This window comes from Haematobia irritans, chromosome 2, assembly GCF_050003625.1.
Source record: "Haematobia irritans isolate KBUSLIRL chromosome 2, ASM5000362v1, whole genome shotgun sequence".
In the NCBI taxonomy this organism is placed as follows: Eukaryota; Metazoa; Arthropoda; class Insecta; order Diptera; family Muscidae; genus Haematobia; species Haematobia irritans.
The window spans coordinates 4,568,175-4,712,353 of NC_134398.1; the positions used below are offsets into that span (position 1 = coordinate 4,568,175).

Consider the following 144,179-nt stretch of genomic DNA (forward strand, 5'->3'; position numbering starts at 1 on the left):
TGAGAAAATTATATTAATTTTCTCAACTCTGAACTAAATTCACAATATTGTTTAACCTTTGAAAGAAGCTTGAATTCATATATACAAAGTTAGTGAATAACAACTAACAGTCAGAGAATAGTAAAATACAATACGACGAAAAGGTCTCTTGTGCATAAACAAATGTCAATAGTATAGATATCGCACAATGCCTGCAGCTTTTTGGTATTACCGGCGTTGCGGTCGAAGCGCTGCTTTGACATTTTGTTATAGAAGCATCGACAGTTATAATTTCAAATTGCCTGCCAAAAATTTAGAAGAATAAAACCATTTATCAGAAGGAACTTTGTTATTCCAAAGTAGGCCCTAAATCCTATTGTTCTTAAGTTTCGTAATGCCGGCAGAAAACAGAACTGGGTGAGGCCGACAAAATCTACTTGACATTACAGAATCTTTCCTCATTACTGCCACTTACTGACACAGTTTCACTTCACAGTTTTGTTCTCTTGTATTTTCTACTCTCTGATCCCACCATCAAAAAAGACAACTCACTTTTTTATTTGTCGTTTGCAACTTTATTTAAAAAAACGTGATTCACTGTATGTCAAAGAGAGAAATAGAGATCTCGAAGGCAATTTGCCTACAAGTCCACATTTCATTATCTTAAAAAGGAAGCCTGGGTCTCTATCAAACATCGGAGATAACCCTTGCATAATCGCATTTTTGTTGTTGTTTTGTTTTTCTTCTATCCTAATTATTATCTTATAATTAAGTAAATGTAAGTGATGTATATTGGTTTAAGTATTACATTATCAAATAAATGGGAAGGAAATACATGACATATGTCATTATTATTGAACGGGTTCGCATTAAATTAGGTGCATAAAATACAAAAAAATAAAACAATACCATTGTAAATAACTATAAAATAATCGTAATAATAATAAAAAAAGTATTGCGTTCATTAATCTAACTATAAATGTAACAAAAATATATGTGTGTGTATATAATTATGTATGTAAGAATAAATCGGCGTAAGTGTTTAAGTGAAAAAACCATCACAGCTCTATTCAGAAATATGTAGTCTTAAGACTTTACGTACACAAACGCTCTCTCAGCTCGTGGGCAGCGCAGTAAATCTTTTGTTCTTTCTTTCTTTTTTTTTTTGTAAGACTATTGTGTAGCATTTAACAATAATATTTCTTAAATTAAATACAAAAAATAATAATAATAAAAACCTGTATCGAAATTCGATCAGTACAATTAAATTGACCAATTCTATTAAGTACATTTTAATATATGTCTCCTAAACAGTCATCATATTATCGGTGATAAAGTTCTGCTTGAGAACAAGATATTCATTGATTCTGGTAACAGCATAGTCCTATAGAAAAGACACAGAAAGAAAAAGATATAATTTTATATTCTGTTGTGGAGCTAAGATGCCAGCATTATTTGTGCTTACCCAATAGGCAAATTCTATATTTGATGTAACATTCATCAATGACCATAAAGTCCAAAACAAATGGGACATCATGCGGAATATTTTCACTTCTACATCAACTTCATCAATTTCCTTTTGGCTAGGTTCCCAATCCTCTTCGCTATCATTTAGTTTTTTCAAATAACGTTTAATAAAACAATGTCTCTGTTCCTTAGTGGGGAAGTTTTCACTGTGATAGTAATAAAATGGAAAATCTGGTCGGCTATAGTTGAATGTCCATTCCAAGAAATGATTAGCCAAATCGAAGCCACGATAATTGTATGCACAATATTCGAAATCGATTATTTTAAGATCGGGTACATTGGAAATAATTGTGTGGCCAATGGCTGAGTCAGCTGATGTATCCAAATCCGTGGCAAGTTTGTTTGATGTACTAGAGAAATAGAAAAAACAAATTAAGATGATTAGAAACGAAAGCAAATAGAAGTTTGATGAATACCCAAGATAGCAAGTATTGGTGGAAAAGATTGAACTAGATTAGATGAGATTAGGTAACAAAGTTGCGCAATATTCAACCTTTTGACTCCAAGCAAAAAATCACTTATCCCATCCGAAATAGAAAAATGGAAAAGAGGCTAAAGTGATAGAAATTTCGAGAGATAAATGAGGCAGTACTCAGCAAACAAGCATCGGCTTCGGCCAAAAATCGATAATCGGCCACGAATCGGTCTTCGGCGTCAAGAGACCGATCAACCGAAGCCGAAGCTTTTTGAATAATTTATTTGATATTGAATTATCCAAGTATTGAATTTGTCTCAGTCAAAACACCCAGTACAAGTAATACGTAAGAAATTATAAAAAATCTTGTATTGTCACTATAATATCAAATGAATTACCTCTTATTGTTGTATTTATGCATTTGTTATATTATTTATATTCTAATATTGAACTAAAAAACACAAAATTTCTTTAATTTGAGGAAAATAATCGGCTTCGGCCGATTATTGCTTTTTGCCGAACATCGGCTTCGGCCAAAAAAACCGAGCTCTAGTATTCATAAATGAAATGAACATGAATTTTACATGGGCTTTTGTCAAAAAGGGAGAAGTTATCATAACATATGCATTGAAAAACAAAATAAATAAAAATGAACTTTTTAAATAAAAAAATAAATTAATTGTTGCTCATGTTCCCAAATCCACTTCCAGGTGAATGTGAATCAATTCCACGATTTTCGTGTCCTACAATCCACTTTCACCGGAATTTTCGTGAAATCAATTCACTTGCAAAAGTCTTGGTGAAAGTTGAATTATGTCCAAGATGGGTGTATTTCCGGTTTAAAAAAAGTACTCGCGAAAAAAAATTGAAATGTTTTATATTTAATACATGAGTTTTATTAAAACTGCGTCATTTTTAATTAAAAAAATAATAAATTATAATAAGTCTATTGATTCCAATTATTTTGATTTCCGCCTTAGTGAATTTTTGGGTGATTTGTGCTACCCAGCTGGTTACAGAAAAGTTCAAAAAAGAGCATGGATTTAAGAACACCAAATTTTCACGTTCGTTGATTTGACGTGAATAGTGGAAGTGGAATTGAAGTGGATATCGGAACATGGTTGTGTTTTTCTATATTTTTTCCCTTTTTACCTCTATGCAAAGTTCTTTCGAAATTGATCGCTACACTTTTCAAATATTTTTTTAGAAATTTCCATTATTTTATTTATTAAGAAAATTGAATAAAACAAAGGATTTGTTTATATCACCCATAGAAAACTTCTTGTGAAGTGAAAAAAAAGCGCATCCTAGAAGAGCATTTGTACATTACAAGTAATGGACAAGGACGCATTTCTAGAAATTTTCTTTGCTGGTTAGGTATTAAAAAATCACAGTTTGTGAGGCTTTTGAGTCCCTTTCGAGAGAATTTCTGCGTTATTTTATGAGAGTTGCACAATCCATGTACCAAAGGAATACTGGAAACCGTGAACCACACAGTTCGAAGACGTGCGAAAGGTCGGTACCAGAGAACGGCTGTGATCTACCGCAACCGACCAGTGTATTTAGGAAACACCAATATTTGCAATCTTAAAACTACTACCACTAATATCCAATGCAACCGACGACTGTCGGTGTTTGTTAGTATGGGTGTTGGTGTCTCGAAAACACCGTAGTAAAGCAATCACACAAATTGGTTACCCATATCTCAGCAGTTTGGTATTCTCTAATTTGATACTCTCTCAATTCTCTTGAGCTAATGCCAACTGCTGGTAATTGTTGTTGTTGAGTGCAATCACACTTAAGTGCTACACTGGATTTTTGTTTACCGAGCGTTGTTACGATGTCTATTGGTTTAAGATTGCAAGATACTGCATACGAACATTGTTATATACTAGTGGTGTTTTTATTCTCGCATTTGTATCAATGTAAAAGATCGCATGGAATTTGGTGTCTTACTCACTGCCACCGACATTTTGTGGGTAAGATTGCAATACGAAAAAATCCACCGGTTGCAGTTCTCTGGTCGGTACATCACCGCAAATGGTTATTTTCTCTATTCTCTCGCTCTGTGCAATGCAAATTAGTGCAGATTGTCGATTCGATAAAGTAGCTATGATCACTGATCGTAGCCGAAAGTACTCGATTAAAAGGGAAAAGTAATTTCTGGATTTTGTACGATGGGTTGTTGCCGTTCGTTTTTTATGAGCCTCTATAATTTTTTCGATAAATTCGATTTTGAGCGCTTTTTTTGCATTTTTTCGCTAGGACATAGCTCGAAAAAATGCTGTGAATTTCGTAAAACAACAAAGTTGTAGCTTTTGATTCGGCCAACAAAAATTCTGAATATTTTAAGTAGCTCAAGTTTCTTCGTCATCCTCAAAACCCCACTTTTTAACCAATTTTTTCCGTTTTTCGAACTATTGAACATTTTACGAAACAATCAAGGGAAGAAATGTAGCCTATAAAATTATGAATAACCTCCAAAATTTATAGGCTGAAGGCTTCACAGCATTTTTCGAGTTATGGTCATGCGAAAAATAGAAGAAAATTGCAAAAAGAAGTGCTCAAAATGGAATCTTGCGAAACAATTTTAGAGGCTCATAAAAAACGATCGGCAACCAATCTAGCAAAATCCAGAAATTACTTTTCTCCTCTCATCGAGTACTTTGGGCTGGGATAAGGGATTTTTTGTTTAGAATTCTTGTGTTGTGTAATTGTGGCTGTAGGCTACTACAATCAAACGTTGTATATCAAAGCCCATAGTCATATCAGTTGTTTAACATTTCTCATGTCGACTGAAGAAAGTCGATTTCAGAGATTTTTAATCTAAATGATGTTTTCCGTTTTCCGAAATCGACTGTCTAGTCTATTTGATTGTTTGTTATTCGTACAAAATTTACAAAACATATTTTATGTGTAAAAAATAAATTTTATTTCAAACATCGTTGGTTTAGTAGTACTCGTACTGACTGACTAGAGCTCGACCGAAGCAGGAAGTTTTTTTTTTGGCCGCAGCCGATGTTCGGCAAAAAAAACAATAATCGGCCGAAGCCGAAGCCGATTATTTTCCTCAAATTTGTACTTAAAGAAATTTGGTGTGTTTTAGTTTAATATTAGAAAATTTTTTCAGCAAATGCATAAATACAACAATATAAGGTAATTCACTCCAGTAGTTTGATATTATAATGACAAAAAATGATTTTTTAATTTTTTTTTCGTTTTATTTGTACTGGGTGTTTTGACTGAGACAAATCAATATCAAATAAATTATTCAAAATGTTTCGGCTTCGGCTTCGGTTAATCGGACTCTTGACGCCGAAGGCCGATTATCGATTTTTGGCCGAATGCCGAAACCGATGCTTCGGTCGAGCTCTAGTACTGACGCAATCAGATGTGGGTAGTTGAATTAGACGATAATTCCTGTTTATCCTGCATAACTCACCACTCAAAGTTCATCACGTTGGTATCAAAATGGACTGAATAGTGGACCTAAAATATCGTGCTGCCAGAATATCCAGAATTTATCGAAATTAATTAGCAGCGTCATTGGATTGTAACCCATGTTTAATGACGGCCAAATTACAAACGTCAACTTATCCAAGCAAGTTATCGGCCTATTTAGACAAAAATTTGCATGGCAATTGCTATTGCTCTCATTCTTGCAACGTTTTTAGGGTCTTATAGACTTGGTTATATATATGTTGAAATAAATAAATAAATTGATGATCAAGTCATCAAGGTGCTTTGGTGGAAAATGGGAGCCACCGTTATGCATAATATTAATAATATTACAAATTTCTTTTTTTTTTAGTACTCACCCATTTTCAACATCATCACTGTTCATTGATATGTTTTCCAACGAAGAATCCTCGGCATTGCAACTGTTCGGGAAAAAAAAACAAATATTAGCAAAACTTTTGAAGAAAATCGCACACAATTTACAAAACTCACTCTAATGCATCATTTGAGCTTTTTAACAGAATATTGCCCTCCTGTAAATCATTGTGACAGAAGGCCACGGGACAATTGGCTTTCTTTATCACTTGCTTCATCCATAGGGCCTCTTTCTCAAAATCAATAGCTCTCATGTGTTGGGCACTTATTAGCTCATGATCTTGCCAGTCGGTGCGTGATAGAATTTCTGGTATATGACGTTGCCAACGTTCCATGCAATTCCATATCCAATCGGGTTCCTTAGACATGGGAATATTCAGGCTATGGATTTCAGCCATTTTCTCAGCAATTCTCAGGGATATCTCAGGCAGGGCCAATTCGGATGTATGCAAAGCTCTTGCTGGTATGTATTGTTCAATGCGGCCACCAGGGAATATACCATAAAGGCGAGGTCCAAAATGACGTTCACTTAGCAAGGCAAATACCACAGATTCGGTAATCATTTGCTCCAAAGCATCTTCACCATGAGATTGACCATAGATACGTAAAAGAACCTGAGAATGAGATTATGGATTAATCTGATAAGAGATTTTTTTAGGAAATCTTACCTGTTTCGGTTCCTTGTGCCTTAAGGCAGTTGTTAATGTGGATGATGTGCTGTCATAGCGTTTACGTTTATTTCCATTGCAATCACCGGCTGTAAGCAGGTCACTGAAAACTGGTTCATTTCTATTTACGTCATTATCTTGTGGCGGAGACAATGTGGTAGACGATGAAGGCGATAGTGTTGATGATGGTGATGATGATGAGGTCGTTGCTTTTCTCTGCAAACCCTCCACCGAATCATTTGCCTCACTTGTAGGGTTATCTTGAGGCAAGCTTACATAATACAAGAGATTGGAAAGTCCACCACTTGAAATGAAAGAAATACAAAATATCACATATTGATTATTAACACATGTGGGAGTAATATTGACGTCATAAATACCTGATACGTTTGACAATCAGTTTATCGGGAGAAACTTCTTTCCATTCGCCATTCAAGTAATCACGACATATACGACCTGCCGCTTGACGTATTTCCTCAAATGAAGCCTATACGATGATGATGACGTAGGGGGAAGTTGTAAGAAGCAAAGAAAAAAAGAGGAAATCTTTTGTTAGTTTAAGGTTCAGGGAGATATGCTGATATCTTTAATTAGGGCCATACTTGCGCTCCAAATAATTGGCGAACCTTTTCATGTGAAATTGGTTTTTTGCCAATTTTACGAGACACGTTTTGTTTCATTTTTAAAATTTTGTAATAATTTTAATGTTTGTTGTTGTTGTTGTTATTTTATCGTGGTTTCGTTTATTTTTTTTTTTTTTCACCAAAAATCGTTTTACAAAAAAATATCACAATTTATTTTTTAATTCGATTTTTCGAAAAGGAAAACGTTTTAAAAAAAAGACAAAAACCAACGAATGATATAACCGACAATATTTGTTATTATTTAAAGGATACGGGAGGATTGTTTTACTTAGTATATAAAAAAAAAACAAATGACTGATGTTCTTGGGTTTAAAGTAGTATTAAGGATGAATGATTCCGTAAAGGCACTTTTGTGAAGAGGTTTAAAGAAACTAAACCTCTGCCTTTGGTGCTTGGTGCTTTTTGGTGGTGGTTGATTAATTCTATTGTGCAATTGTGGTATTGAATTTTCTCGTTTCTGTGCTTGACACCGAACACCGCCACTCGGTGACCACAAAACTAAGGCACAGCACGCTCAGCTCATTCATACAAACAAAACTAGGTGGTTTCCCCTCTTTTGGCCTATTCCCTCAAGTCCTTAGGTGGTGGTGCTTTACAACATATGCATGTCTAAATGTCGCCAAGGCAATGTCACAATTTTTCCCTCTGCACTTTAAATTTGACACGCGATGAACAATCCTGCATTAATAAGAGGAAAATATGCAATTTTTGTTCATTGAAAAAGACGAGGTCACCACAATACCGATTAAAATCTCTATTACGGACAAATTCGATGTTTACATTATTGGCCACTACAATTCTCTTCTCTTCTTAACCTTAATGCTTGGAAATATTCGAGAATACGATTTAGTTGTTTTATAGGCCGCTTCTTGCAAATTTCTCAAATATATTCCATATAAAATTGCCGGTATGCAGTGGTTGCAGTAGCTATTCGGGTGTCTATATTCTCTGATTTTTTGGTCTCTTTTTTTGTTTCTTGATGCTAAGAAAAGCATTGACATTTAAAGCGCATGCTCTGTGGAACTTTTGGGGAATTTACTTTACACCTACCCCTTCCTAAAAGTGCATACGCCCAAATCTCAATTTATGATGCACATAGAAAAAATAGTAAACTGAAATTATAATGAGATTAACGGTAGGCAAGGCAAGACAGTTCGTATTGAATTTAGCCCACGTAAAAATTGCAATCTCGCGTATAACATAAATAAACAAAAAATGGCATTGTTATCAATGCATTTTATTTGCAATTATTATAGGATGTGTTCAAATTATGCAAACTTCGAGCATGAGACATTAAATGACGAAAAAATCTATACTCTCCATCGTACTAACAGATTTCCCAATGATTATATTGTATATTTTTATTTAAGTTTTCGAAAAGCATTTGGTTCACCATAAAAACAATTCTGGCTATGATCTTGGGATAAGGTATTGAAATTGGAATTAGAAATAACAAAATTTGAAAACGTCCATAGAATGGGGCATGAACGCAGCTACCCTCATAGCTGAATTCCAGAACTTTTTTATACTTTTTTTTAATTTTTCCGAAATCAATTTAGGAAGTTGCAGCAAATAAAATCCTGGATATAAGTACTTAGTCGACAGAAAACAAATGTTATGGAAAATTTGCGATTTGTGAGGTGTGACGAGCTTGGTCAAAAACTATTTTTATTCGCCAATCAATGTCGTCAGTCTTCACTTAATTGCCGAACCGGCTCAATAATTTACCTTAAAACAGACCCAGAGAAGAGAGAACATCACCTTTCGCACGCCTGGGATCAAACCTGGAGAATATATTTTGCCAAATACCACCAATTTGACAAGGGCCAAGAAGGAGGTGTGAGGCGCTTGGTCAAAAACTATTGTTCGCCAATCAAAGTCGTTGTTTTTCAATTAATTGCCGAACCAGCTCAATAATATGCCTTAATACAAGCGTTGCCCAACATTTTGCCAAAATTGGACCAAAATTCGTACCATCGGAAAATTTTTCCAAATTAAATTAATATCATTTAAAAGTTAAAAATTTTCCAAAATTTTACTTCGATAGAAAATTTTTATTTCTATGGAAAATTTTGCCAAAAATTTGTCAAACTTTTATGTCTATAGAAAATTGTATTAAAAATTTCTTTTTATAGAAAATTTTGTCAAAATTTTATTTTTATAGAAAATTTGTCAAAATTTTATTTTTATAGAAAATTTTGTCAAAATTTTATTTTTATAGAAAATTTTGTCAAAATTTTATTTTTATAGAAAATTTTGTCAAAATTTTATTTCTATAGAAAATTTTGTCAAAACTTTATTCTTATAGAAAATTTTGTCAAAAATTTTATTTCTATAGAAAATGTTGCCAAAATTTTATTTCTATAGAAAATTTTGCCAAAATTTTATTTCTATAGAAAATTTGTCAAACGTTTACTTCTAAAGAAAATTTTGTCAAAATTTTATTTTTATAGAAAATGTTGTCAACATTTTTTTTTAGAAAATTTTGTCAAAATTTTATTTTTATAGACAATTTTGTCAAAAATTTTATTTTTATAGAAAATTTTGTCAAAATTTTATTTTTATAGAAAATTTTGTCAAAATTTTATTTCTATAGAAAATTTTGTCAAAACTTTATTCTTATAGAAAATTTTGTCAAAAATTTTATTTCTATAGAAAATTTTGCCAAAATTTTATTTCTATAGAAAATTTGTCAAACGTTTACTTCTAAAGAAAATTTTGTCAAAATTTTATTTTTATAGAAAATGTTGTCAACATTTTTTTTTAGAAAATTTTGTCAAAATTTTATTTTTATAGACAAGTTTGTCAAAAATTTTATTTTTATAGACAAAATTTTATTTCTATAGAATATTTTGTCAAAATTTTATTTCTACAGAAAATTTTGTCAAAACTTTATTCTTATAGAAAATTTTGTCAAAAATTTTATTTCTATAGAAAATTTTGCCAAAATTTTATTTCTATAGAAAATTTGTCAAACGGTTACTTCTAAAGAAAATTTTGTCAAAATTTTATTTTTATAGAAAATGTTGTCAACATTTTTTTAGAAAATTTTGTCAAAATTTTATTTTTATAGACAATTTTGTCAAAAATTTTATTTTTATAGACAATTTTGTCAAAATTTTATTTCTATAGAAAATTTTGTCAAAATTGTATTTCTATAGAAATTTTGTCAAAATTTTATTTTTATAGAAAATTTTGTCAAAATTTTATTTTTATAGAAAATTTTGTCAAAATGTATTCTTATCGAAAATTTTTGTCAAACATTTTATTTCTATAGAAAGTTTTGTCAAAATTTTATTTCTATAGAAAATTTTGTCAAAATTTTATTTCTATAGAAAATGTTGTCAAAGTTTTATTTCTATAGAAATAGTTATCAAATTTTTATTTTTATAGAAAATTTTGTCAAAATTTTATTTTAATATTTTATTTCTATAGAAAATGTTGTCAAAATTTTGTTTCTATAGAAAATTTTGTCAAAATTGTATTTGTATAGAAAATGTTGTCAAAATTTTATTCTATAGAAAATTTGTCAAACGTTTACTTCTAACGAAAATTTTGTCAAAATTTTATTTTTATAGAAAATGTTGTCAACATTTTTTTAGAAAATTTTGTCAAAATTTTATTTCTATAGAAATTTTTTTCAAAACATTTTTTCTATAGAAAATTTTGTCTAAATTTTATTCTTATAGAAAATTTTGTCAAAATTGTATTTGTATAGAAAATGTTGTCAAAATTTTATTTTTATAGAAAATCTTGTCAAAATTTTATTTTTATAGAAAATTTTGTCAATATTTTATTTTTATAGAAAATTTTGTCAAAATTTTATTTCTATAAAAATTTTTGTCAAAATTTTATTTTTATAGAAAATTTTGTCAAAATTTTATTTCTATAGAAGATTTTGCCAAAATTTTATTTCTATAGAAAATTTTGCCAAAATGTTATTTCTATAGAAAATTTTGACAAAATTTTATTTCTACTGAAAATGTTGCCAAAATTTTATTTCTATAGAAAATGTTGACAAAATTTTATTTCTACTGAAAATTTTGCAAAAATTTTATTTCTATATAAAATTCAATTCAATTTCTTTATTGTTTAATAATAGTTACAATATTCATTTATATAAATTTAGCTATATAATTTCTATATAAAATTAACTTTTTTTTTCTCTAGAAAAGTTCATAAATAACTTTTCTCTCTAGAAAAGTTCATAAATAACTTTTCTCTCTAGAAAAGTTCATAATTAACTTTTTTTCTAGAAAAAAGTTCATAATTAACTTTTTCTATAGAAAATTTCATAATGAACTTCATTCTATAGAAAGTTTGGTATGATTTTTTTTTTCTATAGAAAAAGTTCGCAATTAACTTTTCTCTCTAGAAAAGTTCATAATTAACTTTCCACTCTAGAAAAGTTCATAATGAACTTTTATATAGATAGTGCACATTTTTCTATAGGAAATTTCATAATGGACTCTTTCTATAGAAACGTTTATAATGAATTATCATTATGAACTTTTTTTTATAGAAATAAGTTTGCTATGAATAATGTAAATGCATAATAATATTTTATTTATAGAAAAGTTCATAATGAACAATTTTCTATGGAAACATTCATACTGAACTAATTTCTATGAAAAGGTGCATAATGAAATTGATTCTATAGAAAGTTCGGAAGGAAGTTTTTTTAATGAACTTTTCAAAATGAACTATTTCTATAGAAAAGTTCATAATGAACCTTTTTTTTGTATAGAAAAGTTTATAATTAACTTTTCCTATATAGAAAAGTTCATAATGAACTATCTCTATGGAAAAATACATAATGAACTTGGGTCTATAGAAAGGTCGGAATGATGTTTTTTATAGAAATGTGAAAAATGAACTTTTCACAATGAACTATTTCTATAGAAATGTTCATAATGAACTGTTTTCTATAAAAATTTTTCATAATAAACTTTTTATTTCTATACACTCATAGAAAAAAGTCTGCTAAAAACAGCAGTCGATGTCTGCTGTTATATTTCTGTACTTCAGGGCCTAATGAAGAACAATTTATACAATTTTTAGGCTATAAATTTTTCCCCAAAGCATATTTAAGAACCAAAAGTAGTTTTTGGTGTATTTTTGCATTGTAATATACTTACAAGCTCCTAAATACGATCAGCAAATATTTTGTTTGCTGTTATGCCTCAATTTTTTAAATATTCAGATTTTTTGTCAAATACTATAGATATTCATAAAATATTGTTTTAATTATGTTAGGATAGCTCCTAAGTTGACATTTTTATTTGTTTTAGCCAAAATAAAACATGTTTTAGTGTAATCTAGCTTCAAAAATAGCAGGAAATGTTTGTTATTTCAGCAAACAGTGACTGCTGTCCCTTTTTCAGCAGACTTTCTGCTGTTTTAGCAGACTTTTCTGCTGTCCCTACTAACAAATTTCTTTGGGTGTATAAAATTTTGAAAAATTACCGATTTGACGAAAATGGACCAAAATCAAACAAATTCCATTTGGTCCGACCATTGGACCAAATTTAAAAATTAATAGGTTTTTGGACCAATTTTGGTCCGATCGGACTAAAATGTCAACCCTGCTTAATACAGACCCAGAGAATAGAGAACATAATTTTTCGCACGTGTTCGAAGGGTGTGGTTCACTATTTCTAGTGTTTTTTGTACATGGATTGTACAACTTTTTTTTTTTGTTTTGAATACCTACCCTGCAAAAAAATCTAGAAATTCTTCCTGGATCATTTTGTTCTAGAAATGTGCTTATTTTCACTTCACAAGAAGTTTTCTTGAAGTGATGTAAAAAAATCCTTTGTTTTACTTAATAATCGTATTAAAATTTTCTTAATTCTTCCTTGGGAGAAAAATAAAATAATGAAAATTTCTATAAGCGATCATTCACCAGTACCAATTTATCCTCTTTCCTTTTTTCTACAATTTTCGGACACTATTCGTGGTAGAAACAAAAATAAGACTACGATCTGGTACAAATTTAGACAGAAGCCTTTTGCGAGGAGACACCATCTATAACTCTTGAAAAGTTCCTAAACACACAAAATTTTGGATTGGTTTACTATTAAACTCAAAGCAATTTGTTATAAAACAGCGGAAAATCAGCTAAACAACAAAAAGCGTGCTCTTGTTTTAAGCAGACATTTTCCTATGGGTGTAGCGACAAGAATTCCTGAAATTCCCGATTCTGAAAATGTTACTCAACGAATTTTCAAAATCCGAAATCAGTTTTTTGAATATTCCAGATCGATATTGGCAAATATTTTTAAAATCTACCTAAAGCAAAACTTTGTTTCATGAAATTAAATTTTGGGGTCAATACAAAATGCATTTTAATACATTTGTTTGTTGTTTTTACTGCTTTATCCTTTTCAGCAAAACTTTTCTCCCCTGTCTACTCTCAAATTTCATTGATTGTATTTTCTTCTCAGTGTACCTTTGCTATTTTATTTGTATAGTTTCATGACAAGATTACCTTTTCATACTGTTATATTTTGCTAATGCAATCCCAAACTAGTTTTTTTTCGTTCTGCAAAAATGAGGGTAGTAATTTGGGATAATGTAATTTCACGGCCGTAATGCCACTGTACTATGTGTACAACGGGAAGGGGAGGTTAAAACGAGTTTCGAACTATATGACGTGAGCGCATACAAGTTTCAGGATATTAAACAAAAAATCCTTGTTCTATGGGATAAGGGGAAAAACACATCGAAAAGTTACACGTGCTCACATAAGGATATACACGGTAGTAGAACATTTAACATCTGAGGTCACAAACCCCTAAAAGGTGGGATAGGAAAGAATTAAAGTTACAAAACCAATTAATTTTCGTAACGAAAAATTTTTTATTACACACATACATACATATTTTAATATATAGTTTGATTGATATAAAGGATTTCCAAAATCTGGAAAATCTTCTGAATATAGTCTACCAGTGAGAAAAATTAGTTGGTTTGGTATGGTATACAGTCAAAGAAATTTTGTCAACCAAAGAAATTTGTTATTAGACACAAAGCAGAATAATACGCACATTTCTCAGTTGTTTCTGTTAAAAAATCTTTTGGTTTAGTAACAATAACAAAAAAAATCTTTTTTTGGCCATATTTCCCTTTAACTATAGAGAGCAATATCAATCGTAACCAGATTAATTTCTGTTAGAAAATTTACATATTAGCATCGTAGACTTCCATTGAAGGCGTTATACATTTATCTTGAAATTGATTTCCAATCATATTTCCGCTGTCAATACAATTTTGGCCTAACGAAATAAGTTATTTTTATAGCTCCTTGGCACGAGTTTTTATGATGAAAGTTCAATTCCTGACAAGAACTACAATAAAAATACAAAGTCCTTCCCTACTCTACCATTAAATGCTGATGGCATTTATAGCTACAATTGCAAATTTATGATAACGATAACAAGACTTTGTAAAGGTAATGAAGAACCACCAATTAGGCAAGTTTAATGTATATACATTTATAGTCAAAAAAGCTGTCCAAACACCAAGAAGTTTGAAAATAAAAAAAAAACGTCACTGCTCACTAAAATAAAAAACTTTGTCTGCTGTTTTAAAACTCGATTCCATGCTTGGCTGAAACAACCACAAAATGTTATCTACACTGAAAAAAAAAGCATACTCGGTTCCAAAGATTTTGTCATTACTTTAAAAAATTTGGTATTGATTCCGAGCCAAAGAAGCGGAGAATACAAGTAAGGATACTTTTAAGACACAATTCTCTTTTAAATTTGGGTTTTGTGTACTTGCTTCTAGGAAGCAAATTTTAATTTTTCGCTTTCTCAGCTTATTTTCTTCATATGCTATCAAAGTCCTTTAAAAACGAGTTAACGGCAACTTTATTTTCCAAATTAGGACTCGACTTCCAGTAGAAATTATGCTATGTTTGAAGTAAAAAACTTCTTTAAAATAAAGTTTTGAAAAACATGTCCTATATTTGAACGATTTTTTGCTTTGTAGTCAAGATGCAAAAAGAAAACAAATTTAAAGACAATTTCATTAAATTTAAAGAATTTTTCTGAATTATTAAAGTCAAGTTGACCTTAGCCCAAATATTTTTTCTTTCATGTTATGATACCCATTTTTAAGTCAAATCACTTAATAATAAGGACATTACGACTTCATTGAAAAGTTTATCGACTTTTGGACAAGGAAAAAACTTTATATTAGAGAAATGCGTCTTCTATGCTAAGCAAAATTTGCATTCGTATGTTAAAGACATGAAATCTTTGACTTCACGACAATATTTTTTTCAGTGTATGGATGTTTTGCAGCACAATAAAAATAAAATATTAATAGTAAATAATTTTGTTCTATTAATAATAAAAAATAAATATTAATAATAAATATTTTGTATTGCATTACATTAAAAAGAGTGGAATATAAAAAATACCAGTTTCAGAAAAAAAAAGAAAGTCTATGGTCGATGTAACTCTCAAAGACAGTGGTAAACTAGGCCAGTGTGGACACATCAAACGAGCGACACGCAGTGGAATAACATACAGACCTGTCAGAACGCTGCCCTTAGAACTGCAACAGCATGTCTCCCCAGTCCACCCCTGGATCAGCTTTATGCGGAGACCAAGATAATCCCAGTGCGTCGACACAATTACATTTTGTCAAAGCAGTACCTCTTGCGTTGCTATTAAAGTTGTCATCCAAATCACCATCTTGTGGATAGGAAACCTCTACCCAGGAATGTAAGATTTGATTTTCACCTTCTAGAGCTCGAGATCCAGCTTTATAAAAAAGGGCCTCTAAATCAGGCAGCATACCAGACAGGTCTGAACAGAATTCATGAGGATACTGTAGCTGAAGCGGTGAGAAGCTACAATATTAATCCTGTTCTCGAAGCTCGACCACCGCCCATAGCACCGGAAGAGAGAGACCTCCTACGGAAGACAAGGTTAGTTTTGACCCAACTAAGATCAGGCAAGTGCAGCCGCCCCAATTCCTACTTATCAGTGATTGATAGCAGCGTAGTTGGCGTATGTCCCATCTGTAATCAAGGACCACATGGCACTCGTCACCTTTTCGCTTGCCCACCTAAGCCTACTCGTCTCACCACCAGATCACTCTGGACACTAATTGAACTACCAAAGCATAGAACAAAATGGATGAAACTACATTAAAAACTGTTACAACAACAATAAAGTTATTTGATTTTAGATGAATTTTGCAAATATGAGAAAATTTTCGTTATTTTAACCCTTTCACTACCGATGTCCACTTATACGGACATTCGTAAAAGACACCAAATTCTATTTTCCCACTTAGTTTGGATTTTTTTCTCGATGTTATTTTAAAGTAGAGGCTTTAATCTAAATAAGCTATAAATATTTTCCATATTGGTGAGCACTAAAATACATATTTATAAACTTCTTTAAAAATAAACGAAAAATACGAAAATTTGAGACAATTTTTCTACTATATGTTTCTAGTAAATGGACATTCATACAAAAACTATAGCTGATACTTTTTCGAGTTCTTTATTGTATTTTTTATCACACTTTGAACGATATTATAGGCCAAATAGCGCTTATTTTCGTAAGGCCTTGTGACCAATTCTAGAATTAAGTTTTCAGAACAAGCTCATATAGCTCTTGAAGTAATTGAAGTAGGTTCTCAAAATGACAATTTTTGTTCTACATGCTGTTAGTAGCAGTAGAAACAGACGAAAAATTAAAGTTTTTAAAATTAGGTTTATTTCGGTAGTGAAAGTGTTATTTAAGGGTTAAAATTTTCTAAAATTTGTAAATTTTATTTACAATTTTGTCTGTCTCAAACTTTGTATAGAGCTTGACATTTTAACTAGCTTTAATTCCAATATTTTTCTTCAAAATGTGTAATTTCCTTAACCAAGAGAAATATATTTTTTATACACCCAAAAGAAATTTGTTAGTAGGGACAGAAAAAAAGTCTGATGAAAAAAGGAAATCAGTCACTGTTTGCTGAAATAGCAAATATTGTCTGCTATTTTTTAAGCTCGATTACACTAAAACATATTTTAGTTTGACTGAATCAAATAAAATTGTCAACTTAGGAGGTATCCTAACATAATTAAAATAATATTTTATGAATATCTATCCAAAAATCTGCAAATAAAATGTTTGCTGATCGTATTTAGGAGCTTGTAAGTATATTGCAGTGAAAAAATATACCAAAAACTACTTTTGATTCTTAAATATGCTTTGGGGAAAAATGTATAACCACAAAATGGTTTTAAGCTGGAATCAAAAACAACAAAATGATTGAAGAATAAACCAACAATCACAAAACAAAACGAATTGTATAATTTGTTGTTCGTTATAGCCTGAAGTACAAAAATATAACAGCAGACATCGACTGCTGTTTTTAGCAGACATTTTTCTATGAGTGTAATAATTATTATACCCTGCGCCACACTGTGGAACAGGGTAATATAAGTTAGTGCATATGTTTGTAACACCCAGAGACGAGATATCTTTCGCCCGATATGCACTAATATGGACCCAGCAGCCAGAGTTTTATACCGATTTGCTTGAAATTTTGTACAAACATAATACTTAGTCGTATAGTCAAGTGAGCAAAATTTGATTGAAATCGGTTCAGATTTAGATATAGCTCCCATATATATATTTCACCCGATATGGACTTATATGGCCCCAGAAGCCAGATTTTTGGCCGAATTTGGTTGAAATTTTGCACTAGGAGTACAATTAGTAGTATAGTCAATTGTGCAAAATTTGATTGAAATCGGTTTAGATTTAGATATAGCTCCCATATATATCTTTCGCCCGATATGGACTAATATGGTCCTAAAAGCCAGAGTTTTGGCCCAATTTGGTTGAAATTTTGCACAGGGAGCAGATTTAGCATATGCGTGCCAAATTTAGTTGAAATAGATTCAGATTTAGATATAGCTCCCATATATATATTTCGCCCGATATGCACTTATATGGACCCAGAAGCCAGAGTTTTAGCTTGAAATTTTGCACAAGGAGTACAATTGGTAGTATAGTCATGTGTGCCAAATTTGATTGAAATCGGTTCAGATTTAGATATAGCTTCCATATATATTTTTCGCCCGATATAGACTTAAATGGCCCCAGCCAGACTTTTGGCCCAATTTGGTTGAAATTTTACACTAGGAGTACAATTAGTAATATAGTCATGTGTGCCAAATTTGATTGAAATCGTTTCAGATTTAGATATAGCTCCCATATCTATCAGAGGTCAAAGTTGTAGTCCGATTGAAATTTTGCACATGGAGTAGAATTAAAATACTAAGTACGCATGTCAAATTTGGTTGAAATCGGTTCAGATGTCTATATAGCTTCCATATATATGTTTTTTTCCGATGGAAAATTTTAAAATTTTAAAATTTAAAATTTTAATTAATGTTTTTCACTAGAATTAAAAAGCAGACATTATTCTATGAGTAAAACAAACTTTTGTTAAAATCTGCTAAAAAATATCGCGAAATTTGCTAACAATACAAACTTTTCTTAGGTTTATTGAAATCTGCGTCACTTAAAACTATGTCAATGACGCAGTTGTACGAATTGCACATTAAAAATCAAAAAAAAAAAAATCATCCACCAAATATTACCCTTACCATTACAAAAAGGCCACCCTGTTTTAATAGCCCATGACAATCTGAGACACTTATATTTTATTACAAACCAATGCCTACTTTGTTTCTAGAAACTACCCACTTTGCCAGCAATGTAGTTAAAAAGTAACAGCTTTTGCGTAATTAATCATTTGTTTACTTAAGCCTCCTCTACTTCTATAGAAAATAACAACGTTATTGCCAATAAAATAAACACATACTAGACATGCCAATACACGAACATATATAAATCACATCTATATATTCGATTCGGATCGCTATAGGTTTTTACAAAATGCTACTATAAAGATATTGAGCTAACAAAGTTCAAAACTTTCTCTAGCCTCTAATCATTTTTGCTTAACTGTTTTTTTTTTTTTTCAATAATTATGCAAAATTACCTTAATTTGATAAATGCGACAATTGAATGGATCTCCATTTAATAAGGTTGGGAAGGTTGAGCGATAATCGTAAATTACATCTAATCATTTAGGATATTTATATAAAATATAATGCCATCATGTGATTTATGAATACGATAGTACAATTAGTTTTATGCATGGCGGTATTTTAATAACAATAATACGAAAATAAAAACAAATTTATGACAAACTACGATTAGCTAATCATATTTACATGAATCATTTCAGTTCAGTAAATATACCTGATGTATACACTTAAAAGGAATTTATTAGCAAAGATTGATATGACAATTAAAAGAAAAAAGAGTAGAGTTCGACCAATGAGGATAGCCGAAGTCTATGTTATATACACTCAAAGAAAAAAAGTCACCCAAAAACAACATTCGGTGCCTGCACAGAAAAAAATTTCCGTAGTTAAACTAACGCTAAATTTAACTTATTTTTATTGGAAAAAAATTATTTGCTAGAAGTTAAATTTTATTATTTTTTCTGAAATTTTGCACAACTTATGAAATTTTACTATTTTTTAAGTATGCCTCAAAAATTTTATGAACTAAATGTGGGTACAAAGTTCAATGACCGTACACATAAGTTCAATATGAACTAACGCAAAAGAAGATTTTCGTACGATTCCCAAAAATAGTAAGAATGAATGGCATCGGCATTAGCCTTTTCATAGTGGCTGGAGTTGATGTCATTCAATTTTATATTGTTTTCTCTGTGTTATTTCAGCAAACTACACTCATAGAAAAAAGTCTGCTAAAAACAGCAGTCAATGTCTGCTGTTAAAATTTTGTACTTCAGTGTCTAACAAACAACAAGTTATTAAATTTTTAAGTAATAAATTTTCCCCAACACCGAAAAAAGTGAACTGTTTTATAGGATGATTGAACTACTACGCACGAAAATTGAACTAAATTTTATTCCACATTTTGAGATTTCCACAAAGCGTTGTTAAAACCAGGAAATTTTAATGCCCTGTTGTACTTTTTAACTGCAGTTCACGAAATTACGTAATCTCATAGTAAAAGTAAAGAAGAAAATCATTGGCGCCAAATCATGACCATTTTAACCATACATTAGTTCATTCTTACTATTTTTGGGAATCGTACGAAAATTTTCATTTGTTTTAGTTCATATTGAACTTATGTGTACGGTCATTAAACTTTATACTCACGTTTAGTTCATAAAATTGTTGAGACATACTTAAAAAAAAGTAAGATTTCATTAAGCTGTGGAAAACTTCGATAAAAATAATAAAATTTAACTACAAACAAATAAATTTATTCCAATAAAAATAAGTTAAATTTAGCGTTAGTTTAACTACGGAAATTTTTCTTCTGTGAAAGCATATTTAAGAACCATACATAGTTTTTGGTATATTTTTGCACTGTTAGATCCATACTACAAGCTCCTAATTGTTTTAATTGTGTTACGATAGCCCATAAGTTGACATATTTTTTTTTTGTGTAATCGAACTTAAAAATATTTAGCAGACATCGTTTGCTATTTCAGCAAACAGTTTCTGATTTCCCTTTTTCAGCAAACTTTTTGCTGTTTTAGCAGACTTTTCTGCTGTTCCTAACAAATATCTTTGGGTGTTCTGCTTTAATTTTGCCCTTCTAAATTTTGTTAATGTTTCCACGAACGAATAACGAAAAACAATTGATAAAATGTTTACGTTATAAATTTTTCCCAAAGCCTATTTAAGAACCAAACATAGTTTTTGGTATATTTTTGCACTGTTAGATCCATACTACAAGCTCCTAATTGTTTTAATAGTGTTACGATAGCCCATAAGTTGTTTGTTTATTTGTTTCAACCAAACTAAAACATTTTTTTTAGTGTAATCGAGCTTAAAAATAGCAGACAATGTTTGCCATTTCAGCAAACAGTTACTGATTTCCCTTTTTCAGCAGACTTTTTACTGTTTTAGCAGACTTTTCTGCTGTTCCTCACAAATGTCTTTGGGTGTTCTGCTTTAATTTTGCCCGTTCTAACTTTTGTTACTGTTTCTACGAACGAATTAGTTTTAGCGTATTTTCCCACCATTCCAGGACAATGACCAATAAATTCTGCGTATACAAAAATTATCCTAAAGTAAATAAAGATTTCAAAGAATATTACGCGAAACGCTTAACTTAACTAACCAACGTCTTCTTCAGGTATCTCTGATGTTTTATCAATAAACAAATTTCTTATCAAGAAATCTCCTGTCTAAACATTTAATGGCACTTAAATATCACTAAAAAAATTTTCACGAGTGTATGCTTTGTTTTGTTGTTAATGGTTGTCAACTTTGGCGAATCCATGTTGCTGGAGTGTCTAAAGATCAATTTCTTATCGCAGACACAAGAAACTTCCTATATTGATGGCGAAGAAAGCAAACAAAAAACAAATAGGCATTTCTTACGGAGTTTAAGAAAGAACGAAAAAAACCCAACAAAATTCATCACATTATGATAACGCAGCAAAAGGAAATAATAAATACAGAACGTATGTTATAAAACAAATAAATGTTAAAGTTTACCCAAACAATTTATTAAATGATTTTGTTGTTATTCTGCTGCAAGGCAAATCTATTAGGGAATGGTATGAGGTTTCATTCAAAATTTAATAGTAAATGAATCATGATGAAAGAAATTTACATGTAAAGTAATTTTACCATGTATGTTAAATGGATTTTTTAAGTGGAAACTTGTCAAGAGTTCTAGTTATAATTTTTTTTTATAAAATACCAGCATATTGATAAGAAATATCTGAAGTGGTTTCTATTATGTCAAACAATTACAGACTTATTTACAAAATTCTAGTAGTTTATAACCTTTTTTATAGTCTTTAAAATTACAAATTACATAGCTTTCTTTGAAATCTTAAATTGTAAGGGCCGATGTTGAATGTGAACCACACCTAAACGTCAAGTTTTTTTAACAATTTTATTTGACATTTCTCTATTTCAGACTTACTCAATTTGAACCATGGAGAGATACACAATCCAACAACGTCGAAACCATTAGTAATCAAAAATATTTTTAAAAAAATACTAATTTCTCAATATATATATATATTTTTTTAATTTGATAGTGCGCCTTCCCTATATCTTTTGATATTATATGAAATACAAAATACATCGCAATTAAAGCGTTTCATTTACCTTTGTCTTAGCGCCATTGTAGAAAAAAAAACAAAATGTTTTTATTTAACATTTTCTTTAAATTTTTAATTACGCAGCAGATATCCACCTAAAATTCTTTCATTAACACAATATGGTGGTTGTCTTGTTTACGGATATAAAAAAATAAAAACACACATTTATTAAAGACATATTTAATGAGTAAACAAACTGACGTTATAACATACGGTTTCAAGAGAAAAAAACAAGCTATGGATTTTCCAAAAGTAGTTTTGTCACATCAAAAGTTTAAAAGGTAAATTAAAAATATGTTTATTAATTTAATAAGCTATTTTAGTATAGCAAAAAAATGTCACTATGCCTTTAATGGTGATACAATTTGGGTGTTCTTCAGACTTTTCAGGGGCTGAATTTATGAAAATGAGTAGAAGGGCAAAGACTTTCTCCATTGGAAGCGGTTTATGTGAAATCCCATATGGGGCCTGTAAAATAATGTTAAGTATGGTTGCAGGTGGTGAACTTTTCTTTTATTAACATCCCAACAAAAAAAGAGCTTCCAAAAAAGTAGTTTGGATCCTCAATCTGTGATCCGGAAGTAGTGCAAACTTGGATCATCTCCAATGAATTTTACATGGGCTTGTCATAGGACGGAAGTACTCGCTTTTTGGATCCTTTGCATTACTTTAGAAGTTGTGCCCTGGAAGTTAATTTGAATGAAGAAATTTAAAAAGCGAAAAAAAAAAATTTTTCTTCAACCAATTTAATTTTTTTTTCAACCATATGTTTTATTACACTATTATTTTCCTATTATCTAATCTTTCCAATTTGAAAAACTTTTTCGCTCCGACCAGGGGTTGAACCTGGGTTTGCTGGCACCATAACAGAACGCCTTAGCACACTCAGCCACAAACACCATTGAATATAAAGCGTCGAACGGTCAATTCAAATGTGTGTGATATAATCGTAATACGACACCAAGGAATAACATTCTAATTGCTTCTCGAGAAGTTCTTTATTAGTATGAACGAAAAATCAAGAAACACAGGTTCAAATCTCAACAGCGGAAATTTTTTTTATCAAATATTTTTCTAAAAAAATATATATTTTTTTATGTTATGCATCGTTTTTATTTTTTATTTTCGGCATATATTTTCGTATAAATATACACTCATAGAAAAAAGTCTGCTAAAAACAGCAGTCGATGTCTGCTGTTATATTTTTGTACTTCAGGGCCTAATGAACAACAATTTATAAAATTTTTAGGTTATAAAATTCTCCCCAAAGCATATTTAAGAACCAAGAGTAGTTTTTGGTATATTTTTGCCCTGTAATATACTTACAAGCTCCTAAATACGATCAGCAAACATTTTGTTTGCTGTTATGCCTCAATTCGATAAATATTCAGATTTCAGCCAAATACTATAGATATTCATAAAATATTGCGTTAATTATGTTAGGATAGCTCCATTTTTATTTGTTTTAGCCAAAATAAAATTGGATAAAAACTACTTTTTCTATAAGCCCAAGAAGTAAAATCGGGAGATCGGTCAATATGGGGCTATACCAAAACATGGACCGATACTCACCATTTTTGGCACACCTCTTTATGATCATAAAATACCTCTAGATTTCCAATTTCTGGCAAATTGGATAACTAAAAACTACGATTTCTATAAGCCCAAGACCCCAAATCGGGAGGTCGGTTTGTATGGGGACTATATCAAAACCTGAAGCGATATAGTCCATCTTCGAACTTGACCTGTCTGCAGACAAAAGACGAGTTTGTGCAAAATTTCAGCACGATTGCTTCATTATTGAAGACTGTAGCGTGATTACAACAGACAGACGGGCATGGTTATATCGTCGTAGAATTTCTCCCTGATCAAGGATATATATACTTTATATAGTCGAAAATCGCTATTTCAATGTGTTACAAACGGAATGACAAACATATTATATCCCCGTCACCATTCTATGGTGGTGGGTTTAAAAGTAGTGTTTAAAGCCACAAAGGCCTTTTCCTTTTCACTTACAAAAGAGATAAAATGTCCGCTTGCCATATAGATGTCTGAAAGCAAAAACTGATTTAGGCTAGCGTTTATGTTTTTATTTGCGAACTTTAAGAAATTTTAAAAAGTTATCAAATGTGTTGTGGTGGTACCACGGTACTTGGTGCAACTGAGAAACTTTGTTAATTTTGTCACAAAAATATCGGAAAGCAACGCTGCTGGTATGCTAACTATTCCATCAGATTGGTCCCCCGTGGGTCATGGATAAATATTGCTAGTTAGTAGGCAATATTTTTCGTCAATTAAAGTTAGTACGTACCCTGACCACGATTTCAAACACAATTACTGACAATTGAAAATTAATACTCGCGCCCGCATTTTATGATTTTATGATTATAGGGACACTCACAAAAACTAACCGATCATCACTTTGGATCACAAATCAAAATCACGATCACGAAACAGATCACACTCGAGACCAAATTCAGACTGTGTTTTAAATTAACTAGGATTAATACAAATAACAGACAAATCTACAAAAATGTACTATTTATTCTCTTCTTCCATATCTATGTCCCTAATACGATTTATTAACTCCCATATACAAAAAAACTTAAAGAAAACTTCAAGCGTACTTTTGTCATACAGATTCTTTCGATAAACTGTCAATAAATTGTTTTGCATGTGGGCATAATAATTTTTTTTAAGAAATCCATTATCACTTTATATCAATTTTTTTTTTATTTTTGAATGTTTTTTTTTTTTTAATTTGGTTTTAAACGATGGCATTTGTAAATGTTAATTTATTGGTCTCATTAACATACTCACCTATATACCCATATTCAAGTCAGTCAGTCAGTTAAACCCCCCAAAAAAGATCTATATTTAACTTTTTCTCATTAGTCATTTTGGGAATTTTCCATTCCAGTACAAGTAAGCGAGACCATTTAAAATTACATGGAAAGTTTTTGTATTCCATGGTGTCATGGTCAGTATATAATGAATAATAGAGATAAGGAAGTTTTGAAACAGAACTGGGGTACTATTTACAAACATTTTTCTACATTTTTAAAGCACAAAAGAAACAATTCAAGCACTTTTAGTCCATAAATTGAGTGATTATAAATCAGTCTCAATTTTGTTTTTTTGATACGACCCAAGACTTATAGATATATAATGATCTGATAATTTTCATTTATTTAATATACTTATGATAAATTTTGAAGACATGTAGATAGGCCAAAATACCGACATCGACTATTAGTCAATGTTAATACAACCATATTATGATTATATTCTGCATTTCAAAGAATTTTGTTTCACATTATGGATATTTATATATATGTATATTTAATTAATTGTATGATATTGTAAATAAAATAAATTTAAAAAATAATTTATTGAATAAATATCAGCCTTATATATAGAGCCAGCCATGTTTACTATAGCCACTAAAAGAAAAACATAATTGTTATTGATTGATTTTATCTTAAGACTAGGGTATATTAAAAAAAAAAAGTAAATATATTTTTATATATTAGTAAGTCAAAATATTACCACATTCGATTCGACAAGGCCGAAGATGTTACACCCTCTAATCGAAGTCTATACAGATACATATGTATATAGGTAATTTTTCATCAAAATTTTGCTATATTGGGATATTTACTCCAAATGATTATACAATGGCGGAAACATAATTGGGAAGGCCTTTATTTTTTTTTTTTTAAATGATGTAAATCTCTCTCAGTACACAAAATTGTATTATTCGTTCGTATAGTTGAGTATTATGTTCGATTTTTTCCCCAAACCAAAAAATAAAGTGAGCGAAAATATATAAGACAACGATGATATTTTTATCAAATCTTCTCAAAACTTGAATGGAAAAGTTTTAAAGCATTGATTGCGTACAAAATATTTGTTTTATGTTAAATTGATTAATAACTGCTTTGCGGTTGAAAATCCATCATGAAAAACGATCCCATGTTAAGCTGAATGACAAGGGGGCCTCCACTTAGGTTAGGTTAGGTTATGTGGCTGCCCCATGTATCAGGCTCACTTATACTATTCAGTCCATTGCGATACCACAGTGGTGAACTTCTCTCTTATCACTGAGTGCTGCCCGATTCCATATTAAGCTCAATGACAAGGGACCTCCCTTTTATAGCCGAGTCCGAACGGCGTTCCACATTCCAGTGAAACCACTTAGAGAAGCTTTGAAACGCTCAGAAATGTCACCAGCATTACTGAGTTGGGATAATCGACCGCTGAAAAACTTTTTGGTGTTCGGTCGTAGCAGGAATCGAACCCACGACCTTGTGTATGCAAGGCGGGCATGCTAACCATTGCACCACGGGGCCTCCACTTAATAGCCGAGCCCGAACGGTGCTCCACATTGCAGTGAAACCACTTAGAGAGGCTTTAGGTTAGGTTAGGTGGCAGCCCGATGTATCAGGCTCACTTAGACTATTCAGTCCATTGTGATACCACATTGGTGAACTTCTCTCTTATCACTGAGTGCTGCCCGATTCCATGTTAAGCTCAATAACAAGGGACCTCCTTTTTATAGCCGAGTCCGAACGGCGTTCCAAACTGCACTGAAACCACTTAGAGAAGCTTTCAAATCCTCAGAAATGTCACCAGCATTACTGAGGTGGGATAATCCACCGCTGAAAAACTTTTTGGTGTTCGGTCGAAGCAGGAATCGAACCCACGACCTTATGTATGCAAGGCGGGCACGCTAACCATTGCACCACCGTGGCTCCAGGCTTTAAAACACTCCGAATTCGCACCAGCATTACTGAGAGGTGATAAACCACCGCTTAAAAGCTTTTGGGTGTTAGTATCGAAACTGGGCATCCTAACCATGGCACCACGGTGGCTCCCTTTGGTGAGCTTGTTTCTCAATGCATGCTACCATATGCATATACCCTTTTTCGATCAATAATATAGGACGCATATTTTATAACCAATTCCAAACGTGATGTTAAATTCTTTGTAAAAGTACATAGACATGCATTAGAGTAATTAGTAGAGCCAACAGAGATAAAAAATTGTTCAACCATTTTTGGCTATCTACTGAACTAGCCAGATCTTAAGGCGAGCTCTGTTCATCTTTCTCTATATCTATTACCTTTGCTGGCTTTGTTTTAAGCGGCCTTAATATTAGATGGCAATTTGAAGTCTCATAACCAATTTTTGGGTATAAAAAATTCGAAACTCATTAATTACAGGTAATGTACAGGTACGTTGCTTATCCCATAAAACAAAATATGGGTACCTGTTTAATTTTCACCGAAAACATAAATTAGCTGCGTCTCCGCCATAAAAATACAACAACGGCAATATTTTTTATTGAAGTATTTTATTTTGCAACTATTTTACGCAGAAGATTGTATGTTATTAAAATTTCTCCGTATTCATTTACAGGTTTTTCATTGTGTCAACTACACAATTTTTTTTTTGATTCAATCACAAAATTAATTGAAATGTCTTCAATCACAAAAATGATAGTATCAATTAAAAATTTATTGATCCAATTTAAAAAAAAAAAAAAACTAATTGATACTATTTATTTTTGTGTTTGATTTTTGTTTCAATTAAAAAATTTGTTCAAGCAATAAAATTGTTAATTGAATAATTTTTAAAGCTTTAATTGGAAAAATATTCTTGATTTTTTTTTCGGTGTACCAGAAAACGTAATCTGATAAAGGTTACACTCAATTGCATGCGAATCAATGGAGTGCTCGCAAATGCGTAAGCGAAAGAATATTTGATTTCATGTACAAAGTTACCTTCATTAAGGGTATACAATAACCCCTGTTCCCAAATTACTATATTTGTATCCGCCAATGTCTATATACAATTCATATGAATTGTAAACTAAAAATTTCTTATCAAATAGAAAATTGACCACAAAGAACCTTCAGACAAATCAAAAATGACCGACTGCCTCGAATTCTAGAAGCACAGGCCTATAGTATCACCTTGTCCAAATTTCAAAATGTACTTGCCCCCAACCCCAGCTGTTCATTTCTTATTTCTTGGTAATTTTCCTCTCAACGATGTACGCGCGCCTATTCTCACATGGAAAGTTTTTATGCGCCATGGTGCCATGGCCAGTGTAAAATGTATGGCAATAAGAGATAAGATGCGTGATAGGCGGGCCTAGCTATAGTGTTGGTTTATTTCTAGTATTTTTTTTTACTACGCCTATTAGCAGTTCTTAATGATTGAATTATCAAAGCAGCAAGCACCAGTACTTACATTTATTCCCACAAAAGATATCAAAGTCTATGAGATAAGACTGAATAAAATTGGCCATATAATCATATGAGTGAAAAATTCTAACCAAGACTTTCAATAGATCGATGCTGGATCTTCTGTGCACCATAGAATACAGAATTTTAATCCTAATTTATTTCAGTGATAAATGGGTAAACATAACCATAGCGATAGGCGGAAGGCGTTTAAAAAGATACATTTTTTGTACTTTTTTTTTAAATTGGATTTTCCATCCCTGTTCTGGATCTTGAATACATCCTACATCGATCCTATCCACGTGTTATTGTACATGATGGAATGAGAGAAATAAAAACAAACTTACCGTCCTTAAAGAAGCCATATGTGTTTGTTGTGTACTATTGTGTCCTCAGTGCTCTGGATTGATGGTAAAGGAAAATGTTAAGTGATTCTAGTCTGTTAGTGATAAAATGTTTCTTGGGGGTAAATTGTTGGAATGTTGATTGTCTTCTGTTGTAGTGTTAGGGTGATATTTCAAGGGTGGTTCCTGTTTTTTCTTTTTTTTGTATATGTTTTTTTATTATGCACTCTGGTTTACGACGAAATATGACCGACGTATAGCACAGGTGGTGATGATAATAAACTTTTTCAATAGTATATTATTAATTATTTTATAATTATTTAATGATTGATGTTTCAGTGTTTTTTTTTTTTAATATCGTTAGTCACATGCACGGACGTCTTGCTTTGACGGTGGTTTTGGGGGGTGTGTTACTGAACAACGGATTACTTTCACGTATCACCCACTGATTTGAACACGATGTGTTTTTGCTTATCTTCGCAACGACACTCACACACACCAGTCCACATACATACAAACATGCAAAATTTTGTGTTTTTTCCTATCCCTCTTGACATGAAATGTTTTCGCTATTATTTTGTAAATACATATATACGGGTAAAAATTGTTAAAATATTCTTTTCTTTGATCGGGGAATATAGACAAAGTAGCGCGAATGAAACCTTTTTACAAACAACCAACCGGTGCGAGCGACACTTGCATTCGTTTTAAACAATTGAACATTGATATTAACAATACTAGCCGGGCCATCGAGAACTCAGCCCTAGTCAACCTCATTTGGTTGAGAGAGCGAACTCTCTGCTCTTTGTTTCGTACGACTTAATCTTTCCCAGACAGTTATCGCTCTCTCTTGAATGTTCTGCGGTAGGTAGACCTCACATAATATGTAAACACATAGCACAATGGGCCGAAAAGTGTATAAAATAAAAAGTCAAAAAAAAGAGAAGGTTAAAGAAAAATGTACAAATGGGCTGTGCGTTATATTTTTGTAAAAATGTGCAGTGTTTACCGCCCATTCAGTTATTGCGCTATACACAAAGAAATATTGTTAGTAGACACAGAACAAAATCTGTCAAAAGAGCAGAAAGTTGTCGAAAGCAGTCATTGCTTACTGAAATATTTTGTTTTTAAACTCGATTAGGTTTAATTAAACATGTGTTACACAAAAAAACCATATATGTTAAAAAATTTGAATGTTTCTCAAATTAAGGCATATTAGCAAAGAAAATGTTTGCCGATCGCATTTATGAGCTTCTAATACCTCATACACATTACACTTCCAAAATCTACGTTAACTAGATTTCAACTGTCATTTGCCTTATAAAAAAGGGATTTCAAATCTACTTTTAATAAATTTCGAGCCTAATGTGAATGAGCTATAAGGATATTTTTAGGACAGGAATAATACCAAATTATTTTTTGGTTATTTCATTGCTGTTTTGATTTTAGCTTAAAACTATCCCTAGACAAAACTACATATTTTACGAAAGTTTATCCACTCTACCACAAAGTACAAAAACAATACAACAAACCCGACTGCTCTTTTAAGGAGTCTTTTTTTTAAGAGTATGTGTTTTGTATCTTGTAGGGAATTCGGAGACTCTGCTTTAAAACTGTCGTGTTTTTAAATAATGAATTCAAAATATTTTTCATTCATATATTTTGAAGATTCAGATAGTAATAGGTTTATTTTAATTATTTATGAAAAAATGGAAGCGAACATAGTATTACAGCAAAGTGGACACCCATCAAATATAGCAGAATGGTCAGCAAATTGGACATTTAACAAACATTCAGGAGCCACCGTGGTGAAATAGTTAGCATGCCCGCATTGCATAGACAGGGTCGTCGGTTCAAACTAGGGCTGTCATTCGGGATCGATTTTTAAAAATCCCGGGATTCCGGATTTCAAAATATAGAATCCCGGGATTCCGGGATTTTTTTCGGGATTCTTTAAATATTTTAAGTAATAACAATCTACAGCGTCAAAAAATTGTTGTACATTAAACCAACTTAGTTTAACTTAGTATGAACAAAAGACAACAAAAGAACATAAGAACATACTTAACGAACACTTAGCCCGACTCAGCGTTGTGAAGAACAGAAACACAAAAATATTATGACAAAAATAAATAAAAAATCATTTACATATCGCTATCTTACTCAGCAAAACATGTTAAGGATTAGGAGGTTAGATTATGCGTATTTTCGTATACTTGTGATAATCCTTTTGTACTTCGATTTAAATAAAAATGTTAAGGCATCCAAATTATTATCAGATTGTTATATTTTCTACGGACCGTTTATCATTGCTTTTTATTTTATGTTGCAAGTATTGCACATGAACTCATTCGTTTACTTATCGTTTACTTCGATTTTTGATGAAATTGTGCTTTTTAGTATACCACATGTATAATAAATTCTTATTCAAGGTGTACCATAAATGTTTATTAACTCAATTTGTCGGTTATGAAATCTAAGGGCTGTTTACACTGAGTGAAGACTCCAATTTATTAATAAACAATCATAAAAGCCCACAATTTTAACAAATTGGAATTGTTTTTCGGGATCCCGAAAAATCACGGGATTCAAAATAAAAAATCCCGGGATTCAAAATAAAAAATCCCGGTATTCGGGATAAATCCCGTCCCGAAATCCCAAGATTTCGGGCGTCAGCCCTAGTTCAAACCCAGTTTCGACCAAACACCAAAAAGTTTTTCAGCGGTGGATTATCCCACCTCAGTAATGCTGGTGACATTTCTCACCAGCATTACTGAGCTTCTCTAAGTGGTTTCACTGCAATGTGGGGCGCCGTTCGGACTCGGATGTCCCTTGTCATTGAGCTTAACATAGAATCGGGCAGCACTCAGTGGTAAGAAAGAAGTTCACCGCTGTGGTATCACAGTAGTCTGAAATATAGAGCTGTCACTATACCTAACCTAACCTAAACATTCAGTCGGAAAAGAAACCATCTGACTCGCGAAGAAAGTTGAAATCTCTAGTTGTTGTAGCAGCTTGGAAAAACGGATATTCTTATGTTGAATTCGCTCCGGATTCAACGCCGATTATTGAAATCTTATCATCTTTTCTAACGGGGCTCTAGGGGCTCTTCTCTTCTAACTGGTGTTCTAGCCATGAGTTCCGCTTAAGCTCGTCGATGTTCTATCTAATCTCTAGATTCTATTCTACGATTCTAGATCCTACAACAAAATTAAAGGTTTACTTTTAACGCTCTTTGTTATCTTTTTTTGTATTTATGTTTTTTATTTGCAAAATTATAAAGTTGAAAATCACTTTATTTTCGCGATTACTTTACCTGAAAGAATCAAAATTATTAATGAAAACAAACATATTCAAAGTCTTACCGAACAAGAAACTGTGCATCAATTGTGTTTATTTATCTGACTTATATAGAACTGTTTTATTAAAGTAATCGCGAAAACGTCAACGCCAAAAACGAATATAATATTGACCTAACACAAATATTATTAGTAAACCATACGCGTTCAACGTGGCCTACCAGTATGTTCATATCGTGCCTGTTTATTATTCTCTCAACTCTCTGTTTGCATTGACGTACACCCAGTGTCATTAGCCGAACATTAACATAATGCAGATTTAATGAGCATTTGATTTTTACGAAAAATGTAAAGGCCAATTGGTAAAAACAGTATTGAAAACTAACTGATCTTACATCCAATTTTTGCGATCTGGCTGTAAATCTTTTGTTTTATTTATTTTTGCGAAAAGCACATTGTTTAAATTTACCTTATTCGAACATTGAGGAAATTATATTGAATCGTTATACTTCGAAGGTATGTAGGTATATGTTATGTATATATTTCTATAGTTTGTACGTCAATAATCTATATGTATGTATATATAAATACTGAGAGAATAGAGAGAATTGCTTATTAGGCCCAAATGGTTAGGTCCGATTTATGAAATAAAGAGATTGCTGTTATGAATTAAATCCTCCCAATCGCATGCTTTTATAGTGTTATTACTGCAGTTGGCAGAAAGAAATAATCTTTTAAGCCCATATAATTACCCAATTATTGTTATTTGAGCTTATTTCATTTTTTAACATGAGAACGTCTACACTCAAAGAAAACGGTTACTATAATCACAATAAATGCCGAATATCACCGCGTCATTGGCGGGGTATTTCGGTCACAGACCATGGACATTCCAACAGGTCTCAGCAGACGTCAACCACGAATGGCTTAAAAAGGTGGTCCCCTCGCTTCATTTCTACCGCACGTTTGAACAATAATATTAAAAAATCTTTGTCACATTACCTATCAGTCACCCTGTAAACATAACATTAAATACCGCTACAACGTTATAGTACACACCATTATTTCCAACTTATTTCCATGGGTGTAAGAAATCTTTCTTTTTCAATTTTTCATAAAAGTATCTATGAATATTAATAACGTTCCCTATTCTCATATCATGAATAGAATCACGTAGCCAAATTACAGGTCTAAACGAAGGCATGGATCCAAATCAAACCACTTCAAACCGAATATTAATGAAAATATTATTACAAAAATTAAAATCTACAAAAAAAAAATAAATAATGGGAATGGCTATGTTTATTTATATATAAATACCTGTTTGTTACTGTTCCACATTGCGTGAATGAAATGCGCATAAAATCTGTGCACATTGAAAAATAAATATATTAGGGTGGCTATTGAATAGGTGACTTTCAATAGAGAAGTGGAAGTTTAAAAATCATGAGAAAATTGCGTTTAAATTATACATCCTGAAAATTATCATATATTTCCGGAAAATCTAGAGCAAACCGAACACGTATGTTTTAATTGTAAATTTTTTAGAAATATGTATCTTAGTTATTCAATATAAAAATGGAGATTTTATTGGATATAAGCATTAACATTTTACGAATTGATTTTCATTGGATCAAAAATCGTACATATGCTAAAGGTACCAGAACTATTATGGAAATAAAGGGTGATTTGTTAAGAGCTTGATAACTTTTTTAAAAAAAAAAACGCATAAAATTTGCAAAATCTCATCGGTTCTTTATTTGAAACGTTAGATTGGTCCATGACATTTACTTTTTGAAGATAATTTCATTTAAATGTTGACCGCGGCTGCGTCTTAGGTGGTCCATTCGGAAAGTCCAATTTTGGGCAACTTTTTCGAGCATTTCGGCCGGAATAGCCCGAATTTCTTCGGAAATGTTGTCTTCCAAAGCTGGAATAGTTGCTGGCTTATTTCTGTAGACTTTAGACTTGACGTAGCCCCACAAAAAATAGTCTAAAGGCGTCAAATCGCATGATCTTGGTGGCCAACTTACCGGTCCATTTCTTGAGATGAATTGTTCTCCGAAGTTTTCCCTCAAAATGGCCATAGAATCGCGAGCTGTGTGGCATGTAGCGCCATCTTGTTGAAACCACATGTCAACCAAGTTCAGTTCTTCCATTTTTGGCAACAAAAAGTTTGTTAGCATCGAACGATAGCGATCGCCATTCACCGTAACGTTGCGTCCAACAGCATCTTTGAAAAAATACGGTCCAATGATTCCACCAGCGTACAAACCAGGGCTGTGGAGCCGGAGTCGGAGTCGGAGTCTTGGAGTCGGAGTCTGAAGATTTTGCTGGAGTCGGAGTCGGAGTCGTAAAAATTTTGCTCGACTCCGACTCCGGCTAAACCAAATTTTTTAAAACACTTCACATTTTTGTAACTAAACAAGTTTTTACGCAAATTAGTTTCCATTGCGTTATTTATTCAATGTACAGCATGATTGTAAATCAAAATCAACTTCCAATTACGGATATCTTTTTATGTTTCTTAGAATGTTAGACTAGCAGATGGGCAGGATCGATCCATTTTAATGCCCATATCAATTTATATGAAATATTTCGAACAACCGAAATTATTTTTTTTTAATTTTATTTTAAGGCCATATACATATGTGGAATATTGACAGAAAATGGTTTCAAAGTTCTTTTTTATAGAAAATGTTGTCCAAATGTTATTTCTATCAAAAATTTTGTCAAAATTTTATTTCTATAGCAAATTTTGTCAAAATTTTAATTCTATAAAACATTTATTCAAAATTTTATTACTATAGAAATATTTTTTTCTATAGAAAATTTAGTCAAAATTTTATTTCTATAGAAAATTGAAACAAAATTTTGTTTCTATAGAATATTTTGCAAAATTTTATTTCTATAGAAAATTTGCAAAATTTTGTTTGTCACACAAAAAATTTTTCAAAATTTCATTTCTATTCATAATTTTGTTTTTATTTAAGTCAAAATTTTATTTCTATAGAAAATTTTGCCAAAATTTTATAGTAATAGATTTTTTTATTAGAAAATTTGGTCAAAATTTTATTTCTATAGAAAATTTTGTCAAAATTTTATTTCTATAGAAAATTTAGTCAAAATTTTGTTTCTGTAGAATATTTTGCAGAATTTTATTTACTACACAAAAAATTTTCTAAAATTTTATTTTTATTGATATTTTTTTCAAAATTTTATTTCTATAAAAAAAAAATTGTCAAATTTTATTTCTATAGCAAATTTTCTCAATTTTTTTCTTACTGATACTCACTGCTATAAAAACTGTATTTAAAATTTTATTACTATAGAAATATTTTTTCTATATAAAATTTAGTCAAAATTTTATTTCTATAGAAAGTCAAAATTTTGTTTCTATAGAATATTTTGCAAATTTTTTTTTCTATAGAAAATTTTGCAAAATTTTGTTTGCTACACAATTTTTTTTTAATTGTATTTCTATTGATAATTTTTTCAAACTTTTATTTCTATAAAAAATTTTATTCAAAATTTTATTTCTATATATTTGGCCAAAATTTGATTTCTATAGAAAATTTAGTCAAAATTTTGTTTCTGTATAGAATAAAATTTTGCAAAATTTTATTTACTAGACAAAAATTTTTCCAAAATTGTATGCTCACTGATACTCACTGCTAAGTCAAAAACTTGTAGAAATTACTCAAATTGTAAAACTTTTCAATGAATGAATCATAAATGCATTTTTGCGAAATTGTCTAAACTATTATAAATATTTCCCAAATATTGCCCGAGATTTTGTAGAAGTCTGATTTGAGATTTTATCAAAATGTAGATCTAAATACAAAGTTGTGCAGAGTATATTATAATCGGCCCACCCGACTTGAGATTTTCCTTCCATTTTTATTTCTTGTTAAAATTGTGTTACGTCCCATAACGTTAGATTTAAATTTGAAGTACATAGATTTTGTAGAAGCTTATACAATTTTGTCTAAATCGATTCAGATTCAACTTCAAATTAAGACCTTTTTTGCACACATAAATAAATACGATACTTTATATCGATCCACTTACGGTACCCCCACAATAGAACTACAAATTAGTGGTATTAAAATGAGATTTAGTTATATTACCCGGAGTCGACTCCGGAGTCGGAGTCGAGCTGATGAAAAATGCTGGAGTCGGAGTCGGAGTCGAGCAAAATTGGCTCGACTCCACAGCCCTGGTACAAACCACACCAAACAGTGCATTTTTCGGGATGCATGGGCAGTTCTTGAACGGCTTCTGGTTGCTCTTCACTCCAAATGCGGCAATTTTGCTTATTTACGTAGCCATTCAACCAGAAATGAGCCTCATCGCTGAACAAAATTTGTCGATAAAAAAGCGGATTTTCTGCCACTGATTTTGGTAATAAAATTCAATGATTTGCAAGCGTTGCTCGTTAGTAAGTCTATTCATGATGAAATGTCAAAGCATACTGAGCATCTTTCTCTTTGACACCATGTCTGAAATCCCACGTGATCTGTCAAATACTAATGCATGAAAATCCTAACCTCAAAAGAATCACCCTTTAGATTCGAAATACATCGAACTGTCACAAACATTTGGGTCAAAAAAGAAGTGCCTCCTAATGAGCAAAGTAGTCAAATTTTTTGTTTTTGATATTGGGATTCATTTTTCTGCACTCAGTTCGGGTTAGCTTTGTAATTGATCATTATACCCTGCGACACACTGTGGAACAGGGTATTTCAAATTAGTGCATATGTTTGCAAAACCCAGAAGGAAACGAGATAGACATATGGTGTCTTTGGCAATATTGCTCAGGGCCGGCCCCTGAGTCGATGTCCGTCTATCTGTGGACACAGTTTTGTGATCAAAGTCTCGGTCACAATTTAAGTCCAATCGACTTCAAATTTGGCACAAGTATGTGTTTTGCATCAGAAGAGAACCCTATTGTTTTCGGTTCAGTTTTAAATATAGCTCCCATATACATCGTTCGCCCGATATCAACTAATATGGCCCAGAAGCCAGAATTTCAGCCTGATTTGCTTTAAATTTTACACCAGGAGTGTAATTAATAGTGTCGTAAAGTGTGCCGATTTTTGTTGAAATCGGTTCAGATTTAGGTATAGCTCCCATATATGTCTTTCGCCCGATATGCACTTATATGGCCCCAGAAGCCAGAGTTCTGCCCTGATTTGTTTTAAATTTTTTACAGGGAGTAGAATTAACGTTCCGGATACGCCTTCCAATTTTGCCTGATTTATACTCATATAACCACATAGGTCACACTTTTACTCTGATTTACATTAAACTTTGCATATGGAGTAGAATTAACGTTCTCAATATACATGCCAAATTGCATTGAAATCGGTTCAGATTTAGATATAGCTCTCATATATATCTTTCCCCTTATTTTTATTCATATTCATACCACAGAGATCAGAGTTGTAATCCGAGTTACGTGAAACGGCAAAAATAGCCAAAATACCAAAGTTTTCCACTGCTAAGTCGAAAACTTTTAGAAATGACTTAAATGTTCCTCTATTTCTAATACATATCTATTGACTGATTTATCGATACGATGCAACATCGTAAAAAATTTACGATGTTAAGGTGGGTATTAAGTTCTAGTTTAGCCGCTAAAATCGCTAAAGTGAAAACTAAATCAGTAAGAAAAATGCATGAAATTATATATATTTGTTGCAAATTTTATTATAACTTGATGGGGAAAAGCCCAAATGTTCACAAAGTTTGTATTCCTTAAAATGGGTGATTAAAGAAAAGTAATCGTGAAAAAATGACGTTTTTAGCCGCTAAACTCGAACTTAATACCCACCTTTACCTAAAAATTGCCTCAGATTTAAATGTTTACTATATTGTTTACTAACGTAGTGTTCCACCCCAGGGCGTTAACCGACTTAAAGTTTAGGTCTATAGATTTGGTAGATATCTATCAAATTTTGTTCAGATCGAGTCAGATTTATATGTATGTATTTGAAACAAAAACCTTTATATACCACCCAACACATTTGACTGATTTCATATGGTATCAAAAATGTGGATATACAAAGTGGTGCAAGGTACAATATAGTCGGCTCCGCTGAACTATATTTTGATAAATTGATTTTTGCAGGGATCATATCGATGCCCTTATTCCAGAGTACGCTAAGTCGACTTAGAATGTTTTGATGGAGTTCGTTGTTTTCTATTCGGATTGATGTGAATTACATCATGTCAAAATTTCGAATTTATTGGACACTTCTATCAAAAGTTATGGTTAATATTACTATACTTAGCCTGTGACTAAAGTTTTTAAAAAGGGCGAAAAACTTTGTTCGGTCCAAAAAAGTCTAAGTCATTTTTAGCCATGTTCTGTAATCACTAGTTTGAGTTCGTACATACTAAAAAAAATCTGTAATAAATATGATTTTAAGACCGAAAAAGGGAATTTCTATCTTCAATGGTTTTTGAGAAATTCCAAAAAAAAAACTTTGAACTTGTTTCCTGTAAAATTCACTTTTTAGACTTAGCGTACTTCACAATGAAGACATCGATATGTGGCCATTCATTTTTATACCCTCCACCATAGGATGGGGGTATATTAACTTTGTCATTCCGTTTGTAACACATCGAAATATTGCTCTAAGACCCCATAAAGTATATATATTCTGGGTCGTGGTGAAATTCTGAGTCGATCTGAGCATGTCCGTCCGTCCGTCCGTCTGTTGAAATCACGCTAACTTCCGAACGAAACAAGCTATTGACTTAGCACAAGTAGTTGTTATTGATGTAGGTCGGATGGTATTGCAAATGGGCCATATCGGTCCACTTTTACGTATAGCCCCCATATAAACGGACCCCCAAATTTGGCTTGCCTATCCTCTAAGAGAAGCAAATTTCATTCGATCCGGCTAAAATTTGGTACATGGTGTTAGTATATGGTCTCTAACAACCATGCAAAAATTGGTCCACATCGGTCCATAATTATATATAGCCCCCATATAAACCGATCCCCAGATTTGGCTTGTGGAGCCTCTAAGAGAAGCAAATTTCATCCGATCCGGTTGAAATTAGGTACATGGTGTCAGCATATGATCTCTAACAACCATGCAAAAATTGGTCCACATCGGTCCATAATTATATATAGCTCCCAATATAAACCGTTCCCCAGATTTGACCTCCGGAGCCCCTTGGAAGAGCAAAATTCATCCGATTCGGTTGAAATTTGGTACGTGATGTTAGTATATGATATTTAACAACCATGCCAAAAGTGGTCCATATCAGTCCATAATCATATATAGCCCCATATAAACCGATTCCGAGATTTGGTTTTGGAGCCTCTTGGAGGAGCAAATTTCATCCGAGTCAGTTGAAATTTGGTACATTGTGCTAGTATATGGCCGTTAACAACCATGCCTAACTATGTCCATATCGTTCTATAGTTATATATAGCCCTCAGTTAATAGATCCCCAATCACACAAAAATTGGTCAATAACAAGTTCATAATTCTATATAGCCCACATATAAGCGAACCCCATATTTCAATTCTGGCTCTATAGGTACCGTGTAAAAGTCCATATCGATTCGTAATTATTTGTAGACTTACCTATACATAACTTTTTTGTGTAATATATACCACGTATGGACTAACTCACAATTTAGAAAACGATGTTAAGAAGTTTTAAGATATCACAACCCAATTAATTCGATTGTGGATGACAGTCTTTCGTAGAAGTTTCTACGTAATCCACAGTGGAATTACATAAGGCCGAACTTACGGCCGTATATACTTTGCTTACCACATTTACTCATAATCACAACTTTCTTTGAGTTTAAAAGGCAAATTAATATTACAAATGCTGATATAACATCATGTAATAATAAGCATTTTTCGCTCCTAATACGCTTTTACTATTTATTTTTGCAATCTGTCGCGAAACAATTCATTGTATAGATAACAAATGTAAACGGTAATTTTGCAATATTTTACAAATCCTTATCTGTGTGATTTACAAGAATTGACAATATTATGAAAACCATTCCTAAGTAGATTGAATTGTGGTGATTGTCATAATTGCTTTATAAGGGGCATGATCAGACATTAAAATAAGTAGACAACTGATCATTTTGGATAAAATGGAGACGACCTTGGGTGTCCACTTGTGATAGGTTTTACTGGATATACTTACATAGAGGTCCAACCTCATACCTTGTTTTCTAGCCTACATAAAATTTTTCACATTCTTTTCCAAAAATACAGAAGTAATCATGCCTGAGTTCTGAGTTTCACCGCACTGTACACCACACATCGCACATTCTTTACGCCTCTCAAAAAGTTTATTGTTCTGACTCACACGTGAGAAAACTGTTTGAAATAAGTGATCGAAAATTAGAAACGGCTGATTTTTTCTCCAATACGGTTTCTTTGCAGACAGGAACCATAAAATAAACCTATTTTGCTGGTAAAATTACAGTAGAATGTTGAAAAAAGTAAAAACAACACCTAAAAATATACACCAGTTAGAAAAAATTTTTATTCAAATTTTAAGATAGTTTTATAAAATCTTATTGCGTTGCATATTTAACTGATTTTGCTCAATGAAATGTGCTAAATATATGAAAAACACATTAAAGTTTAGGAATCTGTGAACTATTTGTGTTAAAAGTTTTCCAACTTTGCATGCGATAGCTGTACACTTGGTCCACACAGAAAAAATGTTGGTGTACATTTTTCAGGTCTGTGTACACCGTCACCGTGAACACTTCTTAAGTGTGACACCTCACGAAAGAGATACATGTGTTTACGAAAACAGGCTCGAGCAACTTTAGTTATAACATAAAAATCTCAAAGTCCTCCATATAGGTGGGTATTAAGTTCGAGTTTAGCCGCTAAAATCGTCATTTTTTCAAGATTACTTTTCTTTAATAATCCATTTTAAGGAATACAAACTTTGTGAACATTTGCTTTGGGCCATTCCCCATCAAGTTATAATAAAATTTGCTACAAATTTGTATAATATTATGCCTTTTTCTTACTGATTTAGTTTTCACTTTAGCGGCTAAACTCGAACTTAATACTCACCTTATGGGAAAAACATAACTCCATGCCCAATAAAATTGAGAAGAGTGAAAAACAGTATTATAGAATGAACTGGATTCATATATTACGGAGCCTACTATGCTACATAACGGTAACATATTTGAATGTTGGAAGAGTTCACATCTTCAACCACATTTAAGCGCTTCACGACTATGAAAAAGAGGTCCCTTGTCATTGAGCTTAACATGGAATCGGGCAACACTAAGTGATAAGAGAGAAGTTCACCAATGTGGTATCACAATGGGCTGAATAGTCAAAGTAAGCCTGATACATCGGTCTGCCACCTAATCCAACCTACCTACATCAATCCCATTTCCACTATTCACGACAAATTCAAGAAAGTAAAGAATTTTGACTTCCACGCTTTTTTTGAACATTTCTGTAAGCAGCTGTCACCAAAAAATTCATTAGAATGGAAACGAAAATAAGTGCAATCAAGATCATTCTTTGACTCTATATTTTTTTTAATAAAACTCATGTATTTTTTAAGTAAATACTTTTATTAACCGGAAATAGGACCATCGTGGACATAATTTAACTTTCACTGTGACTTATGCATTAATTTTAAGGATTTCCGGTGAATATAGAGAGTACAACACCAAGATTATAATTGATTCACATTCACCTGTCAGGGGATATGAGAACATGGGCCTAAATATTAAATCCTGTGACCAGTAGTGAAGTTATGCATTTCAAAATTTGGTTTTATCGCAATCTTTTTTATAAATTATTTAAAGAAAACCAAAAAAAAAAAAAATCGGTGCTGAAAATGTTACTAGGCATAAATTGGTGAAAACTTGTCGAAATTCAAAATTGAATATATTTTTTCAGATATTTTTCCACTAGAAAAACGACATGCCGATTGTGGATTTTGTATAGAAGGGACATTCTAAGTGATCCGTGGTATTTGTTAACCAAATTTATGAACATCTTTGTGATGCTCAAATGGGAGCGAAATTTTCATGGTATCCAATTCATCTCGAAGATTATTGTATTTTTTTTTTCTAACCCTGGACCGTCAACCTTCGTCAAAATGACGACGCGTAATTTCATTTTCGATATAAAGTGCTTTTTGGTCGATTGGGAAATGTTAAATTTGAGTTATACCAATACAACCATTTTATGAATTTTTGTGTTATACTAATTAAAATACATTGAATAAGGAAATAAACTCAATTTTGGTTCTCATTTTTGCTCACGATGCAAATTATAGCGTCATGAAATAAGCCGTAGTCAAAATGACGAAGGATGACGTTTGTGTACAAAAAATAAGGATGACTTTCCAGGGTTAATGTGTCACCTGTACTTCCAGCAACCTGATTCAAGGATTCAAGACTACTCACAGCACGAATTTTTAGGACATACTATTTTTATCGAGTAAACCTCGATAACTATTCCATTTTCTCATTATTCGAATGGACGCTGGAACAGTCATAATATAGGTGCTAATATAAGGTTCTAAAATAAAAGAAGCCCAAATTGTGTCTTTCAAATTTTTGCCGTTTTGGTCCGATTAGACCAAAATTGGTCCAAAAGATTTCTAATTTTTAAATTTGGTCCGATGGTCGGACCAAACGAAATTTGGCCCATTTTCATAAATTTGGTCAAATTTATAAATTGTTTCTAGTATTTAAAATTTCTATCACATATTCAATAGTATATGTGCACTGTCGTGAAGCCAAAGATTTCATGTGCTTAACATACGAATGCGAGTTTTGATTAGCATAGGACGTATTTCTCTGAAGTTTTTTCCTTGTCCAAAAGTCTATAAACTTTTCAATGAAGTCCTTATAGTTAAGTATCCTAACATGAAAGAAAATTTCGTTTTATTAAAGTCAAAATGGCTTTAATATTTCTGAAAAAATCTTCAAAAATTAATGAAATCGTCTTTAATATTGTTGACGTTTTGCAGTTTGACTGTAAAACTAAAAGCGTTTAAAAATATATGTTTTTTAACACATTATTTTAAAGTTGTTTTTTACTTGAAACATAAAATAATTTTCACTTGTAGTAAAAGAGAATTGTGACATAAATGTGTCCTCACTTCAATTCACTGCTTCTGAAAAAACAGTGAACCCACCAGGAAGAAAACTTTTGGTTGATTTTAGAAAATTTTTAAATTTTTAGAAAATTTTAACTAAACAGTATTACAAACGGTGGCATCACGCCAATATCACAAAAATAAGTAAATATTTTTCGACAAATTCAAGAAAACGTATTGAGGTGAGTTAAAAGTGCAAAAATATATATGAAGTGCAAAAATATATATGAAGACGATAACATTTTTATCAAGTCTCTGCAAATTATGGATGTAAAAGATCCAAGGAATTGATTGCAAATAATTTTATATTTCTATATTAGTTAATTAAAAAAAGTAACCGTGAAAACAGGCTGGTTTTCAGCTTGAAAACGGAACATAGTACTCAGCTTTAGACATAATTATTTTTTCATTTGTTAAAGAAAATTTTGTAGTTTAAGGTGAGTATTAAGTTCGAGTTTAGACGCTAAAATCGCTAAAGTGAAAACTAAATCAGTAAGAAAAATGCATGAAATTATACATGTTTGTTGCAAATTTTATTATAACTTGATGGGGAAAAGCCCAAAGTAAATTTTCACAAAGTTTGTATTCCTTAAAATGGATTATTAAAGAAAAGTAATCGTGAAAAAATTACGTTTTTAGCGGATAAACTCAAACTTAATACCCACCTTTAAAGGAAAAAATTGGAGTCCAAAATTGCAAGAATGTCTTTAGTGACATAGGAAGTTCATGATGGACGCATTTGTAGTAAAATTTACAAATTTAAAGAAATAAAAATAAATAATGAACTATGTTGTGAGAAATACGAATTTAGTAAATCTTAATGCTGAACTTGTGTATAATGTTGTCCTGTTTTTTAGTTAATTTAACTAATGTTAAACTGGCTTTAGTGAAATACCAGTTCACTTTTTTGAGCGTAGCTCGGAATCAATACCAAAATCATTAGCGTAAAGTCTTTTGGGCCGTGAAAGTTTTTTTTCAGTGTGGGATTAGATACCATTCAATCACAGAAAATCGAATAAAAATTCGCGTTGATGTCAACTAAAATTGACTTTAAAATACAACCTTTTCAAAAAGTCAATTTTTTTCAAATTTAAAAGTCGATGTTTTGATGTCAACCACTAAATCATATCATTTCTGATTTACTATACTTTTTTAATAAAAGCAGTATGTACAACAGTAAAATATTTTTTAAAGCATGTTTCTTCAAAATTGGAAATTTGGTCCGATTTTGGAAAAATTTCGGTCAAGAATAAAATTTCGTAGTGGCAACGCTGTTTGAAAGCCTTACAATAACGAAAATCCAGTTAAGTACTAACTAAAAACGACAACTTTAAAATTTACAAATTTGCCCAATAATTAAAACTTATTTTTTCAAATGTTTTCTGTTTTTATTTTTCAATCGAATGTATTTTTATTGAATGTTTTTGTTGTTTAAATATACTTTCTCTTATTACGGTTTTTTTTACAACTTTAGCCTTTTACTTCTTGTCTGGTATAGGTAGTGTTGTGTGTTTGTTGTAGTTGTTTCAACTGATGATGTGTTTTTTCATTTTTCTATAATTTTTCAAAGTATGTATTACAAAAAAAAAAACATTTTATGTGTGAGAATGTCAAAATAAACTTAAAGAGAAATTCTTACTTGTTGTAACGGGCGAGAGGGGCGTTGGACAAAACTTAAAATTATACATTTACGCGCACGACAATTCTTGATTTTTTTCTTCTGGATCTAACGAGGATTCAACCAATAAAACTATATTTCATCACAAAAGAATAGTAGCTAGCAGCAAACTTCTCCAAATGTTTCATTATGAGAAGAATTGTTTGGCATGGGAAATGATTTGTAAAGAGATGCTTGAATACTTTCGTGGTTGAAATATTTTTTAAAAGTGGTCAAAACTTTGTAACAAGTTCTGGAGACGAGTTTATAAAAAAAAGTTTATTTTATACTTGTAAAAAAAAATGTGTATTTAAAAATTGTTTTGTATTTTCGTTTTAAATGTCTATAAAATTTTTTTGAAATGTCTTAAAATTTTGCTTTTAATTTTAATTGGGTAGAGGGTGGTCAATTTTTTTTCACCACATCATTCAATTGTGTTTGTTGGCGTTTTGTTTTGTAGGTAGTTTACAGAGGTTTTTCTTTGCTTTTTGTGATTTTTTGTAGGATTTTTTAAGTTTTTCATTTTTTATGTTAATGTAAGTAAATTATTAGAATTAGTTTTTGTGTGTTAATTTTTAATATATATTATATATAGTAGAGGGTAGGTTGTTGTGTGGGAGGTGTGGTTAATGAAGAGATTAAGCCGCTACTTCAGAGGCCTCCGCACCATTCTGAACTTCCTCTTTTGAAGTTTCTTCTAGCTTAGCCTTCTTTTCGGGTGTCACTTCGGCAGCGTCGTCTGTTTTGGCATCACCTTCAGTGACTTTCCTTTTGACGGCTTCAGCGGGAGCGGAGTCTGCAAGTAAATAAAAATATACAAAATAAATAATATGTTTTAATTATATTGTATAAATACAGTTTTATATATCGAGCAGGAGATTCATCTTTCACTTTATCCATCTTGATTATTCCAATTTGATGAAAAGAATAGATATTTCAACTTAATTCATATTGTTTTTTTCCACACGTTACATTAAGTTATTGCAAATGAATTACTTCATGCCCAGGAATGGTCATTACATTCACTAACATAAGAATAACGTTAACTATTCGTTCCAAATTTTGAACCGATTTATGTTACTATAAAATATTTTTAGAAGTAAAATTATATGAAGTACGTATTAAAAAAATGTAAGACGAATGTTTCCTTTGGTAGCGTATTAAAATTTTTGATAGATTGCTATATACCTGTAGAATCACCATTTGCTTCAGCAGATTCTTCTACACCATTCTCTTTTTCTTCAGTTGCAGCTGGCGCAGATTCTTCAGTAGCGGCAGTTTTATCGGCTTCAGCGGCAGCAGCACCATCAGTTTCAGTGGCAGCAGCTTCGCTATCACCATTCTCCTTGGCTTTTTCGCTTGTGCTTTCAGCTGCTTCACCATTTTCAGTGGTAGTTGCTTCTTCACCCTCTTTTTTGTCCGCAGCAGCTTCTTTTTTGTCGGCTACCTCTTTTTCGGCTACTTTACCGGCATCGACTTCTTCAGCTGCTACTTTCTCGACAACGGGAGTTTCGCTGAAAAAAAAATAGAATTTAAGTAAAATTTTTTTCATATAAATGTATATGTAAGATTTGAATTTGATAACCGATTAGGACACAAAATAGTCCATCCATATTAAGATTTGAAATCCCTGTTTTGGAATGCAAATGAAGTTGAATCTTGTTAAAGTGGGTTTTGGAAATGTAATGGAAATGGGGTATATATTACATTCGAAATCTTCTACTTGAAAAATACATTGAATTTTGTGATGGTATTGACAAAATCCCTGCTCAACTTTGTGATTTTTAATACTAGAAAGCATTATTTGGTATAAATTTGAATTGTATTCATCGCATAAATAATTGAATTATCGCGAAATACACGAAACGCCCTCGTAGAATAACATATAGTCAGATCGAACAATACTCATGATTCAAATTTTATATAAGTTTGTTCGGTTGGAACGCATTTATATATGCTACGATATGTTTGTTTCCTGAGACATGTTTCATTTTGACTTTTTATCCTATGACTTTTTATCCCACTTTTTTAATTAAAAATCGGTATTGTTTTCGGCCAGAATATGTGTTGACAGCATGTTTCGATAACAGCAACACGTTATCGAATTACAAACTGTCATTACTTATTATTCTCGATTTCTCTTTGACGCAGATTTTGAATCACCGGCTGTCATCAACCCTTCCACTTTTACGTGATATTGTGAAAATGTCAAATGCCTTGATTCAAACATTAATCGCAATAATATTTCTGAAAAAGACAATTGTTAATTTCACATGGGCCTTGCGTACCCAAAAATCCCCCTCTACTTTTACAACAAAGAAAACAATGTATTTCTTAAGGTCAGAGACCACCATAAGATATGTTAATAACACCAAAGTAGAATCGAAAACCCGTGGAATTACACACCGCTACCTACCATTGCCAAAAATAGAAATACACTCAACATCTGCCTGTTTGGCATTATTTTGTAGTTTACATTTTACGTCGTTTTCCCCCTCCATTGCTTTTTTCTACTTCTATTCAATTCTTCCACAGTAACCATTGCCGCACATTTCAGACGGCATTTTCTACACAAAGAAAGAAAAACGATACACAAAGCTAATGCGGGAGGGGGAAACATGACAAATGCCGAACACATTGCGAAAAAGCGGTTAAAAACATAGGGGGTGATAAACATTGTTGATTTAGTTCTTCCGCTTGCCTCTCTCGTTTTCCCTCTCTTCCAAAAACAAACGATGAATGTTCGAACTCACTACAAATATATTGAGAACAAGGTGAATAAGACAGCAATAGCAAATGCCGCCATTGGACATAAGCCCAAAGAGTAAAAGAGAGACGAATAGAATGAGGGAATACGGTTTTTAGCGCGCTTTGGAAGATCAGTGGAAGGTGGCGAGAGGAAGCGAAAGAGATGACCAAATATAACCCTTAGTTTAAAACAGAGCATAGCATTAAACCAAAAAAATAACGGACATTTAGTGAATACGACACACGCACGCACACACAAACAATAAACAACAAAACGCACATGCAAACACAAATATTAACTGGTGTTTTCGAAGTTAACAAAGAAGATGGCTTTCTGCGTGTTCTATTTTAGCAAAAACCTTTTTTCGAACTCGATAAAATTTTGGTACACAAGCAAATGAAGAGAAGGGGAGGAAGACATAACTCCAACAGTAATGGGGAATGTGTTAATAAAACACAAATTATTTTTTGTGAATAAAACAAAGAATTCGAAAAACGTGTTTTTCGGACTAGCAGAAATTTTAAGTAGAAATGAATCGCTGCCAACCAAACGAGAGCAAAACACAAAATTGCCGCCTGTCCAATTTACCATGCATATATATTTCGAACCGTACATTTGTGTATATCAATGTTCAAAATGCCTTCCCCTCCACCACGTTCATATAAACGCAAAAGTAATAAATTATTTTTAAATCTGCTTATTTGTAAAAACGAAGAGAAATCGATTAAGAATTGATGTCTCACTACATGGCCATAGTGGAATACTCAGGGGAATGTCAATTGAAGCAACAAAACTCATTAGTGTGGGGTACAAAGCAGGCCAATGCAAAATCTAGACCAAACAAATATATATATATACAGTGAAATTATCTCAAAATTACCCCCCAAACTAATTTGCACATTCCAAATATTCACATTTTATTTTCTTCTTTTACAAACTGCTATTGTCTATTTTAACTCATGGTCTTTTACAAGTCCATTGTTTCCCAAATATATATGGTATGTGTATACACAATTTTTCTTAGCCGGCATTGTAAGCCAAATCAACTAACCCCGCTCAACGGTCTCTTGATGAAAAAAAAACAAGCATCTCTACCATCATATCCAGTAACTTTGGTATCCCATGTTACATCGTGGTTTTTTTTTTCCTCATCCTCTATCCCATTGTACCAGTCCTCACAAACCAACATCAAGCATACATTTCAATCTACAAAAATACAACAACAACCCGGCACTTAGTAATGGTGGCAGAGAAGCAGCGGCAGCAACAAAACTCAAGCACATACATAACTACCGCAAAAACTACGCTTGGCGTCTTTTTTAATTTCGAAGAAATATTTTATAACGCAAGTGTTTTCAAATGCCGCTTCACTTATGTTGTTGTACAAAACGAAACAAGAAAATAACGAGAAAAAGTGGTAGACTGAAACAACTATACACCTTGGTAGCATAATGAAAAAGCACAAGAGGAAATAAGACAACATCACTCTACCCGTCACCACCACCGAAAGCAAAGAGACGCCGTGCATTTTTTTCGCAAATGCCGCTGTTTTGTGATACAGACAAAATTTCAAAAATTTTCATCAGTTTTCCCCCTAGACAATTTAATTTATCGCTTTTCTCGCATTTTAAAAACGTAATTCATTAAATTTTTTGAATAAAATCCCCTCGCTTTTCTTCACTACCGGAAAATCTATTTTAATTTCATACTCACTTCTTTTCTACAGCAACATCGGCCATTTTGATGAAGTTTGGTTTTAAAAAACTTGTTTAAAAATTTAAAATAGGTTTTTTTTTAAATAAATTTGTATTTTATAGCAAATAAAACACAAATCTAGTCACTGAAGTAGAACTTTGTACAGTTAAATAGACTTTTTACTTCTTGCTCTTTGAACAATTAGCACACACAAAAATGATGAGTACTTATATTTTAGAAAATTTAACTTGTACACTTTTTTTCTTCTTTCTCAAACTCTGACCACTGCACACGTCTGCACTGCTTCGCTGATTAACGCCGAATGAATATCGAAGTTTTGTTCGAATTAGTTGGCGTCGAAATGAATCGCCGATTTGCCCATTTGTTTGGTTGCTCAGGGTGGAATTTTCGCAAACATTGGTTACGCGGTTATCGTTTACCTGTACTCGTATATATGAGCGCAAATGTAAAGGTGCAATTCGAAAACCCGGAATAGGTTTTTTGTCATTGCTTACTTTTATTATAAATTCTAGTGTACAGGTAATGATAAATGTGTATTAATGGAGACTGGCTAATGTACTGGAATAGTTCTTTGGAAACGAAACAATTGCATACATGAATGTTAAATTGTTGGTTACCCATAATGTAGGTACCAAATATCTGAATACATATGGCGAAAAATTTAAGTCCTGTATTGGCAACATCAATATATAATGGGTGTACATACCTAGGGATAAGTAAAGGGTGATTCTTTTGAGGTTAGGATTTTCATGCATTAGTATTTGACAGATCACGTGGGATTTCAGACATGGTGTCAAAGAGAAAGATGCTCAGTATGCTTTGACATTTCATCCTGAATAGACTTACTAACGAGCCACAACGTCGAATTTTCAGTGAATGGGCCCTAGAAAAGTTGGCAGAAAATCCGCTTTTTTATCGACAAATTTTGTTCAGCGATGAGGCTCATTTCTGGTTGAATGGCTACGTAAATAAGCAAAATTGCCGCATTTGGAGTGAAGAGCAACCAGAAGCCGTTCAAGAACTGCCCATGCATCCCGAAAAATGCACTGTTTGGTGTGGTTTGTACGCTGGTGGAATCATTGGACCGTATTTTTTCAAAGATGCTGTTGGACGCAACGTTACGGTGAATGGCGATCGCTATCGTTCGATGCTAACAAACTTTTTGTTGCCAAAAATGGAAGAACTGAACTTGGTTGACATGTGGTTTCAACAAGATGGCGCTACATGCCACACAGCTCGCGATTCTATGGCCATTTTGAGGGAAAACTTCGGAGAACAATTCATCTCAAGAAATGGACCGGTAAGTTGGCCACCAAGATCATGCGATTTGACGCCTTTAGACTATTTTTTGTGGGGCTACGTCAAGTCTAAAGACTACAGAAATAAGCCAGCAACTATTCCAGCTTTGGAAGACAACATTTCCGAAGAAATTCGGGCTATTCCGGCCGAAATGCTCGAAAAAGTTGCCCAAAATTGGACTTTCCGAATGGACCACCTAAGACGCAGCCTCGGTCAACATTTAAATGAAATTATCTTCAAAAAGTAAATGTCATGGACCAATCTAACGTTTCAAATAAAGAACCGATGAGATTTTGCAAATTTTATGCGTGTTTTTAAAAAAAAAAAGTTATCAAGCTCTTAACAAATCACCCTTTACTTGAATTTTCTTTAAAGTCCGGTATGCAATTCTCCGAGAAATTTGCGAGCCAATAACACAGTTTAATCATTATAGGAGCAAAAAGTAAACAATCGATCATAACGGAATTTTCGGTACTATAAGAACTTTTTTGGGTAATGGAAATTTCGCCAGAGGTACTTTGCAGGCCATAGCCCAGTATGAAGCTCTTTCGAAAAATCCTGTTTCATGCCAACAAGGTGGTTGTGTATTTCTTAGGGGAGAAACTGTAAACGGTCGATAACATAATCATAAGAAAAATTTCGCTTGAAACAGTAGTTATGTATTTATTATGGATAGACAAACATTTTGTTAGAGATGCTTTCCTGATTTAATGCGGGTTAGCGAAAATTTCGCCACCCATAAGAATCGCGTAGTTGATTTTCATTTCGACGATGTTATCGATCGTTGATATTTGCATTCATAAGAAACACATCGTAGGAGCTGCATACATTATAAAAGAACAATAACTGTTATATGACTATATTCGCTCCATGATGCGAACTAAATACCGACTAAAGACTAAATACCGACTAACTTTTTTCAATGTATATATTAGAAATTTAATTGGAAAAATAAATTTTTGCGCTGATTAATGATATATGTGCATACACACACAATTTTTTCCACAAACACATTTGAATTAGATGAATGATCTCATCAAGGAAAGGAGGGGGGACTTCTCACATGGTATCAAAGCATTATTAGCTCGGTACATTAAGAACTCGTTGCAAAACAGTTTCATGGTGAATTTCTCATCGTATGAATCATTTTCGTGCGACCTTTGATACAAATTGATTGGCAACACTAATCATGCTACAGCATGTTTGGCAACGGTAATCTTTTTAGCTTCTAAAAACCCATGTAGGGTATACATGATATACAAACCTAGAGACAGTTTCTCATATACAGGTGGGTACTATATTAGGGTTTTCTACCAAAACTCTAAATTAGAAGTGCAAAATATATATGACGGCGACTATATTTTTATCAAATTATGGGTGGAAACAATTTAGGACATTCATTGAGAAACATTTCATATTTCTAAATTTATTTATTCAAAAAAGTAACCGTGAAAATAAGCTGGTTTTCGGCGCGGAAACGCAAAAACAGCATTGCTTTATAAATTCAGCTGTTTCGTACATCCCTGTCGAACAAAAGCATTCGGTTATGGTAAAGAAGCATTTGATTGTTCCTATTTGATTATTTTATAAACAAAAAATTGAAACTTTCACTAGCTTTTTGCGATTTTATTTAAACAGTTGATGACAAGACAGCACAGATATTTCCCAGTTCTATCCGCTATCCAATACAAAAATATTTTGCTATTACCCCACCAACATGGTGAAAATTCATTTCACTTATGTACATAACCATCAATAAAAACCCTTAGCGCGTATCTTAATTTGATCTAATTAAGTTCTCGTTCTGTTAGTACTTTTATTATGCGTCTATTTTGCAATAATGAAGCTACCATGCAAGCCATTTTCATAAGTATAAATGAGGTAAGTATGTTTAGGAAAATTATTCGAGTTTTCTTCCACACATTTAAACCCAGCCAGCATTGCAAAGGTGGGAATTAATTTCGAGTTTAGCGGATACCCCAAAGCAACTTTACACAAAGTTTATATTCTTTATAATGGATTATTAGAAAAATGGCGATTTTAGCGGTTAAACTCGAACTTAATTCCCAACTTTATGCGATACTATAACAATTGCCAACTATTTGAAGAAAATTCAAAAATATCATAGCTGAAAATATCGTTATGAAATATCGCGCCTCTAACAATACTCAATACTATTATTAAGCATGCTTTACAGTTTTTTACGTGTATATGCATAGCATACAAGAAGCAAATTGCCTACTTTAAATAACCCTTATACATCCTGAATGAATGAATGTATGTAGCGACATCTACCACCAATTTGGTAAAAATGCAAGGGATGTTACAAAAGGCAGATGAGCAGGATGAGTGAGTACAGTACCAACCTATTTTTGGGTATACAATGATTGATTTTACAACAAACAGGACATCTGCCGCCTGCTGCTAATGGGTGCGTTTGTGTGTGTGTGTGTTCCATGAATAAAGGGATTTGCTTTCACCTTACCACACCCTTGCTACACACAGGACCATATACAAAGGGATTTACACAATTTTAGATGAAATATCAGGTAAACAGCTGCAATTTTAATGACAGCTGAAGAAAATTCTAAGACCACTATCTTTAGACCGTCCTTCCTTAAAATGCCGCTACTTAATGACATATATTTGACATATGTCAAAATAGAACTTGTCCTCTCTGTTATCAGGCAAATGAAAAAGCTTAGAGCGCTCTTAACGACGACAAAGCTTTCTCACTTGGTTTTTAAAGGACTACCAAAGGATATTTAGTCTTGTACGTGAAATAGCTTAGAAAACTGTCCAATCAAAACGATACGGAAATAAATGCGAACAACGGGACGGAAGAGAAAATACCCTAAAAGAAAAAAATATAATGAATAGTCACTTTGCTAAATACTATGCATATAAAATGTATACATGAAAAATAATTAATTAAAAAAATTCAAATGCGACACGGTTTTTCAAATGCAAATTCCGAATGTACCTCCTCTGCCTGTGGACATAAAAATCATGTAGTGTACACAATACAAAAGAGCAATAATGAAACATTGCCACAAATTGTCCGTCTACATTTTCTGCAATTAAATTATCTAAAGTATTCATTCGAAAAAGAAACAATGAAATCAATACAGTTTGTATAACTCTATGAAAAAAATGTAAATTGTAGCTAAAGCCAGATGAAGAAAAAAAGGAGTTTCCGTCAAAAGACTTCCCGTTTGCTTTTGTGTGTGTATGTTAATCATCTTTAGGTAGAACCTACTGGCTTATTACTTTCTTCTTTGTTGATTACGATGATGGAAACGTGATTATGTTACAAATGATGTTAAGCCAAACACGATTAGGAAACTTGTTTCATGCATCTTATCACCAGTAGCGAGACTTGTTCAAAGTTTATATTTAATTGGCATATATTCATAATAGAGCCCCAACACTTGAGGCAAACTGAGAGTGCCTATAGACGCAATGTTAAAAACATATCTAGATGTGGGACATAAGAATAGTAGACTGAAATAAAAGTTCTGTTTTTCAAAACGCCAATTTTTGGTTTTTTTTTTTGACAAAAGGGCGTTTTTGTATAGACTGGCACATGTTCGCATTTTCAATTTTGGGATCCCTGAATGTCCCGTAATTTGACGTATCCGCTAATGTCATATGTCTTTGATGTAAGGTAAAATATCCTTAAAGTAAAGAAAACATTTTTGATTTAAGTAAATAATCTTTATATTAACTGAGATATTGAATTTTCGGATTAAAAGCTTCATAAATAGACTAAGACTTATTTTGAGGATATTGCATTTTTGGTTTAAAGTTTTATTAATATATTACAAATAATAATGATTTATTAATTTAAAGTTATCAAAATTATAGTATAATCAAGAAAAGTTTACATGGACTTAAAGATCTTGATCATCAATTAAGGATTTTTATATTAATTCCGAGCCAAAGATTCGGCTTCTTTAAAAATAATGACATTTTTTATCATTTTTTATCAATGATCAATAAATTTAAAATTAGGATACATCGAATATTCATTCTTTTTTTTGTGATATGTTAATAAAGCTATTCATGTACAAACAAACACCAGTTTAAGAATCCAAATTATAACAGATAACTCAATGTAAAACTTATTAACCCTTAAATGCACAACATCACCGATTCCTCCGAAAAAATATATAATATGCAAAATGGCAAAAGAAAAGAAGAAAAAAGTTTTTTTTTTAATAGTGTTTGTATCTAAAAAATGCAGTGCGCATTAAACTAAGTTATAATTTAAAAATAAACAATTTGATTTTATAGAGAATAGGAATTTTTTTACATTACCTACTTTTTTACCAACATTACTTTCATTTCTGGTAAACATTATTATAATTAAACTTCCAATTTTTAGTTTTTTTTATTTTTTGTCAAAATTTGATTTTTAATTTTGATTGCAGATTACTCAGAAGTATTACACACTTTCGGAAAAGGCATATTATTAAAAATAGCATTATGATGCTTTAAATGCATCAAACTTGATTTCATAGAATTCGGTCAAAATTTTAAAACGTATGAACTTTTTTCTGGTTGTATCTTAAAAGGTACAGTGCGCATTTAAAGGTTAATTAAAACGAAAAACAGAGCAAATCCTAAAAATAAGTCTTAGCATATATTTGAAGCTTTATATCAGTTAATTTAAAGACGATTTCTTTAAATAAAAATGTTTTTCTTTACTTTAAGGATAATTTTCTTTAGTTCAGAGGCATACGACTTTAGTTCAGAGGCATACGCCGGATTGATGCAAATTTCCAAGATTCTTGTCCTAAATTCAATGAAACAAGTTTTTGAAGCAAAGATTATTAATTCCATTTCATTATTTACGAAGGATTTAATTAATTAATTTTGTATAAATTTTGTTTGTGTGTACCTTTCACAATTTTAAGCGAAATGAAAATGTTTTCAGGGGCGCGATTTTTGGTTTTCTTCGAATAATTTATAAGAAGCTATTTACTCCTGTTATTTAAAAAAAATATAAAAATGGCTCTTGAATTGTATTTTATATCCATGATTAGTTCATAAATTTTGAGAAATGTTATTTGTTTTGAACTTACATTTTTAGCACATTACTTTTAAGTCCATGCCTATAATGTTCATAAACTAGTATAACATGTTTGGGACATATATGTTAATGTGTTAGAACATTTTATGTTTGGGACATTACATTTTCTTAAATAATTTCGTATAAACATATATATGTTTAGAAACGTCAGAGTGAGCGAGAGACAAAAAAGAAACAGATAACGATGGAGAAGATAACGAAAAACATATATAGATATATAAAATGATTCCTTATCTACTTACATATTTTGTATATAAAGAAATATTTGGGGTGTAGCATTCAAATAAATTACAAACAATTTTTTATAGTAACTTGTATTAACTATTTGGGGCTTTAAACAAAGATATACTTAGGGTGAAATATAAAATGTTTACACATTACAAACATTTTTTTATTTGAACAAATCCCTAAATATATATGCTTGAAGTAGAATATGTTTGAGAGTATATGTTACAGAGTCAATTTTTTGAGGGTGTATGTGGGATGAGGAAAATTTCATTGAGCAGTGGAAAATTATACAATTGAACTGTAATTAAATAATTTCCTTGCAATGAAAATAAATTCAATTTAGCATCAGTTTAATAATCGACTTTTTCTTTGTGCTTTTCTCCATTGACGTCTATCAGATGATGTCCATTCGGCATATTGACCTGTATCGATGAGCCTTTTTTCTCCCCTCTTAATTAGGCTGTTCCTGAAAACTGAAAATTTTTCTAAGGTATTTCATCTCGACAGATATAGTCTAGTGTGTTTTTCTGAGAAATAGACATATTTCCCCTTTCCGGGTTAACATTTAAATCTCTTTAAAAAAAAGCTTGCCCACTTCCAAAGATTTTGTCTTTACAATAAGGATTTTGGAAAAAGAATTCCACTAAGCATTCATTTAAGACGAAATTTATTTTTAAATTTATGTTATACGTACTTAATACTAGGACACCACAAATAAATATTTCAAACTCAATATCAACTTCATGTGCAATGTTTCAAGTAAAAAGCGTCTCTAAAAAAAGCCTTGAAAGACGTCTCCGATTTCTGAATACATTTTAGCTCATAGTCAAGATACAAAAAATCATTGAATTAAGAACGATTTCGACCACGACAAATTGACCACAGTTCTATAGAAGTTTCTTTTATGTAAAGATACCCATTTTGGGTTCAATCTCCTAACTCTAACGGCGTCATTGAAAAGTGTATCGCAGAAAAATGTGATTGTTATTAATTATTCGAGTTCGTATATTAAGGACAAGAAATCTTTGTACTCACGGCAAAATTTTTTCAGTGTATGCTTAAATTTTGTCCATCTGTTCCTTTGTACAGTGAAACCTCTTAAACTTGGACACTCTCGAAACCGGACACCTCCAAACATGGACAGTTGTCTGGGTACACACAAAAAAAAATTTTCTGATTCAATCACCAAATTAATTGATCCAATTAATTTTTTAATTGAAATGTCTTCAATCACGAAAATGATAGTATCAATCACAGTTTTAATTGGGCATAGAAAAAATTCTTGATTAAAAAATTAATTGATTTTTTCAGCAAATCTCAATTAATTTTTTAATTGATTCAATTAAAAATTTAATTGATGTTGATTGCAAAACTCAATTTATTTATTAATTAAAAAAGGTAACTATTTTTAATTACTTTCTGAATTGGCTTAGAGTTTTTATTTGGATTAACAAATGATTGTTTGAAATACAATTTTAATTAGTCTTCCGAATTAGATTAAAAAGTTAATTGTATCAATTAATTTTTTAATTACAAATTTTAAAATTTTCAATCATTGACTTAATTAACTTAATGTTTCTATCATGATTAAAAAGTTAATTGTATCAATTAATTTATTAATTGAAAAAATTTTCAACTTCAATTAACTTTTTAATTGGAAATATTTTGGTGATATTTTTTTCTGTGTACGTTTGCTATTAACACATTAAAATTAACCTCTAAAAGGTGGACAAAATTTAAGTGGGTTTTCATCTTTCAGAGGTTTCACTTTGTATGGATTATGCAGACTATTATTGTCCTGGTAACCAGACACATATAAGGAGGCGCTTTATCTCCATCGATGGCGTTTTCTATTCCAAAATCCTTAAGTGATAGTCTAAATCTTGGGACAAATATTTAGTTAAATTTGCCCAAAAAGAGCTATAATAGACGTCCGATGAAGTCTTGACTTATGCCTTTACAATCACTTCAAAATGTCCATTCATTACCATCATCGACTTATTTGTTGATACTCTTGAATGGGTTTTGTTTGTATCACTTAATATGTAAAGAAAATCAAAAGTATGTATGTTTGGTTGTGTGTGTGTGTGTGTTTTTTAAAGAATTTTGTCCAAAGTCCTTGAGCAACATGAAATATGCTTTCATGCCAAAGTCAAAGCTCTCTTTTTTTGGACGTCTGTCACTTGTGTTCAATTTAAATCCCAATTCAATGAAGACAACTACGCAAATTACAACAGTAAATACATGTAAGAGAGTGAATTATCGAAGACAGTGGAGAAGAATAACAAAATGAAATGTTGTAGAAAGCTTTGTCTCTGGCTCTCACTCTCTCTCATTTACGATTGTCAAAAAAAAAAAAAAAAACCAAACACAAAAACGGAAGTAAGCGGGTTTGTTTACACGTAAACAACCGTTAGCAGTGGTTAAGTTGTCGATGGGCTATCTTTCAGCCATAAAATTGCAAACTGTCACTAGAGAGTTAGTTGTTGTTTTTATTGTTGTGGTGATACTTTAGCTGTGATATCTGATGATATTTGCTGATGTTTTTATTTATTTTATCTATTTACACTTTAGATAAACGACAAAAGCATATATGTATATAAACCAAAATGCTGCTACATTGTAAAGAGAAGGTTGTGATTTAAAATAAATCTCAAACACCTTTTGAAAGAGGATTAAAATAAAAGTGAAAAAATAACGAAAACTCGCCTACTAAACGAATATACTCGCCCGCTATGACGGAAAGCAAACATCAGAATTGTAATAATATTGAAAATGGACATTCCATAACATCCATCGAAAAGAGTCGTAAGGACGAAAATGAGTCCTCAGAAGGACCCACCGTAACACTACCATATTCGGTATTGAATCGATTATTTACAACGTTTTATGTCAATCAGAGACGAGAAGCTTTAAAATGGTTCCTTGCCGCATATTTATGTTTTAGTATTTACACAATTGCCCTACCAGTCGATCAGACTATACAAAATCGAAGTAAGTATAATATTTCATAAGGTAGTTATAGATCAGTATTTACATATAATTATTATTATTATTACACTCGTTGAATTTTGTGTTAACCTATTTAAAATAATATAAAATAAAATTTCTTTGATTATATGATGAATGATGAAAAGCCCATTATATACCTCAAGAGAAAAAAAATTTGTAACCATCGTTAATTTTGAAAATGACATTTTGGTGTTTCGGTGTTTCGATTGCTTTTATTTTCTTCCATAAGAAACGCATAGGAAACCATTAAATATGAACTAGGCTACATTATAGACTTATGCCGGGTAAGCACCTACAGCGGAAAGTTAATATGTTAATATTTAGCATGAGAAAAAAATATTCAGTATGAGAAATAATAACTCCCCACGAAATCTTCGTTATCAAAAATAGCTATGGATTTCTAATGGATTAATTTCTTAAGCCCAATATGTATCTCTTCATAGAAAAAAAAATAATTTTTGTCTTCAATAACGAACTTAATTGAACCAATTAATTTTTAATTGAAGTGTCTTCAATCACAGAAATGATAGTATCAATCACCAAGGTCAATTAAAAAATTAATTCATGTAATTAATTGTTGTGATTGATTACAAAATTTGTTGAATCAATTAAATGTTTAATTGAACAGTTTTGAAAATGCAATTAAAATTTTAATTGGATAAATATTGGTGATATTTTTTCTGTATAGTGGTATCCATTTCGATGTTTGTAGAACCAACGCTGGATTTTTCAATTATTATTGGTGCAGATTAAAGACGATATATATAATTACTACACTAGAGTATCACCTCTAGTGGATAGTTTGCTACAAATAAGAAATGCATATCAATTTTCATATTCGCTTGCTAAATATACGTTTGGACGATGTGTTATCGATTCTAAGAAAGGCTTCGCAAAGTTGCATGCCAGACTTAAGTAGTACACAACTCTCGCGAATATTTCATTTGAAACCGATAATGCCGTTTAAACATGTGGATGCGTGCCAATAATCCAGTTTTGCCATGTATTTCTTATGAGACCACAATACGAGTATAATCAATCTATAACAACACAGCATGGTATTTTATTTGCAAATATAGAAATGGAGTTTCGTTATAGGTCTTTATAGGAAAGAACTTTGAAAATTGTTAACAAGGTCCTAGGTCCAAGAATTTTCAAAAATATTAATTTCAGCTATTTTATCGATTTTCTTTCATAGAAAACACGCGGAAAACTGCATTATCGTCAATAAACAGGAATTTTCCCAATATATCTATCGAAATTTCGCTTACTTGCCAATAATACAGTCTGGAGATGTTTAATAAATATCATACCAGGGATGATAAATAGCATACTTGAGATTGCACCGAATCCTCTTCGAAAAAGTACTTTTTTTAAGTACAAAGGTACTGTTTCCTTTTTGGAGAAGGATCATTAAGTTGGAACCAATAGAAAAGCGTGACTTACGATCTGTCTCATTCGAAATCAGACGTATTTATCATATTTATATTGTAGATTCCATGCATGGGCAATCATACTTCACAGGCTTCAGGAGTTCGCCAATAAAATGTTCTATTTAACTTGAGAGAAATGTCCCAATGGACTTGGCTGTAAGGATAAACTGACATGACCTTGCGTTCATATTTTAATTTATAAACTCAAACTGAAAAAAGTACCAAAAGTGTTTGTACCAGGGTGCTCATTTTACTCAAATAGTGTAAAAAAAGTACAAGTATCAATTTCTTCTTCTTTCAACTCTGGGGTTCACAATGTAAACAATTTCTATGGAAAATAACTATGCATTTCAATCCAAGTTTTCTAACATTACGACCACATTAGCCACGAAATCTCGATTTTTAGTGCCAAAATCTCTTCAAAAATCTCAAGTGTTCATATAGGCGAAAACTGGAGATTACGTTCATATGCGAATTTAGCAGGTATTTTTGGTTCACAAACAAAACCAAACATTGGAACATTTTGTAGTTGAAAATTTTTATTGTAATACGTAATTAAGTATTGAGCTGTTGGTTTCTTTCGCTTTTATGCAAAATAAAGACTTTTCCAAGTTTTGAAAACAAAATCTGATGTGCATACACATATACATACATCCAGAATGAAATTAAACACAGCGTTGAAAAAAGCTTAGTTTAAATACAAAAAACACAGTATAGTGGATTTTTTTTATCGAGATTTTGTTGAAATCCCCTACGAGCCAGGGATGGAAAATGCAGTACTATAGTACTTTTTTCAATACTTTTCACCCTAGTCAGTACAGTAGTATCCCCGCGAATGATTTAGTACCTTACATGTAGATATTTTTGAGCCGATATCAGATGGTACAATAGTTTTGACAAGATATTTTAATATTTTGAGAAAGTCTTTAACAAACTTATTTGTCTTTTACAAATTTGGCGAAACAGACAAGTTCATGCGTGAAGAAAATATCGATTTTGTAAAAGCCATAGTCAAAAACACGATTTTATTGAATTTCATGGTTTATGATTCTATATTACGCTTCCACACGAACACTTTCTATATAAAAGTTATCGATTGTGTACTAAAATAATGCGAACCATTACAGTCACGGTCGAAACTTGAGACAAAAATAATCTACCAACAAAAGAACTTCTTACCAAAAACTAACAAAAAAATATTATTTTCCAAAAATTTATAAAAAATTTTATTTTTTTTGAAAATTTTATCTTATTTTTTTGTCAAAATTTTCTATAGAAAATTTTTTCAACATTTAATTTCTATAGAAAATTTTGTCAACATTTTTTCTATAGAAAATTTTGTTTCTATAGAAGATTTTATCTAAATATTATTTCTATACAAAATTTTGTCAACATTTTATTTCTATAGACAATTTTGTCAAAATTTTATTTCTATGGAAAATTTCGTCAAAACTGTATTTTTATAGACAATTGGATCAATATTTTACATCTATAGAAAGATTCCTCAAAATTTTATTTCTATAGAAAATTTTGTAAAAACTTTATTTCTATAGAAAATTTTGTTAAAATCTTATTTCTATAGAAAATTTTATCAAAATTTTATTTCTATAGAAATATTGTCAACATTTTATTTCTATAGAAAATTTTATCAAAAATTTAAAACCAAAGGAAAATTTGTCAAAATTTTATTTCCATAGAAAATTTTATTCCTGTTGAAAATTTTCTCAAAATTTTATTTCTATAGAAAATTTTGTCAAAATTTTATTTCTTTAGAAAATTTTCTTAATTTTTTTTATAGAAAATTTTCTCAAAATTCTATTTGAAAATTTTGTCAAAAATTTATTTTTATTTATCTACAAAAAATTTATGAAGTACCATGAATTCTACCAATCTACCAAACAGTAGAATACTACCAACTGTAGCCACCGTGATTACACTACTACGGTAGTCTTTGTAAGCGGATATATAAGGAAACAAAATGAAATTAAGGAGTTGACAAACAAAATTTTCAGTCTAAAGAAAGTCTTGACAATAATCTTCCAATGGAATTTTTGTTGAAATTTAGTGAAAAGTACTTTTTCACTCAAAATATACCTTTTTGTACTTTCTTAAAAATTGTATTTTCCATCGCTGCTGGAGCTAGCTTATATTTTCCCTTTGTATATCCACTAAATTCAATTGGGATTTCAGTTGAAGTACACTTTGAGTAGATTTCGGACATAGTGTGAACCAGGGCTGTGGAGTCGGAGTCTTGGAGTCAGAGTCTGAAGATTTTGCTGGAGTTGGAGTCGGAGTCGTATAAATTTTGCTCAACTCGGACCCCGGCGAAACAAAATTTGAAGAACACTTCATATCTTTGTAACTAAATAAATTCGATTGGGGTTTTTAATCGACAAATTAGATTCGATTGGGGTTTTTAATCGAACAACGAATAAAGTACTGGATTTCAGGCCATTCTAAGTGTATTTATATGGGTGAAATTTCACGGTGATATAAAAAGTAGGTTTTACTAGAATATGGGCTGAATTTATTTATTTATTTATTTCAGTCTATGGAATAACAAAAATTCCTTACAGACTAGGACTTAAAAGTAAACATATCTCTTATATAGTCAATTTTTAATATATTAAACTTACCCCATATATATTCTTGATAAAGGTACAATTTTAAGGCAATATAGCAGTAGAACCTAACGTTCAGAATTTTTGGCAGAGTACGAAGATGGGTCATACTGGACAATTTTGTGATATAGCACCTACATATAAACCCATCTCCGATTTGTTTTAAGAAAATTTTCCCAGTCTAAAATTTTCTTAAGATTTGTCAGAAATTTTGAGTTATTTGAGATCCATAAATGTGGAAATTTCCCGTCGGCCCAGATTTTGTATATGGGGATAATTACTTGATAAATCTTCATATACACCACATGTCCTTGGAAGCTGAATTTTAAATTAAACCTCTGCCAACGTACCATCTGAGGCGGTCTTTAGGGAGAAAGTTTGTTTAATCAAAGACAAATTCCGCCCGTCCTAATTTATGGCAGTTTATGTTTGTTTTATATATCCGACACATTACATTTTTTAACATCTAAACTTTCTATCTGATTAGCCCGACATTTTGATTTTTGTGTATTTTTCTTTTCTATATTATATAGATTTAATTTTTATAAAATGCCTATATAGACCAATACCACGATTTAACTTCTTAAAATTCTGGAAGCCTAATTATTTTTTCAAATTTTGTGCTTTAATAAATTAATATGCTGGAGATTGTTGTTATCTACCCAATTTTTATGTGGTCTCTATATAGTCTTGTGTCGTATTTTAATTTATTGGTCTGAAATTAAAATGTAGATTTCTTTACATCCCTAAAATGATGAGATTTGTCGTCGAGTCGTATCAAAAATTAAAATTAGAGTTCTTTTGGGCATATAAACACATATGGCAAAATAGAGTACTTATATCGGTCTATTTTTAAAATTACAATTGGAATACTGTTAAAATGAGATTTAGGTACACCACCTGGAGTAGACTCCGGAGTCGGAGTCGAGGCTAATAAGAAATGCTGGAGATGGAGTCGGAGCCGGAGTCGAGCAAAATTGACTCGACTCCACAGCCCTGGTGTGAACGTAGTATTATAGTAACTCACATAACCCTCTAGTGCCCCATTTTTGTCCATTTTTGCCAGGTGATTATTTACATTTTGCTCCCATAAATCCCCCATTTAAAAACTAGACTTTATGGCCAAATTTCTTGAATGGTATATACTGGGCTATACTCTTGGAAGTAAATTCCCTTATATTTGCCTTTTAAGCGAATAACACAAAGATATTAAATTTTGTATAAAATTTATGGCTGAATAAGGAGGTTGAATCACGATAACAAAAACAACAAATTTCAATATGTTTTTTACAATTTTAAGAAGTCAAAATCAGCTGATAAAAGAATCGTATGGCATTGGTAAAAGTGGCAATTATTTATTCTCTCAATTGTCCTGAAAAAATAATTCAAATCCAGAGAAAAATGCAGGTTCAAATTTAATTGCGTCACCTATGAGTGATTGTGAAGTGGATAATTCATCCGAGGAACGCCGATATGAGACAAATAAGACTATAATACCCACCAAAGTTAAGAATTGAAGTCAGTCAAATGGATCTTTGCCATCTATTAACAAAAACAGTTTATGATGCAGTTTGAAAACTGATGTGCGTGGTATTTTGGGTCTGGAATATGTTATCAAGATACTCAAGTCATCTTTGAACAATTCTCAAGCTATGAATGCGCGAGTTTGTTTGAGATGCATTTGCTATGCAGTGTCATATGGAGAGCTGCAATCACCATAAACATATGATTTTGACATCTTAAAATTTTGTCGAAATAAAAAAATTGTAATCATATGGGCCTATGATTTAACCTTCTTGTTCAGCCATGAGAAAAACTAAAAACTTATTGACAAATTAGAAACCAGAACAAGACTATTACAATCACTAAAAAATATTATTTGACATATTAAAATTTCAATACAAATATTTTCAAAGAAGAATATGTATGCTGAAATGAATTAAGGAAAAGTATTTTAATACAAAGTGTTCTCCTAACATATACGTTTATAATTTTAATTCTACAAATTCAAGTTGAAGTATAAACTGATTTTACATCACCCATAAATTATTTAATATTCATAAATTAATAGAGTGAACAAACTTATATTAATATCATTATAGATAGATAGATTACAAAATGTTTTGTACATATTTATATTTATTTGTGATATTTAGCATGCTACATAATTCTGGATGTGATTGCGGTTAGCAGTTGGTTACTGATGTTCGCTGCCAGCAGATACGAAAGGGCAAAATCGAAAAAGCCCCTACACATTGCCATACTGATAGATAGTGCACCGATTTTAATATGGCTGTGCTTTATAGTACACTCAATTGTCTATTGCATTGTCCAGCAAGTAACGATATCAGCCAGGTGTGTATGGAGATTTATTGGACAACCACCTCAACCTCTGTACTGTCATAAAAAATTTTTCATTTTCAGAGAACTCCTGGGTTGGTCAATTCTATTTAATTTTTTGGTACCAGTTAGCATACCAGTTCCTTTATATTATACGGGATGTTTTATGTGTTTCGTAACATTTTTCGGTTACTATGCTCTAATCTATTTAACTTCACGTGATGATCCCATGTTCAATGAGATGGTAGGCATTAAACCATGAACTCCCCAGCAGCAACTTATGCCAAAAAACATTAATTAATATTTTTTGTTCCATTTTTCTGCACTTTAAAGTTAATGGCAAACATGGTTCTGGTTTCGTCAGCTTTAATAATTGGATTAATTTACTATGACATGAATGCGGCCAAACAGAAGAGAGCCTTTTTGGAGGCTAAAAAGAGTTTGGAAGTTAAAATGATTATCGAGGAGGAATCAGCAGAACAAGGTTTAAACTCTCTTATAACGTGTGAACGGTTCGTGTATTTACAATTTAACTTTTGCAGAACGTTTGTTGTTGTCTGTGCTTCCCAAGCATGTTGCTGAGAAAATGAGACAAGATTTGGGATCGACAAGTTCGGAACCCTTTAAGAAAATCTATATGAGTCGCCACGAAAATGTGAGGTTAGTACTCTTAAGATGTTCAATGTTCTCCAATTCATCTCCCCATCACGTCAAGTGAATTTGGGAACATATGTTCTTCGATCTTTAATCGATATTAATAGTCTCTCTTTTGGTATAAAGTATTTTGTATGCTGACATTGTCGGTTTTACCGCTATATCATCGACTTATAGTGCTCAGGATTTGGTGAAGATGTTAAATGAACTATTCGCTCGTTTCGATAGATTGGCCGAGGTAATTCGTAATTACGTTAATTGAAATGGTTGTATATGCGTATGTTTGTGTATGTGCGTGTGTGTCCAATGCACATTTCACACGCAGACGCAAATATACTTCCGTATGTTTTTCATAACCTTGAACATCAATCCTTCAGTTTCTCGATTGTCCTCTTTTTTGTTGATTGAATATTCTATGTGACGAGAGAGAGAGAGACGACGTATGATTGGATTACTTAATTTTGATTTGATTAACCTTTACGTTTATATTTTCACATCAGACATACATATGATGGGTGTTTTTGTTTATCCACATACAGGGTGGTTTAAAAGATGTTTACAATATTCCTTCTGTTTATTAATTGGTGATTGAATGTTTTTTTTTTTATAAGAAGGTAAGGTTTGAGTTTCACATCATAAGAAGGGATGCTATGTTTGAGTTCCTCGCCGAAATCCTGAAATGAAATGCTTCGAAGTATATGTTCAGGAACTTTTCCATCCAAGATTTGATAAAACAGTAATTGTCATCATATACCATATATGTTGGAACTTCTAATTTATAGAGTGGCTGATATGTAATGCAACAAAGTAAAGGGCTATACTTTCATTTTTTTAATTGAATTTCTAAACCAAACTTTTGAATCAGTTTAGATTTTTTTTTAATTGCTTATCTTTGACACTAATCATGGCCTTCAAAGGGCCGACAAAGCCATCACACGTACTGAAAAAAATTATTATCGTGAGTATAAAAAGTTCATGTCATTAAAATATGTGGTTTACACGTTTAGGAGGACTTTGATATAACATGAGGAAAACATCCAAAAACAAATAATTCGCCGCTTTTTTGGTCTGGATTCAATACGAATATTCTTAGTGCAAAGACAAAATCTTTGGAACCGGGCCAGCCTTTATTTCAGTACGATGCACGAAAGAAGATTGAGATGTTCAAAACTTTGGTATTTTTTGTTGCCCCGTGCGCAAAAGTCCAACGGATGAAAACCTAAAAAAGTCTAAATCGATTATTGACCTAAAAGTAATCGCAAAATCGACTTTAGATTTTCAACTAATTTTTAATTCTGACTATCAAAAAACGATTTTAATGTTTTATTCATTGGTTTCAATTAAATTGAATTGTACCTAGATGTAAGGAAACGAGAACATACTTCATAATTTTTATTTATAAAATTCTATTACCAATAAGAATAAAAAATTCTAATTTGTTTAACTAAAATATTAAATTTGTGGTAATGAATCCTTTGTGTTTTCAAATTCTTGAATTTAAACGGGTAATTTTTTGGGGAAATAATGATAAAAAAATTGGTAAATGTTAAAAATTTTATATTGAACTTTTTAAAAATAATAATATTAAACAAATAAAAAATAGGATATTTGATTGGAACACTCATTTTTGGCATTTCTTACCAACTCACGAAAAGACAAATAGATTTCATAAAATCGAATATTTTGTAGAGTTATTATATCTGCGAAACTCGATTATGACAAATCGAATATTCGAATTTTGATTGGTGAAAATAATCGAAAATCGATTTCAATAATCGAAAAGTCGGTTTGTACTATAGAGCTGTACAAAGCGGTGAATCTAGGGATCTATAAATCGAAAATCGATTATTCGAATTTTGGCATGAAAATCTAAAAAAATCGAAATCGATTATTAACCTAAAAATAATCGCAAAATCGATTTTAGATTTTCATCTAATTTTTAGTGTTTTCTGTTTTCATATTCATTGGTTTCAATTTAATTGAAAAATACCGAGATATTTCTTCATTTTTATTTATAGAATTCTTATACTAATAAGAATAAAAATATTGATTTGATTAAGTTAAATATCAAATTGGTTTAAATGAATCCTTTGTGCTTTCAATTTCCTTGAATTTATTTGGGGAAATAATAATAAATGATTCGTACATGTTAAAAATTGTATACTTAACATTTTAAAAACAAATTAAAAAAAAAATTAACATGTTTGACTGGAACACTAATTTTTGCATTTCCCTCCAACTCGTAAAAACAAAATAGATTTCATAAAATCGAATATTTTGTAGAATTATTATATCTACGAAATTCGATTATGAAAATTCGAATATTCGAATTTTGATTGGTAAAAATAATTGAAAATCGATTTCAATAATCGAAAAGTCGAAAAATCGATTATTGGTTTGTACTATAGAGCTGTACAAAGCGGTGAATCCCCTTTTTAAGTCGTTCTTGGTTGACACGTGCTGTTTGCGAGTGGAATTGGTCTGCGGACGAAATGTTGTGCATTCAGGGCTTTTATATTGTCTTCAGGACATTTTCTTGATAATATTTGGTATTTATTTTGACACCACGTTCGGAATACGAGTGGAGAGCAACCATCGGCCGTTACGTCGGCACACACGCTTAACTTCTAATGTATATTGTCAGCGGGCTTTTCATGCAATTTTTTGGGCATCAGTGACCTTTTTGGAAAAAGAGAGTTGCCACATGCTATGTTCAACTCAATAACATGGTACTTCCTCTTTTATATCCAAACGACGGTATTGCTGTGAGGGAGCAAACCATCGCTGAAAAACTTCTTCATCTTTCGGTAACAGCTGCAATATTTGTATAGAAGGGATTTGCGAAAAAGGATACACATCAAACACGATTTGTCCACATCAAATAAATCCTAATTTTTTTTTTTCATTGTATCCTCTTTAGACAGAACGTACTAAATTTTTATATCCTTTTTGTTTTTTTGTTTTCCTCGTACATACATACATTTTGCTTTGTGTTATTGCCACTTGTTTTTATTGTTAATTTTCATTTCGAATTATTAGCAAAAAGACGAAGCAGGTGGAACAACTGATGCCATAATTAAATGACCATTTAAAAAACAGTTACCATCACTTAGTTAACATTGAGTTTTTGTCTTTTTCACCTGCTCATTTGCCTTCTTCAATGACCATGCTTACGGTTTCCGTTTCCTATTCGCGCCTTGTATCTGGCTGACCGGCGTCAAATGGTATAGAAATATCAACAACTACGTATAAAAATTCTGGGAGATTGTTATTATTGCATTAGCGGAGCCCCAGACGAACGTTCGGATCATGCTGTGCTTTGTGTACACATGGGCCTTTCTATGGTGAAGGCTATAAAGTAAGTTCCAATACATATATATTTGCGTTCATTCATAATAGGGATGTCCTTAATGCGAAGGCTATGAGAAAAATTCCACTCATATGTTTAAATAAATTTCTGATTTAAAATCTGAAAATTATTGATTTGGGATGTCCCTAAAAAGACGAAAAATCAATCGATTGTTTGTAATCTTGAATATCGACTGACTTCTGAATCTTTTGAAAATCGAGTCAAATCGATAAAATTCTATTAATCAAATCTGAACAAAATCAACTAATCGAACTATAATGAAAAATCCTAAAGTTTTCATGTTCATCTTTGTTAGCATAATAGCTATCATGCCGATAACACAGTTTTCATGTGCTTTTTGAGGTCTAACTTTTTGTTTTAGACGGTGAACATGTGGGAAAACAACGTTTTTGCGGCAAAAATGTTCCAAGGTGATATGATCCATCTCTGCGTATATGCTTTCAATTGCTGCTTTCTCTATCACCATAAGTCTCCCAACAATAAGGACATCCCTTATATATTTGAACATGCATACAAACCTTTAAATTTGTTTACAATTATAATAATGAGGATGATGATGATGATGGCAACGATAATGCCCACAATGGTTAATATGTGTGGGACTTCCATCGGCTAGAATGGGTGGTTGTGGTTTGCTGTCCATTGGTTTGACTTGGCGTCATTCTCCAAGCAAACACAGACAAAATCACCACCACCCCAACACCACTCACATCATTCCTACAACACGTTTGCCTTGTGGATAGTTTTGCCTTGTATTCAATACCTTACTCTATCGTTCTTGTTCCCTTTGCTATCGTATCGTGTTTCCTGTTAGGTATGTGCAACAAAAGACCAATTCACCTGTTGATATGCGAGTTGGAATACATACGGGCGCTGTCTTGGCTGGTATTCTGGGACAACGACAATGGCAATTTGATGTATATTCAAAGGATGTCGAGCTAGCCAATAAAATGGAATCAAGCGGAAAGGCAGGGTATGTCAAGAAATTACAGCAGATTAACCACCATTGTGAAAAATGTCACTGAGTGTGTTAGTAAACGTCCACATTCTCCTCCTTTTCTTTTTTTTGGGTTTGTTTTTTTTTTCAGACGCGTCCACATTTCTGATAAAACATTGGCATATCTCAATGGTGAATTCGAGGTGGAACCCGCATATGGAGAAAAGCGAGAAGAAGCCCTACGTGCAGCTGGTCTTAAAACATATTTCATAGTGAAAGTTCTGAAGCCTGTAAGTGTCAACTAAGTCCCTTCCATCCTTATAGAATCTCATCCTAGCCTATCCAACTACCCCAAGTGCTTATTGTGTTCTGTCGTCAGTGACATTACATAAGGACATACGACAGAAACTGATGATTTCTTTAGGGGAATTGGAAAAGTAGCTTGCCATGTTTCATTGTACCATCATTTCCGTCATTGAGTGTCGCTTTCCTTTTAGATGCCCTCCCACCCATTCATCCAAATAAGTTCTTATATCTTTCTTTAAGTTTGCCTCACCCAGTGCAAAGAAAATCAACGAAAGTCAATCAAATGAAGGTAACAACGACACAGATGATACACTCGATGAAGAACTTCTAGCCGAGACAAATGGGGAGAATGCCGAAACGAAAGAAGTTGAGGAAACAGAATCATGCGATAAAGCTGCCCTCTTCAAGGAGCAACTGCGAAATGTTCTAAGGGATCGAGATTATTATGCGTATGTATTTCTTTTAATTCCTCCACCTAAATGAAAACTTCTATTCAGTTTTATTTGAATTGTTGATTTGTTTCTTTGCAGCCATTTGGACCAGGACACTAATGTTTTGCTTAAATTCAAATTGAAAGAATTCGAAGATGATTATTCCTCGTATAGGGAACCGTACTCGTCATTGCCTCTTATAGCTGCACTAATAGTACAAAGTGTCGATATATTTTATTCATTTCTAATCTTACCCAGGTATGTTGGTAATTTCTTTATTTCTTATGGGAACAATTCCCTTGATATGGTTTGCGAATTCGCAAAACCCAAAAATTTTTAACAGTTTTGTTTTCCGAACCACAATGATAAATAATCCAAATTTTTTATTTTATGTATAAGGAATTTAATTGGATAAAGTTTCTTGGCAAAATATGGAAAAGTTGATGAGCTAAAGACAATTGAAAATTTTGCGAATTCGTAAACCAGAAAAATAGAAAAAATTAATTATAACGCCTCACGGAATTTTCAGTATCAATATTGTGGGAGGTAGAACAGGAAAATTTTTGTTTGGTAATGTTATCGACTGTTTACATTTCCTTGAATAACAAGGCAGTTCTACCATTATTTGATATGCACCTTTAGCGGGTACTTGATTTAAGGCCTCTAACGTAATATCCGCTTCCCATAAGAAGTTAACCATGTGTAGTATCATAATGGACTGAACAGTCTAAAGCCCGGTATGCAATTCTAGCCGAAATTTGGTTTAAATGCCAATAATACAATATATAAACAATTTAAAGTAACGCCTCACTGAAATATGTATAGCAATGCATTACGAAATTTTCGCTAGAGGTGCATATCACTATACCTAACCTAATCAGTGTTGCTAGTATTGTGATTTTTTCCCCACTTCGGGGATATTTTTTTAAGATGGGGACAACATTTTTGAGTTGGGGACTTGGGGATTTGAGAATTTCCACAAATTTGGGGATTTTTTCGAAAAGTGTTCAGTATAATAAGATTAAGAATTAGGGTTTATATGAAATTCTTTACTTTATTAATATTATTATTATTCAATTAAAAACTTTACAATAATGTTAAGGCCTCAGCGCCGTAAGGCATTTTTGAGGCAAGTTGGCAAATGTGTGACAAAGATAAACGTTTTTAACATATTATAATTTTAAAAATATGAGTACAAAATTAAAAAAATCAAAAAATAAAGAAAAAAACAATAAAAAGAATATTACAAAGATAAATCCATATTTTATTTATTTATTTATTTATTTATTTTATTTAGGGAATTACACATACAACAAAATTTTAACAATTTTTTCAATTAAAGTATGTGTCTATCATTGCAAGGTATGAAGTTAATTCTTATCATAATTACATATTAAAATATTATAGAAAAAATGTAAGAAAACGAAAGCAATTAAACTAAATACATATAAAATTGGTATTAGCATTGAAATATTTTAAGTAGGTTAATGAACATATAAAAATAAGATTTCATATAACAAAAATTACTTTACTAAAATAAAATATAGAATATAACAAAATATAAAAAAGTTAAAAGTATTGAAATAGAACAAAGTTAAGAAAAGAAAATTATTGCAAATTCTTAAAATGATTGAAAAGTGATTTCTTAAATTTGTTTGCGTTGCCAAGTGATTGAAGGTTTGTTGGTAACGAGTTCCAAAGAAAGACAGAATGTAGCATAAATTGTCTCTCGCTCACTTGAAGTCGATGTCGATCTGGTATAAGCAGTACACCTCTGTTAGACCGCCCGAAACGTATCTTGTCATATAAGTATTCAGGTTGTTTCAAGTATATTATCTTGTGAAGGAAAAGAAGGGTTCGTACCTTTAACAAGTCCAATAACGGGAAGCCATATAAGGAGTTAATGAAAGAAGAAGAGCTGTCGTATCTTTTTAAGCCAAATACGTAGCGAATTATAGCTTTGTATACGGATTCCAAGCGCTGTTTACTTTTAGCATCACATTTGCTGAACAACTCACAGCCGTACAGAAGGATAGGTAACAAGTATGATTTGGCAAGTAAAATCCGAATGTGTATAGGCGTAAATGATTGAGAATGGTATAGTGTACGCAGCATTCCAAATACTTTTCCAGCAGCAGATGATATATGATCACTCCAAGAGAGGTTATTGTTGAAGATTATACCCAGGTTTTTGGAACGGTTGACTACTTCAATTGCTTGTCCCCTTAGTAATACTGGGTTATAATTTGTAATGTTGCGACGTTTGTTTGTAATTATCATACATTTCGATTTATGCGGGTTGAGAGTCAATGAATTACTGGCAGCCCAGATGCAAACTCTTTCCAAGTCTTCATTAATACGAGACACCCCATCCGCCAAGGAGTCATGTTTACAACTTAAATATATTTGTACATCGTCTGCATACAAATGGATTTTGGAATTTAATAGCTGATTAGGGAGGTCATTCACATAAATGGAGAACAAGAGAGGTCCAAGTATTGAGCCTTGCGGTACTCCCCTAGATAGTGGAAGGGGATTCGATAAAGATTCACCAATAGCAACTACTTGAGAACGATTACGGAGGTGTTCAGTATAATAAGATTAAGAATTAGGGTTTATATGAAATTCTTTACTTTATTAATATTATTATTATTCAATTAAAAACTTTACAATAATGTTAAGGCCTCAGCGCCGTAAGGCATTTTTGAGGCAAGTTGGCAAATGTGTGACAAAGATAAACGTTTTTAACATATTATAATTTTAAAAATATGAGTACAAAATTAAAAAAATCAAAAAATAAAGAAAAAAACAATAAAAAGAATATTACAAAGATAAATCCATACAATAAACCATAAATCTTGAATGTAATTTAAGCTAGAAGTATCTCAACATTTTCTAGCAAATATTTCTTAAGTTTGGTCTTAAACAGCGATATATTAGATGCATGCTTCACATCACGGGGTAAGGCATTAAATAGGGAAGTATCGATGAACTGAATTCTCTGTTTGGTAATTTCCAATCTACACCTCACTACCCTTAAATATGTTCTGTTTCTAGTGTTAAAAGCAGATTGATTCCTGGAAAACTTTAACGTAGAATAGCCGATATTTTTCTCAGTCTTATAAATATATAGCAACAACTGATATCTATACAAACCATGTACAGGCAAAATATTTTTAGAAATTTCCGCGTATAGTGGTATCGTCGAAAACCTCATGAGCAAGTTAAAGACGGCCTAGAGGGCTTTATTCTGAAAGCGTTGTAAAGAACGTAGAGCTGAGGTATTCTACTTAAGAGAATTTCAAAGATATAAAAAAAACTTTCCTCCTCTTTTTTACTACTGTGAAATTATTTCGAAATGACTGCTCTCCGTACATCACTGATTTCGAAAATATATCCTATACATATAGAATAGAGTTCATATCGGGACAACAACGCCTTTTGATCGGTCTCCCAATTTTTTTTTTCTTGACAATTTAGAACTAAGTTTTGATTCATAAATACACATGTTAACCGAAGTCCCATTTTTATTTCTCGAGCATTTAGAAGATGATTTGCATAAGAAAAAAAATCGATGACATTAACTCTGATGAGGGCTTGTGTCGGATGATATTGTTATCTGACATAACAAAAATTGCATATTTTTCCATTTTTTTTTTTGACGGATTTTCTATTCCTTTACTTTTTTCAAAAAACTTGCTAAAATTTATTGGGGATTTTTGTGGGGAATTTCAAATTAAATTGGGGATTTTGGGGATGAAAGCATTCAATTTTGGGGACAAGAGCCCGGAAAATACTGGCAACACTGAACCTAACCTATCCATAGGAAATGCATTGGTATTTTAGCTACAAAAATTCCGTGAAGCGTTGTTTATATTTTGCTTCCATAAGGCCGGTAGCACGTCTAACGACATTTCCGCTAGCCATAGGAACATTTTGTGGACCGTTGTTATCGATTGTTTACATTTTGCTCCAATGAGAATGAATGGCAAAACTGTATTATTGACATAAGAGGAATTTTCGAAAGATCTGCCTACCGGGTTATAAGAAATACACGACAACACTGTATTATTGGCATGTAAGAGGAATTTACGCAAGATCTGCATGACGGGCGTTACATGTCAATAATGCTGTTTTGCCATGTGAAACAGGTAAACAATCGCCAACGACACCGAAACGGTTAAAGTTTCATTAGCTGTTGGTTGAATATTTATTTCTTTAAAAACAATATCACATTATTTTTGCAGATCGCCACTACATTTCGTGAACATAGCGGCTCCTCTGATACCCATATTTATGTTGGTATTCATAAGCGTGGCCGAAAGTTTTCCTGGACATTTGCCTAATTTTTTCGTTAGCATAAGTAAACGTTATAACGATTTCACACTTGTACGAGAACTAACAGCTGTCATAATAGTATTGACACTTGGCTTAAGCAATATAATCGATGAGGTATGTAAAAAAAACGATGTGAATTTAGTTGTTAAGCTGAGTACTATGTTCAGTTGTCAAGATGAAAACCAGCATGTTTTCACGGTTACTTTTTTTAATTAATTAATTTAGAAATATTATTAATTTAGTATTTTGGTGAAAACCCCGAACATAGTACTCACCTTTATGGATAAATCCAAAATTTGATTAAAATAAATAAAACTAGATTTGTTGTACAAATCTTAAGGGATTCCATACAATAAGTGGACATCACTGATTTGGCTTCAATGATGATAAATTAAGGATAGCGTCGTTTATAATGAATTCCCAAAAAGTTCTAAGACAAATCATGTCCGGGGCATAGAATGAGGCCAATGATTTTTGACCCGTCGACACTACCATCGATTAAGTCGGCCAAAAATTGTCATACTTGAAATTTCGCTTAATATCTTAAACATGTTCTTATTGACATATTTTTTTTTTTGTTTTCCTTCTTAGTACTTTTTTGTAGCCTACATAAAATCGGAGCATATTGTATCTGAAAGTGTCTTTAACAAAACACAAAGCGAAGAGGACTTCCTAGTAGCTGAACCGATGATTGATGCAACACCAGATCCTTTGGACAACGTCATGTATCCTTCCTATTTAAGCAATTTCAGTGTCCTTATACTGATAGCAACAACTGTTGTTGCCCAACTTACACACTATGTTAAAATCATTCTGTTAGTTTTTATAACAGGTAAGGTCGATAATTAAAAAAAAAAAAAAACAAAACAAAAAATGCTACTATTTCTTATTCGAACCTTGGAAAATCCCAAGAAATGCATGCTATTATTGCTCGGGGACGCAATTATATGACAAAAAAAAAAAAAAATATACAAAAAAAAAAAATTTTTGATTCAATCATGATATTAATTGGTCCAATTAATTTTTTAATTGAAATGTCTTCGATCACATGATGGTATCAATCCAAGTTTTAATTGGACATAAAAAATACTTGATTAAAAAATAGTTGATTTGATTAGTATTTATTTAAAAAAAATTTAATTCATTTCTTCATAATTGACTTTGTTTTTTAATTTGATTAAAAAATGAATTGTTAAAAAAAATTAATTAAAAATTGAAAAAAATCCATGACTTTTTTAAATGGCTTACCTCCATTTTCATGAAGCTTCGTTAGTGCTACGTTTTAAACCATACTATGGTCAGTTAGGAACTTAACTGCTGAAAATTTTTCTGTTAAACTTATCAGGAAAGGAGATATTTGCAATTTACTCTCTGTTAACTGGCAGTTAAAGCCTAACAAAGCTACATGAAAATGGCTGTTAGTCTTCCAACTTTGATTAAAAGTTAATTGTATCAATTAATTTTTTTTAATTAAAAATTTAAAATTTTTCAATCACTGACTTAATTAACTTAATGTTTCTATCATAAAGTTAATTGTGTCAAATTAATTTATTAATTGAACATTATTTATACTTTAATGAACTTTTTAATTGGAACGTTTTTAAAATGTTGGTGGTTCTTGGCTGGTGGTTATCTTGGTTGCTGTAATCATCTTCAAAAGTTAATTAGTTTTTTTCTGCCAAAATTAAAAGTCAATTGCTGTAAAATATCAATACTCGAATTATAAAATTGCATTGAGATCAAATTTCCGATTTTTATTTTGACAAAAAGGCAATTGTCGGCAGTTTTATTCCTAGATTATGCTTAGTACTAAGTTCGTTTCTGCGAAAAACGAATATCTTCATCTATCTCCGTAAATAGGGTCTCGAACCCAGGGATGTTAACTTATTTATGCGAAATAATATGACTGCCTGTTTTTTCGTGCGAAAAATCCAGGGTTGTTAAATATGTGTTTGAAAATGCTCAAAACAAAGATTTCTCATTTATTCCGCGCCAACGTTTTTTTTACGTGGAGTATAACAGTTTTTCGTGCGAAAACGTGATCTTAGTACTAGGCTTTATAGTTTAATAGATCTTAACCAATTAACGTAAGAATTCAACTCCACGATGTTAGAATTCGTCTAATCGGTCTTTTATAATTTCTAAAATTTACTTAAATTGGTTATTTAGTTTGGATACTGCCAACAAATTGTTGACAGTGATTCTCAGTAATCTGAGCACTCATTGATTGTGGTATCACAAGCGATTGAATAGTCAAAGTAAGACTAAAATAAAGAGCTGCCACTATACCTAATATAACGTTATATTTATTATTACTATCTGCAGGATGTAGTTTTTCGAGTAATTCATTTCCATTATTAAAAATTTTTTGTTTACGATATTAATTCCCATTATCTTCTCTTAGGCCTCCACTGGTATTTCAATGTCTACGTTCTCTGTGATTTATATTCTCTGGAAGATGATTTGGCCTACAATCCGTAAGGTTTCTTTAGCCGATATTGAGAAATAATTTTTTTAAATCTTGAATTTCTATGTTTATAGAATTGTGTCTACAAGTCGTCTTATGTCGGCATCATTGGTTCTTATAACAGTTTCCTTGGCCTTCTGGGCAAGGCATGTAAGTGTTAAGATTCTTGCGTTCTAATGAAATAATCTCGAGGATGTCTTTAATATACTATGCACACTTCCATTCTGCAGATGGATCGTGAGGATCGTGTTATATTCAAGTGGAAATTATTGGTATCGGAACAAAAGGAAAGAGCCGATGATATGCGTCGCCGTAATGAGGCTTTGGTTTATAACGTTCTACCCGTACATGTGGCTGAGCATTTTATGAAAAATACCAAACGCTCTCATGATGATTTATATTCTCAAAGTTACTCGGAAGTTGGTGTTTTATTTGCTAGTATGCCCAACTTTTCAGGTGAGTGAAATTAAGGATGAAAGCAATTAACGTAGGTCACACAAGAATTCCCCACCATTTTCAGATTTCTACTCTGAAGAATCTGTTAACAATCAAGGCCTGGAATGCTTACGCTTTCTAAATGAAGTCATTTCGGATTTCGATGCGGTAACGATACACTGCAAATATATCAAGTATTCGTATAACTAATATGTTCAAATTTCATTACAGTTACTGGAACTTCCTCAGTTTCAAGATATTATAAAAATAAAAACGATAGGTTCAACTTATATGGCTGCCAGTGGTATCAACCTTAATCGTGATATTAAGCCTGGTGACCCATTGACTAAGCGCTGGGCTCATTTAGACCTTTTGGTCGAATTCGCTTTGGAGCTAAAGAAAACTCTGCATGAAATCAACGAACAGTCATTCAATCATTTTGTCCTCAAGATGGGTGTGAATCATGGACCAATAACTGCTGGTGTAATAGGAGCCAGAAAACCTCATTATGACATATGGGGTAATACGGTTAATGTTGCATCTCGTATGGAGAGTACTGGCAAAGCTGGATCCATTCAGGTAATTCCGATTGATTTAAAAACAAAACAGAAATTTTAATATGTCTTTCCATTCTAGGTAACCGAAGAAACTTGCAATATTTTGCAAGAATTTGGCTATTCTTTCCTGCAAAGAGGTTTAGTGACGGTTAAGGGTAAAGGAGAGCTAATGACATATTATTTAAGAGTAAGTATTGAAAAGTTGTATTGAAGCCCATTTGCACTTGCTTGAGCTTGAGATAGGTATTACAAAATAAGTTTTTTCGTACGACAATGCTCATGTCCAATAATGCGCACTATAATATTGGCCACGCAATAAGTTATATAATCGATACTGATGCTTGTTAATGTGATCGATAACACATTTATCGATATTTTTGTTATCGCCGAGAATTCGTAGCATTTGGCCACACTGTAAGATTCCTTACAAATACAGACATTCTGTATTTATAGTGTGGACGGCGCATTACTAACATGATCAATACTGTAGAAGCAATACCAACATGCTACAAAAGTGGTGGAGTTGTTCCGAGCATTAGACAACTGATTAATGCTATGTTCCCACCGACTCGTTTTCCTCATTCGTTTTTCCAAAACATTTCACCGTTCACACCGGGTTGAGATATTTTAATTTGGCAGTTACCATGGAAACTAGAAATTCACATTTACTCGAAATTCACATATATGCAACCTATGTCCAAATAATTACCGCGAGCGCAAAGGGAAAAAATTTTTATGTTATTTTCACATGTCCATGTTCTTAAAAGCCTTTGTTTATTCTTTTTTTCTATGAAACTTATTTCAATATTTTGACATATATTTTCTTGTATAGGGTATGTTATTCGGGGTATATTCCAAATAAGGTGGGTTCACATTCTAAAATTGACGTGTTTTTGAGGAAAACTTGCGTTTTGAACTTGTTTTTTAGTATGGCGAAAACGACTCGTTTTGAAGTGCTTATAAAGGGAAAACATTTCAAACCCCAAAACATGCTTGGTGAGAACACCGTATAAGATCAGTTCTTAACAGGATAACTAGCGAAGAAATCCTTGACATGTCGATAAGGAATTTTATTCATTATATCTGATACGATAAAATTTCAAACCTTCTCAACTATTGAAGGTACTGACACTATTGCAAAAGAAACGTCAAAATACGTCCAACTGTCAGACAGATTTTAATTTAAATTCCCCTAGAGAAAAAGTAGAAGTTAGAAATAGAAGAAAAATACCTGCTAATAATAGCAAACGCGAAATTTGCTGCTGGCACCTTTTTCTAAAAACTCGCAGATAAATTTGACGTTTTGAAAATTTTCCTGTTGGATCCCACTAATGCTCGTGTCAAACATATTCCCGATATTGGTCACACTATAAGTTTTGTTCGAAGACATAATCGATACTGCAGCTTCTTAATGAGATCGATAAAACATTTATCGATATTTTATTTACTGTGCAATGGTTAGCATACCCGCCTTGCATACACAAGGTCGTGGGTTCGATTCCTGCTTCGACCGAACACCAAAATGTTTTTCAGCGTTGGATTATCCCACCTCAGAAAAGCTGGTAACATTTCTGAGTGTTTCAAAGCTTCTCTAAGTGGTTTCACTGCAATGTGGAACGCCGTTTGGACTCGGCTATAAAAAGGAGGTTCCTTGTCATTGAGCTTAACATAGAATCGGGGAGCACTCAGTTATTAGAGAGAAGTTCAGCACTGTGGAATCACAATGGCCTGAATAGTCCAAATGAGCCTGATACATCGGGCTGCCACCTAACCTAACCTAAGATTCTTTACAAACACAGACATTCCGACCGGATAAACTTATAATTTGGACGTCCAGATAAACTTATAATTTGGATGGCGCATAAGGCATTTTTCCCCTGTATTCTTTATGAAGGTGAAATGTAAGCAATCAATAAGTGCGCCTCCCGGATTTTCGATAGCAAAGGTGTCTATATAGTTCCTAAGGGTATCGAAAAAATTGTTGAAAGTGTATACCGAGCTTTACGCCATTTTTAGCTTTCAGTTGATTGTAACAACCTACTATTAATAGGGTAGTCAGATTCAATTAATAGTTTTATAAGAAATAAAGTCTCGCGGAATTTTCGAAAAATAGTTAAAAAATTTTCAGTAGAGGTGCATATGGTTTTAAAGACAATTAAGAAAAATGTAAATAACCACACGTATCCAATTCTTTCTTTACAGGGTAAGTTATATATTTCAATAGGTTTGTAGGACGAACATCACAATAATATTTCTCAAAAAATCACTACCAGATGATGTACCCAAACAAACAGTGGTGGTAAACGTTGGCAATTCCACTGATGCCACAGCTGAAACGGAAGTACATTTGAAAATGGAAGACTCTGAGGCTAACGATATAAAAACTCCACTGTTACAGTTAACATCCGAAAATAAAAATCAGTCACAGCTCAAACAAAATATAAGCCCGGCCAAGGTATGCGGCAATGGTGAAATGTCCACAGAAGAAGACTCCTTGATCAATCACACAGAAAGTTTGTAAACTTAAGAAAGAAAAACTGCGTAGCATATACGTATTTGACACACCATTCTCAATACAACACAACACACCAAAAGCCTTTTACACAAAGGCAGTTAACATTAAAATTTACAACTTTTAACAATACCCACATAAATAGTCAACAACATATATTAGAACAAAACTCTCAATATAACAATGATTATTAATATTAGTTAGTAGGAAACTATATTCAATCCCAGATTTCCCAGACTCCGATTCCTCTTCCTAATCTTTTTATATAATTAACCCTGAACAGTATTGTTTACACCATTAAATCTTATATTCCTAGCCACATTGATGAAAATCTAATGGAGGAATCTTTTGCCAATCTATGTATTCCTATTTTATTGTATGCTTAATTAATCCCTTACCCATTTTCTATGAACAAATATTAGTACAGAATTAATTGTTATTTAGTTTTAAATTAATTTCGAAGACGAACAAATTATTTTTGTTATATCTCACTTGTTGTTTGATGAAACCATACCAAAATACAAAAAAAAAAATAACCTATTAACTAAGTACCTAAATAAACAATATCTTTGTTTTTCTCAATGCAAAACAAAAACATATTAAATTTTGTGAATACTAAAACAAATAGCTATATATATATAGAACCCCTACATACCCCATACTCCAGTAAAAACAAAACAACCCACCTAAATCCATATTCAAGCTACTATCAGCAATAATTCTAAATGTACTATGATGAAAAAAAAACTCACTTCAATATAAAACAGTAACGCACTTGTCTATGATATCTGCAAAGCATCTATTGTACATGATAACCTTATATTTTTAACAGGCTGTTATAATTCGCAAATCGCCAATTTACACACATTCTATTTTATACGCGATATTATTGTATGTCTGTCATATAGAACTTGATAATTTAGCAGCCAGCCAGTCAGCTTCTCATATCCAAACAGAATGTTTTCAATTCGGCTCCAATAACAGAAACAGCTGATGTTTTATTTATAAATCAGCTGATTTTGACATCGTAGTCGAACGAAACCATTCTGTTCGGACATTATAAATATGCCGTTATTCACTGCAGTTAGAAAAGATCATAGTCCTGAAATCAGTTGTTGATTTAAAATGACAGTACAGTAGGTAACGGACATAAGTCCATCTCTTAGTAAAACACCATGTGCTCGGCTCCAATAACAGAAACAGCTGATGTTTTATTTATAAATCAGCTGATTTTGACATCGTAGTCGAACGAAACCATTCTGTTCGGACATTATAAATATGCCGTTATTCACTGCAGTTAGAAAAGATCATAGTCCTGAAATCAGTTGTTGATTTAAAATGACAGTACAGTAGGTAACGGACATAAGTCCATCTCTTAGTAAAACACCATGTGCTCTTGGTGTTTTACGGTAGGACAAAGGTTTCGTATAAGAAAAACATATTAAAAAAACACGATAAAAAAAAAACAATTTACTACAACAATAACAAATTATTTATTTATGTATGCTTATAAAAAACTTGTTTCTCATAAACAATATTTGTCTATAAGAAAGAAAATTATGATTTTTCCGACATTATTATATCCGTTATCTACTGTAGTTAGGACATAGGCATCGCGTCGACTAAATGTAGTCGCCCCTCCACCTGTATTTATTTGTGTAAATCTGGAGATGTTTTAAGATTTCCAAAAGGCTTGATTTCCGCTAGAACTTGCTACCCACGTGACGGAGTAAAAGCAAACGCCTAATCGTTGAAACAGGCGGGGAAAAATTTATCCACGCGAAAGATTTTAATAGCGTGTCGTAAAATGTAATTTGTCATCAGCGTTGCCACAATGAATTTTTATTTTGGATCAACATTTTTCCAAAATTGAACCAAAATTTTCAAAATTAAATTAATATCATGAAAAAGTTAAATTTTTTCCTAAATTTTAGTTTGATTGAAAATTTTGTGAAATTTTTATTTCTTTCCAAAATTTTTATTTCTATTTATTCTTTAGAAAATTTTATTTCTATAGAAAATTTTTATCAAAATTTTTATTTCTATAGAAAAATTTTGTCAAAGTTTTTATTTCTATAGAAAATTTTGTCAAAATTTTATTTCTATAGAAAATTTTTGCCAAAATTTTTATTTTATAGAAAATTTTGTCAAAATTTTATTTCTATAGAAAATTTGGTCAAAATATTTCTATAGAAAGTTATCGCAAAATTTTATTTCTATTAAAATTTTTACAAAATGTTCTTCCTATACAAAATTTTTGTATGTATAGAAAATTTTTGTCAAAATTTTTATTTCCATAGAAAAATTTTGTCAAAATTTTTATTTCTATAGAAAATTTTGTCAAAATTTGATTTCTATAGAAAATTTTGTCAAAAGTTTATTTCTTTGGAAAATATTGTCAAAATTTTATTTCTATAGAAAGTTATCGCAAAATTTTATTTCTATTAAAATTTTTACAAAATTTTCTTCCTATACAAAATTTTTGTATGTATACAAAATTTTTTTAAAACTGTATTTTTAAATGTTCGCAAAATTTTATTTCTATAGAAAATTTTTTCTACATTTTATTTTATTTTGCTCATGGTCCGAACATCGGACGAAATTTAAAAATTAATAATTTTTTGGACCAAATTTGGTCCGATCGGACCAGAATAGCATTTATACCCAGTATGCAACTCTGATATTTCCAATACTCATAAGAAAAGCATAGCTACTTTTGCTACCGAAATTTTAGTGAGGACGATATTATCGATTGTTTATATTTTCTCAATAGATAATAACGCCTCACGGAATTTTCTTTAATAAATAAGGAACAATAAATTTTTTATGGGTAACGGAAATACATTGTTATGGTAGCAGGCGTAAAGCTAAAATTAATGCCACGTGGTTAAAAAAAAACACTATAAGCCGTACATCGCGGATTTTGAGCTTCTGGCACTTCAACGCCGGAACTTCAACGTCTTCCCAATTTCTTCACTTATTGGCTCTCTTAACAAAAATGTTGTTTTTCTAACGCCCATTTTCATGAAGCTCAGTTAACTAACGAACTTTTAAAGCGCATTAGCTGTCATCTTGCGTATATATTCCATATGACAGTTAGGAACTTAACTACCGAAATTTTTTCAGTTAAAGTTAACCGGAGAGAAGATATTTGGAATTTACTTTCTGTTAACTGACAGTTAAAGCCTAACGGAGCTACATGAAAATGGCCGTAAAAGGTATACTACCAGCCCGAATAAGTAGTAAGCGAAGGATGGGAAACGGACTTAAACCTAATTATTGTGTTCAGTTTAAAACCTTCGAAAAATTTTATGAATATTTTTCTACATATGTTTTAGTAGATCTATACGAAATATGATAAAACTGTTTTCTATTCTATTAGTCCGTCACATTTTAGCTATCCACTGCGAGACTTTACAGTCGACAATAACGTGTGAAACCATTTATTTTAGACTCGGTATGTGTACCTTCTTTTATAAAGTGTACTTTGCGAAATGTGAATGTGAACGCAGGTTAAAAATACCGGCTCATGTATGATAAACAATGAATAAAATAAATTATTTACTTGTAAAGAATATTAAAAAATAACGAAGTCTATAGAAAATAAGGTTAAAACAAAAGTAACTATTTCTCAACGAATATTGGAGCTATATAAGGGATTCATTTAGAAATGAAAAAAAAATTCTTTATTATTTTTTTGTAGGTATGAAAATTTTATTTTTGAAATTATCTCACAACACAAAATTGCTTTGAAACAAGACAATCATCTTGGCTATATATTGAGTTTATTCTTTTGTATTGAAAATAACAAAAAAAACACTTAAAACATCTTATTACATCAAAGAATTATATTAAATCTGCAATGCCTGCTGAAAGAATTTATATTCTACCAGAACAGCAACCAGATTCAGCGGTTTGCCTCTCAAAATCTTCGAAACAAGTTACTAAATATAAAATTAAATTCTAATACAATCGAAAAGTAAATCCCATTATTCTTCCCAGTAGAAGTTTTCCGAAATGTGAAGTATGTTTTATGACTGGGTTATAAATATTATAATATTACCGGTAATAAATTCACGTTTTATAAGTGGAAACCAATACTAAAAAGTCAAATAAGAATAAAAATACGACATATTTTGTAAACACAACTTGGAAGGAACGAACAAAAGCATCAATTCGATAAGTTTTCTTTCTTTAACATAGCATTGTAAAAAAATGTAATCGTGAATTTTGTTTTTATTTCCATTGTAAAACACGAGCTTATTACCGCCCTCAAATAATAATTTTTAGTTACAATAAATCCATCTAAAATGTGCAAAGTATTTCGTCTTTATCTTAACATTTAATTAAACTATAAGCAGGCAAACACTGCTGGTTTTGCCATATATATCATTTTATGACACCATATATATCATTTATCGCAGTGAATCTACTATTAAGCTTTGCATCCACTTCCTGAATATAAATAACTGAGTTATCGATAAGATGAATACTATTATCGATTTACTTTACTATTATATCGATATTGTTAAATATAAATGTGGTGCGGTCAGTAAGTTGTACACTTTGACAATATATATAAAATCCCTAAAAAGTGTACGAACAAAAATGTTATTATGTTCGCAGCATTAATCCATGCTTTGGAAAGCGCGTCATTACAAATATTCCTCTTTAGCCGTTAAGAAACGCATGGCAAAGTTTTGATATATGTGTTTAAAAAAAGACTTTCATTCGAATTTAACATCAAAAATATCTGATTTTTTATAAGTTTTCTAGCATTTCAGATGGACGAAACCTTTCATTTCGATAAACCTAAGGCCAATTAATACTATCACATTCGCCTTTCAAAAATATTTGTATAATTATTAAAAATTTTTATAGCAGCGGCCAAATATAACATTTTTTATTTTGAAAATTGTATCACTAACTCATTTATAGTTTAATAAAAAATCTTTTTTTTTTAATTAAAAAGAACAAAAATCATTACATCATAAGAAACAAATTATTTATATTTTACCATGTGGGCCATTTATATTTTATACACATTCCAAAATTTATTTGTGATACATGTTATTTCTGTCAGATAATAAGTTTTTGTACAAATTATATAGAATCCATTCTAAATGTGTATGTGTGCGTTTTTATGAATAGTAAAAGAAAACATAAAAAAATATCTAGAGAAATTTTACTACAGCTATTATTTTTACTATAGATAAAATAAAAATAATAATAATAACACTACCAATATGGTATATTAGTCGTATTAAAAGAAATATTGTAATAATTTTAAAAATACTGTAGTGGATACATGTAAAAGTGACATTATAAATACTAACATACATACATATATAGAACAATTAATTAGTGAAAAAAAAAATAAAAATTAAATAAAAAACCTTATATGACAAATTCACTTGTGTTAAATTGCAATTGTAGGACGAGGCTTTTCAGACGGGCATGATTTTTTTTTTGTTTGATAATTGACCAGAGAATAAATTCTCAATCACTCAGAAAACAATATTACCACATTTTTTTTTTCAATTAACATTTAGATTGAAATTAGAAAACTATACAATTAATAATTTAATTGATTCAATTGGTTTTCAAAACAATAGAATCAATCAATTTATTGTATGAGCAGTTAATTTCTGGCTTCCGATGCGACCGGAAGTTAAAATTGTTCAAGTATTATTTAAGTAGTACTAGCACGAAAAACGTTTGCGCGGAGTAACTGTGAATGGGGACCTTATTTTGGTCCCCATTCACTTTAAAAAATGCTGATATTCGTTTTTTGCAGAAACAAACTTAGTATGCTCTTGTAACGAAATTTCCGCTACCCATAAGAAATACATTTGTATTTTCGCTACCGAAAATTTCGTGAGCCGTTGTTATCGATTGTTTAAATTTTGCCCCCATAAGAAATAAATGGCAAAACTGTACACCGGGCTATCGATTGTTTAAATCGATAGCTCGGTTTAAGAAATTAATGCCAAAACTGTATACCTAGCTTAAGCATTCAGTTGCGTGTCAATAACACAGTTTTGCGATGTGTTTGATGACCAAAATGTAAACAATGGATAACAATGACTCACCGAATTTTCTTTAACATTTAAGTATAGCAATGTATTTCTTATAGGCGGCGGAAATTTCGTTAAAAGCTTCATACCGGCTTTAGGTGACTCTAAGATGCCGATAACACGGTTTTGCGTTTATGGGGACAAAGTGTATATGGTCGATAAAAAAAACTATCATTGAATTTTAGGTAGCAAAGATAGCAATGAATTTATTATGGGTAGCGGAAATTTCTTTAGAGGCCTTAGGCCAGATATTTTGCTCTTGTGTTGGCAATAAAAATAACAGAGTTCTAATGAAAATTTAGATATTTACTAGGGTTGTCACCCGGGATAAATCCCGTCGGATTTTCGGGATTAATCCGTTTTTTCGGGATCCCGAAAAAATAATTCTAATTTGTTGCTTTTTAGCATTATTAATAAATTGAAGTCTTTATTCATGCAAACGGCCCTTAGATTTCATACCCGACAAATTCAGTTAATGAAAAATGAGATATATTATAAAAAGCACAATATGACATATCGCGTTTTTTTTTTAATTTGAATGCCTTGATATTTTTAAGAAGGTACTTAAAACGATGAAGTACAAAAGGATTAATACAAGAGTAAGAAAATATATCTAATCTAATGAAAATCCTTAAAATATTTTGCTGAGTAATGCGCTTTACAGACTATCAGTTATTCCGGACCACAGTGCTCGTGTCGAACATATCCCATATACTGTGCACATTATAAGTTAAGTCCGAAGGCATAATCGATACTGCTGCATGTTTATTGGATCGCTAACACAAATTCACCGATTATTTAGTCATCGCCGACAAGTCGTATCGATCCGATACACTGTAAGATTCTTTACAAACACCGACATTCCGTCCGGAATAACTGATAGTCTGTAAAGCGCATAAGATGGCGATAAAAATTGAAATTGTTTTTAATTTATTTTGGTCATAATTTTTATTTTTCTTCATATTGTTGAGTTGGACTAAGTGTTCGTTAGGTATAAAAACAATTTGAAATTGCTTTTTAATTTAGTTTTATGTTCTTTTGTTAATAAAATTGAATTAAAATAAATTGTTTTAATGTACATAAATTTTTCGGCGCTCTAGATTGATATTGAGATATTACTTAAAATATTTAAAAAAATTTTGGGATCCCGAAAAAATCCCGAATTCCGGAATTTATAAAAATCGATCACAAATGACAGCCCTAATATTTATATAGGGTAGCCAACATTTTGCTAATGGTGAATATCGGGCTTTAGAGAACAAGATTTCTCCAGTTTTTTTATTCATTGCTTTCCCTAATATTTGTGTATTTGAATAGAGTTTCATAGTACGACCGCAAGGGGCGCCCATATTTCTGTAGTGTTCAGAGCGTAATGCGTAAGACGCATCGATTTAGAATAGTTCATACGAACAATGAATAGTTTGACACAATGATTTGTTAATTATTTTGTATAGAATCTCAGCAACAAAGTAACAATCTGCAAAATATCAAAACAAAGGTACTCGATGTAAGGAACAATTTTGACAAACAAGTCAGTAGAAATAACGGTAATAATAGGTGTACTCTCACTATTCTTTACTAAAATATTTACTAAAAACAATCCAAAGAGATAAGTATAAATTAAAATATAATAATAATCAGTGTTGCCAGAAATTGTATTGTATTGTTACAAGGTTATAGATGACCTCTAAAATTTGCAAAATCAGTGTGAAAAATTTTAATTTATTTTTGTTTGTAAGTAATTGACAAAAATTGCCATAAACGTAAAATTAACCTTCGAAATGAAACAAGTCGAAATATTGTTATCACACTTAGGGGCTTTTTCTATAACTTCTTGTTAGTTATCTTTCTGATAAAATAGCTGATCGCATACAAAAAATTTACCTCAACGGTGGATTATCCTCCAGCTAAGTACTAAAAGAAGGATAAAAACGGTATTTAACAGGTATGCATTTTTCAGGAAAATTCCTGTTGCCCACCAATAAGGCAATTTTCATATATTATTCTTATAGGAGAAAATGCAAACAGTCGATAACATCGTCCTAAAATATCCTTAGAATAAGTGCCTGTACGGTTTTCGACAGAGTTGCATATCGGTATTTAACAGCAAAAAAAATTGTAAAACTTGCAACATTTTTGCCTATACGCCGAGCGCGGCACCCACAATTTAGATAAAGACCTAAACGTCAAATTATGTTTTCGTAAATTGCAAACATGTGGCATCCACACAAATTATATTTTAGTTATTTGAACCTTGCTGCAAAGTCATTTTAGGATTGTATAAAGGGTTTATTTTGGGTTTTGTGGCTATTTTCCACTGGAAAATAAAGTTAAATTAGCATTATATCTTCTCACAGCTGGGCAAAATTATACAATATGTCCCTAAAACCGAAGAAAGTTGATTTTAATGAGATCTGGACTGACTTGAAAACCACTGCGGAGGCTGTGGTCAAATTGGACAAAGTGGAAAGGAATGTTTGGAATACAAGTTTTTCGTAAGTATATGACCCTAGAAGATGGTATTTTCTTATAAGAAAATCTTTGTCAATTTCCTAGAAATGTGTATAACCTTTGTGTTGCCCATCCGGAGCCATTTGCCGATCTCTTGTATGAGGAGACGAAGCAGTTTCTAAAGGCACATGTAGAGAACATGATGATTACAAGGGTAAATCCTCCTGGTGCTGATGCAAAAGAGGGCGTGCAACCTGACCTAATTAAGCGTTACTATGATGCATGGTCGGAGTATAGCAAAGGCATTAAGGACCTACATAGCTTGTACTCCTACTTAAATTTGCAGCATATCAAGAAACAAAAGATTTCAGATGCAGACGTGGTCTATGGTAATCTAACTACCGAGACCTACGAGCAAATGGAGATAGGCGAACTAGGACTTGATATATGGCGTACGAAGATGATTGAACCACTCAACAACGAGCTTGTGAAATATATCCTGGAAGATATTAAGGCGGATCGCATGGGCAATCCGGGTCTAGATGAGGAGCGTGTTAAAATCATTAGGGGTGTTATGCATAGTTTTGTGGATGTTCAAGCCTACAATAAGACTGGATCCCTGCAGTTGTACCAATGGTGGTTTGAGTGTCCTCTCTTGTTGGCCAGTGGAGAATTTTATGCAGCGGAAGCTACAACTTTACTGCAACGGTGCACAGTGAGTGAATACATAGAGGAAGTAATAAAAATTTTGGATGACGAGAACAAACGGGCGCAGAAACTTTTACACTCTAGGTAAGAGTGCTACATTTTTCAATCATTTTATTATATACTAATGTCCCTTTTTTTAGCTCATTACCTAAACTGCTTAAACAATGTGAGGAAAAATTCATTAACGATAGGCTTGACTTCCTGTACTCGGAGTGCAAACAAATGGTCTCCCAAGAAAATCGCAAAGATTTGCGCAATATGTACATTATTCTCAAGCCCATACCTGATCATTTGAAAGGTATTCTAATACAAACATTTTTGGACCACATTAAAAATGAAGGCTTGGAAACAATTTCCACCTTGAAGGGTGACAATATACACATACAATTTGTTGAAGATATGCTAAAAGTTCATCAGAAATATACCCAGCTAATTAGCGAAGTCTTTGAAAATGATCCATTGTTTTTGAGTGCTTTGGATAAGGCATGTGCTAGTGTAATAAATCGTAGGCCAAGTGATAAACAGCCATGCCGTAGTGCCGAATATGTGGCCAAGTACTGTGATACTCTGCTCAAAAAATCCAAAACATCGGAGGCCGAAATCGACCAGAAGTTGACCAATAACATAACCATCTTCAAATATATTGAAGACAAAGATGTTTACCAAAAGTTCTATAGTCGTTTATTGGCGAAACGATTAATACACGAGCAATCTCAAAGCATGGATGCAGAAGAAGCAATGATAAATCGTCTAAAGGTAATTGTCTAATGGCATTGAAATATACGAAACTATTATAAACTATGTTATTGTTTTGTAATTCCAGCAAGCCTGTGGTTATGAATTTACCAATAAGTTACATCGTATGTTTACGGATATCTCCTTATCAGCAGATTTGAACAACAAATTCAATAACTATCTAAAACAGGAAGATATAGACTTAGGTAAGTGAACAACTTCCTAGTGCAAGATATGATTAAACTGAATGATTTCCAAATAGGTATCAATTTATCAATAAAAGTTTTACAAGCCGGAGCATGGCCTTTAGGACCAACACAGGTTGTTATACCCTTTGCGGTACCACAAGAATTCGAAAAAGCTATTAGATCGGTAAATAAATTTGTTTTGTTAAGTGTTGAAAAATGCGGCATTGTATTTTTGTTTTGTATATTTGCAGTTTGAGAAATTCTACCACAATTCATTTAGTGGCCGAAAACTAACATGGTTACATCATATGTGTCACGGCGAACTAAAATTGGGTTATCTGAAAAAGACCTATATAGTGACAATGCAGACGTATCAAATGGCAATGTTATTACTCTTCGAATCGTGTGATTCAATGACCTGCAAAGAAATACAAACTACCCTTCAACTTAATGTAGAAACCTTCCAAAAACATATGCAATCATTGTTGGAATCGAAAATATTGGTAGCTAGTAGTGAAAATTTAGAGGATAATACAAAAATTGAATTGAATTTAGATTACTCAAACAAACGAACCAAATTTAAGATAACATCCGCTCTACAAAAGGAAACACCGCAAGAGGTTAGTGAGTCAAAATTAAAAATAAAAACATTAGCTGTTGAGTTTTTATTTCTACTAAATCGTATCTTATGTAAAATTTCAGGTTGAACACACAATAAATGCAGTGGATGAAGATCGTAAGCTTTATCTTCAGGCTGCTATAGTGAGAATTATGAAATCTCGAAAGGTTCTTAAGCATAATGCTTTAATACAAGAGGTAAGAATGTTGGATTTTTTAGTTTTAAGCTGATATCTTTCCACGTTAACATTTAAGAAAGAGAAAGTAATTCTATGGTTTAACTTTCTCCACGACAAAACCTCGTGAAGAATACACAAAATTTTCCCCTCTCCCTATTTTGTGAAATCAAACCAGATGCGTGTCAATTCCAGCCGACTTAGCTCCATATCACTCTGAACACATCCAATTTTAGACGCATTCCTTGATCTAAATCTGAGATAACAAACCCATTGATCAACGATCAAATATGTACTATACAAACACAATAAAAACAAAGGATTAGAAAATCTAACAACAACTTGTGACATGTCCACAGGTTCTAGCACAGTTTAGGCTGTAGGCTTTAGAAGGCTATGTAATCTGTTTAAAAGCATAGCTTGACAAGTAACAAACTTCTATTTTCTAAAAAGTACTGCGTTTTTCAATATTTTATGTCCAAGATAAGGGACCTCTTTCATATATACAGACCTAAACGACGATTGTGTGAAAATAAAGTTATTCAATGAAAGATGTAAGGGAAAATCAATGCGTATATGAAAATTCGTTTCAGCGCCACCTATATGTGAAAAAATGAGTTATATACGAATACAAAAATATTTTTGCGATGTAATCATCCATAGAAATTGGCATAAATTGGGAAGAGATAGAAAAGCTAAATTTTAACAAAAGATAAACAGAAACGATGGCTTCCGATTGGAATGAAAGAAGAACGAAAATGTAAACTATAAGATTGGCATGTTAACCATTGACCTACCTCCACACTATGATGGATTACACAGAACAAAATAAGTTTTAATATATTAAAACAATAATTGATCCAATTAAAATATTAATAGGTTCAATTAATTTGTGTGATTGATATTTGTTTCGATTACAAAATGGTTGAATCAATTATTTTTTTTAAGAGAATTAAGATTTTAAATGGAACAAAAATTACATTTTTTCAGAGTCGGACATAAGAAATGTTTAGTCTAATTAATTAATTACGGGCAACCCATTACCACACATGTACAAATTTAAAAATCTAAAACTCTTTGTCCCTATTTGAATAAGTCACAGATCAATTTTTGAAATAATTTCATAACTGTTTATATAAGAATAATGAAAACAAAAATACCTCTTCTTTCTTTGCAGATACTGTCCCAATCCAATGTTAGTTTCACACCCAGCATCACAATTATCAAAAAATGCATCGAATCATTGATTGATAAGCAGTATATAGAACGCACGCCTAATTCGGGAGATGAATATAGTTATGTAGCTTAATTTACTCGTAAAAGCTTGCTTCATAACTCGATGAGAAATGGGGGATAGGAAATAACCACCAATAATCTCCACCGCGACCACCCAGGAAGGTTCTTTCCAGCACATGTTGTAACAAAAGCAAATCTGAATTTAAAAAAATTAGAAAGGAAATCAATCTCTTAATATTTCAAGCCTATTTTCATTAAACGGTAAAATCTGATGGATGAAGAAAAAAGTTGTAAAGTTGTCGTATGTTTGTTGTGCATTACTTTCTTTGAAACTCTATAGCACCAGTCAAATGCTAACGTCTATCGAGCAAAAACAATGGAAAAGGAAAAAGGAAGACTGCCTCTGGTTGTATTAAATATTGAAATTGCTTGATTAGGATTATGTTAGGCACTTTTTATTTGTAGCATAATAAATAGAATTTTTTCGAACCTTGCTGTGTTATTTCCTGCGAAAATTTTGTGCGTCATAAAAAAATCTTTCAATTTCTAAGCAATAAGAAGTAGGCATTTTTGGACCTTTCTATGCTACTTTCTATCTGTTCCGCCATTAAATTCTTTTTTACTTTAAACTAATGTGCTGTTCGTCTCCCACTTTCCTTTTCGATTGTTTTTACTATTAATGACTGGTACAGTCATTTGGAGTTTATTTTGTTTTTAATTGATATTCTCATTATATTCAGATTGATATTTTCAACCAATATGGTTGAGAACAATCAATAGGAAGATAATAACCATTTTTATTATATACATATATACACATACTATATTTTTTGTTGTTTGGCCAATTGTTTAAGAAAAAAAAAAAAGAAAATATTGATAATTTTTTTAGAACAAGATTATAATCGATAAATAAAAGACGAAAAAATCTCAACCCTATTGTTGTCACTGGGGATTTTTAATGTTGGTCAAAATTTAATCGACTAATCGACTTTTTATTCAAACCAAAATCGAACTATAACAAATTAAAAAGTATATATTGGCATTAAAAAAATTAAAAATATCCAAAAATCAAAGGTGAATTATGTCATCTGATCTCTTCAACTGAAATTAGAGAAGGCCCTATATTATTGGAAGTCTAAAATAACTAAAATAAAATGAAATATAAAAATATGTCAACACACTTTTCGCGTTTGGTCCACTGTGTAAAATGTGGAGTCATCACATAGCACTACCAAAGATATACCTTTTACTCCATCGGGTTGCCTATATTATAACCCCTCATTGTAATGCCTGTTATCTGAAACAACCGTGAAACAAGTTCAAATTTGGTATACCTTATCTCGGTAACCACAGGCCTGACTTTCATCCCCATATAATTCATGTATGGGTCACATGATTATACACATAGACGAAATGATGTAATGATTATACACATAGACGATGTGATGTGGCAGCCCGATGAATCAGGCTCACTTAGACTATTCAGTCCATTGTGAAACCACAGTGGTGAATTTCTCTCTTACCACTGAGTGCTGCCCGATTCCATGTTAAGCTCAATGACAAGGTACCTGCTTTTTATGAAAAAAATTTACTTTTGGCTTTTTACACCCAAAGAAATTTGTTAGTAGACAAGTCTGCAAATATTTACTATTGACTGCAAAGTTCATGGAGAAAAAGGGAGAAAAAGAACGAGTTAGATCACTCAACAAGCCGAATGTTGGCCTAGGTGTATATCATCCGACATGGGACAGGGAATCTTGATCCATTTTTTTCAACATAATCTAAACTAATGTGAAATGTTCACGTCTATGCATGCACAATTATAGTTATTTCGATTTAGCAGGATTTTAATCTAAACTAATGTGAAATGTTCACGTCTATGCATGCACAATTATAGTTATTTCGATTTAGCAGGATTTTAGGAGGTTAGAAAACGGCAATAAAATCTATTACTGCAAAATTAGCTTTGCGATTACAGCAAATAATGAAATAATTGAACAGTTTAATAATAATTTTCTCAAAATTTCATTTCTATAGGAAATTTTGACAAAATTTCATTTCTATAGAAATTAAATTTTTGTCAAAATTTCATTTCTATAGGAAATTTTGACAAAATTTCATTTCTATGAAAATTTCAAAATTTCATTTCTATAGGAAATTTTGTCAAAATTTCATTTCTATGGAAATTTTGTCAAAATTTCATTTCTGCTGGAAATTTTTTCAAAATTTCATTTCTACTGGAAATTTTTTCAAAATTTCATTTCTATATTGCATTTTATTAAAATTTAATTTCTATAGGAAATTTTGTCAAAATTTCATTTCTAGGCCGGTATGCACCTCTAGCGAAAAATTTCATTCCCATAAGATATGCATTGCTATTTATGCTAACGAAATTTTCGGTAGCGTTCAATTTCGTAAGCTGGTACGCACCTCTAATGAAAATAACAGGGTTGTCAAAAGCATATTTTGGCAGCAAACATATAATTTATTACAATCATTGTGTGCGTACAAGTTTTAAAAGGTCTGTAAATAATAAACAATTTATTTGAGGAATATTTGGAACATATGTTAACAATTTTTAAAAGCGATTAGCTGGTTTAAAATTTGTTGTACACAGCCCTGTTTTTTTGTTGTAGACTTAAATAAATTTTTGCTACCGAAAATTTCGCTAGAGGTGCATACCGGCCTTCTACTGGAAATTTTTTCAAAATTTCATTTCTACTGGAAATTTTGTCAAAATTTCATTTCTATAGGAAATATTGTCAAAATTTCATTTCTATAGGAAATATTGTCAAAATTTCATTTCTATAGGAAATTTTGTCAAAATTTCATTTCTATAGGAAATTTTGTCAAAATTTCATTTCTATAGGAAATTTTTTCAAAATTTCATTTCTATAGGAAATTTTTTCCAGATTTCATGTCTATAGGGAATTTTATCAAAATTTCATTTCTATAGGGAATTTTATTAAAATTTCATTTCTATAGGGAATTTTATTAAAATTTCATTTCTATAGGAAATTTTGTTAAAATTTCATTTCTATAGGAAATTTTGTCAAAATTTCATTTCTATAGAAAATTTTGTCAAAATTTCATTTCTATAGGAAATTTTGTCAAAATTTAACTTCTATAGGAAATTTTGTCAAAATTTCATTTCTATAGGAAATTTTGCCAAAATTTCATTTCTATAGGAAATTTTGCCAAAATTTCATTTCTATAGGAAATTTTGTCAAAATTTCATTTCTATAGGAAATTTTATCAAAATTTCATTTCTATAGAAAATTTTGTCAAAATTTCATTTCTATAGGAAATTTTGTCAAAATTTCATTTCTATAGGAAATTTTGTCAAAATTTCATTTCTATAGGAAATTATGTCAAAATTTCATTTCTATAGAAAATTTTGTCAAAATTTCATTTCTATAGGATATTTTGTCAAAATTTCATTTCTATAGGAAATTTTATTAAATATCATTTCTATAGGAAATTTTATTAAAATTTCATTTCTATAGGAAATTTTGTCAAAATTTCATTTCTATAGGAAATTTTGTCAAAATTTCATTTCTATAGGAAATTTTGTCAAAATTTCGTTTCTATAGGAAATTTTGTCAAAATTTCATTTCTATAGGAAATTTTGTCAAAATTTGATTTCTATAGGAATTTTTGTCAAAATTTCAGTTCTATAGGAATTTTTGTCAAAATTTCATTTCTATAGGAAATTTTGTCAAAATTTCATTTTGTGATTACAATACTAACTGCAAATAATGAAATAATTGAACAGATCAATATTTTGTTTTGTTATTTATTTTGTTGTTTTTTTTTATTTATTTTCTTCGGGATTTTTCTTTTTTTGTTAATGTTATTTTCTTTAATGACTATTATCAATCAAACAATCAATCATGGAGTTATCAATGCTTTGTGTTTATTAAATATATATAAATATAAAGATTGATCGTTAAAAGGGATCAATTTTATAAAGAGATTCTCCAAAAAGAATGAAAACTACAAATATTATGGATGATGTTAATATTTTTTTTTATGGATAATTAACATGCGATTTATAACAAAAAAAAAAAAAAACTTCTATAATCTTTCGTTTGTATTTGAATTTCTTTTTTTGCGACACCCCTTTATGTAAGTAATCGATATTAGTACTACATATTAAATATGTGTTTATCATGATAAAATAATATTTGAATGCTATAAATAAATATGATCGTTTTTTATGTATATATAGTATCGACTTCAATATCATAAAAATAATAAGAAAAAAAGTTTAACTTAACTCGAAAATTTGTTAATGTCTGAGTTTTCTCAATATTATTATTTCTTAATCTCAATATGTATATGAATTCTTTTTCTAAGGTGGCACTAATGTTATTCTCTTGTTCATTCCTTCCTTCCATGATTAAAAAAGTTTTCGTGAGTTTTTCTTTTACATTAGATTTTTGGAAATAATATCAGTTTTGAAGTGAATACTGTTGTTAAAGTTATTTATGTTGCAGATAGAGATTTGTAGAAAAAAGAGAGAGCATTATTTAAAAATCTGTATTTATTAATAAATAAATTCCTCAATGTATGTTTAATATTTAATTTCATTATCCTTCATATTTTGCTTGGCGATGAAATGCTTGGTTCATTTATGTTTTGAATGCTCTTGGTTTATGGATTTGTTTTCTTAAATTTTTAAGTGTTTTGTGTAGTATTTAAAATGTAATTTTTAATTGCAAAAATTTTCCTTTTTTATATTAGCCTAATGGGGATTTGTGTCTGAGTGTGTGTGTGTGTGGAAGGTAAGGTTTTTGGAGAGTGTTAAGATAATTATTATTCATGAAGAATGTGCAAACTAAATTGGTAAGGGAACTAAAGTCTAACGTACAATAAATTTAGGCAAGAGACCCTTGTGGGTAGCCATTTTGTATAGGCGGTAGAGAAGTTCCTCTCCCATTTTACAATTGCAATTAAAGAAATTTATGTGTGTGTGTGTGAGTTTTTTTCTTTTCCAAATATTCCTTTGGTTTATTAAGTAATAAATGCAATTTTATGTTATTATCATCGTCTCTTTATGAGGTATGCCTTTATTAGTAGATCTCTTTTTGGGATTTTCGTTTTTTTTTGCGTATGTGTGTATGTGTATTTATTCGATTTTCTGCTTAAATAGTTCCCTTATTAACTTTCTAAAATATTTTATAATATTGTGGTTTTAATAAATATCATTTATTTAAGGTTTTTTGTTTTTATATCAACGACTAGTTTTTTGGTTACTTTGTTGAATCAATTAAAGCAATTAATAATAATAATAATAATAATAATAATATTGGCATTTTCACGTTATTTTAGGTTTTCTATGGTTTTTGTTGTAAAATGTTATCTTGCCTCTTTCGTTTCTCTCCTTTTTTACGCTACAGTTTATTTCTCTTAAAAATTGAATATTTTTGAAACAACTGGTTTTTGTTTGTATTTCTATGTTACCTGAAATTCTTTATGTTGCAAAGAATAATTTATTATGTATTATTCGGCAAAAAACACTTTCAATTGTCATATTCTCAACAAAAACAAATAAGAATCACTTGTCAAATCGACGATCGCGCCGAATATCGTGACTTTTATCGGTAAGCGCCGGTGTAAGTAAAGGGCGGTTTTGGAGAGAACATTTGTTCTCCTATCCCTTACCCCCATATAAGTAGTCTACAAAACTAGTTTATTCCATAGTAAATTCGGATATATAGACTAATAAAAATGTGCAAAAGAATATTGTAACACAGAACATTTAATTCTATAATAAATGCTCAATGGTTGAATAAATCTTCCTGCAAAATCATTTCTAAAATATTTAAAGGCTTAGTTAGAGAAATTTGAATGTTTCTTTCACTACCCCGTCAAATCAAGATACTATCGTAAAACTCCTCATGGAGTTTTTAAGATCTCCTATATATTTTCGTATACGAGTTTTCGAAAAGCTGAGAAACCAATTCACTGCAGAACGTTTAATCGTTCTTTATCTCATCATATTAGTAACCACGGAGCTTACTGAACCTAGTAATTCGGCTGCGTCATGTAAAAGCACTTGTATTCTACACTAGAATTTCCCGCAGCGCTAGATTTAGAGCCGTGTTTAAAATTTTATTAATAAGCATTTTGTATCAATTTTCCATAAATCTTTACAGTCGCTTATGATCAATGGCATTCATTTTAGATATAATTTTGCATGAATATTTTTTTGTTGGTAAACCATCAAGTAAAGTAAGATTCATCTTTTTTATATTTAATGCATTTTTTGTTTTCCTAAAAAAAAAACATTCCATTACATAATTTCATATTCATTTGCAATTTTACGTACTTTTCTAAAACTGTATCCATCGTGTCAATCAAATTACTGTTAACTGTATTCATTCATTACTGTACATATATGTATATACTACCATTCAACAAACGAATGTATCCTATATCAACTGCAAGGAGCTGATGCAAATTGTCCTTCTTTTCGTTTTTCATCTATATCAAACCGAACAAAAAATTTAATTTTTATAGGAAATTTTGTCCAAATGTTATTCCTCAGAGAAACGTTCTCAAAATTTCATTTCTATAGGAAATTTTGTTTTCAAAATTTAATTTCTTAGGAAATTTTATTTTCAAAATTTCATTTCTATAGGATTTTTTTTTTCTTCAAAAATTCATTTCTATAGGAAATTTTGTCCAAATTTCATTTCTATAGGTAATTTTATCAAAATTTAATTTCTATAGGGAATTTTGTCAAAATTGCATTTCTTAGGAAATTTTGTTTTCAAAATTTCATTTCTTAGGAAATTTTGTTTTCAAAATTTCATTTCTATAGGAAATTTTGTCAAAATTTCATTTCTTTAAAAAAATTTGTCAAAATTTCATTTCTATAAGAAATTTTGTCAAAATTTAATTTCTATAGGAAATTTCGTCAAAATTGTAATTCTTAGGAAGTTTTATCTAAATTTCATTTCTTAGGAAATTTTGTTTTCAAAACTTCATTTCTATAGGAAATTTTGTCAAATTTTCATTTATATAGGAATTTTTAATTTCTATAGGAAATTTTGTCAAAATTTCATTTCCATAGAGAATTTTGTCAAAATTTCATTTCCATAGAGAATTTTGTCAAAATTTAATTTCTATAGGAAATTTTATCAAAATTAAATTTTTCAATATTTATATTTTGTTCGAACTGATATTGAGAAATGTGAATTTGTTCCTATTTTCTTCTTTAGTATACATAGTTTAATTTATAACTGTAAACTTCGAGATAAAGTTGAAAATGTTTCAACATCAAAGCCAAATCCTTAATAAGAATGTTAATTGATGTAGTAGTAGTGTGGTTAGGTAGGTGTATGGTAATCCGATAATGCGTGGAAAATTTTGAGAATATTATGATAGGTTTAAATACTTACAGTTTTTGTTTATTATTAATGTATTGTTCAATAAATGTTGTATTGACTAGTTAGTTGATTGTTGATGTGTGAATATGAATTTGTAACAAAAATGGATTTTGACAAATTGCAGTGTTTTTTCAGTCTTGAGGTTTCCGCCTTTGTGCATTTAGATAATATTTTCTTTTTTTTGTTTTTAGTAATAAAGATCTATCGATAATATTTACTGTTTACTGATCTAAATGTAAATTTGCATTACGTACATATGTTAAGTGGAGTGGTGGCAATATGAAGATTTCTCTTCACTCATACATTGCGGGTTAAGGATGGTGGTGAATAGGAATTTGTTGTGTCCATATGTGTGTGTGTGTAAATATATTAGTTCTGTTTTTGTTTTGGAGGGCATTAAATTAAAAACCATTTATATAATAATATGTGTGTATGGGTGATTTGCATTTGAAGTATTTATTGATCCAATGAAAAGTGCTTCGTACGTTTCCATAAGGTTTTGAAAATTCCTTTTTTCTTGGGCTTTTCAGCCGTATTACTCTGACCACGTTGTTTCAACTCTTTTTGATTTGATGCGTTCAAACTGGCATCTGTAGTAAGAGAAATATTGACATGTTTATATGATAAAGTGCTTGTTCGAATAACTTACTTCTATCTATATCGTGGTAATAACTTGCTTCCAGACATTGATCGCCGGAATAGGCCGATTTACTCCTTTTATCCTTTGGTGTTTCTACAAATGGAAAAATATATTCAAAAAAGTTTGTTTACTGGTATGTTATAATTGCTGAAAATTAAACTATTTTGGATTTATTTTTTGTTACAAAGTAATACATCTGGACCCCTAAGTTATCACCCATGTTCCTCGTTTCGAATGTAGTCCATCTTAATCTATATTAAAGAAATCTTTCGTTTGTAGTAATAAATTCATAAACAAAGTTTACTTGTCAACGAAATGATAGCGCCGGAAAGTAAGTTGCAAATATGTTATTACCCTTTTAGAAACTAAAGGGAAATCGTTGTTAGATTACTTCAAACTCAATTTGTAACAAGCTTTGCATTTTCATGTAATATTTTCTTTTTTAAGAGAGCCAAGCATTATCATATCCTTAGTAGGAATGATAATATTTGTGAATTTTCTGATAATTTCACACCCAATATGCTTTGGGAATCGTGGATATGGATTGACAATGGCCCCTTTGCCGAATGGATGGACCGCTTCGAATTCTGTACTTTCTGAGAACTTTTCATTCTTATCAAGTTATCCAATTTTTCAAAAAGTGTACACATTTTTAATACATATATAGTAAAGAAATCAAAAAAGAAAATATTTATACATACTCTTCTTTGTTATCAATAAACTTGTCACGCGACGCAAAGCTTCTCTTGGTGATTTATTTAAAAATGATGGCGTCAAGTTGGGTGGCAATGTGAGAGGTTTACGTGCAGGGCCTGTACCCGACATAGCCGGTGTTCCATCCCAGACACGCATTGTAGAAATACGATCTATATTCTCTGTAGATGCAGGCCTCATCGATCGTTGCTTGGGGTACCATCCTCGCTGTGGAGCACCAGCAAGTCGCAGCATTTCGTTAGATGCTAAAGCATGATTAATTGATCGCTGTCTGCACATGGCCCCACCAAATGTATTTCCTCCGGATATGCCAACAATGGAATTGCCCAAGTTAATATTATTGGAAGTACTAGATCTGGGTGCTGTGCGAGAGCCACTTGGAGTGTTTTCGTGTTGGCGTCTGTATGGTGTACGTGGAATGTCACAGCTATATTGAAGAGAAACCCATATAATTTGCCAATTGCAAAAAGGTCGTCTAACAATTAAAAAAAACCTACCCTCTTGCAAATATTGGTGTCTCTGGAAGACTACAAGATGTTTGTAATCGGTGTTCTTCTCTGGGCGATTGTTTTGAACTGCGTTTAGTACCATAACCATAACGTCGAGTGCCGTAACCGCTACCACCACTACCGTCATAAGAAGGTCCATGAGAACTTGTCGGTGTTGTTACTCCACTACCATAGCTTCCCATCATGCGTGGAGATTTTCGTTTGTAGTTTGAATCTATGGACCAGGACTTCATTGTATTTGCCGAATGACCACTACGATGAGGGGGAACTACCGGTGCTAAATTCTCGAAGGCCGATGGAGGAGGCGGCGGCAAAGGCAACTCATCCGACATATGACGATGGACAGGTCTACAGACTGGCTTTTCTCGCTCCTTGGAACGTTGCTGGCGGAATTCGTCACGAGATACAGAGTGCGTGTGTACTTCGGCGGACGTTTGAACGTAAGATTTAGCTGGAGGTTTCACATCATCCTCACCAACAGAAGTGTCATCTGAAGGAGATGGTGGTAAAGGCAAATCGTTGTAATCCTAAATTAAAAAGGCGATAATGTAGAAAGAACACATTTTACGCTCATTTTGAACTCACAAAAACATCTGGGTTTGAAGAGGGCGGCGAAGGTGGCAATGGTCCAAAGGTATTTTGTGAAAGTAACATTTCTTTGGCACTTTCCGACTTGTGCACACCGGGACGAAATTCTAAAGGACGTTTTTGTGGAGTTTGATCTGGCATTCTTGCCATCGATATTTCACCCCGTAAAAGAGCACTTATGTTGCTTTCAATCTGTTTCAAAGGGGCACAGCCATAGCTAAGATCGCTTAATTGTTCTTCATCTTCTTCCAATGTGGGTGCTAGATCAGTGTGAGGCGTTGTTGATGTAGAACGTATATCTAAAGATGAAGAAAGATCAAAAGACATGTTTTCAGTTATATTTATACTTCCATATACCAGTAAAATCGGATGTTTTAACCGCACCATTAGATGTTTGTTTGTAGACAAACAGGCTAGAGGAATCAATATTTGTTGGCTTTGTATCGAAACTGGCAGCAGCCTCCTCGTGACACGGTGTCCGGCTCGCATTAACAGATTCCGAACTACAACGCCCTTCCAAGGAAATTAGACTACCCTTCTTCGAAGCTGCAACATAACAATGGTAGGCTTTAGCATATGTGTCGATTTTAATGCTCTAACTTACCTTCGAAACTAGTCGTCTTGTGCATCAGTTGAATTGGAGACAGATCTTTCCTTAAAGCAGTAGTAGCAGGTCGAATAGGTTCTAAATTTAGTGATAGACGATCTCTTGGAGAAGTAACAGGTTTTCCTATTTCGAAGTTAGTTCGTGTATGCGTATTAGATTCTTTGGTATCACATAGCTTGTAATCATCCCTGGACTCGTGTTTTACATATTGACCTCTTTCAGATTCCGAATCCATATCTGGTTCACTCTCGCTGAGACCATGTTTAACTGGCTCATCATAATTGGAGAATATATCCATTGCTCGAGGGGGCTTTTTAGTCGAGCCACGCCTTATGATGAATGTACCCTTGCCTAACATGCTATTAGAATGACGATATACACATGAGTTTTGTATCTCGGGACTTTCCTCAAAACTCCGAAATTCTTCTTCAATATGCAAATGATTATGAGCAGGTGGTGGAGAATTAGCTTCATAGACATCTTTTAAATTGACTGGGTTTGCCTGAAAAGATAAATGCATTATAAGAGGCCCCCGAAATTATAGGGAAATAATGGACAAACTTTGGTGATATATTTTTGTTGTTTAGTTTTCTTTTTGAAATCTTTAAAATGAATTTCCCAAGCGATACCACGGGGAGTAAGTAATGTGGACTCCGATGACACTGTAATACCCGATGGATCCTCAAGGGAATCCTCCGAAATCTCATCATCCTCATCTGTAGTATTTTTAGCAGAAAATTTGTCCAATGTGTTATTCGAGGAAGATGATTGCCCCGTTTTCTGATTATCCGATGAAGTACCAGTACTGGCTGGGGATGAAGACGATGGTGAGGAAGATATCGATGTGGATCCTGGGTTTAGAATATGGCACACTTCTTTGTGTTTTTCAACTGATGTCAAAAGGCGTTTTGGTCTTGTACTACGTCCCGCAGCGGGACCGTCTTTGGGTCCAGGATATATGGTAACTGGATGTTCATTTAACATGGGTTCTAAATGAAACGAAAAAATTTGCATAGTTGAGCAAATTTTATACAAATAAAAAAAGAGCTTACCTGATAATTTGGCCACACTACCCCTTAAAACTGCCTTATGTACGGCACTTATATCAATACCAAGAGCATTCCTTTCACCATTACAACTACCAACACGAGCTTTTGCATTGCTAATAGTGTTGGCTGTGCGTTGGCCACAACATGGAAGACTTGAATAGTTGGAATTGTTTGTTGTTGTTGCCGCTATACGAGCTTTGGGCTAAGTAAAAAAATATAGCATTAATTATTTTACAAAAATTCATAAAACTACAATACTTACCAATGTTGTTTGCTCCATAGACTCAAGATGGTCTTTGGGACAGTTACCATTGCTCTCGAAACGAGACAAATCAACAGCATCGAAACTTTCATTGGGTGTTACAACAGGGGCACAGCTAGAGCTGGTCTGAGACATTTCTTCAGAGTCACGTTTCTCTTTCATGCTGTATTAGAGAAGAAAGTGAGCGCTATAACATTTTTGTGGACAATATGAAGAATAAGATTTGGAATAATTACTTTTTGCGACTAAGGCTCATATAACCATCGTCCTCAGATTGATTCTCACCACTGTTTTGCAATTGTGGTCTCAGCGAAATATTATCCTCAAATTCAGAAATAATATCATCCAGTACTTTAATGGGTTCGGGTATTTCATCTAAGGGAAATGTAACAGCATCCAGTAATTCTTCCTCTTGGATTTCCCTGGAAATCATATAATTCACATTGAAGCAAAAGGTGATGCAAAATTAGAAATTTTCATTTTAGATAGATCGATCTTTTTTATTAAAATATTTGTTAAATCACGCTTCCAAATTCACATGATATCTGGCACTTCTAGAAATGTTTGCTCCTACAATGTTAATGTCTCCTTTATATCTATTGCCTCCATAGAAATGAATTTGTGCAATTTTAAAAATTGTTGGAAACCCGTCTTGTGTTTTTTTTTTTAGCAATTTTTAATTGTCGCCACTAGGTATATGGTCGGAATAAAAAGTCGAAGAATTGTCGAATATTCCTGAGGTAGACTTATCAATGAATTTGCTTTTATTTTGGTGGTTAATATTAATTTGATTTAAATTTTTTTTAATTTACATATTTTTGCAAAATCGGCATTTTAAAAATTCAATTTTCGAGATAAGCGTTTATTGAAATGTCTACTATACCATGAGCCATAAGAATTCATGATTGATAGAGTACGACATTTTCAAATTAAAAAGTCAAATCGCTCTGCTTTTTTTTCGGTAAAAAATCGAGTTTGACCAACATCAAAATCCGTTATAAATACATAAAAAATCGATTTTGAGAAAATCGATTGTAATATTTTGACTATATCTACTTAGGTTGGGATGTGGAGATACCCTACGGGAAATGGATTAACCACAGGACCGGTACAGGACTAGTCCCTGGTGTGTATGGACCAATCCTAGTTCTGGTCAAGACGTATGGGTTTGTCATTGACGGGGTAAAATTACACTTTAGGACACGTCTTGGACTCGTTCCTAAGGGCACGTCCTGGGACATTTTAGTAGTAGCACTCCATAGACAGGTTTTCATGAATCAGTCTCGGACAAACTCTTAGGAATCTGATTCAGTTTGGTTATCCGAATCGCATCAGAAATGAAAAACTTTTGAAATATGTTGCACAATAGATTATTCTGGTTAATAATCAATCCATGACCCCCTTTGTATGTAAGGCGGGAATGCTAAAAATTGCTATGTTACCTATCGTAAACGCAATTCAAAACTATTCCACACAAGTGTTTCGCAATCATCAAGCATAATAGGAAGCATTCGAAAACTTTAATTAACACTAATCTCTGCATAGGTAAAAAAGGCTCAAGAGGACACTAAACGTATCTTAAAGTTACCTCATATGCTGCCGTAGTATAACATAAAATTATGACATATGAACAGCCACTTACATTTGCGGTTTTTGTTTATCAATAGGCGAAGAGTTAAGACTTTGACAATGATGAGAAGGATGATGATTTAGAACAGTAGCTATATCTTTATTCTCCACCTTCGCTGTGTTCTCCTCTATGATTGACAACGGAGATGGGTCTTGCTCTTCCGGTGTCGCACTACAAGGTTGTTGTGTTGAAAAATTATCGACTTCGGATCCGTATGCTGTTGCCATTACTATAACAGGACATGATTTTTCCACACAATGGAATTGATAAGATAATAGCCTTACTGATAGCCTTTCAGTTTTTGTTTAGATTAAGTAGTAAGTTTATGATTTGTTTTTCACGATTCGAAAAATGTGATACGCGAACAGGACCTTTGGCATTTCCTTTGCAGAAGTTGTTTTTTTTTTGTATGATTAGGGTTACATATTTTGAATATATATGTATTTCTAGACTTTAATGACCAGGTTAATCTTGTAATGTCTGTCCTGGATAAAGGTACTAAAATATTATTTTAACCGCTGATAAATTATAGATGCCGAGTCTAGCATCGATTTTTCATATCGTCTCGTAAATATCTTGGCTCTGTGGCTGTGTAAAAGTTTTTCAATCCTTTGCTCTGCTCAATATAAAAACCATTTGGTGGTATTTTGAAGGTCTATTCAGTTCCAGACACAAAATGCAATTGGTTTTGTCTTAAAATAATGGAATTTTTCAGTTTGGCACCTTTGTCGTTGTCGTCACTTCTATCCCCATCGTCGTCATGTTGTTATACATTTCTGTTACTCATTTTCCCCGATTTATGAGCTTTCATTTTCAATTTACGTTCACACCACATTCAATTGAATTTGGTTGGAGTTGCTTCGACGTTGTCGTCAGTTTCGTCGCCTTTCCTACAGTGTTATTTGCTACGGCTTTTTTCCCCCGTATAGTCTTTGAAAAGTAGGTGGTGATGGTGGTGCTGCTGTGTTTAAAAATTTGTATTGCGATGATGCACTTCCACAAACATTTCGCATATCTCGTTACGGTTAAAGAAAATCTTTATTTGGTTTTTTAACGATCAGCTATGTTGTGAACTGAACTGGCTGAAACCGATTTTGAGGCTGTTTAAATGTGACATCGAATTTACCTTTTCGATGGTGGATTTCGAAGTGGGTAGGCGGCAGCGGCTACCAAATTTTCTTGCTGAACTATTTCCATTTTTCAACAATTTATGAATTCACAAAACAAATGTGGGTTTTGGACTTTTTATTCGTTTTTTCTTTTTTTTGTCTTCTATTGGCCTTTTGTTAGTTTCACAGAGATACTACTTCGAGCCTCTATATTGTATACATCTCATATGTGTATCACTGTAGACATTGTCGTCGTTCCCACTGTCGCCGTAGATTCGTATTCCGCTAAATATCTCATCGGCAATCGTTCTTAGATGGTGGTATTATTAGACTGCTGCTGAAGTATGTCTCAAAGTTGAATCTGAATGCAAAATAGTGTCAGACCAGACGACGACCAGGAGAGTTGAGCAAATCCAACGAATGACAGTCAATAGAAATATTAGCTCTACAGAATGGGCAAGCAAGACACTTGAGAGCGAGAACAAGTAGAACATGCAAACGTACATATCGATACCTTAACTACATAGTAGGCTAAGTCGAGAATTTACTTTTTGTCTTGGAGTCGCAGTTAACGTAGCCATAATTTTGTAGAGTACAAAACGAAATTCCTTTGATTTCAAAAAGTTAAATTTTTTTGTATATGCTGACCCGGTCGATTTAGTTGGTTAGGCAATTATGGTATAGATGTGTATATAATATGAAGAGCAGAGATTTTTGTTTTATTATTTTTGTTCATTCTCCGCTACTTCCTCTTGGGCGAATATGATGTTTTGCTTGTGCAAAAGTCAACCAAGGGAGTTCCAAGTATCTCAAAGTAGGCACAATGTGTGCTTTATGCTGTTCGCTCTTTAACTCCGCAATCACTGGTAAACATAACCACCCCCTTCAGTTGACATGCTTTGGTTTTCCTATGCCGCTGTTGTCGGCTGATAATAATTACATTGTCTGCTGCATGAAGTATGGTCCCAAATGTGAATTTCCACCCCCTCAGATAATGCACTACGATATTTGCTTTTCCATTCAGTGCAGAGCACTTTATATGCATTTACATTAATGTGTTATTATGTAGGGAGCTGATTTTCGATATGGCCATCTACCGACACCAATCATACAGACTCTAAGTCTGCATCATTTGTTTCCTGCAAAACTTCTATATGTAGGTGTTTGTATGTATGTATGTATATTGTATCTAGATACGTTTATGAATGGATAGATAAATACATTTTGGTTATTATGATACATACAAACAAACATACACACACGAGTTACATTCATGCCTACACCAGAGAATTTTATTCTCTTCACAATGGTCTCTGTTTTTGTCGATTTTTGTTTTTATTTTTAATACGCATGTGCTCTAAATAGCTCCAATTGGGAGACAGTCGGCCAAGAATACGGCGAAAAATCTGAGAGTGAGAAAGTCTCCAAAACGGAATGCAAGCATTTTTTTTATCGGAGGGTCATCACAAAAGTTTAACGGTTTAGTGAAAAATAATGACACCAGATTTTATGCTAGACGATAAAAAATGCAATATAAAATAATGTAAGATATGTAGTGGTTAAAAATCTTTTCAAAAATCGTTAAAGTAATTTAGAATTTTTAGTTTAATGATAAATTATTGTAAAATTATTTTTTGCTCAATAGAATTTGGTTTTACTATTTTTTTAATCTTTATATTGGTTAAGACATATAAAATTATTTTTGTAGTATTTTGTTAACCGTCTCTTTTTGACCTATAGGCTTCTTTATTTTACAATAAAAATTAAAATAAAAAACAAAGACAATTTTGTTTTTAATTCGAGGATTTTTTGGTTTTAAAAACCTGGACTATTCTCCAAAACCGGTGGATGGTGAATAAAAACAATCGGCATGACCGGGTCAAACGGTTTTTACCAAAAATCACAAAAAGCGTTATTTTTCATGGAAAATTTCATTTAAAAGACATACGCGATTTTTTTTTTAAATTCAAATGTACGTTGCATTCATTTGGAAGTGTTTTTATAGCAGTTTTCTACCATACTCAGATCTAAATATCTTCAACCAAATTTTATTTAAATTTACATTTAGCATTTCTTGCAAAAAGAAAAAGTAATAATTGGTTTTATTAGCCAATAAATTATAAGCTACACAGGAAAAAAATTCACGAACATTTTTCTAATTAAAATCTTAATTGAGTTCTAAAATATATTCAAATAAAAATTTCATTGATTCAACAAATTTATTTAATTTAAGCAAAAATCAATCACAAAAATTAATAGTATCAATTAATTTTTTAATTGTCTTTCAATTAATTTTTTAATTGATACTATCATTTCTGTGATTGAAGACATTTCAATTAAAAATTAATTGGATCAATTAATTTCGAGATTGAAGACAAAAAATAGTTTATAAAAAATAGTTTATATATTAACCTGAAATTTAATTTGACTTTATTTTGTAATTTGAAGTTGCAATTGGCCAATTTAAAATAAATTGCAATAAAACTACAAAAATATTTTATGACATAAATAAAAGTAGAAAAACTTAATAACTAATATAATAATACATCCATCCATCATGGACACAATTCAACTTTCACCTGATGACTTATGCTAGCGAATTAATTTCACGAAAATTTGAGAGAATATGGTGGGTAGAACATCCATATCGAGGAATAGATTCACATTCACCTCTAAAAAAATATATATATATATTTTCAAAGTGGTTGCGTCCTTCAATAATATGGACAACTTTTTTTGATGCGGGGTTATTTCTAAAATTAAGTGAAACCAAAATTTTACTGGTCACTGTTGGCAACGTTACCGTTGTCGTAAATTCCAAATTTTAAGAATTAATCTACATATATAGAAACAAAAAATATTAACGATATATTTCCAACTAAAAAGTTGATTGAAGCTGAAAACTTTCAATTAAAAAATTATTTAATACAATCCAAATAGAAACAAAACAAAACGGCCATCGACTGCCGCAAATCTCTCAATGAGATGGCTGAGCAGCACAATATTCACCTAATATGGGTGCCTGGCCATAGGAACATACCGGGGAATTGCGAAGCGGATGAGTTGGTGAGGCTAGGGACTACCTTACATATTCCAGGGGAACTAGAATCTGTTGGTATGCCCCTGGCTACCTGTAAGCTCATACTGCGTGACAAGGCTGTTATGATGGCAAATGTTCGATGGGAGAATTGCAAGGGTTGTAACGACGCCAAGCAAATATGGCCCATTTAAACTTAAACCGCACCCTAGATATGCTAGAATTCTCGAGACGTCAGATATCACTCCTGAATGTCTGCTATAACGGGTCGCTGCCTGATAGGCGATTTTGCAAAAACTATTGGCGCGAAGTATAATGACTACTGTATGAGCTGTCATGATGCGGAGGAAAATGAATCAATTAAACACCACTTGTGTGAGTGTCCTGCATTTTGTGTAAGGCGTAAGCAAATTTTAGGGGCATATAGCTTTAGATTACTGGCGGACCTGGAAAACGTTAACTTAAGCAGTCTGCTAATGTTTTTGGAACAATCTGGTTGGTTTAACAAAAGAAAATAATAGAGAAGGTTCAGTGGTTAAAACTAGAAGTGCCCATATGTAATAGGTACTTTTAGTTAAATGTGGTATCGCAATGGACTGAATAGTCTAAGTGAGCCTGAATCTTAATCAGACCGCCACTTTAACCTAACCTAACCTAAATAGAAACAATAATTCAATTACGTCAATGATTGCATTTTTTTAATTTTTAATTAAAAAATTAACTAACACATATAACTTCTTAATCAAACTCGGAAGACTAAGCCATTTTTTTGGATTTTTTTGTAATTTTTAATAATTTTTTTTCAAACAAATTTTATTTTAAGAAGCTAAAATCACTTCAATAAACTAAACTAAAAAATAGTTACGTTTTTATTAAAAAGTTAATTGAATTTTGCAATTAATATCAATTAAATTTTTAATTGAATCAATTAAAAAATTAATTGAAATTTGTTAATGATCAAATATTTTTTTGATGTACAATCGAAACTGTAATTGATCATTTTCGTTATTCAAGACATTTCAATTAAAAAATTAATTGAATCGTGATTGAATCAAAAAAAAAAAAAAATTTATGTGTACATTATACCATAACATGTACATTATACCATAATATAGGCTGTCACTATGGTTGTTTGCAGAATTAATATGGACCCATTTTGGTACGGCTATTAGGGAAATATAGACACATTACGTACGGAACTTATTAGATCGGTTGAACAAAGTTTCCTATTAAAGCAAAAAGTAACAAATTTCCCTTTTCAGCAAACTTCTTGATGTTTTAGCAAATTTTCTACCAATACATTTCTTTGAGTGAATGATTTTCATAGTCAACATTTTTCAAGTCTCAAAATATATAGAAACTTTTTAGAAAGAGCAAAGCTGAAATGTACCAATTATTGCAACATACTATTGAATAGGCATCTTGAAATCTCTTTACAATCTATTTTTGTTCATATTCTTGAAAAAAAAATGAGGTTGTAGAGTATTAGTCCATAGCTTATAATCGTTCTGGTACAAGAGTCAGACATATCACCAAACTGTTTCTGCATTTATTCTGTTTTATTTGTACACATCTCTAGTATGTGCCAAAAACACATGTATCCCTTTCTTTGTTTCCCAAATGATGTGGGATTATCGTTGTTGTGAGAAGACACTGCTTCAACCAGTCGGATAAATGCTCAGCGACTGACGTCTTGCTCATGTCAAACAGCAAACAACATTGTCTATAATTTGTTAATAACAGTGTGGGAAGCTATTTCAATTGTCTCTCCCTACAATCGGCGCGTATATGATGATGAGTATAACAATTACGAAAGGAACAAAGAAGCATACAACTCATGTATTTATGTATGTATGTATGTATGTATGTATATACAAATATTAATACCACCATCATCCATTGCTCATGAAAATGAACAAAAACATATTAAGAGTATTGCGCAAAAGTTCCTCGAATAAAATAAAAAAATCCTATTTTGTTTTTGCATTAAATAAAAAGGGACAAATTGAACACATACACGACCCAATCATACTAAAGGGTGATTTGTTAAGAGCTTGATAACTTTTTTTTTAAAAAAAACGCATAAAATTTGCAAAATCTCATCGGTTCTTTATTTGAAACGTTAGATTGGTCCATGACATTTACTTTTTGAAGATAATTTCATTTAAATGTTGACCGCGGCTGCGTCTTAGGTGGTCCATTCGGAAAGTCCAATTTTGGGCAAATTTTTCGAGCATTTCGGCCGGAATAGCCCGAATTTCTTCGGAAATGTTGTCTTCCAAAGCTGGAATAGTTGCTGGCTTATTTCTGTAGACTTTAGACTTGACGTAGCCCCACAAAAAATAGTCTAACGGCGTCAAATCGCATGATCTTGGTGGCCAACTTACCGGTCCATTTCTTGAGATGAATTGTTCTCCGAAGTTTTCCCTCAAAATGGCCATAGAATCGCGAGCTGTGTGGCATGTAGCGCCATCTTGTTGAAACCACATGTCAACCAAGTTCAGTTCTTCCATTTTTGGCAACAAAAAGTTTGTTAGCATCGAACGATAGCGATCGCCATTCACCGTAACGTTGCGTCCAACAGCATCTTTGAAAAAATACGGTCCAATGATTCCACCAGCGTACAAACCACACCAAACAGTGCATTTTTCGGGATGCATGGGCAGTTCTTGAACGGCTTCTGGTTGCTCTTCACTCCAAATGCGGCAATTTTGCTTATTTACGTAGCCATTCAACCAGAAATGAGCCTCATCGCTGAACAAAATTTGTCGATAAAAAAGCGGATTTTCTGCCAACTTTTCTAGGGCCCATTCACTGAAAATTCGACGTTGTGGCAGATCGTAAGTCTATTCATGATGAAATGTCAAAGCATACTGAGCATCTTTCTCTTTGACACCATGTCTGAAATCCCACGTGATCTGTCAAATACTAATGCATGAAAATCCTAACCTCAAAAGAATCACCCTTTATATAAAAAATGTATGTTTACCTGTCCAAAAGATGTGATAGACAACCCAATATCATTGACTTTGTCAACGTTTCATATCCCTAACATACATAGCCACCCAGTAGACCTAAACATCGAGCATTATTTGTACGTTTAGATTAAAAGCTATGGTTTTTACAATATTTTTTCATTTTATTACTGAACCCAAAGAAATTTGTTAGTAGACACAACGGAAAAGTGGGCCGTTAAAGGTAAGTCAGTCACTGTTTGCTGAAATTGCAGTTTAGCTGAAACAAATGAAAGGGACTACCGTAATACAATAGAATCAAAATATTATGAATATGTCATATATATGTCAAAAAATTTGATTATTAAGCCATCATTTATTTAATAATGGTATTTAGAAGCTTTTAAGGACATTAGAGTGCGGGAATATAAAAAAAAATATTTTTGGTTTTTAACTACCCAGCAAAAAAAAAGCGTCGCCAAAGAAGTAGTGAAACTGTTCTTTTTGGATCAGGAAGTGATGCAAAATTGGCGCAGAAGCGATGATTTTAACATGGGCTTTTCATAGGACGGATGTCCACCATTTCAACAGCCGTTGCACTGAATTTGCATCACTTCTTAAGGTGTGATGCAAATCCAGTGATTTGGATGTGAATAAAGAAATAAAAATTTGTTATATTTTGACGAATAAAAATTTTTTTAAAATTTTGTATGATTATTAAGGCATTATAACGCTTGTCTGGAACGTTTGACATCAAATATTTTCAAAAATTCGCAATCTTTCTAGAAAGGATTTTGCATTTTTTGGGCAAAATTTAAATAATTTGCACTATTTTAATAATTTTTAATCTGTTTTTAACCCATTTGAAACAATAAAATTTTAAATTTCCCATTAAAAATATGAAAAAAGCGAGATATAAAAAATTGACTCAAATGAATTTCCTGTGCAGTTAAAATAAAGACCATCTTTGGAAGAAAATTTTTGGAAGTGTTTTTAAAGTTGTGCTTTAAGAAGAAATTCCAATTTTTTTGCGGGTGTACCATAAGAATTTCGGTCTTACCATAAGAATTTCGGCCTTATCAAATATGCTTTGATTTTGTCCAATGTATGGTGACTGCCCTTTGTTTTGGGTTCACTTAGGACTCGATCGTATCAAGTTCCAAAGTCGTGTTACATTTCTTGCAAAGCCACTCGACAATTTGTAAGTGGTCAAAAACATCATCAGAGAAGATTGCGTCATCCGTTTGGTTTTCGGATAAAACTGCGAATAGCGACAATGAATTTCTGTATGCAAGACGGACCTGTGCCTTCTAAGTATATATGAACGATTCGTTTATTTGTCGATTGCATAATATTATATTCGAAAATTGTGGCCAAGTGGGTATTCTCACTTTTGATTGATATGTACATATATATTTTCCCCAAGTACTATTATTATTGAATGAAAAACGGATGATATGTTCATGTTTACTATACTCATATTGAATGTATGAATAATTAATTAATGCCTCACTCACTCAATCTCGGTACAGACGGTCACGCAATTGATTTTTATTTTGATTTTTTTTGTGCGCCTTTTATCACTCATTCATGTTTGCAATTCAATGAATAAATAATATTGTCATTTTTGTTTTGGTTCTGAGACTACATTAGCAAAAAATCTGTGAATATTTCTCTTTTGGAAATTTGATTTATTGGAATTGCTTAAATTATTATGAACAGAAATAATACGGGCACACTACAAACGAAATCTCTTAATTTTAGTACCAACAAATCTCGATGTCCATAATGGCAAATATGAAGGATTCATATATTTGGTCGATTTAACCGGCTTTTCTATACAGAATAAAACCCAACTATTGGAAGTGTATGGTTTTGTTCTCCCTACGATTTCTTATTTTAACAAATATTTAGTACCACGGTAATAAAGTTTCAGTGGGTTGGTCTTACATGACGAGGCTGCACCGGCTGGGGTGGTACTTGTAAAACTAAATTACTTACGTGAGTTATTAAGTTCATCGCATTAAGCATCTCTTGTGGAGAATTGGAGCGAAACATAACTAACATCCATTCTAAATTAAAATAAAAAAAGTAAAGTAAATTAAAAATAAATATTTTAATTTTAATTTCAATTCGGGACAACGTAATCAGTGATGGAAAATGCTTTCACTTTGATTAAAGATTATCACCTCTTTCCTAAAGCTACAACAATAAATCTACACTCAAATAAATTTGTTAGTAGACATAGTAGAAAAATCTGCTGAAACAGCAAAAAGTCTGCTGAAAAGGGGAAAAAGAGACATTGTTAGCTAAAATAGCAAACTGTTTCTAATAATTGTTTAAGCCAGCTATTCTTAAAATATGTGTTCAGATATTTAAAATCTGAATTTTACTCACATTAAGACTAAGCAGCAACAAAATGGCCAAAATGCACCACGGAGCCACCGTGGTGCAATGGTATGCCGGTCTTGCAGACACAAGGTCGTGGGTTCGATTCCTGCTTCGACCGAACACCAAAAAGTTTTTCAGCGGGGGATTATCCCACCTCAGTAATGCTGGCGACATTTCAGAGGGTTTCAAAGCTTCTCTAAGTGGTTTCGCAACAATGTGGAACGCCGTTCAGACTCGGCTATAAAAAGGAGGTTCCTTGTCATTGTGCTTAACATGGAATCGGGCAGCACTCAGTGATAAGAGAGAAGTTCACCAATGTGGTATCACAATGGACTGAATAGTCTAAGTGAGTCTGATACATCGGGCTGCCACCTAACCTAACCTAATAAAATTACCTCAAATCCTTTAGGTATGGTAGAGGGCTGAAACATACGAAAAACTATTTTTAGTTCTTAACATTTTTCTTTTGATAAAATTGTATAACTTAAAGAGTTTAAGAAATGTTGTTCATGAGAACAATTTCAAGAATACAAATCAAACACCTATCTCATTTAATATAATAATTTATTATGGTTTTAAATTGTTTAATAAATAAATAAATAAAATAATAGCAAACACTGACTCCTTTTTTGCAGACATTATTATATGAGTGTATAATGGAATATCCCAGCAAAAAAAAGCGTCGCCAAAAAAGTAATGAAAATGTTCTTTTTGGATCCGGAAGTGGTGCAAAATTGACGCAGAAGCGATTAATTTAATATGGGCTTGTCATAGGACGGAAGTCCTCCATTTCAACAGCCGTTGCACTGAATTTGTATCACTTCTTTAGGTGTGATCCGAATTCAATGTTTTGGATGTAAATTAAAGAATTCTGTGATATTTTGTCAAATAAATAATTTTTATAATTTTTAATGGATTCTAACGCTTGTCGGAAACGTTTGACCTCAAATATTTTCAAAAATTCACAATTTTTTCAGATTGGATTTAGCATTTTTATCGACAAAATTTAAATGATTTGTACCATTTTATGAACTCTGTTTTTAACCTATTTGAAACAAAAAAAGTTAAAATTATCCATTAAAAGTATGAAAAAACCAAGTTATAAAAAATTGAATTAAAAGAACTTCCTGGGTAGTTAAAATAAAGAAAATCATTGGGGGTGCATCTTCTGGAAGTGCTTTTAAAGTTGTGCCTTTGGAAGAACTTCCAAATTTTTTTGCTGGGATGGTATGGGAGATTGGAATCGAAAAGCTACGAGATTCAAGAAAATTCAAATACTTACTACTTTTTTTGTAAACTTTATTCTGTGAGTGTATAATGGAATTTTGTTTTGGAGTTTGGAAGTGAAATGCAGAAATTCACGAATATGATAGGCCAAATTCATATTTTTTTTTGTATTTCAGCCCATTTAGTAAAACAATTACAGTATTTCTTAATGTCATATTGCATTCACTTAATTTGGATGCATTTTTTAAACAGCCTGTTCGGAAAAAATTCGGTTAAAGGTGGATATTAAGTTCGAATTTAGCCGCTAAAATTGTCATTTTTTTCACGATTACTTTTCTTTAATAATCCATTTTAAAGGTGAGTACTAAGTTCGAGTTTAGCCGCTAAAGTGAAAACTAAAACTGTAAAAAAAGTCATAACATTATACATATTTGTTGCATATTTTATTATAACTTGATGGGTAGTAGCCCAAAACAAATTTGTAAAAAGTTTAAATTCCTTAAAATCGGTTTTTAAAGAAAAGTAATCGTGAAAAAATGACGATTTTAGCGGCTAAACTCGAACTTAATACCCACCTTAAGGAATACAAACTTTGTGAAAATTTGCTTTGGGCTATTCCCCATCAAGTTATAATAAAATTTGCAACAAAAATGTATAATTTGATGCCTTTCTTTACTGATTTTGTTCTCACTTTAGCGGCTAAACTCGAACTTAATACCCACCTTAATTCAAAAATGTTTTTTGCTTGATGAAAATTTTAATTCAAAATTGTTTTTTGCTTGATGAAAATTTTATATCTGAAGACCGGTATTAGGTTACCTTTTCACGTTTGAAATTACGTGGTTATTTATGCCACACTTTCTTTCATCGGGATTTCATCAAGATTTAATTGGAATATGTTTGTTTTCTTGTATAATTTTGATTATTTAAAAAATATTAATTTAAAAATAAAGGTGGGTATTAAGTTAGAGTTTAGCCGCTATAATCGTCATTTTTTCACGATTACTTTTCTTTAATAATCCATTTTAAGGAATACAAAGTTTGTTAAAATTTGCTTTGGGCTATTCCCCATCAAGTTATAATGAAATATGCAACAAATATGTATAATGTTATGCCTTTTTTACTGATTTAGTTTTGACTTTAGTGAAAAAATGACGATTTTTGCGGCTAAACTCGAACTTAATGCTTACCTTAAGCGCGAAAATAATGTGATTTTCAACTCAAAAACAGAACATAGTACTGGCCTTGAGGAAGAAAAATAAGCAAAAAAAATTAATTTATGGTATCAAAAAATCCATTAGGAAACACTTTAAAATCTAAAATATGAACAAATGTTATTGGCTAAACCAATAATTACGAACATGTATGTATTTTTCTACTTTCCTCATTGGGCTATGGTTTCATTTGCTAAATTCCAGTCTAAAAAAATTAATTTATATATTCTGCAAACGCTAATCGAAAAAAAAGAAATATATATATATATATATATATATATATATATATATATATATATATATATATATATATATATATATATATATATATATATATATATATATATATATATATATATATATATATATATATATATATATATATATATATATATATATATATATATATATATATATATATATATATATATATATATATATATATATATATATATATATATATGCTTGTACTTACCACTTTACGAGTTTTATTTTGAGGTATCTTGAGGTAAAAAAACCGCTTACCAAAGGTACTTATAGCACATCACTAGAGGTTACAGAGTAAATGCTGGCTTTGTTGTACTTGCTTGTGTCCAGGAAAAATCCAAGTCCAAAAAATCCATAAAATATATTTCTTTTTGTATTAATATTCATATATTTGTTCTTTCTTTTTTGTTGTTGTATTAAATATTTTAGAGCGGCTATTTGCTACTTAAGAAAAAAATCCAAACATTTCTTAAGTACACCGGGATTGTTTGTGTTATTAATTATTATTATTTGTTTTATTCAGTTTTAACCGATTTTATTATAATGTATTTTTTGTTTGTTTTTATCCTGCTTATATGTTTTTTTTTTTGTTTTTTACATAAATAAACCTAAAAAGGTTTTTATTTTATTTAATTCACACTATAAGTAGTTTATAATGTTATGTACATACGAATGTCTTCTCTATATGGGGTTTGTTTGTTGTATAATATGTATATATATGTATGTATGTAATAATCATAATAGTTATCATGTAATAGATGAGTTAATTTTGTTTCCTTTTTTAGTATGTTTACTATGTTCCTTAATTACTTTACGCTTGTTTTCTTTTTTTTTTTTTTTGTTTGTTATGAAGAATTTAAAGGCTAATGTGGGGGGGGGTGCATTTAGTATTAGTATATAGTAGTTGTTCTTCTTGTAATAATAGGGAGATAGTAGGAAATCGCTACATGTGAATTATTAGATGGTCTCTCTTAAAACTTCTTCAACAAAAACTATTAACAAAACTAATCTTAGCGTAACATTATTTTAAAAACAAAAATTATATAATAATCAATGGAAAATATATTACAAATATATATAGAGGGAAAGAAATAGAAAAACAAAAAAAATATTTTATAAGGCAAAGGGTAAAGAAGAGCTATTAAGGAATAAATAAATAGATTATTGTGTATGCATGTATTATATACATATCAAAACTGATAAAATTGTAAAATATAAAGGTCATAACAAAATAATAAACAGGTGGGTCATTGGGTTGGTTATTATTTTCACACTATTATTGCATTAAATTGGGAGTTGTTCGTTTGCATTAGTCTAGGCATAATTTAGTTATATTACAATACAACAAATTTGTGGCAAAAAAATTAAATAAAAAATATAAGTAAAATATTTATTAATTTTTTTAAGATGTTTGGAAAATAAAAGTAGGTTAGAGTGGTCAGTTTAGGGCAATAGAATATTTTTTCTCATTAGTTTTTTTTCCAAACTTGATTTATGTTGCGCAGTTGAACTTAAACTTAATTTAGTGATTTTGTTTTGTATATTTTAAATACGAAACTACAAGTATTATAGGCTTTAAATTAATTTAACATGTTTGTTGATCTTGTTGTTGTTGTTGTTCTTACTTTCTTCCTGTTTTGTTTTTCGGTATTTTAGAAATCCAAGGTAGTTAATGTCTCTCTAGATTATTGTTACTTTCATTTGTAGTCATCAACAAATATGCCTGTTAAAGCTCTTTATTTTTTTTTTTTCTTTATTATATTTATGATTTTCTTTGTATTTAATACTTGTTGTTTCTACAGCATCAGCTTATCATGATTATGAACTGATGAAGAGATGAAATGCAGCATAACATATATGTATATTTCATATATGCTGGGGTAATTAATTAAATGATTTTACCTATAAGTTTGTTTTTTATATGTTTTGTATGCAGTAGTTATGTGTCTAAATTTGGTAGTTTGGTTCTTGCTCTGATATCTTCTACCTCAGACTTCAGGTTTTGAGCTTAGAATATAAAGAAAAAAATCAAATTTAGATCATCTTAAAATTTGAAATAACATTTTTGTGTGTTATATGAGCTGTAGAATTTGCCTAAATACCGGTATGCACATCTAGTGAATTTTTTGCCGTTCACAAGAAAATTATACTACACTCAAGGAAATTTGTTTGAAGACACTGCTGAAAAATCTGCAAAAACATCAACATGTTTAAGGGCAAAAACAATTTTTTGGTTTCCTTAAAATTCTTTGGGTAAGATTTTAAAATTAATATTTTCGTTAGACCGGTAAATTAAAAATACGTAGCAACAAATGTCGTCTATTGTTATTTGCAGATTTTTTTAAGAGGGTCTTGACCCATGTTCATGTAAATCAAGTAGTAGAACATTGTCACGAAGCGAATTTCTCTACACCCAAAGAAATTTTTGAGTAAAATTTCCTATAACAGTAAATATCTGCTGAAAGAAGGGAAAGATATTACTGTTTGCTGAAATAGCAAATATTGTCTGTTATTTTATAAAGACCTGGAATAAGCAAATAACTGTTTTTGGTTCTTAAAAATGCTTTGGGTAACATTCTAAGACCTAAATATTTTATGTTTTTTTTTTTGTTTGCTATTTAGAAAAATATAGCAGCAAATATCGACTGCTGTTTTTATCAATTTTTTATGTGCCCATCTCATCAGCATATGTCAGTGTATTCAATTAAAATTAACATTGAACCCTGGATATATGATATTAACCTTTTGACTCTAAAGAGACATGCAATAATGGCTGGTGTATGTTACGATTAATTTTTTGATTTTTTATTATTTACCAAAGTAACAGTCATTTGAGGAAATTTTCCGCATAGGACGCTTCAATAGACGCTTATTACACAAACTAAAATTGAACACATGTAGGTTACGTTAGTTGTAGGGGCAACCCCCTATTTCCGACTCGCTAGGACTATTCAGTCCATTGTGATACCATAGGCGGTCACGTTTTCTTTTATCAATGACTGCTGCCCGATTCCAACTCAATGGGGAGCATGTATGAACCGATCAATACACCCAAAGAAATTTGTTAGTAGGCACAGCAGAAAAATCTGCTGAAAAAAAGAAATCAGGTTTAGTTTGGTTAAACAAACAAATTAAACTAGCGGCTATCGTGACCCAATATATTAAGATAAGCCTTGCAATTGGCAAAAAATTTAATATTTATCAAATTAACAAAAAACAAAATGTTTGATGATCTTATTTCAGAGTTAATATCCTTAAAGAGTACATGTTCTTAAATGTACTTTTAAAACCTAAAATTTTTACAACGATTGCTGCTTTAAGCAAACTTTTTTTCTATGAGTGTATGCAAAATTAATGTTTCGGTCATTACGTTGAATTCGGCAGTGAAAGATTTAAAGTTAATGATTTAATTTTATTGTCAATAAATATAACTTGTATTCACTGTCCCCCAAATAATCGATTAAAAATAATTTAATTAGAATTTTCCTTTGGCAAAAGTTTCCCTTTGTTAGATATAAATGTTGCATTATAAAATTTCCAGCAAGATTTAGGAGAATAAATAAAGTAAATTTCTTTGAAACATAATCTTATTTACAATGCCTAAAATATTTTGTTAAATTTAATATAATTTATGTGCAATACTGGCTGCTATTCTAATCTCCATTTTCCAAAAATGTAAATAATACATTGTACACAGAATTAGAATAATATATGAAAATTTTGAAAGCCCACATTTTAAGATGTCTAGTTTGGTTTCTAAATTGAAATAAATTGAATAGAAATATTGAGAATATTTTACAACTATATGTAGAGAGAGAGAGACAAGCATGGAGGCAGATGCAGAGTGTTAAGGTAAGGAGTTTGTAGTATATATATGCATGTATACGTAATGAAAGCTTTGTAAATAGTTACAATTAAATAAAATTATTAGAGGAGCATAGGAAAAAAATACTGTCTTTGTTTTGTTAAAAAAAAAACTACTGTAGGTTGTCCAGAGTTTTTAAATGTTGTGTTTGTTTTGTAAGCGATTCGAGGATGATTTTTTTTTTTTTTTTGTTAATTTTCTTAGGTATTGTGTAAATTATTTCTTGGTTTGTTCCTTTTCGGTTTTTGTTTCTGTTTGTGTTTAACGTCATGCTTAAAAAAATAAGCATGCTTATGTATGTATAACAACAGTAGTATCCGTAGTATGTCTTAATAATTTTCTCAATTTTGCGATTACATTAAAAATCTGGTTTAAACATGAACACGTTGACGATTACCACTTCCATTGTTTTGTTTGTTTTTCCTCTTCAAGGCTTTGAGGTTTCCAAAAACACATTCGAACATCATATGGCTCATATTCGTTTGTGTTTTGATCCCACAACCGATCATTTTACGACACCACTTTTGGAAGGAGCATACAATGCCAACCATATATATACTGTACTGTACACTCGTGGCGCTGGATGACGGTGATAAATAAATGTATATGTTGCCGTAGAAAACCTAAGACTCACTAGTATTAAATAGCTGCATGTGTGTTGTAGTTGTGGCTGTTGAATGTTGAGGTGGAGAACAAGATCAGGATTTATTTAAGTGTTCATTTTCTGGCCTTCGATCGGTAGCGATTTGTAGAAGATTATTAAATTCTGTATCTAAAATTTGGCGAGCCTGTAAAGGGTAAATGACAAAACTTTAACACTCCATATATGGCAAATTTTTATGGTTTAAAAATTAAACAGTGGCACTCCGATTCTGAAAAAAAAATTGAAAAGTTTTCAATGTTCTTACCTGAGCATTTTGAGTAGGTATTTGTAAAGCCAATCCCATTGCATTAGCATCAAAACTTTCATCTAGAGCTACTAGAGCTCCATGAACTCCAGATTCTAACAAATTATTTGCATATTCCTGGAAAAATACATAATATCGTTAGCGAAAATGGTCCCTCAACAACTGACACTCGTATCTACCTTTAAACCGATACTGGAGACCCAACGTATAACGCGTTCATTACTCCAAACTATGACGTCACATAAACCATTCTCACACATTTTCCTTCTATGTTCCAATTCATTGCGATCATAATTAAGACGTTTCAAACATGAAATGCCATACTGGAGACTTGTACGATGAAAGCTATCAACCATTTTCAATTGTCCTCGTAAATCTTTTTTTGTCAAATGATCCAGCATGCGGGCATCAACTAGACACTCCATAAATGTTGTGCGATATTGGGGTAAGCCAAGACCAGGCAACCAATAATTACCTATCCACTCGTGATTCATGTCCCCTAAAGAGGTAATACCAAAAATAATTGAAATCACATTACTTATAGTTTATACATTGCAATGCTTACCAAATGCCAGTGTTGTACGTGATGTCTGCGGGGCTGAGGGTGAAGTTAATGAAACCATTTCTTGAATAGCGAGACGCAATTTCAACCTATGCAATGGATTACTAATACCTGTAAGTATTTATTTGAACGTTTATACTTGTGGTTGTGCATGACATGAAGTTCAATAATACGAACCAATTTCTCTTTGTATTTCGGTATCACTGAGAGCACTCATAATAGCTCCGCTTTTTACATTGGCTCTACATGCGGCCACATACCATGCTGGCATGCCAACCCACAATTCTAGCCAAGCTACAATTGTTGGACCGTTCCATAGGGCGAATGGTGTACCTGCTTTCATAGCCTCTCCCAATAAATCGTTTCGATAGTCATGCTCCCTGCAAACGGTGGAATTCTTAAAAGTTCTATAAAAACCAAAAACTAGTAGTTCACTTACTTCTTTTGCCTGCCGTAATCTACAGAAGATATTTTCGATCCTGGCACACTGGCTATACGTGGCATCATACCACCTGTCATACTCATTGCATCATAATTCGATTCCGTTTCACTTAAGCCCATTGATAAATTACCAATAGACATCATGCTAGGTGAGCCATCGGGCAGTGTATCCTTGCCACCCTTTACTTTATCCTTTTTACTAAAGAATCTTCCTAAACTAGATTTAATTCCTTTTTTCTTCTGTACCACTGAAGATCCGTCGCCTCGAACACCACCCGACGTGGGTGTCTGGAGCATAGACATAGAACCCATAGTATTGAAATGGCGACTTAATGACTCTTGACTACCATAACGTGAGCTTAGAGGTGAAAGACCATAACCTGAATGTGCAATCGTCATGTGACCTGAGTTATTTGCCATTTGTTGATTGGGCGATAAGCCCATAGAACGCCGCCTTAATTCTTCTTGACTGTGAGCTAAAGCTTGAGCAACGCGTTCGAGCCGCATCGAACGTGCTGTTAAAGGTGAGGCTGCGCCTCCTGAACTAGAATCGCCTGTAGTTGTTGTCATGCCATGAATATCATCGCGTGACACATCACTGGATAAAACTGGTAAATTAAGCTGTAAAAGAGGGTTAGTATTATACTACGAGGGTTACGAGGTGTAATAAATCTTCTAGACATTCTTACAGTATGGTATTTTTGCATGAATTCTCGATTAGGACTATTTGGAGTACTTCGACCACTCATTGGGGGACTTTGACGATCCATAGAACGGCCACGAGCCAATAGATTAACATGTTCCAAACTGCCGACTCGTGACTCGAGCTCTTCGGCACGGGCTTCTGTTGATTGTTTCTCCTCTTGAATTAATCTAAACAAAAAGCACAAAAAGGACTAATTAATACGCTGCTTTGAAATTTAGATAATGTCACGCAATATACCTTATTTCATTATTTATGGCATCAAGTTGCTCTTGTAGCATCATTGCTAAAGTTTGGGCGTCTGTATGACCTGTGGGTGACATCATATCGGCATCACCAAATAGGACCTGAGCTTCTTCACATTCTGCAGCTGCCACTGCAGCCGATATTTCATATGCTGCCTGCTGGGCATGGGCCTGTTGTATACTCTCCCACTCCTGCTCGGCCATGGAACGGGCAAAGTTCTCACTTTCTTCCTGTAGACGTGACTTATTGCGTCGCAATGAATGCGTATCGAAACTGGCGTGTGAAGCACTACGTGAAAATGCCTGACCTCCATCCACCACACTGCTTGGTGAAAGACTTCGAGTTAGAGCCTCTGTTTGTTGAATGTTGTAGGCTATTTCTTGTTGCAATAGTTGCCGTTTGAAGTTTTCTATTTCCAAGCGGGTCTTGGATAGTTCCTTCATAATGTCACTCTTCTCATGGTGCAATTCCTCTGCTACCTTTCGTGCTTTTTCCAATTCTTGAGTTAGAGCATTCTTTTCATCCAACGAATGCATACGTTCCTTAAGATGAACTTGCAAGCGCTCGTTAGATTCCGATAGCAGTTTGTCCACCGTTGACGACAAACGTATATTGTGATCTTCATTCATTTTAAGTCTTTGGTTTAATCTCACGACTTCTGCACTCTTCTCATCTAAATTAGCCTCCAGCCGCTGTATACGATCCTCGGCAGATCCATGACGTTCTTGAGCCTAATGGACAAAAATGCAAAAATATAAATAAAATTAGAATGAAGTCATTGGATCAATGGACTAGGTATAAAGAAATGAAAATGTTAGCGAATGTTCTTTTTTCTTTAAGAAATGGCAGTGCATTGTGGATGTATGGTTTTTGGTGCTGATACATGTTTGTTTGTATGTTTTTGAGGGGCTGTGCGTTCAGAGGAAGAAACAAATTTATTTGGAAACAAACTATTTTGTTGTATTATGTAGGATGGTATATATTCGCAACCAAGAAGTTTCGGGTTTAAATTTTTGTTTTGCTTAGGTTCTATTCACAAAAGTAAATCAAGACAATTAAGAAATTGTTAAGAAAGTTACACTCATTTGATTCCTCTTTGACACATGTGATATCGTATTCATACCTTATTTCCTACCTTTGTTAAAGCTTCCATACGTGCTTTAAGTTGTTCCTCCATGTCAGGCTGCAATTTCGCTTGCTGCGCTAATTTTTGTTCAGACAATTCCAATTTCTCTTCGATTGCACATATCTTTTCCTCGTGCAACTGCATGAGTTTGTTTTATGAATGAATGTGTGGGAGAGGATTATATTAAAAGGTACATAGTATATGGGTATTTAGTTAAATTTGGATGTGAATATGCAAATACCTTCAGTTGCGCCTCTTTGTGCCTAAGCTCCTGCTCCAATTTTTCATTTAAGTCATGTAATGATGTTGATTCACGCTGAGCATTTAAATACCGTTTCTCCAAAGTGGCAATTCGTTCCTCCTACAGATTACAGTTCATATTAGGTTTTACATTTCATCATTTTGAAAACCGGAAATATTGGCTTCCGTTAGTATATGTTACCTGGTCTTCCTTTTGTGCTACATTCTCCCTAAGATCTCTTTGCAGTTTTGAACATTGCTCCTGTGATTTCATATAGTCTTTTGTAACCTTTGCAAGACTTTCATCTATTTCATCGCATTTGTTTTTCAAAGCAGACACACGCCGCTGCCACTCGGATAGTTCAGAGGTCTATGGGTGGCCATACATTTCAATCAAATAAAGTTTCAAAAATAGCACATAGATCCAAAAAATAATACTTACTTGTTTTTCAATTATTGTCTGGAGTTCATGCGTCTTTGCTGCATATTCATTGGCAGCTGCAATTGCGGCTTCATTACTTTCACCATTGATAGTGGTCCCATTCTATATAGAAATAAATTTGAAATTAGTAGGTGCTATATGAATATATATACCTATAATTGAATAGTTGTTGTTTTCTTCAAATTAACTTATGACGATTTCGATTGGGAAAAAAGGTGCAACATTCTCGAAATTGATTGCAAGATATCAAGGACACTGTCATAGATTTTGGATACTTTATACCTCACAATATTATAAATTAATAATAACTTTAGAATTACACTATCATTTGGCCGAAATGTCAATTAGGGAAATAGTAGTGTAACACCAAGGCAACATATTTTTTGCGAATCGAAAACGCCCTTAGTAGAAATGTTATTCTTAAAATTAGAGAATTTTTCCACAATATGTCCGAAAAACAAAAAAATCCTACATATTTCCCACCCAAATATTAAGTGCTATACAACTTCTAAAAGTTTCGTATAATTCTGATGCGAATTATACGATCTGGCAGTTTTTATATTCTACACGACTTAATTATAGGGTATTATAAGTATTACTTGCTTATCCTAAAGGGTGGTTATTTTGATGTTATTTTGCTATTCAAGGAAAATTTCAAAATTCGTCGTCATACAATTTCATTTGAAATTAATTAATTTGATAAACGCACCCAAAAATATATTTTTTATTGTTTCGATTTGGTCAAAATCGTACGTCTCATTTCTTCTTGGTTTAAAGAGTAAATAGGCTGGTGTTAACACAACGCAGTACAATAAACCCTTTGTGAGTATTCTAATCCTCGAATTAAATTGCAAAATTAATTCCCTCACTAAATTTTTTTTTCTGTTAAATATTGGCCCTTTGGTCTTACTATATTACTGTGTGAAATAAATGAAATGAAACGAAATTTCTTCGAGTGTACACTTACCTTTTCACTAATACCATTTTCCGCACTACCCTCACGTGTGGCTTGAATAGCACCCGACTTGTATTGTTGAAGCTGCAACAGTGATCATGATTGTAATCCAAAACATAAAACTAAGACAATTCAGTCCACATACCTCCTCTTTCACACTATTCAGTTCAGCTTCCAACGCATTATTACGTTCCAATGATACCCGTAGGCGTTCACGCACTTTCTCATCAAGAGCTTTATGATGCTCGAATAGACTTTTGAGTGCTTTCAAAACTTCCACTTCACTGGAGACACCACTTTGAGCAGCTGCTTGTCTTTTCACCACAGTCATTCGCAAAGAACGTTCGTGCCGTGAAACTAAACACTCCAAATGCTCCAATAGAAGCTATAAACACATTGGGAAAATGGTGCACATATAACAAATATAGAACTATTGAGTTATTTTCAACTATATACCCTTGTATTATTGCGTTCGGCTTTAAGTTCGCCGATTTCCTCATCACGTTCTAAGAGTGTTTCACGGGCCTGTGTAAGTTCTTTGGTTAATGTTGCAAATTCCTGGGATAAGGATAATACCAATGTATAAATTAAGAATAAGAAATGGGAATTAAATTAGTTATTGACATACCTGTGGCAAATTTGCGTTTATTTGGCGTTGTAAACTATCTCGCTCCTTTTCGATGTCATGGAGCTTCTGTTCCGTTTCACTTAAACGTTCTTGAGCCTCCCGCAGGCTGTCCATTAGCTTATCACGCTCATCAAGCATAGATACCATCAACTGCTCAAAGTTAGCATCTTCACCACTGAACTGTGAGGATCTCTGGGAGATGCTATCCTCCGATATAGTAGGCATCACGTCGCACATCATATTCCACATTTTATGTATACCGCATTCAAGAGGAAAACTTTAACCATATAAAATATGAACTACATTTAATTTATATTTTTATTAATTTATATTCATAATTCATCATTTTTTTGGTTCAAAATAAAATTGGGCATTGTCGTTCCTAACAACATGGGCGTAGTTGCAGAAAGGAATTTCTAAACGCCAACGCCAACCTACATTTACAACGAAAGAAAACACCTTCATACGGCAAAATAACACTTAAGACTTCCTGTGCAAGAAGCTGCTTCAAAAACCCGATTATCTGACCTGGAGTTAGCATTGCAGCGTTTTCATTTGAATTAATTCATTCATAGGCTTAATACATGAGATTTTTTTTTCATTCGCAAAAATTGACATATGCAACTCCTTCTTCTTGCTTTTTCACGATGTGTCTATACACTAACAAACTACGACGATTATCATCCCATTTCACACATATCTTTTTCGATTATTTGGTATACACCGACTTACTTATTTTTGCTTTATACACGCAATTAATTCACATTTGTATTTAGTTTTTAATAATTGATTTAGTTATTTGAACAATCATTAAGAAAGTTTAAAAAATTGCCTAATCTAAACTTTTCTTCCGAGTAATGAAGAGACTGTGGAGCCGACCGCTTTTTTCGGTAGCGGCGGTAGACTGAATTCTAATTCGCATCGCCGATTGTACGCCGTACTGAATTGATGAACGACGTTGAGATTAAGCGGACCTTACACGGTCGGATAACACTACGACAGAGGTTCGCCTATTTGTTGTGTGTTTGTTCAAGTTTTGCCCTTATTACACGGCACGAACAAATATGATGACAACATGAAAAAATAAAGAGAGCCATGAACATAAACAATGAAAATATGGTTGAAACCATTTGTTACTAAAAACATGGAAGAAAGCAATAGAAATCCGGGAATATGTGGTAATACAACGATTTCTGAAGTAATCTGAACATGTAATAAATTACAAATTACTTAACGATTTTCAAAATACTTGTCGCCTAGTTTCCATTGGATGGAAGTGTATTTTTTTTTAAGTATTTGCCATAATTCTGGTTTAGACTTATATTTTTCTTAAATGTCCATCCAGAATTGGCGAACTATCATTATTTCATTGCAGAAATGCCTATTTTTTGTGTGAAAATAAATTTGTTTTTGATAATGCGCTTTACAGACTATCAGTTATTCCGGACGGAATATCGGTGTTTGTAAGGAGTCTTATGCGCTTTACAGATTATCAGTTATTCCGGACGACAGTACTCGTGTCGAACAAATCCCATATATTGTGCACATTATAAGTTAAGTCCGAAGGTATAATCGATACTGCTGCATGTTTATAGGATCGATAACACATTTACCGATTATTTAGTCATCGCCGACAAGTCGTATCGATGCGACACACTGCAAGATTCTTATAGTCTGTAAAGCGCATTACAGTGTGTCGGATCGATATGACTTGTCGGCGATGACTAAATAATCGGTAAATGCGTTATCGATCCCATAAACATGCAGCAGTATCGATTATGCCATCGAACTTAACTTATATTGTGCACAATATATGGGATATGTTCGACACGAGCACTGTCGTCCGGAATAACTTATAATCTGTAAATAAATAAAAAAAAAGAATGGTCCCGTTATATTTATATATTAATATTAAATATAAATGTGTGTTATTAAAGATTTACAGTCAGAAAAGATCGTTGACAATCAGAAAATAACACGGAGACCACCACCGTCGCCACCACCACACCACAGTCAGAAAATAACACTGCGAAACAGATCACCACCGCCGCCACCACCACACCACAGTCAGAAAATAAAGTGGCGTATCAAAAAATTATTGTCCCTTAAAAAACAACCCACTGGTAATTTTGCAGGTGAGACAATAAATCACTTATTCATTTTTTGTACATAAAAAATATATACACACAAGAATGAACTATCTCGCACGAAAATTGAACTAAATTTTACTCCACATTTTGAGATTTCCACAAAGCGTTGTTAAAACCAGGAAATTTTAATAAAAATAAGTATAGCGTTATTTTTAAAACGGAAAAATTTTATTTTTATAGAAAATTGTGTCAAAATTGTATATCTATAAAAAATTGTGTCAAAATGTTATTTCTATAGAAACTTTTGTCAAAATTGCATTTCTATATAATATTTTATTTCTATAGAAAAATTGGTTAAAATTTTATTTTGATAAAAATTTTGTTAAAAGGTTATTTTTATAGAAACAAAAAAGTATTTCTATAGAAAATTTTGTCAAAATTGTATTTCTACAGAAAATTTTGTAAAAATTTTATTTCTATAGCAAATTTTGCCAAAATTGTATTTCTATAGAAATTTTTTTTCAATACTCTATATATCGGAACATATGAAATACCTTTTTTTCTAATTTCTTTCATTTTTTTAAGAAATGAGTCTGAAGAAAATAGCGATTTTCAAGGTTTTAATGAACGCCCGAAGCCTTTGAAGCTTCTAAAGCAAGTAAGTAAAACACAACACTCATTTTTTAAAAATGAGTATTTCATTTCCTTATTGTACCCTCCGCCATAGGATGGGGGTATATTAACTTTGTCATTCCGTTTGTAACACATCGAAATATTGCTCTAAGACCCCATAAAGTATATATATTCTGGGTCGTGGTGAAATTCTAAGTCGATCTGAGCATGTCCGTCCGTCCGTCCGTCTGTTGAAATCACACTAATGCGCTTTACAGATTATCAGTTATTCCGGACGGAATGTCGGTGTTTGTAAAGAATCTTACAGTGTGTCGGATCGATACGACTTGTCGGCGATGCCTTCGGACTTAACTTATAATGTGCACATTATATGGGATATGTTCGACACGAGCACTGTCGTCCGGAAAAACTGATGGTCTGTAAAGCGCATAACTGCCGAACGAAACAAGCTATCGACTTGAAACTTGGCACAAGTAGTTGTTATTGATGTAGGTCGGATGGTATTGCAAATGGGCCATATCGAATCACTTTTACGTATAGCCCCCATATAAAAAAATTTGGCTTGCCGATCCTCTAAGAGAAGCAAATTTCATCCGATCCGGTTGAAATTTGGTACATGGTGTTAGTATATGGTCTCTAACAATGACGCAAAAATTGCTCTACATCGGTTCATAATTATATATAGCCCCCATATAAACCGATCCCCCGATTTGGCTTGCGGAGCCTCTAAGAGAAGCAAATTTCATTCGAGCCGGCTGAAATTTTGTACATGGTGTTAGTATATGGTCTTTAATGACCATGCAAAAATTGGTCCACATCGGTCTATAATTATATATAGCCCCCATATAAACCGACCCCCCAGATTTGACCTCCGGAGCCTCTTGGGGGAGCAAAATTCATCCGATTCGTTTGAAATTTGGTACGTGATGTTAAAATATGATATTTAACAACCATGCCAAGAGTGGTCCATATCAGTCCATAATCATATATAGCCCCCATATAAACCGATCCCGAGATTTGGTTTTGGAGCCACTTGGAGGAGCAAATTTCATCCGAGTCAGTTGGAATTTGGTACATTGTGCTAGTATATGACCGTTAACAACCGTGCCTAACTATGTCCATATCGGTCTATAGTTATATATAGCCCTCAGACAAATAGATCCCCAATCACACAAAAATTGGTCCATATCAAGTTTATAATTGTATATAGCCCACATATAAGCGACCCCCATATATCAATTTTGGCTCTCTACGTACCGTGCAAAAGTCCATATGGATTCGTAATTATTTGTAGACTTACCTATACTTACCATTTTTGTCTAATATATACCACGTATGGACTAACTCACAATTTAGAAAACGATGTTAAGAAGTGTTAAAATACCACAACCCAAGTAATTCAATTGTGGATGACCGTCTTTCGTAGAAGTTTCTACGCAATCTATGGTGAAGGTTACATAAGATTCGGCCTGGCCGAACTTACGGCCGTATATACTTGTTAAAATTACATATTTTTTTTAAAGACGATGACGAGGGCACGTATAAAACTTCAAAAACAAGTAATGCGCTTTACAGACCATCAGTTATTCCGGACGACAGTGCTCGTGTCGAACATATCCCATATATTGTGCACAATATCAGTTAAGTCCGAATGCATAATTGATACGTTTATGGGATCGATAACACATTCACCGATTATTTAGTCATCGCCGCCAAGTCGTATCGATCCCACACACTGTTACAGACTATCAGTTATTCCGACATTCCGTCCGATACTGATAGTCTGTAAAGCGCATAAGTAAAACACAATACTCATTTCATTTCTTATTAAAATTACATATTTTTTACATTTTTTTAAAGCCGATGACGAAGACCACGATTATTTTGAGCCAGGGTCATCTTCAAAAAAAAATTTTGGACTTCGTAATGCGCTTTACAGACTATCAGTTATTCCGGACGGAATGTCGGTGTTTGTAAAGAATCTTACAGTGTGTCGGATCGATACGACTTGTCGGCGATGACTAAATAATCGGTAAATGTGTTATCGATCCCATAAACATGCAGCAGTATCGATTATGCCGTCGGACTTAATTTATAATGTGCACAATATATGGGATATGTTCGACACGAGCACTGTCGTCCGGAATAACTGATAGTCTGTAAAGCGCATAAGTCGTCATGTTCAAAATATTTATTTTTATGCGTTTTTTAATGTTTTTATTAGTTTCTTTACGCAACAGACCAACAGACGAAATAATAGAAATAATGACGAAATAATCGGTAAATGTGTTATCGATCCCTTAAACATTCAGCAATATCGATTATGCCTTCGGACTTAACTTATAATGTGGCCAATGTATGGGATATGTTCGACACGAGCACAGTCGTCCGGATAACTTTATAGTCTGCACGGTCCATTATGCGCCGTGCTGGTGTTGAACAAATCCCAGATATTGGCCACACTATAAGTTATGCTCGAAGATATAATCGATACTTGATAATGGGATGTATAACACAGTTATCGATATTTTACCTACCTCCGTCAATTCTTAGGTTCGACCACATTGTAAGATTCTTTACAAAAACAGACATTCCGTCCGGGTATACTTATAGACGTTAATAAGAAACCCGGATAAAAAATGACATCAGTGGAGCAAAAAGGAGAACCGGTTCCATAATATGAAAATCGTTTGGAATTAGGGAACCACGAATGTAAAACTGTGTATCGATTTTTGTTGTCAAATGTCAATAGCTCTTCTTTATTATACACATATAATATTACAATTACAATATTAAAGAACATATTAAGTCCATTATAGTATTACAAAAAATTGTAAAAAATGGGGTAAGTAAAGAACAAGGGCGGATGCACATTTTCTTGGAATTTTATTTGTTGGAACGGTTAGCATTCATTGAAATAGACGAGCCGATGAAAAGTTATGGGAGTAGCTGAAAAAGCCATCAAGTATATAAATATATTAAGTGAAGTGGCTCTACTTGCAAATATTAACCTGAATTTTTAATTCTAACCCCATAAGCGGCAGATAATGAATGAAGTGCATGTGTCTTTAATTAGATTTTCTCCAAAGTCTGTTAATTATAGAGGATGTGTTAAGTGTCCCTAAGGGCACATCGTATATGAATAGCATTTTTAATGACTACACATAACATCGGGGTTAGGGAAAGGTTCTTGGGATAAAATCAACTTTAAGCCTAAACTTTTTATTTTTATGTCCCCGTCCTTTTTGTTTCCACTTGCAGCGAACAACCAATATTCAGTTGTCAGGCGCATGTCTTCCACATTGATCCGAAGACTAAGCGTACATGGATTACAGCGAGTATGAAAGCGGTTAATGTTAGTTTTTTCTATGACTCTTCGCGTAATCTGTATCGCATTATTAGTGTGGAAGGTCCAAAGGCGGTAATAAATTCTACAATAACTCCAAACATGACTTTTACCCAGACGTCCCAGAAATTTGGCCAGTGGAGTGATGTGAGAGCTAATACAGTATATGGATTGGGATTTGCTTCGGAAGCTGAACTAACAAAGGTACTTCATTCATATATCATTTGATGAGACTTTCATTACTAGTTTGCAATATTTTCAGTTCGTCGAGAAATTCCAAGAGGTAAAAGAAGCCACAAAAAATGCCTTAAAATCGGCTAATGGTAGGTCTTTTTCATTATTCTTTCTAATGCAATTCTAAAAAGTATTAACTCTTCTACTTTCAGGGTCTACTGCTGTGACCCCTACAACCTCAGCCAATACATCGCCTATAAGCTCGCGGACAGCAGCAATGCAACAGAATGACAATGCTGCTATGGTAGACCCCCATTCGGTGGAGCCACCAAACATGTCAAATACCAATACCCAAAATGCAAATCCAGATAGTCCATCACACAAACTTTTGTCAACAGCTGCTGACACGAAGTCCGAACATGTGACATCCGCCCCCTCTCCCGCTCCCATGGTTAATGTAAGTGCAGGCGGTGGCAGTGGGGGTAGTGTTGTTGGCATGCACACCGGAGGTGGTGGTGCAGCAACTAGTGAACAACAATTGAAATATGAAAACGAACGTCTGAAAATGGCCTTAGCTCAAAGGTAAGAGCAAACCCATTAGAAATTATAGTAAACATGCCATATGAGAAAATATTTTTTTGGTTTATTATTCGTAGCTGTGCTAATGCTAAGAAATGGGAAATAGAATTGGCTACGCTGAAAAACAACAACTTACGTTTGACTAGTGCGTTACAGGTACTTTCATCTTTCTTACAATCGTATTTTGTTTTGGAATAACGAATTGTTTTCACTTCATATAGGAATCCACTGCCAATGTTGACGAATGGAAACGACAACTGCACACATATAAGGAAGAAAATATACGACTAAAACGAGAAATTGATTTGATGCGTGCTGGGGCTCCTGTACCCAATTCAGTTGTGGGAGGGGCCAGTAGCGAACTGGTCGAAGAATTGAGACGCGAATTGGCCGTTCTGAAAGCGCGTAATGAAACGTTACAAAACGAGCTTAGAAATCAAGAACTCGAATTGTCCACTGCGAATATGAATTTAAGAGAAAAATGCAATGATCAAACGGTAAGATTCTTCTGAAAATTTTTATGAATGTACTAGCTGGAGGTTTTCACCAAATTATTTATATTCATATATTAATAACTTTTTATTTCATAGATGTCCAAAATGAGCGAACTGAATATATTATTTGCTAAACATTTGTCCGAGTTATTTGCGGTACAGAAAGATATGGAGAATGTAATACATCCTCCTAAAAGCACTTGAGATACAGATTCTTCAACAACTAGCTACTACAAAAAGGTAAATATATAATATTTTAATTTACAAATTTTTTGAATTAATTTTCAAAATATTTCTAGATATCTGAAGAAAATGCTGTTTCAATACGTAATTATTTAAAACCTACATCTGGCTTAACTGGTTTAGCAGATACGGAAAGTACATTATCAAATATCACATCCATACAATCTCAGTTACAATCCTTATACGAAACATGCCCAGAACCGACTATGAGAATCTATCAGAGTCTTCAAAATACAGCTGTGGTCACAGCTACCAGTGATAAAGTATCAAATTTACAAAAAGCTTTAGACAAGCATACGCTTCTGTTGCAACAGCAAAGGACTACAACTACTGCTACAAATATTTCGTCTCAAGCAGCAACTTATTTAGTTTCATCTGGTGTCGGAGGAGCAGCGGCACCTGGCTCGGGAAAAACAGCAACAATATTGGTTTCCAAATCGAAGACCAAAACCGGTTTACCTTTGCTGCTTAAAAATTCCATTAATAATTAACGAACCGGACTATGTTCGAAATTTATAAAAATTGTTTGTTTTATACAGAAGCGCTATAGTTTGAATATATAAATTTGTGTCTTTCGTTTGGAAAAATTCTACAATAATAGTACCCTGACAAATCCTAACAACAACAGTTTTCCCCCAGGACAAAAATTAGTCCAATTTAGGCTTCGTGGATTTACCATGCGATGGGTCTTTAGAAGCAGACACAACATTGTGCAATATTTTGTATTTTTACGTTTTCAATTTTGCGATCGAATAACACTGTCACTGACATCACAGTATTTAAATTATTTATAATTATCTTCCTTAATATATCCAACGAATATTATGTATTTTAATTTTATTTAAATTACGTTTATACGTTTTTTATGTGAAAAAGAAACTGATTGCAAAACATAAAAAGAAAAAAAATATACGTTATTGTGTATTAAGTATAATTGATCGAATCTTATAGTATAAAAACTAGCAAATACTAATCAAAAAACAAAACAAATATCAATTCAAAAATTAAATTGAAATGCATAGAATTTTTGAGTTCATTTGACAAAAAAAAAAAACAAGATATTAAATATGTTAAAAGAGTTCGGCGGTCACCGTGGTGCTCTCCTCCTTCTTTATATCGAGTCATATTTTTAAGTAATTTATACCAAAATTATCTTCATCCATCATCTCTCGAAATTTAGAAATTGAAAATACTCAAATGAAACAGTAAGCGACAAATCCAAATTAATTCACTCAGCCCTCCACTCTAGTGACTGGAAGGGTATAAATCAACTGAGAAGATCTAAAGACAAGAAGAAAAAATCTCCTTGAATGATAGAACCTTACGACGACGAATATAAAAAGTAATACAATTAATAATAATAGCAACTAAAATTAATATTTATACATTGAAATAATTTATAAACACACCAGAATAATATATAGTGGTACTTGAACGTATTCTATATAATCAACCAATAATCATTTGGAATGAACTGTCAAAATCATCGTCAAGCAACTAAAAACAATATATATAAACGCAAAAAGTAATAATAAATAATAATACTTATAATAATGGAAATTATGATTATTATTAAAAAACTGTTAAGTTTTTATTTATAACTAAAATTTGAAAATGAACAATGGAAATGCAAATTTAAGCTAATAACGAATAAAACAAATCACAATAATCAATAATATGATTTTACATTTATGTATGGAAAGTAATGAGTCCACAACATATGTAATTGATAATTGGGACATTTCAAGACTCAAAATGAATTTTGTTTACCGGCTTCTATAGAAAATAACCCTAAAAGTATATAGATAGGAAAGTAACATACGTCAATGGCCTATATACGATATTAGGAAAATAAATACGAAATTAAAATTCGCCATTTGTCATTGTATTTTCGTACACTCAGAAGAACTATTCAAAGATTTTTTTAGGTAACACGAAAGTCCTTAAAAATTTAAAAAAAAAATTCAAGCTCTAAATTTTGTTCACATAGAGGACATATATTCATATTTTTTTCAATTGAAGTTTTAATAGAATTCGAAACAACATTCAATTAAAAATTTGATTGAAAAAGAAAATGACTAATCAAACAAAAATCTAGACGAACGAACATTTAATGAACAATCATCAATAAATTAATTTTAATTGTAATAATTTCAAGTTTTTAATTGAAAATATTTATCAATTTTTTTGTGCGAACTCGTATTTTTGGTTGTTGTATGAATTTTAAATTTATTTTATGTTCCTGCGTGTACGTCAAACATATGAAAATAATTGTTGGTGAAGACTGCATTTATGAGATTTCTTTTGTATCAGTGCTTAATTATCAGATTACTCATTTAAGACATTCAATAATTGTTACTAAACAGTGTTATAATTTTCTTTTGTAATAAATTCCAATCTTGAAATATAAATCTCATACAAAATATAAATGGCCTGTAGTAATTTATCATTTGTGAAAATATTGGAATCTCTAGAATTTGTACTGTTTAAATTTGAGACTAGAGTTAGTCGGTGGAAAGTTGTACTATTTTGACACTCATAACTAAAATTGATATATCGATCGATAATTTCGAAGACGATCGTTATTTTATAGAATATAACTAATTTATTTATGACTATTTATTTCATATTTAAAAACGAATTAAAGTATAATAATAAAAAACAATGCACTTTATTTGGAGTTTTTGTTTGGGTATCTTGACAAGGGATTTTAAACGAACAAGGATTTACATAATTCATCTTTGGACTCATTTGTCCAAGAAGTATTATCATGGGGAGCCATGAAGTTGATAAGTTTATTGTGCACCACATAGCTGAAAAAATACAATAAAAAATAAAAGAGTATGAGTATGTATCCATGCGAGAAACGGTAGATCAGTCAAGCAAGCAAAATAAAAAAGCAATTTTCTTCTATGGGTAACATTTTAAACTTTAAAAGAATGCAAATTAACCGACTTTCCCCTTTGAGTGTAAGGACTTAAGGCTAATATCCTAAATTATGTTTAAAACTAATCCAATATATAAGAGAATGAAGTGAAAATTTACATGTTAACTATGCATATCCCTCAAGCTAGATTTTATAGGATTAATTGGTTTAAACAGGTTAATTCATCTTAGATGTTTTTTACTAACTCATTCTAATAAGAGTTTCTCATATTAATTTATATATCGATTTCTGTGTCCTTTTACTTACCGTAGTTTTCTGCCTTTACTAGCTCTTGTATCGACTTTCTTTTTCATTTTCTGTCTAAGCTTTTGTAGTTCCAAATATTGTTTTGTAACTTCACTCATATTGCCAGAGCTATTTGCTTTGTACTCTATTAACTCTCTTAGTTGTTGGTGATAGAAATCACTATCATCATAAATATTAGCATTCAATTTATTCTCAATATCTTCATTAGGTTGGTTTTCGGTCTCTTGCTCTGATTTTAATTGTTGACTATTTTTCAATTGTTGTGATTTTTGTATAAGCATTGATTTATTCATTAGTGTGTTATCTATCTTTTTGATGATGTCGTATTCTTCTATGGTTTTTTTCTTTGCTCCTGCTCCAGGTTGTAACAGTTTAGTGCGATCGTCCCACTTCAAGAGAACACTATTACGGTAAGGTCGGAAACTATCGAAACGATCTTGCATATAGCTATTAATCTGCTTCAACGGAGGCTCATCGTCATCACCGCAATTCTTCAAAAATGGCGAAGGTCTTTTGAGTGTAGTTTTCATATTTTTATTTATCTCTGAGAATTGTCCGAATAGGGCATTTTGAAGGTTTACCAGACTGTGTAGAAGATTTACGGTTTGATTCTCAACTTCTTTGATTGTTTCTCGGTTCTTATTTTGACTTGTTTTCAGTTCCTTGAGCTCATTTGGTTCGGGTAGTTGATTTGCTTGCGAGAGTATCTTTTGAGATTTGATACGCATTTCGAGAAACCTTTCCCAAAGTTGTAATTGGTTTTGTACGCATAGGCCCTTTTGTATTTCAGCATCACGATTGACCTTACTAATAACGGCTCCTATTGTTTGTGAATTTTTGATTTTTGAAAGTATATATTTGTCAAATTCTAGGGAGTGATTTAAACACAAACACAAACTTACCTTCCTCATCGTCTAAATCATCGTCATCGACTTCATCCTCACCATCATCATTTTCCTCCGAATCATCGTCTTCCTCATTATCATCATCGTCGTCTTCTCCAACATCGTTGTCTTCCTCATCAACATCATCTTCCACATCACTGTCTTCATTGTCATTTTCTCCTTCTTCGTCTTGGTCCTGAAAATATATTTATTATCATTATGCTATTATCTGTTTTTAACCCTATGTAATTTTTAGCCATACTTCACTCTCATCAGAATCCATTGGTCCCTGTTTATTTCCATGTATTTTCCTTAAGGCCTTTCCGAAATCTTTTAAATCCTCATCATTGTCATCCGACGATTCTTGGCTTGTTCCATGAAGATCTTCATGCAATTCCTTTCGTGAAGATATTTTCCCTTTATATTTGATGCTTTGCTCGGAAAGCAGCTTAACATTGTGTTTCCTGAACTCTGTTGTCCTTGCCTCTGGTATTTGATATTCATCTTCATCGAAATCAACAACACGGGGAGTGGCTTCTATTTCAGACTCGCTATCATCACTATGATCTTGTTGTGTTATAAGTTCTGCTACTTTTTCAGCAACTGTCTTCTGTTTATTCCTTTGTTTCATATTTTTTTTTTAATTTTTAATAAATAACAAAACAAACGTGCTTACAGGAAAATAACAAGAAATAATGTCAATTGAAAGCGTTCCATCGTCACCGTCACCGCAACCCGAATACGGTCTATCATTGACGTTCTAAATGATTACGTAGACGTATCATACGTCACGTATGGGGTGGAGCGTTTCCCCTATTTGAAGCGCTTTTATTTGTACTTCATTTGTAATGCGCTAATGCGTCTTATGCGCTTTACAGACTATTAATTATTCCGGACGGAATGTCGGTGTTTGTAAAGAATCTTACAGTGTGTCAGATCGTTACGACTTGTCGGCGATGACTAAATAATCGGTAAATGTGTTATCGATCCCACAAACATGCAGCAGTATCGATTATGCCTTCGGATTTAACTTATAATGTGCACAATATATGGGATATGTTCGACACGAGCACTGTCGTCCGGAATAACTGATAGTGTGTAAAGCGCATTACAGACTATTCGTTGATGACTAAATAATCGGTAAATGTGTTATCGATCCCATAAACATGCAGCAGTATTGATTATGCCCTCCAACTTAACTTATAATGTAGCCAATATGTGGGATATGCTCGACACGGCCACTGTCGTCCGTATAAATTTATAGTCTGTACAGTGCATAAGTTGGTGTTATTAGTCTTGTCTGCTATTATTGTACTGTATTCAAACACTGTGTAAATTCATCCCTGTAAACACAAGGGTTGGAAAAATGCTAATATTCAACACGTTTTCAAATGTGTGTTCAAAGAATTTACTTAGAATCGTATTCTCATAAAAAAAGGCATTCTCAAAAGTATTGTTACGTTTTTATATTGAGGCGTGTTTAATAACCCGATAATTAAAACACAGTCCTTTTCAAATAACGACAATCTACAATTTATTAGTTTAACTGATGGCTTCACTTATTTGCTCTACGATGTGTACTGTATAAACTTTAGCTTACGACTGACTTGACTGCACCCTCCGCCAGGGGCTTATATACCGTGATTTGACGATTTCGAAAATTCTGGATAGTCTGGCCTACAACCATCTAGAACTATCTGGTTACAATTTATCTAACACCACATATTCAACTGGTTATCTTCATTGCCTACAGCCATCTGGAATATTCTTTCGGCGTTATTTTACAGGTGATATGGCACACATACTTTTAGGCTTATGCTAATAATCTAGTGCATTCTACTAGATTAGGTAGATGTCGTGCAGGCATAAAACAAAAGGCGTTACTTTTACAATGAACGATTGGAAACACAAAAGATGTTTAAGAAAGTACTAGAAAATAAAGAAATGACTCTAACAAATTATGACGTAATTTTATCGTTACAATTTGAAATTTAAATTAACGTAAACTAATTTAAATAAACTTAAATCTAGAAATATCACATTCGTAACACTGCCTCCCACTTAAGCCTGTTCGTCCCGAATAGGCACAGAACCCGTTCCGTATGGAGCCAAACGTTCCAGGTGAACGACTTTCATCTTTGACCTTGGGCTGTCGTCTTTTTGAATGCGGTATACAACATCATTGATCTTCTTGATGACTTTATATGGGCCTTCCCACTGTGTTTGTAGTTTAGGACATAATCCTTTCTTTCGTTGCGGGTTGAATAGCAGAACCAGTTGTCCTTCACTAAAGCCTTCAGTGTTTGCTGCACGATCATATCTGGCCTTCATTCTGTTGCTAACCATTTTTATTTTGTTTCGCACTGATTCGTGAACTTTACCAAATGTGTTACTGGTTTCTTCCATGGCGAGCTCATTGGGTGTAGCGCCAAATATCAAATCTCCGGGCAACTTCAATTCCGTTCCGAATAGGACCTTGGCCGGTGTTCGTGACGTAGAATCATGTATGGCTGATCTATACGACAGCAAAAACTTTGGTATATGATCGTCCCAGTCTCGTTGGCCGTTATCCACCACCTTTCGAAGATGTTCTTCCAGAGTGCGATTAAACCTTTCTACCATGCCATCAGACTGCGGATGCAATGGCGTAGTCCTTGTTTTCTTGATACCAAGGGAGTCACACATCTCTTTGAATATGGCCGATTCAAAATTTCTTCCTTGGTCTGAGTGTATCTCGGTCGGCACACCGTAGCGACATATCCAGTTCTTGTCGACTACATCTACAATCGTCTTCGCCTCTTGGTTAGGAATGGCATAAACTTCTGGCCACTTGCTGAAGTAGTCCATGACCACAAGGACATATCGATTTCCAGAATCACTTACTGGGAAAGGCCCTGCAACGTCCATTGCTATTCTTTCAAAAGGCGCTCCTGGCCTATACTCTTGCATAAGACCTCTACTTTTTCGTCTTGGCCCTTTCGCCTTTATGCACTTCTCACAATTTGCCACCCATTCAGCAATTGATTTCTGGCATCCAACCCAGTAGAATCGTTGCTTCACTTTCTCGGCTGTTTTGGTTATTCCTAAGTGACCTCCACTAGGTCCATTGTGGAATTCCGTCAAAACATCCTTTACCTTGGAATCTGGCACGATTATCAAGTTGCGGCTATTCTTGCCATCTT

At 32.2% G+C, this 144,179-nt stretch overlaps 8 protein-coding genes and 1 long non-coding RNA gene across 12 annotated transcripts; 3 read left to right on the top strand and 6 right to left on the bottom strand.

The window, feature by feature from the left end:
• Positions 1–531: 531 nt before the first annotated feature.
• Positions 532–29,586, bottom strand: LOC142223297 (choline/ethanolamine kinase). Of its 2 annotated transcripts, XM_075293164.1 has the most exons (8): positions 28,867–29,586; positions 7,026–7,049; positions 6,804–6,910; positions 6,424–6,727; positions 5,873–6,369; positions 5,740–5,802; positions 1,445–1,856; positions 532–1,363 (listed from the first exon to the last, which is right to left on the bottom strand). In XM_075293164.1, the coding sequence occupies exons 1-8, from the start codon at positions 28,882–28,884 to the stop codon at positions 1,286–1,288; spliced, it is 1,503 nt and encodes a 500-aa protein (XP_075149279.1). In that variant the 5' UTR covers positions 28,885–29,586; the 3' UTR covers positions 532–1,285. The 2 variants fall into 2 exon arrangements, with proteins under 2 accessions (XP_075149279.1, XP_075149280.1); XM_075293165.1 differs by lacking the exon at positions 7,026–7,049 and having other exon boundaries at positions 28,867–29,585.
• Positions 29,587–44,682: 15,096 nt separating this feature from the next.
• Df31 (Decondensation factor 31) lies at positions 44,683–49,739 on the bottom strand. Its single transcript, XM_075293166.1, has 3 exons — positions 49,424–49,739; positions 46,150–46,475; positions 44,683–45,757 (listed from the first exon to the last, which is right to left on the bottom strand). Exons 1-3 carry the CDS (start codon positions 49,447–49,449, stop codon positions 45,600–45,602), a joined length of 510 nt encoding a protein of 169 aa, XP_075149281.1. The 5' UTR covers positions 49,450–49,739; the 3' UTR covers positions 44,683–45,599.
• LOC142223299 (uncharacterized) lies at positions 46,606–49,409 on the bottom strand. Its single transcript, XR_012718670.1, has 2 exons — positions 48,996–49,409; positions 46,606–48,916 (listed from the first exon to the last, which is right to left on the bottom strand). It is a non-coding gene; the product is annotated as an uncharacterized LOC142223299 (long non-coding RNA).
• Positions 49,740–53,517: 3,778 nt separating the features above from the next.
• On the top strand, positions 53,518–81,470 carry Ac3 (Adenylate cyclase 3). Its single transcript, XM_075292957.1, has 22 exons — positions 53,518–53,635; positions 58,623–59,042; positions 65,271–65,469; positions 65,539–65,698; positions 65,788–65,938; positions 65,997–66,114; positions 66,235–66,346; positions 69,339–69,466; positions 70,293–70,451; positions 70,567–70,705; positions 70,962–71,170; positions 71,252–71,410; positions 75,400–75,604; positions 76,082–76,322; positions 77,895–77,967; positions 78,032–78,107; positions 78,188–78,413; positions 78,478–78,560; positions 78,624–78,971; positions 79,029–79,136; positions 81,152–81,173; positions 81,223–81,470. Exons 2-22 carry the CDS (start codon positions 58,784–58,786, stop codon positions 81,468–81,470), a joined length of 3,423 nt encoding a protein of 1,140 aa, XP_075149072.1. The 5' UTR covers positions 53,518–53,635; positions 58,623–58,783.
• An 8,304-nt stretch (positions 81,471–89,774) lies between these two features.
• Positions 89,775–94,581, top strand: Cul2 (cullin 2). Its single transcript, XM_075293167.1, has 8 exons — positions 89,775–90,033; positions 90,095–90,781; positions 90,838–91,453; positions 91,521–91,638; positions 91,695–91,804; positions 91,872–92,240; positions 92,323–92,436; positions 93,592–94,581. Exons 1-8 carry the CDS (start codon positions 89,915–89,917, stop codon positions 93,721–93,723), a joined length of 2,265 nt encoding a protein of 754 aa, XP_075149282.1. The 5' UTR covers positions 89,775–89,914; the 3' UTR covers positions 93,724–94,581.
• A 6,901-nt stretch (positions 94,582–101,482) lies between these two features.
• LOC142223302 (uncharacterized) lies at positions 101,483–108,609 on the bottom strand. Of its 2 annotated transcripts, none has more exons than XM_075293169.1 (12): positions 107,059–108,609; positions 105,653–105,838; positions 105,417–105,579; positions 105,158–105,356; positions 104,667–105,094; positions 104,103–104,607; positions 103,883–104,044; positions 103,496–103,797; positions 102,899–103,437; positions 102,389–102,828; positions 101,697–101,780; positions 101,483–101,637 (listed from the first exon to the last, which is right to left on the bottom strand). In XM_075293169.1, exons 1-12 carry the CDS (start codon positions 107,271–107,273, stop codon positions 101,504–101,506), a joined length of 3,357 nt encoding a protein of 1,118 aa, XP_075149284.1. In that variant the 5' UTR covers positions 107,274–108,609; the 3' UTR covers positions 101,483–101,503. The 2 variants fall into 2 exon arrangements, with proteins under 2 accessions (XP_075149284.1, XP_075149283.1); XM_075293168.1 differs by having other exon boundaries at positions 103,856–104,044.
• Positions 108,610–119,729: 11,120 nt separating this feature from the next.
• Positions 119,730–130,254, bottom strand: Liprin-alpha (PTPRF interacting protein alpha). 2 transcript variants are annotated; one of them, XM_075293171.1, is made up of 17 exons: positions 130,094–130,254; positions 129,362–129,638; positions 129,190–129,291; positions 128,879–129,118; positions 128,746–128,817; positions 127,779–127,880; positions 127,539–127,706; positions 127,338–127,457; positions 127,106–127,234; positions 125,965–126,701; positions 125,711–125,894; positions 125,020–125,642; positions 124,758–124,960; positions 124,584–124,691; positions 124,198–124,517; positions 124,019–124,135; positions 119,730–123,898 (listed from the first exon to the last, which is right to left on the bottom strand). In XM_075293171.1, exons 2-17 carry the CDS (start codon positions 129,608–129,610, stop codon positions 123,809–123,811), a joined length of 3,564 nt encoding a protein of 1,187 aa, XP_075149286.1. In that variant the 5' UTR covers positions 129,611–129,638; positions 130,094–130,254; the 3' UTR covers positions 119,730–123,808. The 2 variants fall into 2 exon arrangements, with proteins under 2 accessions (XP_075149286.1, XP_075149285.1); XM_075293170.1 differs by having other exon boundaries at positions 127,094–127,234.
• A 4,519-nt stretch (positions 130,255–134,773) lies between these two features.
• On the top strand, positions 134,774–139,594 carry homer (protein). Its single transcript, XM_075293174.1, has 8 exons — positions 134,774–134,929; positions 135,346–135,634; positions 135,693–135,753; positions 135,817–136,186; positions 136,261–136,339; positions 136,405–136,680; positions 136,774–136,917; positions 136,977–139,594. Exons 1-7 carry the CDS (start codon positions 134,925–134,927, stop codon positions 136,879–136,881), a joined length of 1,188 nt encoding a protein of 395 aa, XP_075149289.1. The 5' UTR covers positions 134,774–134,924; the 3' UTR covers positions 136,882–136,917; positions 136,977–139,594.
• On the bottom strand, positions 139,568–141,700 carry Aatf (Apoptosis antagonizing transcription factor). Its single transcript, XM_075293173.1, has 4 exons — positions 141,260–141,700; positions 141,016–141,193; positions 140,114–140,933; positions 139,568–139,733 (listed from the first exon to the last, which is right to left on the bottom strand). Exons 1-4 carry the CDS (start codon positions 141,626–141,628, stop codon positions 139,631–139,633), a joined length of 1,470 nt encoding a protein of 489 aa, XP_075149288.1. The 5' UTR covers positions 141,629–141,700; the 3' UTR covers positions 139,568–139,630.
• Positions 141,701–144,179: the final 2,479 nt, after the last annotated feature.

What these genes read in the sequence shown, in the direction of transcription:
- Df31 (XM_075293166.1), bottom strand. Translation starts at nt 49,449, where the DNA reads ATGGCCGATGTTGCTGTAGAAAAGAA. An exon ending in GATGTTGCTGTAGAAAAGAA is followed by an intron (nt 46,476 to 49,423) that starts GTGAGTATGAAA and finishes TTTTTTTTTCAG; the next exon opens with CGAAACTCCCGTTGTCGAGA. An exon ending in AGCAAATGGTGATTCTACAG is followed by an intron (nt 45,758 to 46,149) that starts GTATATAGCAAT and finishes ATTTACTTGCAG; the next exon opens with ACTCCGCTCCCGCTGAAGCC.
- LOC142223302 (XM_075293168.1), bottom strand. Translation starts at nt 107,273, where the DNA reads ATGGCAACAGCATACGGATCCGAAGTCGATAATTTTTCAACACAACAA. An exon ending in GATAAACAAAAACCGCAAAT is followed by an intron (nt 105,839 to 107,058) that starts GTAAGTGGCTGT and finishes TATGATTTCCAG; the next exon opens with GGAAATCCAAGAGGAAGAAT. An exon ending in TTTATTGATAACAAAGAAGA is followed by an intron (nt 101,781 to 102,388) that starts GTATGTATAAAT and finishes TTCCATTTGTAG; the next exon opens with AAACACCAAAGGATAAAAGG.
- LOC142223297 (XM_075293164.1), bottom strand. An exon ending in AGTGATGATGTTGAAAATGG is followed by an intron (nt 1,857 to 5,739) that starts GTGAGTACTAAA and finishes CTATTTCTCTAG; the next exon opens with TACATCAAACAAACTTGCCA. An exon ending in ATATAGAATTTGCCTATTGG is followed by an intron (nt 1,364 to 1,444) that starts GTAAGCACAAAT and finishes TCTTTTCTATAG; the next exon opens with GACTATGCTGTTACCAGAAT.
- Aatf (XM_075293173.1), bottom strand. Translation starts at nt 141,628, where the DNA reads ATGAAACAAAGGAATAAACAGAAGACAGTTGCTGAAAAAGTAGCAGAA. An exon ending in TGGATTCTGATGAGAGTGAA is followed by an intron (nt 141,194 to 141,259) that starts GTATGGCTAAAA and finishes ATATATTTTCAG; the next exon opens with GACCAAGACGAAGAAGGAGA. An exon ending in AGTAAAGGCAGAAAACTACG is followed by an intron (nt 139,734 to 140,113) that starts GTAAGTAAAAGG and finishes GTATTTTTTCAG; the next exon opens with CTATGTGGTGCACAATAAAC.
- Ac3 (XM_075292957.1), top strand. Translation starts at nt 58,784, where the DNA reads ATGACGGAAAGCAAACATCAGAATTGTAATAATATTGAAAATGGACAT. An exon ending in TCTGTTAGTTTTTATAACAG is followed by an intron (nt 76,323 to 77,894) that starts GTAAGGTCGATA and finishes ATCTTCTCTTAG; the next exon opens with GCCTCCACTGGTATTTCAAT. An exon ending in TAGTATGCCCAACTTTTCAG is followed by an intron (nt 78,414 to 78,477) that starts GTGAGTGAAATT and finishes CACCATTTTCAG; the next exon opens with ATTTCTACTCTGAAGAATCT.
- Cul2 (XM_075293167.1), top strand. Translation starts at nt 89,915, where the DNA reads ATGTCCCTAAAACCGAAGAAAGTTGATTTTAATGAGATCTGGACTGAC. An exon ending in TCGAAAAAGCTATTAGATCG is followed by an intron (nt 91,805 to 91,871) that starts GTAAATAAATTT and finishes GTATATTTGCAG; the next exon opens with TTTGAGAAATTCTACCACAA. An exon ending in ATAATGCTTTAATACAAGAG is followed by an intron (nt 92,437 to 93,591) that starts GTAAGAATGTTG and finishes CTTTCTTTGCAG; the next exon opens with ATACTGTCCCAATCCAATGT.
- homer (XM_075293174.1), top strand. An exon ending in GTTTGACTAGTGCGTTACAG is followed by an intron (nt 136,340 to 136,404) that starts GTACTTTCATCT and finishes CACTTCATATAG; the next exon opens with GAATCCACTGCCAATGTTGA. An exon ending in AAAAATGCAATGATCAAACG is followed by an intron (nt 136,681 to 136,773) that starts GTAAGATTCTTC and finishes TTTATTTCATAG; the next exon opens with ATGTCCAAAATGAGCGAACT.
- Liprin-alpha (XM_075293170.1), bottom strand. Translation starts at nt 129,610, where the DNA reads ATGTGGAATATGATGTGCGACGTGATGCCTACTATATCGGAGGATAGC. An exon ending in AAAATGGTATTAGTGAAAAG is followed by an intron (nt 127,881 to 128,745) that starts GTAAGTGTACAC and finishes ATTTCTATATAG; the next exon opens with AATGGGACCACTATCAATGG. An exon ending in CGAAATACAAAGAGAAATTG is followed by an intron (nt 124,692 to 124,757) that starts GTTCGTATTATT and finishes AAATACTTACAG; the next exon opens with GTATTAGTAATCCATTGCAT.